General features: G+C 39.4%; 16 protein-coding genes, 3 non-coding genes and 2 pseudogenes across 39 annotated transcripts; 8 read left to right on the top strand and 13 right to left on the bottom strand.

The window, feature by feature from the left end:
* Positions 1-9,281: 9,281 nt before the first annotated feature.
* Positions 9,282-21,585, bottom strand: LOC104415485 (acyltransferase-like protein At1g54570, chloroplastic). The gene is given in 14 exon segments (XM_010026786.3): positions 9,282-9,470; positions 9,472-9,649; positions 9,793-9,878; positions 10,276-10,389; positions 11,047-11,416; positions 12,547-12,680; positions 18,643-18,751; positions 19,351-19,472; positions 19,663-19,769; positions 19,862-19,966; positions 20,073-20,231; positions 20,607-20,662; positions 20,802-20,853; positions 21,074-21,585. Coding segments are annotated over 14 exon segments (2,151 nt in total). The 5' UTR covers positions 21,510-21,585; the 3' UTR covers positions 9,282-9,347.
* A 17,223-nt stretch (positions 21,586-38,808) lies between these two features.
* On the bottom strand, positions 38,809-40,642 carry LOC108954923. Its single transcript, XM_039300702.1, has 2 exons — positions 39,493-40,642; positions 38,809-39,429 (listed from the first exon to the last, which is right to left on the bottom strand). Exons 1-2 carry the CDS (start codon positions 40,514-40,516, stop codon positions 39,008-39,010), a joined length of 1,446 nt encoding a protein of 481 aa, XP_039156636.1. The 5' UTR covers positions 40,517-40,642; the 3' UTR covers positions 38,809-39,007.
* On the bottom strand, positions 38,832-48,691 carry LOC104417678 (annotated as a pseudogene).
* Positions 48,692-52,661: 3,970 nt separating this feature from the next.
* Positions 52,662-65,335, bottom strand: LOC104415483 (WD repeat-containing protein 48). Of its 2 annotated transcripts, none has more exons than XM_010026783.3 (19): positions 65,061-65,335; positions 62,995-63,104; positions 62,276-62,431; positions 61,291-61,356; positions 61,083-61,172; positions 60,616-60,921; positions 60,198-60,295; positions 59,709-59,744; positions 58,320-58,440; positions 57,968-58,204; positions 57,109-57,204; positions 56,932-56,997; positions 56,706-56,744; positions 56,487-56,621; positions 55,886-56,247; positions 55,043-55,136; positions 54,406-54,579; positions 53,713-53,833; positions 52,662-53,284 (listed from the first exon to the last, which is right to left on the bottom strand). In XM_010026783.3, exons 2-18 carry the CDS (start codon positions 63,091-63,093, stop codon positions 53,735-53,737), a joined length of 2,274 nt encoding a protein of 757 aa, XP_010025085.1. In that variant the 5' UTR covers positions 63,094-63,104; positions 65,061-65,335; the 3' UTR covers positions 52,662-53,284; positions 53,713-53,734. The 2 variants fall into 2 exon arrangements, with proteins under 2 accessions (XP_010025085.1, XP_010025084.1); XM_010026782.3 differs by having other exon boundaries at positions 52,662-53,278.
* A 3,304-nt stretch (positions 65,336-68,639) lies between these two features.
* LOC104415482 (DEAD-box ATP-dependent RNA helicase 42) lies at positions 68,640-74,810 on the bottom strand. The gene is made up of 3 exons (XM_010026781.3): positions 74,626-74,810; positions 69,614-73,113; positions 68,640-69,127 (listed from the first exon to the last, which is right to left on the bottom strand). The coding sequence occupies exon 2, from the start codon at positions 73,102-73,104 to the stop codon at positions 69,616-69,618; it is 3,489 nt and encodes a 1,162-aa protein (XP_010025083.2). The 5' UTR covers positions 73,105-73,113; positions 74,626-74,810; the 3' UTR covers positions 68,640-69,127; positions 69,614-69,615.
* A 723-nt stretch (positions 74,811-75,533) lies between these two features.
* Positions 75,534-77,944, top strand: LOC104415480. The gene is made up of 2 exons (XM_010026779.3): positions 75,534-76,020; positions 76,780-77,944. Exons 1-2 carry the CDS (start codon positions 75,698-75,700, stop codon positions 77,426-77,428), a joined length of 972 nt encoding a protein of 323 aa, XP_010025081.1. The 5' UTR covers positions 75,534-75,697; the 3' UTR covers positions 77,429-77,944.
* A 1,740-nt stretch (positions 77,945-79,684) lies between these two features.
* LOC104415479 (putative defensin-like protein 184) lies at positions 79,685-80,845 on the top strand. The gene is made up of 2 exons (XM_018860859.2): positions 79,685-79,904; positions 80,398-80,845. The coding sequence occupies exons 1-2, from the start codon at positions 79,853-79,855 to the stop codon at positions 80,568-80,570; spliced, it is 225 nt and encodes a 74-aa protein (XP_018716404.1). The 5' UTR covers positions 79,685-79,852; the 3' UTR covers positions 80,571-80,845.
* Positions 80,846-82,134: 1,289 nt separating this feature from the next.
* Positions 82,135-86,577, top strand: LOC104415478 (probable RNA helicase SDE3). Of its 3 annotated transcripts, none has more exons than XM_018861054.2 (5): positions 82,135-82,404; positions 83,086-83,831; positions 83,919-84,089; positions 84,509-85,963; positions 86,113-86,577. In XM_018861054.2, exons 2-5 carry the CDS (start codon positions 83,106-83,108, stop codon positions 86,230-86,232), a joined length of 2,472 nt encoding a protein of 823 aa, XP_018716599.2. In that variant the 5' UTR covers positions 82,135-82,404; positions 83,086-83,105; the 3' UTR covers positions 86,233-86,577. The 3 variants fall into 3 exon arrangements, with proteins under 3 accessions (XP_018716599.2, XP_039156910.1, XP_039156909.1); XM_039300976.1 differs by having other exon boundaries at positions 83,003-83,831; XM_039300975.1 differs by having other exon boundaries at positions 82,136-82,404; positions 83,074-83,831.
* Positions 86,578-86,744: 167 nt separating this feature from the next.
* Positions 86,745-88,370, top strand: LOC104415477 (late embryogenesis abundant protein D-34). Its single transcript, XM_010026776.3, has 3 exons — positions 86,745-87,375; positions 87,481-87,804; positions 87,945-88,370. The coding sequence occupies exons 1-3, from the start codon at positions 87,061-87,063 to the stop codon at positions 88,137-88,139; spliced, it is 834 nt and encodes a 277-aa protein (XP_010025078.2). The 5' UTR covers positions 86,745-87,060; the 3' UTR covers positions 88,140-88,370.
* An 814-nt stretch (positions 88,371-89,184) lies between these two features.
* On the bottom strand, positions 89,185-91,614 carry LOC104415476 (pre-rRNA-processing protein TSR2 homolog). The gene is made up of 4 exons (XM_010026775.3): positions 91,259-91,614; positions 91,063-91,151; positions 90,854-90,967; positions 89,185-89,643 (listed from the first exon to the last, which is right to left on the bottom strand). The coding sequence occupies exons 1-4, from the start codon at positions 91,587-91,589 to the stop codon at positions 89,434-89,436; spliced, it is 744 nt and encodes a 247-aa protein (XP_010025077.1). The 5' UTR covers positions 91,590-91,614; the 3' UTR covers positions 89,185-89,433.
* Positions 91,615-93,460: 1,846 nt separating this feature from the next.
* LOC104415473 (cysteine synthase-like) lies at positions 93,461-97,128 on the bottom strand. 2 transcript variants are annotated; one of them, XM_010026769.3, is made up of 11 exons: positions 96,854-97,128; positions 96,082-96,139; positions 95,865-95,974; positions 95,723-95,780; positions 95,346-95,609; positions 95,094-95,231; positions 94,948-94,999; positions 94,548-94,627; positions 94,379-94,438; positions 94,140-94,220; positions 93,461-93,932 (listed from the first exon to the last, which is right to left on the bottom strand). In XM_010026769.3, exons 2-11 carry the CDS (start codon positions 96,118-96,120, stop codon positions 93,843-93,845), a joined length of 972 nt encoding a protein of 323 aa, XP_010025071.2. In that variant the 5' UTR covers positions 96,121-96,139; positions 96,854-97,128; the 3' UTR covers positions 93,461-93,842. The 2 variants fall into 2 exon arrangements, 1 of the variants encoding a protein (XP_010025071.2); XR_005545769.1 differs by lacking the exons at positions 93,461-93,932; positions 94,140-94,220 and having other exon boundaries at positions 94,948-95,021.
* A 3,720-nt stretch (positions 97,129-100,848) lies between these two features.
* Positions 100,849-104,057, bottom strand: LOC104415474 (annotated as a pseudogene).
* Positions 104,058-109,691: 5,634 nt separating this feature from the next.
* On the bottom strand, positions 109,692-114,032 carry LOC104415475 (cysteine synthase). 3 transcript variants are annotated; one of them, XM_010026774.3, is made up of 11 exons: positions 113,422-113,618; positions 112,669-112,726; positions 111,688-111,797; positions 111,546-111,603; positions 111,166-111,429; positions 110,913-111,050; positions 110,767-110,818; positions 110,369-110,448; positions 110,201-110,260; positions 110,016-110,096; positions 109,692-109,810 (listed from the first exon to the last, which is right to left on the bottom strand). In XM_010026774.3, the coding sequence occupies exons 2-11, from the start codon at positions 112,705-112,707 to the stop codon at positions 109,721-109,723; spliced, it is 972 nt and encodes a 323-aa protein (XP_010025076.2). In that variant the 5' UTR covers positions 112,708-112,726; positions 113,422-113,618; the 3' UTR covers positions 109,692-109,720. The 3 variants fall into 3 exon arrangements, 2 of the variants coding, with proteins under 2 accessions (XP_010025076.2, XP_039156517.1); XR_005545770.1 differs by lacking the exons at positions 109,692-109,810; positions 110,016-110,096 and having other exon boundaries at positions 110,243-110,260; positions 110,369-110,471; positions 113,422-114,030; XM_039300583.1 differs by lacking the exons at positions 109,692-109,810; positions 110,016-110,096; positions 110,201-110,260 and having other exon boundaries at positions 110,407-110,521; positions 113,422-114,032.
* LOC104417676 (cysteine synthase) lies at positions 113,389-116,210 on the bottom strand. Its single transcript, XM_018861059.2, is given in 9 exon segments — positions 113,389-114,805; positions 115,127-115,178; positions 115,271-115,414; positions 115,529-115,577; positions 115,579-115,627; positions 115,630-115,696; positions 115,810-115,867; positions 115,952-116,061; positions 116,168-116,210. Coding segments are annotated over 9 exon segments (723 nt in total). The 5' UTR covers positions 116,207-116,210; the 3' UTR covers positions 113,389-114,650.
* A 1,885-nt stretch (positions 116,211-118,095) lies between these two features.
* Positions 118,096-118,257, top strand: LOC120287907. Its single transcript, XR_005546165.1, has one exon. It is a non-coding gene; the product is annotated as a U1 spliceosomal RNA (small nuclear RNA).
* Positions 118,114-119,272, top strand: LOC104415471 (uncharacterized N-acetyltransferase YoaA). The gene has a single exon (XM_010026768.3). It carries the CDS (start codon positions 118,484-118,486, stop codon positions 119,018-119,020), a length of 537 nt encoding a protein of 178 aa, XP_010025070.1. The 5' UTR covers positions 118,114-118,483; the 3' UTR covers positions 119,021-119,272.
* Positions 119,273-119,661: 389 nt separating this feature from the next.
* LOC120287425 (cysteine synthase-like) lies at positions 119,662-121,182 on the bottom strand. Its single transcript, XM_039300216.1, has 4 exons — positions 121,096-121,182; positions 120,264-120,323; positions 119,994-120,078; positions 119,662-119,750 (listed from the first exon to the last, which is right to left on the bottom strand). Exons 1-4 carry the CDS (start codon positions 121,180-121,182, stop codon positions 119,662-119,664), a joined length of 321 nt encoding a protein of 106 aa, XP_039156150.1.
* Positions 121,183-122,058: 876 nt separating this feature from the next.
* Positions 122,059-122,221, top strand: LOC120287909. The gene has a single exon (XR_005546167.1). It is a non-coding gene; the product is annotated as a U1 spliceosomal RNA (small nuclear RNA).
* A 562-nt stretch (positions 122,222-122,783) lies between these two features.
* On the bottom strand, positions 122,784-127,253 carry LOC104415469 (cysteine synthase). 6 transcript variants are annotated; one of them, XM_039300580.1, is made up of 11 exons: positions 126,706-127,253; positions 126,190-126,248; positions 125,996-126,105; positions 125,725-125,782; positions 125,058-125,321; positions 124,844-124,981; positions 124,705-124,756; positions 124,190-124,269; positions 123,775-123,834; positions 123,480-123,560; positions 123,112-123,204 (listed from the first exon to the last, which is right to left on the bottom strand). In XM_039300580.1, the coding sequence occupies exons 2-11, from the start codon at positions 126,241-126,243 to the stop codon at positions 123,112-123,114; spliced, it is 990 nt and encodes a 329-aa protein (XP_039156514.1). In that variant the 5' UTR covers positions 126,244-126,248; positions 126,706-127,253. The 6 variants fall into 6 exon arrangements, with proteins under 6 accessions (XP_039156512.1, XP_039156514.1, XP_039156516.1 ...); XM_039300582.1 differs by having other exon boundaries at positions 126,741-127,253; XM_039300579.1 differs by having other exon boundaries at positions 126,903-127,253.
* A 2,584-nt stretch (positions 127,254-129,837) lies between these two features.
* Positions 129,838-129,999, top strand: LOC120287906. Its single transcript, XR_005546164.1, has one exon. It is a non-coding gene; the product is annotated as a U1 spliceosomal RNA (small nuclear RNA).
* A 1,157-nt stretch (positions 130,000-131,156) lies between these two features.
* On the bottom strand, positions 131,157-135,165 carry LOC104415470 (cysteine synthase-like). 10 transcript variants are annotated; one of them, XM_010026766.3, is made up of 10 exons: positions 134,532-134,573; positions 134,334-134,443; positions 134,065-134,122; positions 133,455-133,718; positions 133,241-133,378; positions 133,106-133,157; positions 132,494-132,573; positions 132,090-132,149; positions 131,823-131,903; positions 131,157-131,542 (listed from the first exon to the last, which is right to left on the bottom strand). In XM_010026766.3, exons 1-10 carry the CDS (start codon positions 134,571-134,573, stop codon positions 131,450-131,452), a joined length of 978 nt encoding a protein of 325 aa, XP_010025068.1. In that variant the 3' UTR covers positions 131,157-131,449. The 10 variants fall into 10 exon arrangements, 4 of the variants coding, with proteins under 4 accessions (XP_010025068.1, XP_039156510.1, XP_039156508.1 ...); XR_005545764.1 differs by adding an exon at positions 135,024-135,165 and having other exon boundaries at positions 131,474-131,542; positions 131,823-132,573; positions 134,532-134,591; XR_005545768.1 differs by lacking the exon at positions 132,494-132,573 and adding an exon at positions 135,024-135,165 and having other exon boundaries at positions 131,474-131,542; positions 131,823-132,149; positions 134,532-134,591.
* Positions 135,166-139,485: the final 4,320 nt, after the last annotated feature.

Below are 139,485 nucleotides of genomic sequence, written 5' to 3'. Positions count from 1 at the left end.
ATCAGTGAGGAAGAGAGAGAGAGAGAGAGAGAGATTACATTTACAATAGAGCAGCCATCACTTTTTCATTAAACAAATCATCAACTTTCAAGTAGATGTGGACATGCGTGCTTCCGAATATCTCACGGCATCAGAATCTTCCCCGAAATCTTAGTATGGATGCGTACCAAAATTATGTTATAAGGTTGCGACTTTCATATGATGTAAGAATGATATTATAAGTTTTGGCTTGAGCTTTCGAGAAGACCGGCCTACAGTGGGAGATTCTGTGCTCCAGGCCCAAGCCAACAATTTATCGGACCAGTGCCTTTTGTAATTTAGACTGTTTGATAAAATACATTAAAAAAATTGCACGGTTGAATGATTTCAGAAAAATAGTAACTGATAATCGTTTTAGGGAAAACCATCAACTTTGGAAATTGTTGATGTCGCTATTGATTAAGGATAAGTAGGACATTTGACTGCAATTACTCATTGATTGAGTTCCAATAAATCGGAATCGGTGGGTATCATTCTGGTTCCCGGCTCCAAGTGTGGAATTGCACTAGGACTGATAATATTTATAATTTATAAGAAAAATTTTCAAACAAAAAAAATGAAAATCCTAAAATCCCTAATCCGAAACTCAACACCCACTGATTAAGTGCTCATCTCACTCCCACTCTCACCTTGTTTGAGTTGTTTCTCTATCTCTTATCCATGGCCTCGACTCTCAAGTTCAACGTCCATTGATTCACAGCCTCAATTCTCAACTTTCAATTTAAGCCCAATCTCTTTAATGTTCTTGCAATTAAGAATGGCGAAGTTCTTTGTTTTGTTTTACTTTGTATTGCTAGAAAATGTTGCATTGAGTGCATGAATCTTGGCAGGATCGGTTCCATGGACACATTTGAGAATCGGACCAAATCGGCAATCCAATTCTCGGTTGGATTCATGGAGCCAATGGGTGAACCCTCGTTCCAATTTTTTGGAATTGATCCTTAGAACTGCCTACCTGGACCATACTCACCCATTGTCGACACTATCTTATTTACCATTTTATTCAAAACCCACTCTATTTTTCTCAGTTAAATAACATTTCATCTTACAAAATTACTATGTCCCAAATAGCATTCTACACCATCAAAAGGAAAAACAGAATAATACAATAGAAAAAGGAGAAGCTAAACCGTAACACGCAACATTTTTCTTAGCTACAAGATCAACATAACTCGGCTGGTGATGGTTACATATTATTTGTCATTGAGGATTTGTCGTTTGAGGGATGAATGATGGATTTTAGCTATTTCATGGTACACTAAATAGGAACTAGTTCACTACAAATCAATTCATGAATAGTTTTAAGATGCAATTGAAGAACAACGCTAAGTATGATATTGTAGGTGTTGGCAATGTCAATATCAAAATACATGATGGGATCATGAGAATATTGGCTAGACTGTAGCATGTTCCAGATTTGAAAAAGAACCTAGTTTTCTTAAGTGCCCTAAATTTGGCCATGTGTTGGTATACTTCAAAAGTTGAAGTTATTAAGGATCAAGGGATCAAGCATAGTGACCTATATGAGCTCCATGAGGAGATAATGATGAATTTTACTGTAAAGAGGTCACATATATTTATTCGAGAGTCTAAATTATGACACATGCATTTAGTACACATCAACGAAAAATGCCTGAAGGATCCAAGTGAACTAAATTTATTGTGTGGTTATTATTAATTGGTAATTTATATGTTTTATAGGGTTTTTATTTACTATTTGCACCCTAAGTGTAACCAATTGCTTGTATAAATACATATGATATAATCTTAATTGGAGTTGAGCCGCCATAAACACTTTGTCATTTTTATCTTTGACTCTAGGCATCAACAATTATGTGGCTGAGGAATTGAATTTATACATGCTATGACTTAAGCAAATGGCGGAAAGTGCAGTTATGTATGACTACAATGATTTCATAGTAGATTCACTTAGATGTTCATAGGATACCCTTGCCTAGCCACCGATGGGACTCAGCCTCATTAAGTCACCGCGAGGTCAGCCTCATCGAGGCTGAGCGACACCACACTTGATTGGTCTAAACCTTGAATGCTCACTCTACGATCGCCGTTGTCATGTACCTTTTGTCACTCTCCGCTCGCATAACTCTCTTTGCCCTCCTCTCCGCCTTCACCTTCTACTTCCTCTACAAATCTTGCCAACGCAAGAACCTCCCTCTCGTCACCTTTAACATGGTAGTGGCGACGCTCTCTCTCTCTCTCTTCTCAGATGCAAGCTCTTCTTCATCTCCTAGACCAGCACTTCCATAGCCATAGCTTGTCGCCTTTTCTCTCGCCTCGCCTCCAACAGTCTCCCGTTCGACCTTGTTGACCCACAGAACTATTCGCCCAAATTTGGCAAGGCAAAGACCTTGTCAATGGCTAAGTGAGCTCGGCCTCCCTCGGCCTGCCCAAATCAAGGAGAGGCCAAGGAAGAGAAGCCTCACCCAGCCACAATGGAGGCTCAAGCTAATCAATCGGGCTTTCTTTGCTGAGGGCTGGTGAGGCTCTTCAATGGCCGGGCGAGGTCATTGGCCCTCGTTTGGTTAGTTGATGGTAATGGTTAGTGATTGGTTGGGAGGAAGAAGAAGAAAGAAGGAAAGAGAAAAAGAATTTTAAAAAAATGAGAAAGAAAGAAATATGAGTTAGTTTGATTGTAGAGTTATTTTCAAGAAAAAATAATCAACTTTTTTCTATTCCGTTTGTTTCTTTCGGCCCTTTCGAAATCTATTCTCACGAATAAAAAAATTTACCAAATGAATTTTTATATTTTTTTTGTTCTCGAGAACAAAAGAATATAATCGGATACTGTTCAGCGACCGGCCAAACATACCCAAAGTGTCTTCCAATTTTACAGGTCAGTGCTGTTAAACAGCAAGTGTTTGATGCTGTTCTTGACGAGAATCTGCCCATTTTTCCTTCACTTTTTGCATGCATTGATTGTTGTACAAGATAAATACTCTCTCTCTCTCTCTCTCTCTCTCTCATATTTAATTATATTTTTGTTGTAATTAGTTATAAATTCATAACCATATCATGGATACATTACACGCACGCCATAACCATTTTTCTAATTTCTATAATCATTCAGTTATCTCAAATCTTAAATGGAAAGGTAGTGCGACTGTAATTTCAATGATATTATTGAAGTTGGTATATGATTCAAATCAAATCTTGCATTATTGCTTGCTTGAGGATAATATCTATCGTGCTTTTATTACATCGAGTTATGTAATGCCACGTTAAAATAAATTAAAAACCGCTCCACTCATGCGAGGGAAGAGCTGCTAGCCTTGATTAAGAGAATCGACTGGGATAAGTCAATAGTTGATAGCTTATATTATATTCTCTTGGGCTCACAAATATTATTTTCTTTTTAATAGTAGCATGGCAATTACTTAATTGATTGTGTTTTTGTAAAGATAAAACTGACAAAGCACCAAAATAATAATAATAATAATAATAATAATAATAATAATAATAATAATAATAATAATAATAATAATAATAATAATAATAATAATAATAATAATAACAATAACAATAATAATAATAACAATAATCAATTACTTTAATGTGTTAAATGAATAATAATAATAATAATAATAATAATAATAATAATAATAATAATAATAATAATAACAATAATAACAATAACAATAACAATAATAATAATAAGCAGATGAATAACAACAATAACAACAACAACAACAACAACAACAACAACAACAACAACAACAACAATAATAATAATAATAATAATAATAATAATAATAATAATAATAATAATAATAATAATAATAATAACAACAACTACAACAATAATAACAATAACAATAACAATAATAATAATAATAACAATAATAACAATAATAATAATAATAAGGGTTGGAAAATAATAAGTCACATAATAAGTTAATTTAATTACAAATAATTAGAAAAAATAAGTCCTGGGGTTGCACGGCAAAGACATGGAAACCAAGCTCTAATCACCGTTTTTGAATGATTAGGCCTTTGACTAATTCACTTCTAGTTGCTGCCCAAGAAATTGAAAAGGGAACACCCAACATGATTAGAAAAATCATGTTAATCAATATAGACAAACCGCTACTTACTGCAAGGAAAAGCAGCGCATTATTGTGTAAAGCATCAAGATAATCTGAGTGGTTTTTTTTTAGTGAAGATAGATGAAAAGCAAAGATACCCTAATATAGAATTTCATGAGATCAATTGATGCGATCTACATCGATGGTCATAGGATAAGATCGACGAAACTCACTATCAAAACTTATCGAGCTGTATTCCACACTTGATTTCTTCAACATGGTCCCTAGTTACAAATGTCGTGGTGTGACAAGTATTTCTTGAACATGGTCCCTAGTTACAAACGTCGTGGTGTGACGGTGTAAGTCCAATTCAACAATAATAATTCATTTTATATGCTGAAAGCTTTTCCAAATCTATCACCTCATCCATGTCAGTTTTAATAGAGCTCAATCATTTTTTTTACATGAATAGGTGATCTTTCTGGAGATATTGTCTGAAATAATGCACCTGTGGTCAGACTATTGTCTCAAAATATGCATTTCTTTTGCTTAAGCTAGTAATCTATAACAAAGTGTTGGCGCCTTCACCTAATAATAATTTGAACCATGTTAACTCGGGGGAAAAAAGGATATACCAAAATGAAAATAACATAGAAAAAGGAACTAAACATAAAAAAAAAAAAAAAAAACTCAAAAAAATTGCATTAGGTCCCCTCCGCTCAACCTGTCACATTCTCTCTCATGAATATGACATCAAGCAGTACGGAATGGACATTGCTTTCTCATTTTCCTTGCCAATAGCACTTAAAATTAGAAAAAAGAACAAAGGGGTCTTGGCTTTGATTTATTGGGCTGGTGAACCCCAGCAAATTGCAAGGACCACCTCTATTTTTTAATGCTGACAGTAATAGTTGGCCCAACCCATCGTGAGTTGCCAAAAGCAGACTTCATTCAATTGAGATTCAACCTTAAAAGAGTCAACCGCATGCCATAACCAATCAGCCATATCAGATAAACACCACAATGATTGTTTGAAAATATCAATTTAATTCTGACCATGGTCATGGAAGTTGCTTTCTTTTTTATAATTAATTTATATTTGAGATAACATGAACTCACCACCAACCATTTCCTCCATTGGTCTCAATCATTTACTACATCATTGTCATGGTCCTTTTGATTTTATTATCTATTCCTTTGTTTTTATATATAGCGGGATTCTACTTAAAACAATTTTCTTTACAAGATGATTTTCTCGCAATGTATTCCCTAAAACCGGTTAGCAATCATATTAAAAACAATTCAATGAAAACAGTTTCAAATGGCATATACAAAGAATTTTAATTTTCTTTTACTCATATTTCAGGTATGGGCACAGCTACTAACAAGCTAGATGCTTTTGCATCATCCATATAAAAAGTAAAAAAAGGAAAACAAGTAGCACCCAAAGTTCTCAAAAGAAAAACGTCGTTGACACCCAAAGTTCTCAACTTAAATGTCATTTGTTTATCTGTTCACAAGGGACTAAATGGAGTGAAGAGGATGATTGTAAAATGACACGAATGCACCACCGTCCATTTTGCTAATTGAGTTTATTTAGCCAATTTTAGTCTTAAAAAAAAAAAAAAAAAGGCTAACATGGCCAACGCTTATGTGAGCAATATATATATTATTTCTAAATTTTTATTCTTTTTTTTTTTTCCAGCGGGTCGCTAGCTAATCCTCATCGATCACAGGCAAGGGCTAGTCGACCCTCCCTCATGAACAGAAGGGTAGAACCCTCCCCCAATGGCTGGTGAGGATCGCGGGCCCTTACCACTGTGAGCCATCACCACCCTCATTGAAGCGACTGAGTTCTGTTGACAAATCATTTAAGATTTTTTTTTTAAAAGCAAAAATCCTTTACAAAGTATAATTATACTAAATAGCAAAAATATGATTTTTAGCAACTGATTCTTCTAGCTTTTCTTTTGTATTTATTTTCACTCCAACTCCTCACACTACTTAGGTGTGTTTAATAACATTTCTATTTCCGAGAATAATTTCTTTTCAAAAATAGTTCTTTTATATTTTCATTTCTTGGAATAGTTTCTGAGTAAAATAACAGTTTGATAATTGTGCAAAATTTTATTCTTGAAATAAAAAAAATAAAAAGAACGGAATGTGTTTGGTACAATTCACAAGTTTTTTTTTTATGAAGTGGAATTTCTTTTAATTTTTTAATATTTTTTTTGAAATTTTTTTCTTTTTTTTTTATGAGTTTGTTACAATTCACAAAATTCCTCCTCTAGCTAGTCGTTGAGCGGTGGCAAGCAGCAACGGATGACAAGCAGCGGGTGGTGGATGGCGGAAGGTGGCAATCATGATGACCAGCGGGGGTGGTAAGGAAAAAGAAGAAAAGAAAAAAAATGAATTATTTGTAAAAAATAGTTCCCGAGAATAAAAAATTCCTTTTTTTATACTTATTATTGATATTCCAAATATATTCTTTGACCACTTTTTTTTTTTTATTCCGGAGAATAGAAAAATTAACTGACATTACTAAACAAATTTATGTTCTTTTTATATTATTAGGAACAGAAGAACAAAGGAATAAAGAAGTAGAAACTTGCCACGTAGAACCTTAACCACCCCAACCTTACTCAACGTTGTAAGTATTCTCATTGTACATCACCATCCCAACAATGGCTCTTGAAATTTTCTTCACATGGCTTGCTCTTTTACTTCCTCTCCTTCTCCTCCTCCCCTTCTCAGTGAAATGTTTCCACAACAGAAAGAAGAACCGCCCTCCAAGACCTGAGAGCCAAGCATGAACCGCATGCAAGTTTCACTTGTTTACACATCTTACATAGTAGGGGTGTGCATGGTCCGGGCGGGCGGTTCCCGACCTAGAACCGGAACCGCCCGCTAAGGACCGGTTCCGAAAATTGGAACCGGGATCCACTCATTTGTTGCGTGGATCCACCCGAGAACCGGACTGCCGGTCCGGTCCGGTTCCCGGGTGGATCCATGGAACCGATTTTGACGCGAAATATTTTTGGTTTTCAACATAAAACAATTACGTGACATCAAAGCAAGCCAAAGAAAGAAAAATCAAATTTAAGTACGTGGAACAAAGATTCATTTGTTGTAATTATAAATGTATCTTGTAGATAAAAAAAAAAAAAAACGCGAACAGATGGAATGCAACATTCTCCCATTTCCTACTTGCAAATAACCATAGATGGTTAAATTTTCTTTGACCAAAGGTAAAGGTTCCCTAGAGAGTGAGATGAGATGTAGGGTTTCTTTTAGTAATTTTTTTTTAAAAAATATTAAAAAGGTTCCGGTCTGGTCCGGTGGGCGGGCGGGCGGATCCGCCCACGAACCGGGAACCGGACCGGTACCCACCGGTTCCAATTTATTGGAACTGGAACCGGACCGTTCCCTCAAGACCCGCCGGTTCCGGGCGGTTCCGGTCCGGTTCCAGGCGGTCCGGGCGAATCCCGGGTATTTTGCACACCCCTATTACATAGCATGAACAGTTGTGTTGGAAACAAGAAACAGGTCGTGGAAGACGACCTCCACGAGCTCAGATTTCTCAAGTTAGTGCTCAAGGAGGCAATGTGGCCACAGCCTCCAAGTGTAATACTTATCCTAAGGAAAATAATGGGCCACTTCAAGCTGTTTGGCTTCGACGTCGAACCACAGACCTCTGTCCAGGTCAACGCAGGGGCATCTGGCAAGACCCGAGCCTCTGGGAGGGCCTAGAGGAATTTGTGCCTGAAGGTTCAAGGACAGTCCAATCGATTATGAGGAAATCATTTTGAGCCGTTGATGTTCGGAGTGGGACGGAGACGGAGGGGAATGCCTGGGGACTTTGATGGGGATGGGAGTGCTCGAGTTGGCGCTTGCCAATGTGTTGCACTCTTTTGACTTAAAGGCTCAATTATAATATTTTTATTCCTTTCAATGTTTGTTCTTTTGTTCTCCGGAATAAAAAAAGTATATAAATCCGTTTGATAACGTCAATTAATTTTTCTATTCCCTGGAATAGAAAAATGACTGGGGAATATATTTGGAACATAAAAAAAAAAAAAAAAAAAAAAAAAAGGTAACTTCTTATTTTTTGGGAATAATTTTTAGAAATAAATTATTTTTCTTTTCTTTTATTTTTTTTACTTCTTCCTTGCTGCCCTTCGTTGTTGCCCCTCCTATTTGGCCACCGCCGCCACCCTCGCCGGCCAACGGCCACCAACCAACCGCCTTTGCCCCCCTCGACTGTCGGCCGGCCACCTTCGCCGCATGCCACTTGTCAACTGACAGCCGACCCCCTCTTGCTAGTAGACCACCAGCCACTGATTACCATCGCCGACCTCCTCTTGCTGGTCAACCACCAATGACCTTGACTACCATCACCAACCTTTGACCAGTGCCACCACCAATGATCATTAAGGTCACTGCTATCGCCACCCACAACCAATGACAGCGAGACCGCCGCCCACCAATTGGCCAACCAACTACCGTCGCAGACGATCGTCGCCACCGCCGTCGACGACCACCGTGGCCACTACCAACCGTCACTACTCGCCGCCGATTGCCGCAATCGGCTACCTATCAAGGTCGATTGAGGCCGACACCAGCGACACCAGCGGAGTCGGCCGTGGCGGTCATCAATGGCCGGGGTTAATGAGGGGTGGCGACGGTTGATGGTGGTAAGAAAAAATAAAAAAAAATTAAAAGAAATTCTACATTACAAAAAATTTTATGAATCGTATCAAATGCATTCTATTTTTTTTTTTTTTCATTCCAAGAATAGAAATTTTATATAGTTACTAAACACGTTCTTTTATTGAGAATTTATTTTGGAGAATAGAAATAGAAAAAGACTATTTTTGAAAAGAAATTGTTCCCCGAAAAATAAGCGTTACCAAATGAATCCAAAGTTGCCGGACGGGATGAAAGAGGGAGATGTGAGCATAGAGGAAAGGGCTGGCCTAACTGTGTTCAACCTAAACCCATAATTTCAAGGAATATGATACCCATTGACTAAAATGCTTTCCCATTTTCCTCGCTCATTGCTTTAGGATAATACAGATTATCTTCTTTAGATTATTCCAAAAAGCGCTAAACCATCTAAATCTCGACAAAATGTATATCATTTTCACTGGAAAATAGATATACTAAAATGTATTTATAAATGTCTATGTTTGGCTGAGACAAAGGCCGGTTACTCTAAAACGAAATAAATAAGGTCAAAACAGTTTCAGCAATCATCATGAATTATCAAGGCTCAAATGCTGGAATTTCATGTAAAGGAGAATTTAATGCTCTATATATGGCTCTATCAAATATACTTCGATAGGGGTCCTCCTCTCGCTTCTTGAGCAAATAAGCGAATGCAGCTTTCGACACCTGATTTCACTTTCAAGTACAACTCGTTTGCATGTTCTCGATCCTTCAGTGATTCATATCTACCCCTTGTCTCTATGGGCTTCCCAAACAGATAGTACAAGCGGCCAGGCATCCTTGGCAAAATCCCTGGAAGAAAACTTTGTTCATTTGCAACCTCACCGCTCTGACCCTCCCTAAAGCAGGACATAGTTCATGTCAACATAAAAAAGATAAAAAAAAAAAGGTCAGAACATGCTAAATGATTTTCTGATTTAAAAGGTTATCCATATAAAATCTATATACAAAATCTTTCGATCAATCGTGAGTAGGGAGCTACCTCACTCGTGGAGTTTGTCGATTCATGTCTCTGATGTAGTCATTGACAATTGGAATCTTCATGAAATCATCGTAATCAAGTACCAACTGCCCGTTCAAAGTAATAAGCACATCATTATCAAAATAGAATTCTGAAGTACATCATATAAACGAGCAAATTCATTTTAATTTTTAAACTCGCTTTGTGACTCGTTTAACTTAAAATAATAGACAGCAATGGTCAATGCAAAAGTTCACGCAAAAAATGCATCAAAACGTATTTGATTCAGCCTAATTTATACAACCATGTGTGTGATTAACTAAATTAGGTGAAAATATCGAAAGCACACTCGAACTCCGACGAAGGTACAACCAAAAGAGCGCAATGGGCAATAGTCACGAATGCCACAAGAATAGATAAAGTGCTATGCAAGTTTTGAATTCCCAATCTTTGCAGAGGATCATGCTAAATACGAACTTTAATGCAGAAATAGAGAGATCTTACTTCTGCCATATCATCCTCTCCCACGGCTCCAAATGGTATAATTGTGGCACCAAACCGTGCAGCCATTCTAACAAATTCTGGTTGTTCTGGCCAGAATAACTTGTATTCTTCACCCTGCAAATGGAACAGGACAGCGCTGAGGTTAACATTTCAAGGTATTACTTCATTGAAAAGATGCACAAAAAAGCTTGGAAGTGATAACGAGTAACTCTAATCAATACATGTGAGACCTTGGATAACGAATAATCTAAGAGGCAATGGCCGGCCCAAATTGCTCGTGCTCTCAAGTACTTTATATAATGTACGACTAAGAATTTTTGTCTCCGAAAAGGAACTGTCGATGGGCGTTTAACGCCCTTAACTAGAAAATGCGTACTTAACCCTGCAAATATCATCATCCCTCAAGACTCGCTTAGCTTCTTATCCACCCCGACAACAGTATCAGCTCGACTGTTGCCACCACCACCACCAACATCTGAGCTAATTGGCCACGGAATCCGACATTGCTACCACCAACACTGCACGGCCGCCATTTTGAATTCTCCTTCCCCACATGGCTTTACATCTTCACTCATAGAACTTATGTTGCGGAAGATCCTTCTTACCTAAAAGCTTCGAGACATAGTACTTCTATTTGAAAAGTTATTTTCCAGCTAGATTTCTCGTACGATTACATTATTTATTAGGACCATTTGGATGAAAACGAGAGCAAATACGGTAGTTACACTGCAGAAGAGAACTAACTGAACTGAAAGTAATGTACGTACACACCTTACGATGAAGAGCCTCGCGTGCACCACCTGGATAAAGTAGAACGTGAGATTTGGTCGAAAACAATTTGAAGAGGATGCTTCCCGACACAGGAACTGCTCCGAATGCTTTCATCCAATCAACGAGACCAAATTCAGAAGATAGATTTTCCATTCTACTAGAGAACAACATTGGGTGAGCCACCCCACGCACAGCAACGTTCTTCTCTCTCAAGAATTCTTCAACAAGAGAAAAAACCTCGAGTCCCATCAACATGTGATTACCGACCAACAACACCGGTCCTTCAGAAGGAACCCCTGAAAGGCCTCTAACTATCTTCCCATCTTCCAATGTTGAGAATAGTACCGAACCAGATACATCGCGAAATCCTCTGCATTTATCCAACCACAGCATCAGACTAAAACTGACTGGTTGCAATCAATGAATCAGCATGTAAAATCAGCGTTTGTGGAATGAGTGTGGCCATCCATGTTTGTGCTGGGCCCGAGGCGGCCACTGATGGTGTTAGAGTTGGTAATAAGAGATCATATAAACAAATGACATTTAAGTTGAGAACTTTGGGTGTCAACGACGTGTTTCTTTTGCAAATCACAGGACGAGAATGGCTTTACCCTGAGATTTCAGGCTTCAGCTGGTGATGAAATCAAAGTCATGCACTAATGCAGCAGAAAAAAATCGAATGAGATGTAGCAAACGAAATAGAAAGTGAAGTAGCAAATAATCAGATAGCAAAGACTTGACAACCCAATCGTCTGGTTTGAAACATTTGCTGAATAATTTAGTTCTTCAAACAAATGTAGAAGATATATTAGCTTCAGGAGAGGAACACCATAAGTGCCTTAACTTGTGTATGGTGCTCACTTTAATGCAACAATTTGTCCCTAGCTTACTTAAGTGCCAAAATAGGAGAAAAAAGATCATTTCAATGCCTCCAACAAAAAATTCCGATTAGAGAAATTATGTGGTTTTATAATTAATTTTTTTATCTAAAGTGGTATGTTTTGACACTGAAGTGATTACTTATTAAGTTGTTATACAACGTCGTTTAGGGGTTTTCTTAGCACTAAAGTGATATCTTTTTCATTAAGATTGATACTAATATGATTACTTTTTTAACAACGATTAACAATGAAGTGATTATTTTTTTATAATGACTAGCACGAAAGTGATCACTTTTTAACTTACTACATGACCTTATTTAGAAATTATATGTTGATTGGACACACCGACAAACCACGTAGGATTGAGAAATGAATAATATATTACCACGTCAGACTTTCGATGACTCAATTCGAAGTTGACATTTAACTTATTGTTTTTTTTTAAAGTGACACTTAAATAAGCCGGTGAAAAATTATGGTATTGAAGTGAGTGTCGTACATAAATTAAGGCATCTCTAGTGTTCTTCTCTCTATTAGTTTCCATTCAGAGAAATCTCATTCTATTCCAATCAGGAAAGAGCAAGAAAAGACAAGCAGAAGTCTTTGTTTGGAGAATTACCCCGCTATTTGATTGAAAAATAGTTTGTATTCTGACATGCTAGGAGGCAGGAAATCCAAGACGTAATCATGCCTCTTCGTTCGACGGTATGTGTGGGTACCTTTGATGACGCTCAGCAAACTAATTCCATCTTCCTGCAATCTCGGTCTAATTACTGGTGGATAGACAGGGAGCGCCATGAAGAGATATTTACAGACAAAATCTCCTGAAACTCGATGCTAACTTTACGAGCAGGGGGTGATATTTTGAAGAGCCATGCAGTTTCATCATGAGATGCATTCACAAATATATAAATAGAACTGTGAGAGAGACTGTAGATTTCACGAAATTGCAAGATCGCATTTGTGTTTTGCACATAATCAACAGGAAATTTAACTTTCCTATGTTCCAAATTTCCCAAGGAGCTAAGACTACGATCCATCATCAGCCACAAGTATTACACGATGATGATCTACTTGCTATTTTCTAACTAAGGGTGAGCAGCTTCAAGGTCAATTTTGTTTTCACTTGAAATATAGAACCTATCCGTGGAACAAGTTCCCAAATTTAGAACTTAGAAATCACCCTGCATATTTTGGAATCTGGGACATACAATGCCATAAGTTTCAAGATCTACACAGGTTTTAAATATATTTTTAATTGAATGATTGCAATGAATTATTATTTGTAATGACTATTATTTGTCATTATAATTCACTGACCACAACTTATATTTAGACATATGAAGAATATAAAATATTAACAAAATAAGTTTCAATCATGGATATGGCGGAAATGAAGACTCAAACTAATAATTCCAAATTTTATGCTCATCATCAACACCATCGAATATCACAAGATTGCGCGAGGACATAAAATAAGAAAAACATAAAGACTTATTCCAAGTTTTGTGACATCTTCTATTTTCAATCAATTGAGACGGGCATTTCGTTGGCAGATAGTTCTTTCCAAAACTAGTCTATCAAAAAGATTCTAATGCATTAGACTCGAGAATTTAACTAGACCTTCGACCGACCTAATCTGCAAGGATCATTATGGCACAATTAAAAATCGATTAGAGATCAGAAATATGTCGACTCGACAGAGGCATGTGATCAAGTGTGGGTGATTCCACTAGATCGCACAATTCTTGTCGATCGGCACTGGATCGACTCTTTTGTCAATTGGGTACCATATGTTCGTATTTGAAATCTTGAGATTACCCCAACAACCGAAAGTCGCTAATGTGTCAAAGATGTACATTGTGACTTGAATTAATCGACCACAAGTCGAAAATTTCTAAAAGCTTGCATAGATGGGCTCATGCAATCAGAGTTTTTCAGCAAATTAATCAAGGAATGGCTAATTTGGCTTGAGAAATTAGTAGGCCCACCCTTGGTCGTGCTTATGGGACTTAAGTTAGTTCTATGGACAAGTGAAGATGTGAATTGAAGTGTGGTGTCATTGGATTAATTTATGGACTTTAATTGTACTCATTTGGAAGAGAATTGATTAGAATTGGAGAATTTAATGTATAAGACTCCATATCACAGCGGAAAATGAAATTGGACCTATTAAAGGTTATTGTGGAGAATTGAGATAGTGGATCCTAGGTCATGGTAGTTGGGACAAAGGAAAGAGAAGATTACAAGTGGAGGGTTGAGATCAAATCCCAAAAAGGTGGGATGTCACTTCCCCCTTGTCTCTATTATCTTCTTCATTTGGCCTTGGAATTCGAAATTGGGGGGAGAAAGGGAGAGAGAGCAACTAGACCAAGCCAGCCCGACCACCCTTCGCTCGCTCGCTCGCTCGTCGCTGCTTGCCGTTCGCCGTCGCCGCTCGACCGCGTGCGCGTTGTCCCGCGTGCAAGCTGCTCCGCCTTCGTCCTCCATCCAACATCATCATCCGGTCACCAGCCATTGCTCACCGTTCGCCAGCCACCGTCAAAGCCAGCCAAGACCACCGGTCGTTGCCCAAGCTACCGCAGCCCCTCTCTGCAGTTTCCGCACCCAACCAACCACTGATGCACCCTCCTTCGAGCTTGGACAATAGCTGGAAGTTCCAGCCCTAGTCGGATCTTTGAGGAGCGTTTTCGGGTTCTTCCCGACCTCCTTTTGGTGTTGCTCCGTGTAGATTTGTCGTCGGCCTTATCATGCTCTTTGCCGGAGACTCGTTGGAAAGCAATTCCGATGAGTTTATCTCACTAAATATTGATTAGAGGGTTAATGATGCCTTAAGTGTGTTTAGCTTAGGTTGATTGAGATTAGGTGATTAGATTAGTTTATTTAGTTGTTGATTAGATTAAGGTATTTAATTAAGTTAAAGTATATTTAGTTTAAAGTTAAGTAGGTCTATTTTAATATAAGCCTTCATGTGACTTAAAGGAATTTATTTCTAATTTAAATAAATGTTTGAGAAATTCTTTGATTATTTAATAATACACTATATTTCGAAAATTATTAAAATATTATTATTTAAAAAAATCAAAAAAATTATTTTGACCTCAATTGCTCAGAATTTCATGTTGATCGTTGTTGTGTATTTAGAATTTGGATTTGATGAGCGGATAATGCAAATTGAGTGTTGATTATGAAAAATAGAGATTTTATTCAAAAAATCCAAAGTGTCGGGTTTAGCACTGAAATTGGATTTTTAAGGATTAATATTGTAATTGAAGTATGCGAGTGAAATGTAAAGTATCCAAGGATCAGTATTGAATTGTCGTGTGCTGGTTGAAAGACTCGACCGTAGTAGTGGCTAAGCCAACTGGACCTTTATTCCTTTAGAAACGCCATCAACAGAGTGACATGGCTCGGAGTCGCATGATGAGGCTAGGCCAAGTTTGGACCCATGCTCCTTCGGGAATGCCATCGACGCGGTGATGAAGTCGCGCTCCAAGGGGAAGCGTGCACAGCATTAATGCCGGTAGATAGCCGAACCTTGAGTTGGCTATGCCGATGTGTGGCAGTGAATAATAATTAGAACGTTCGCTATGATTGTGAATTGATTGTGTTCCAATGGGTTAAGTTATTATTACTTGTGATTAAGTGATATGAACTGTACTAACCTGCAGGAAGAAAATAAGACGAGATAAGTCTTTTGTGTTGCGTGGCTAGACCACTCTTGGGCGTATTTTCTTTCTAATATGGGTTTAGGAATGGTGAACTTGCTGAGACAATGTCTCACCCAGTTGTGGGAATATATTACAGGGTCGTAGATGGTAGGACCTCGGGAGAAAAATGGCATCCTAGTGCACATTGTTGAGCGGGTGCACAATTTTCCTAACCTTGAGAGCCATTGGGTCTACAAGCTGATCAGGACCACCATATGGATTCAAGAGATCGAGGATGTTAGGGTACCGCATAGGTTTAAGGCATGGTTCTGTTTTGGGGCTAATGGCTTTAGGATTGGTCCACTCGATAGTTTTGATATTCCACTTGCTGTAGTGGATGCTATTTTGGGTGAAGGTGTAGCTGACCTTCCTGATGGGTAGGTGGACAACCCATCGTCTCTGGACCCGGTGCGATCGAGATGTGGAATCGACAAAGAGTCGACTAGTAGTCATAGGGCTGTTCCTCTTTTGGTGGACCGATCCATATTGTGTAGGCCCGACCATTTTTATGCACATGAACTCGACCCATTTTTGGTGCATATAGTCTCTAATCTTGTTAGTGTATGTAAACTCTAGAATGATTATATATGCAAGTATGTTGGTTTGTTTTTGAATTGATTTTTCCTGCTGTCCTATTCCGTAAGTTTTGTTTCTTGAGGGAATGGAGTTTCTTGATGTCGCATTTTACATGACCATGGCGGATTGTTCACGTGTCTTAGGGTTCGGGCGTGACATGCGCACCCCTGAACCGAATGAACAGCCCGCGATGGTCATGGCGAGTCCCAAGGTGATTACTAGCAGTATCAAGAAACCCACAGCAAACACTTATGGGAATCAATTCAAAAACGCATTTACATCAAAGACCATGGCGGATTGTTCACGTGTTGGTCCACCAAAAAGAGAACAGCCCTATGACTACTAGTCGGACTCGTTCATCGATCCCATCTTCCACATTTAGGCGGGTCCGACAACCCCGAATGCACTTAAACGCAGGGAATATCAAAACTGTTGAGTGGACCAATCCTAAAACCATCAAAAAGCCCCCTACGACATCCTCGAACCCTACGAGCCAATGGCTCCCAGGGTTAGAAAAACTATGCACCTGCTTGACAATGTGCACTAGGATGCCATTTTTCTCTGGAGGTTCTACCATCTACGACCTATTTTCCCTGGGATGAACATTGTGTGAAGTTCAGCATCCTCTAAGCCCTATTAGAAAGAAAATACGCCCAAGAATAGTCTAGCCATGCAGCACGGAAGACCACCTCATCTTATTTCCTTCTGCCAGTTAGTCTGATTCATATCATTTAATCACATGTAGTATTAATAACTTAACCCATTAGAACACAATCAATTTCACATAATTCAAATCCTGGCGTTCCAATGTTATTGTTTGCCACACCACCATAGCCAACTCGCGGTTCAGCTAATCTGCGACATTAATGCTAAGCATCGCCTCCCCCCTTTGGAGCGCAGCTTTGTCACCACGTCAATGGCATTCCCAAAGGAGCATGGGTCTAGTTGGCCTAGCCTCTACCCCGAGCCCGTCGCTGATTGGTTTCAACAGAATAAAGGTCCTAGTGGCTTAGCCCTCTTGTGATGATCTTTCAGCAGCCGATAATTCATGCGTCCTTGGATACTTTACATTTCACTGGCATACTTCAATTACAATATTAATCCTTAAAAATCCAATTTCGGTGCCAAACCCGGCAAAATTTTTGAATAAATTCTATTTTTCACAATCAGCATTCAATTTGCATTATCCACTCATCCAAATCCAAATTCTAAATACCACGGCGACAACGGCACGAAATTCGAGTAATTGAGGTCAAAATATTTTATTTTTATTTTTAAATAATAATATTTTAATAATTTTCTAAATATAAGATATTATTAAATAATTCAATAATTTCGAAATATTTATTTAAATCAGAAATAAATTCCTTTAAGTCACATCAAAGCTTATATTAAAATAAACCTACCTAACTTTAAACTAACATACTTTAACAATTAAATACATTAATCTAATCAACAACTAAATAAACTAATCTAATCACCTAACCTCAATCAACCTAAGCTAAACACACTAAGGGCATCATTAACCCCTCTAATCAAGATTTAGTAAGATAAACTCACCGGAATCGTTTTTGAACGGTGAGCGAAGAAACACACGGGCCGACCAACAAATCTAAGGTCGGAAAGAGCTTCGGCAGCTCCTCAAAAGGTCGGCTAGGGCTGGAACTTCCAGCTCTCCCAAGCTCGGAGGAGGATGTGCCGGTGGCTGGTCGCGCGAAACGAGGCGGAGAGGGGGCTCGCAGCTGCTCAAGCAACGACCGGCGGTGGCTCCAGCGGTCTTGGCTGGCTCCGACGGTGGCTGGCGAACGGCGAGTAATGGCTGGTGACTTCGGACAACAATGCTGGACAGTTTCAAGATAGCTTTCTCAATTTTATGAACCTAGAACTTACTCTGCATACTTTGGAACTATACCGTTAGAAACCGGTCCGGTCCTCTGATTCATGATTCTACAATAGAATCATATTCACCCCTATATCTAAGTAGACCATTGGATGTGGATGATACCACGTGCCCTTGGAGTTTGGACTTATAAGTGCCGTAGTCAATTTGGTTTATTGCGACTCAAAGTCTCAAAATAGCTCAAGCAGCACTAGAAATAGTAAATAATTTGAGTACAATCAGTTCAATTCTATGATACGACTAACTCGAAATTAGGTGATTAAATAAGAGAGGCTGATGGACAATACCCACTTAACTTGATTAAACATGTTTCCATCTTAGAAAAAAGTTGTAGTGTTAACTTTTACTATCCAAGCACCGTTGAACCCTATCATAAGGATATCTCAATATAAGCGCCAAACTATATTTTAAATTGAGCTATATTCGTAAAAAGCTCTTTTAGCTCTAGCCTCTATTAAACAAGACACGGCATCGGAAGACACCAACTCCTCGAACTTTGCGACATTAAAATAACATAGATTTCACCTACCATTAGAAGTGCATGTCCATTGTCTTTGAAGTGACGACCTCTGCAGTTCTTCAATGATGTCATAAGCCTTTGGGCTTCATCCCGACTAGGAAGCATGTTATCTTTGCCACTGAATCAATAGAAGCCTCTGAGAAAATGCAACTAACTTTTAACTATGCTTAAATCAGATACATCATTGTCTCTTTAGTGAAAAAACAACTCCCAATTAGTAAGCACATACCATGTGCGTGCATGCATGATGCATTTATCAATAACTATATACATGTATGTTTAGATGCTTATGCATGGAATATATGCTATTGTGCCGAAAGAAACTTCAAAACTATTCACGTAAAGAAAAAGGGATATGGCTGCTACCCCTGCTACAAAGCGAAACCAATTCAAACGAATGCCAGTGCCATTACATATTGCCAAAGGACATATCCCTGATTACTAAAGTAGAAGTACTTCACATGAGTGTGTATATTCATATCTATAAACTGAGAATTAGGCAGCTATTTTCCTTTAGCCGTTGAGAAAGAGTCAGAATGACAATTTCACCAAAACCCATCCTATGACTCATGAGAAGTAGTGAAAAAAATATTGGCAATGGCTGCATATATATATATATAGGAGCAACCAAATAAAATGAAAGCCTAAGAAAAACAATTTGCTACACCAATCTGACAGACATGGCATCATCTTGACAAACAGTTGAGGAGCAAAAACCTGGCTAGTAGAAGCACTTCGGCTTTGACAGCATGAAGACGAGAATTAGTGTAAGAGGCAGCTGATTTAAGTAACTTCAATTTCCAAAGAAGAGTTTCCTTGGTTATTATGTCAGCCAAACCCTGAAACGGGGAATTGATTATTCGGTCTCGAGATAATCAAGAAACAGCCCAGCAAAGGACAAAAACATAGAAAAGGTTTAGCATAGAAGCCTAATAGAAGGCCTGCTATATATCTATTGTAAAGTTTTGAGCAATAAAGTCAAACGAGAAAAGAAAATAAGCCAATGCCGGCAGAGAAAACGCCACCCACTGAGAGACGAGGCAGCAAAGAAGTGAGGTTGACAGACAACTGTTCAAGTGCCATTCTCGGGGGAAGCATATTATCAATATTGGCTGTTGCAATCTTTACCGGGTCACCTGATTCAGAAAGAAATCAAATCTTACTATGGAAAACTCAGAGCATTGTGACATATCATTTTACAAAAAGACTTGAAAGTAGGACTTCATACCCACAAAAAAGCTTATAAGATAGGGGAGCGTGAAATGAAGATTGTCAGACATAGCTTCCAATAACGGGAACAGTGGCTGCAGCTGTGAACGGCCAAATGATGTAGCTAACATGACCGAGAAAAGAACAGACTTCCTCAGAGTCTCAAAGAAGCCTTGTAATCCAGAAGAGTATACCCAATTCATGATTTGCTGGCCAATCTGAAAACTCACCTGGATTAACTAATAAGACAACCAAGTCGATGGAAGGATTACAAGCTGCCACAGCAAGTGCAAGGCATCCTCCGAAGGAATCCCCAACAAGATAAATAGGTTTATGTGGAGATGAGGCATACTCAGCTTTAATGGTTTTCTCAACGAATTTCACCAGACCTAACAAGCATAAATACAACAGATCACAAAAGCTCTTTGTCAAGTCCTCAGTTAGTGTTGCATGCCATTTCAATTCTTATAACATCAGTTGAGTATTAAGAAGAAAATCTTCACCCTTTAAAAGGCTTGTGAACCCATAATAACATCAAGAATTTGAGAAGGAATGGCAGGGATCTAGTATTGAATATAGCTGGAAGCAACAGATAAGAACAATATCCACGCATATGGGACTAAATGGAGTGAAAAGGATGATTGTAAAATGACATGAATGCACCACTGCCCTTTGCATGTTTAGACACCTTTCAAAAACATTCCACTTCACCCTCAGTTGCTATCAGCATCAGCAGCAACTAAAAGGCTTTGAAAGGGAGATACCTTCAAATGGAGTCACATCATAAACAGGGATATGCAAGCATCGAACTTCAAAAGCCCTGCAGTTTTAAGGCATCTGCATTAAGATGCTTAATCATATGCACAAACATAATCATGGAAACAAACAGGCTTCTCATGCATCAATACTTTCCCTCGTAACACAATTCGAACCCAAAATGCTGGAACATGCAAACTCACCTTCCTAGTGCTTTATGGTGCAAGATGAGGCCCCATCCAGTGCCATCAATTTCTGTAGGAAGCAGTAATAGCGTTTTAAAATATTGGCATATTTTACTTGAGATCCACAAAATTAGGCTCCTATAGAATATAGCTCCTGGGTATCAATTAATGCACGAGTACATTATATTCACTTCGTAAAAGCTACAAGCATATTGTCAAAACAAGAATTCCAGTAATCTCCTTATACCCCTACAGTAAATTTCCCAATCAGGCGAGAAACCGGGCATTACCTGGTAGAAAAAGAAGAACTGGAGAATCATTCAAAGGATGTCCACACTCAACAGGGCAAAACCAACGTGGCGGACCTCCATCAGGCCTGATCATATCCCTTGCGCAGTCAAGATAGTCCTTCACACTCTTCGTTCCATAAGCATCATCCCACAACACCTTCAAGCTTTCCAAAGCAACAGTACTTTTTGCTTCTTTCTCCACCTTCTTCTTCCCTACCGCATCCTTCGAAACTGCATATCCCTTTCTCCCAGTCAAAGGACCAATTTTCTCTCTCCCCTCAACAGGAGGAGCTCCATTCAACGCAGCCAATTCAGGAGATGATGGCACTGTTGAGTCTCCAGCAACTGAACTGCTCGCTTGCACTATACACCGAGGCCTGAATCGTGAATTCAACACCAAATAAGGCGACACCCGGAAGGTAACTGATGATGTCATCGCAGTGATACAAAGATTGCACCCTCTTCTTCCCTTTTCCAAAAGTTTGATCTCCACTTGGAAAAGAGATCAAGAGTCCTATTAAGTCACTGAGGGGCCTTGGGAGTTTAGTCAGAAGGTTCGTCGGAACACTCTTAACCAAAAGGAGTCACATTTCATTCTTGGCCTAAAATAAGCACCGAGAGAACATTCAAAAGGAAAATGGAAGATTGAAACTTGAAGTGCCCCCTCAAAGCAAAATGGTATTTTAATATTATCTAGAATGTACAATTCTAGAAATTTGGGGTTATCTGGTGGACAGAACAAACCCAAGGAAAGTTATGTTTGTAAAAAATTCTAAAAGATAGTGTTTATTTTGAATAAAGAAATGCATATTATAATATCTTAAGCGCCTATTTATAAAGAGGTTGTTATTTAGAAAATAACTAAATAACCAAAATATAATAACAAAATAAAATAAAAAAAATTATTTTTGGTGACTCGAGAACCGCCGTACAACTAGCAGCCAGTGGTGTAAATTGAGGCAATCCACAGGGGACCCACCTCCCACAAGTCGCATAAATGAAAAGATATTGATAAAAATGGAAAGTTATCAAAACATAACTATAAAATTTGTAAAATGTGTCTGAAATCTGTGATGTCTCGGAAATCAAGGAAAACGCGTAAATCAAATATTGTAATTCATTTGTAATCTTGAAAATCACATCAACCTCTTTGATTTGTGAGATCGCCCGCTCTTATGACACTCAAATGTTTTTATAAAAGTATTTATATGTTGTTCTACATCAAGAACTGAAGCAAATAAATAGTGAGTGAAAACTAACGTGGAATACAATGCAGCAACAAGAAAATTGGAAGGGGTGTCGAGGGAGAGAGAGAGAGAAAGAAAGAAAAGTACTTTGAGAGGGAAACCATTGTTTGAAATTTAGCTGAGTCTGGTTTTTTGTTAGCGATTGTGATTAATCGGAAGGTCGTGCAGAGGAGAGAGAGTTTTCCATTTTTCCTGGTGAAGCTCTAGGCTGACACCCCTAGTGCTGACAGATTAGTGTAAGGGGCCAGTTGATCTAGAATTCCCTTATCAATGCGGCTTTAGAAATTTTTCGTCAAGTCAGATTTTTTCACCACCCTAGAAACTGTTTAGAAAGTTTGATCTCCACACATGCAAGTCATATCAAGTTTGGATTGGTCATCTGACTGAATTAAGATTTGGCCTTTCATCTTAGAAAAATCTCTAGAGAGCAGATTATCAACTTCTTGTGAGAATTCAAAAATCATGAAATGTTGAGTACAGAAAATGAAATGAGATTAAGTAGAATAAAGAAAATGAGATGATATTAAGGATAATAATCTGTGGGAGCATATCTCAAGAATTGTTAATAAATGTTTTTCCATCAAAGAAAAGATCTTATTATCAAAGAGGGCCTAAACAAAGTAACAGTAAATGAGAGACATCAACTAGAATTAAGACCGATAGTCTGGACTATCAATCGAACAAGAATTGCCGAACACACACCGGTTGGGTTTTGATAGAATGCCATGTTCATGTCATACCTTCCCTATCAGCTAAGGGCACATTGATTGGCCCATTCGTCAAGGTAAAGGACAAATCTATGCTTGGCGAAGGCATCAACTTTGTCAAAACCGAGTAACAAGAGAACATTGAGATCCTATCGTGGTTAATGTTGGAAAAATGCTTCCAGTTTGAGCATAAAAAGGAAACCTTCCTAAACTAAGTATGTGTCATGATTGAATAGATTTCCTAATTAAGTGGAATGTAGTTGGAGTAAGACTCCAAAAAAAAAAAAAAAAAAAATCCTATTTTGGATCCAACTATTATCTATATATGAGAAGCATCTTCGCCATGAGGGCAACTTCTTGTGAATGACACCCTAAAGCAACCCAAAATTGTTGAGCCCAATTGATCTTGTTGTGAGATTTGTGGAGAATTATTAGGCTAAACATTTTGTGAGTTATTGAATGTACCTAGAATTGGGAAACACCAAAAGTGTTTAAGAGACTCGAATATAGTTGTAATCTCCATTTTATTGTCTTATTTGTAATGAAATTTGTGTTGCTCACCTTGTAAATGTAGATCGTGTTAATTGAACCACGTAAATTTGATGTTTAATTTATTGTTTATCATTTATATTTTATGGTTCAATCATTTGATTTTTGCAGCAATTAAAGTGAATGAATTTAAACATTCAGAATTCCAAGGTGGGACTCACTTATCTGAATCATGCTCATCTCTAGTTTCCACAAGAATCTTTCATGATAAGGGTGCAATTGCAACTGAGTTCAAATCTCTCCGGTCTCTCTCTCTCATATTTCATATCATGAGATCTACGAGGTTATGATAATAGAGATCTTCATAACAATTGACATCGTACACCACAACCTCATTCCCAATCAAGTAAGAAATGGTACTACAAAGCCTAATTAGGTTAGACATATGAGCTCGATGTATGTCTGCCTGGTCATATTATTTAATATTTTCTCAATTTGGTGAGCATGATCAATGGTTATTAGTATGATAGCATCTGAAGAAGGCATGCGCAGGTCGGTTGACTTCCGGATTCCCCTTCCCTCTTCCACATGTGTATTTCCAAAAGAAAATAAGATTTTCCATAAGATAATTGAAATTATATTTGCCACTATGGTTCATGGAATCTTTATAAATTGAATGACGTTATTTCTTTAATATAAAATTTCTAATTATTTGGCTGTGCGTGCCATAGATAGATGAAGTCAGAACGTATGAAAATGCAGGAAATGACATTGAATCTGATCTAAAATTATGAGATTGCATTACATGTTTCTCGAATAAACTTTAGAAAAATGCAGTTGACTTTAATTGAAAAGCGACTCTTCATCCAACTAAAATATTTGAAGAGCGGACGCGGTGACATTGACGGAGAGAAAAATGAATTATATAAGTAAATCTATTACACACTACCTAAACGACGCATCGTTTAGTTGATTTATCCATCAATTTGCAAGTGCTTTTGAAGCCGGCAAGCTGTTAGAAAACCTCGATGTGCTTCTCATTCGTCCTCAACAGGTTCAAAGACACTTACCGGTGAGGAAAAAACAAAAGAAAGTCGAGATTTACTTGTAAAAGAAAATGATTCTTTAAAGAAAGAATTTTCAAATATTTCGACAAAATTTTCGAAAGGGTTCAAAAATATTAGAGTATATCATTTCCGTACAAGTACCTTACTATAATAAGTCGGGACTTGGTTTTAATAAGGAAAGTGATTCTCTAATAGATTTTCTTAAAGTTAATGAGAGACTTAGACAAAAACCTCCTAGACTTGCGTACAAGAAGTATTTTCAAAGAATCTTTACAAAACTTATTGGTCGAATGCCCTCAAGTGTTCAAATTGTGAAATTCAGAACACTTTGAGAAAGAATATCTTAAAGTCTTGAGACATATTAAGAAAGATTGGATAAAAATAACATACTCTACTAACTCTCATGAACCCAAAAGAATTTGGGTACCAATGAAAAGATTAGTTGTTTTTGCAAGAAATAAAGGAAGAGAAGAAAGAAAATTTGGTGAGGAATACATTTTTTTCAATTTGAGTTGGACTTTATAATGACCATATTCTATGATTTTTTTATTGAAGAAAGAATCGTGTGATTATTTTAGATATCTTGTTTAGAGACAATTGAATTTATTTGGTTTGATTTTATGCTATCAGATTTTATCATATTTTGCATAGTAGAAATCTGTTTTACGAGATATTAACTTATTATGTAAGATATTCTTAGATACTCAAGGATTTTATTCCCTATGATTTTATCTGCTATGACCAAGTGAAAATTTCTTTTTCAAGATATTATTGTGCATAATATTATTTTCTTAAATAACATGTTATGATGAGTTTAGAAAGAATATTCTATTATTTATGAAGATTTTCTATTTTGCTCTAATGAAATGAAAGGAACCAAATTGATGGATACCAAAAAGGAAATGAGTGCATTGCAGGAAATTCTATAAGGGAAGAATGATTGCGAGTTTATGTAGGCGCAATCAAAAAGGTATCTCATGCGAAGATTGGTAATGATTTTTTTTTCAATCAATGGTATATTGCAAACATATACCTTGGGTAAGAGAATATTATTTTTATCTTGTCTTGCAAATCTCTACATACATTTATCATGATTTTTAGATGATTGCCTATGAATTATATATTATTTACATTGCAAATATCTTTTGTCATAAATATAAGACATTGCAAGTTTTTACTTGATTTGGCACGTGATAGAAATATCTACTTTCTTTTTGCGAAATGCATCAATAATATATTTTTGAGATTTATGCTTAAGGAAATCTCTTTGATCTTGAAAAATATTATTGCATATTCATGGATATTCTTGCTATCTTTTTAGAAGATATCTTATATCTAGCAAGTTTGATCCGCAAATGAGATGAAGGTATTACATGATATTTTTGCAAGAATGGTAATCTGTTATACAAGAATTTGCAGGTAGCAAAAGAATCTTCCATATAGATTTTGGAAAGCTCGATCTGAAAATTATGGAGATTCTATATTATTTTCTGGAGGCTCAAAGATTCTCTTCCTTGTGCAAAGTTTTTGCAAATTATTGAGGAAATCCCTTATGTGTCATACGAAAGGGAGAGAAAGTGATTTCAAAGAAAGGAAAGAATCGTTATCACCTCAAAAAGGCAACAAATTGAGGGGGAGTATTGATCAATTATGGAAAAATCTTTTGAATTAATCATAATCTTGATTATTATGGAAGGAAGGAAAAGGTAAATGCGACAGAACTTGTTAAGTTATAAAAATCCGGTTAGTGTATCTTTTATTATCTTTTGTCATTAACAAATATTTTATTGATATTATCATTTTATTATGACAAAAGGGTAAGTGAATTTTATAATGCATATGTGATTTTTATTGGATATTTACTGATATATATGATTGAAGTGAGCTATATTGCATATCTTTAATATTCGACTTATTTTGAAAAAGCTGATTTTTTTTTAATTGTGTTTCATGCAAGATATTTGTTATCATTTTATATTCTCTACGTGATACTATTTATCACTTTTTGATTATGACAAAAAAGGGGGAGAGAACATAAATATGCATATGTGTTGATATTATTTATTGCATAATATTGAGCTGCGATTATTTTTCTATATATAATTATGCTCAATCTATTTGCTATCTTCTGCTATATTTTATTTTGAATTAAATTATTCTTTAAGATTGCCTTGATTTATTAATATCTTTAAAAGCATGATTACACGGCTGCATATTTAGAGATTGTTTTGTTATCATTAAAAAATGAGAGATCGTTAGGGAAATCCCTTATGATGTTTTGAATATGACAAAATAAATCAAATGTTTACTAACATGTTTAATGGTTGAGTAATATATTATGCAGATGATGGAACATGTAAATGATATTATCAAATTTTATACTTGAAAGAACCAGAAAATAGACTATATGCTGAAACTGAACTTATTCAGACTGTGTCCGGACCTTAAGGCTAAATATGTTCAGACTTACGTCTAGATTGTAAAGTCTATCTTGCATCAAAAGTCTGTCCACTCTGACAAGTTCCATAATGAACGAATGAAGACTTAAACACTTGCAGACTCTATTTCAGACGGAAGACATTCAGACTTTACTTCAGACGAAACACTCTCAGACTTTATATCCAGAACGAGACATAAATCCATAACGTGACAAGGTCCAGAACAGACTCAACTTGAAGAGTCTAAACCCGTTCTAGACTTTACAAAGTTACTTCCCCCAAGAGGTTAAGACTTCTAAAGAACATCAATAAGTTCAGAACGTAACAGATTCAGAACGAAACAACTTGACAAAATGTAACACAACCCCCAAACATATAACAGCTAGTGATCTAATTTGGATTTCATATCAAGATAAATTTGATTTACTCAATCTAATTAATTGACGATTGTATATTGAAAACAAGAAATTTCTATACGAAGAAGCTCTACTTATGGAAACCAAGATTCTGTTTATATGAGCGATCAGAATCAATTTGGGATTCTACTTCTATCACTCAACAGCTATCAAATCTTCTAGATACAAATCTGTCCAATGGGTAGATTGGAAGACGATCCTCTAGATACTGTCCAACGACTAGTTTGGAAGTAAATGAGTATTTAAGGAGACCAAGGACTGATGAACAAGTAAGAGACAAAGTGTAGAATTTATAATTCAAAAGTCTGAGTAAACTTTGATCATACACTTGTCTTTAGTGAGCTTAAACGTTTGTGATCGTGAGTGAAATACCAAAATAGTGACTTAGTGAGATAGTGTTATCTACCACTGAGTATTTGCACTCAAAATTATAATCTCTTGTTAATCGCATAATGGAATCTAGCTAGAAGGTTGTTAGCATGGGAGAGTGGACGTAAGCTTGATCTAAGCCGAACCACTATAAATTCTATGTTCTTATTCTCTTCCTCGAACTCATTTATTTTGTTCGTAGTTCTATTTAACTATTAAAGTCTGAACTCGCTCAAAGTCTATTGTTCTTCAGATTTAGTTTCAAAAGTAAAATATTTCTTCTGTTCTTTGCGAAAAATTGTCTTCACACATAATCACTCCCCTTTAGGTGTTCATACTAGCACTTTAATAATAAGAGGAATTAAATATGGTGACCTATATGAGCTCCAAAAGGAGATAATGACGAATTTTGCCATAAAGAGATCACATGCATTTATTCAAGAATCTAAATTGTGGCACATGCATTGCATTTAGGGCACATTAGCGAAAAAAGCCCAAAGGTTCTAAGTGAAATGAATTTGTTGTGTGGTTATTATTAATTTGTAATTTATATGTTTTATAGGGCATTTATTTAATTATGTTTCTATTTGCACCGAAAGTGTAACCGATTGCTCATATAAATACATATGATACAACCTTAATTGGAGTTGAGCTACTATAAACACTTTGTCATTATTTTCTCTTTGACTTTAAGTATCAACAGTTATGTGGCTGAGGAATTGAATTCATGCATGCCATGACTTAAGCAAACAGTGGAAAGTAGGGGTGAGCAGCGGTCTAGGTCGACTGGATCGGCCCAACCCTGTCGGTCCCGGGTCCGGTTCCCAAGGGGACCGGGTCGGTCCTTGGTCCTGAAATTCCAGGACCAACACTCGTGCGGGTTGGTCCTCGGTCCTGAGAGTTTTTGGTTGGTCCAACCTTGGACCAACCCCGTATATTATTATATTATATTATTTATAATTCTTTTATATATTCAAACCTAAGTAAAATTTATGTTATATTATATTATTTATAATTCTTTTACATATTCAAATCTAAGTAAAATGTCTGTTCAAAAGAAAAAAACCTTATGTAAAATTATGTTAAAGTCTGTTGACTCCTCAAGCTCACAGTCACGAACAGAAGGCATCAAATTCCAAAAGGCATGAAGTTTACACCATAAAGGTCTTCATGGCCTCCTCCTCCACAGTCCAGAGTACGTTCCTCACCGTGAGGACCAAGGACTCCTCATAGTCACGAACTCGCGACATCCAAAATGGCGCGAAGTTTACGCCGTAAATCTCCTCACAGCTTCCTTCCCCAAAGTACGTTCTCTTCCATTCTGTCTTTTTTGTTCTTCAATTTGCCAAAATCAAAAGTAACAACATCCCGCTCGCCGCATTGTGGACCCTATCTTGTCCCATATCTCGATGAGCGCTAGCAGGTATGAAATTTCTATTATTGTGTCATCTTAAATTTGATGAATATGTATTGGTAGTTATAGTTTAGTTACACAATGCCATATTGTGGATGGGTGTGTAAATTGAATTTGTAAGTTTGCTTTTTTAGGGAGTATAAAAAACAAGACGAAAAAAATTATCGATCGGTCTCGGGTTGACCCTAGAACCGGACCGAACTCATTGGGTCGGTCCGGGTCCTTGGTCCTAGGCTCAATAGGGTCGGTCCTCGGTCCTAAAATTGAGGACCGACACCGTACGGGTTGGTCCTAGGGTTAAGGGGTGGCCCGGACCAACCCGGACCATGCTCACCCCTAGTGGAAAGTGCGGTTATGTACAACCACAAAGATTTCATAATAGATTCACTTAGATGGTCACAGGATATTAACAATTTCCTTCAAGGAAGAGTGCTAAAATAATAGCAAGCAATAGTGAAATTTATAGTCTCCTATTCCAAATTATCAATAATTTATCCTTATGTATTATGTGTGTGTGTGCGTGTGTGTTCAAATTCAAAATTACTCAATTGGTCGGCTAAGCTACTGCCATAAGGTGGTCACTTGCTGCTGAATTGTGAAGAATTCCCTCAACGCTTTGTTCCTAAAGCCCAAACATAATCCATTTTCACATCAATGGATCTCGATAAACGAACTTCCCAAAGTTTAATTTATTAAATCGCTTATTAATAAAGGAAAACAGCTACATGCAGGACATGTAGGTTTCTTCTCCCCCCTTTTTTTAATAGTTTCGCCTTTTCTTCTATATTGGATTTACACACTTCTGTACAAAAGAAGTCCTTAATGCTCAACAGTCAAATAAGTACTGATAATTTGCATGTTGAAATGCTCCAAGTAGATTCACTCCTCCGTCGTACATGGGCATGAGCATCAAGCAAACCCCCATCATGAGATTCGGAACCCATTATGCCTGGCAAGGAAAGATCGGCTTCTATTGGTACTTCATAGTTGGATATGTATAATTCTCACGAGGCACTTCACAGGGCAGGTCCAGTTTGCCCGGTTGAGTAGGCTTAGGGTGCCAAGAGTATTTTCTCAAGAAACATTAAGTTATTTCTTCTTTCACGGCATTATAGGCGGTTTGAACATGAATACCGCGATGACTTCCTGAATTGAAGACAAACCCACGCTGTGCAGTCCGGTCTCATTCAGAAAGCTACAGGATATATTTAGGCATTTTCCATTGATGCTCATACCCATGGACTTGCTTACATTAGAAATTCAAAAAGCGTAGATTTTTTGCAATAATGTCGTCTAAACAGTTGAACGGCTGCCTACTTGCGCATCGTCCCCAAAGTTGAGTAATGTGTGCCACAATGGGCATTCCATGAAGGCAAGCTGTACGATACTCTTTCTTTATCTCACAGGCGGATTGGGTAAGGATGGTCCTCCTCCCAGAGCCCAAGCCCAATATTCCACATATGGTGTTGTTTGCTCTGAGCTTGTCCGGTCCAAAGTTGTAGTTGTCTAAGTCGCAAAACGAACTCAGCTTTGGGGAATCCTCTAATGAATCTATTACTGTCCCGAGAGATAAAGCTGTCCAAGCCATATTGCCCCTTACTTCCCATTCCGAGGTACCTCAGATCATAGGCACAATTATTGTTATATATAGTAATAACTGCAATTGAGTCCTAAAACTTTCAAAAAATGCAATTGAATTCTAAAATTTCCAAAAGTACAATTAAGTCCTAAAACTTGTGAAATTAATACAATCAAGTCCTTCCATTAAATGTATTTTTTGAAAGTTCTTGAACTCAAGTATACTTTCGTGATAAATTTTAGGACTTGATTGCATTTTTTTAAAGTTTTAGTGCTCGACTGTAGTTTTATGATAAGTTTTAGAACTTAATTGGATTTTTTGAAAGTTTTAGGATTCAATTGTAATTTCGTGATAGTAAAACTTTCATTACACTTACCCCTCATTCCCTCATATATGTGTGTGTGTGTGTGGAACACACAGAGGATGTTCACAAAGTAAGGGTGTACGAAAAATTTTGATTTATTGTGCCAACCATTACGTTGGTTATGTAATACCCGATTGAGTTAGAAAGAAATGAGGAAACACACTAAGCGAGCTTCATGTTGAGAAATTGGGAGAAATAGATAAGAGAAAAAGAGTGTTACGTGTTTGTAAGAGCGATATGCACAAATGATGTTTTGTGATTGCCTTATGGAGATAGCTATTTGTAATTATAATAGCAAGCAAGAGTCATTTATGCTCCCCTACTCCTAGATATCAACGGTTTATCCTTTATCAATAGTGGTGGTACAACTATACCCAACCTACATTTCTTTGCCCTACAAAGACACATATTCCTTCTCGATCTGAGGAAATATTCAAAGAATCTAATTCCATGATATACCCATTGACTAATATGGTTCTGCGTTTTCCTCGCTTGTTGCCTTAGGAAAATACAAATTGTCTTCTTTGGGTTACTTCAGAGAGGGCTAACCATCTAAATAACGAAAAATAAATATTCATCGATATTCATATGGTTAGCACTCAAAGAATATATTGCATTTTCCAAAAAATAGATTACACAAATGTGTTCACAAATATCTATATTTTGCCAAGACAAAGGCCAATCACTCTAAATTGAAATACACAAGACCAAAATAATTTTGACAACCCCATCCAATTGTCAAGGTTCAAATGCCACAATTTCATGTAAAGGAGAATTTATCGCTCTATGTATGGTTCTATTCAAATATACTTTGATAATTGTGTCACACCCCAAAACTATCACGAATGGAGGATGACACGGCCGTTCTTCTATCCAAAGGATGCAGTCTCAAAGCTCTCAAAAATCCAAAAGTCCCCTCATCGCTATCGCTCTCATATTATTCATCGCTAGTTGAAAAACTTAAAAAAGATTAGAAAACAAAAAGATGTGCAATCACAGCTCACTAACTAGTGCATCTCTTCTAAGTGAATCGAGTATCCATTATGCATAGTTACTCCCCAAAACCACAACTCTTCTAACCTAAATTCAGAATATAACAAACAAATAATAAGAAAATAAGTTATATATACTTCAAAATAGCTATATTTATACAAAAACATTCATTTCACAATAATATCAAAACAAATATCAATGGTCAACTCCATTGATCAATCTCATTAGTTCACATGCCAATAGTTCATTCTATTGATTAATCTCATGCCACACATCAATAATTTAATCCATTGATCCATCCTATATGAAACTACATGTCGATGATCCATTCCAGCAACTAATCCCAAATCAAACAATAGTCTATTCCATCAACTAAACTCAAATCACATGTTAATGGTCCACTCCATTAACCAAACTTATATCACATGTCAATGATCCACTCTATTGATCAATATGTTGCTCAATAGTAAACCATGGTCATGACATAACATCTGATGAGAAAGTAACCAAGATTCCTCCTTGGCAATGTCTCCATATATTATTAGTCAGTGGCAACCCATAATGATATCCTAAACCAGTATGCGCATACCCACAATCTCCTCACTGAGTTCACAACGATATTGAGTATCAATATCAATCCACCACATCCACAAAGCCAAACCTAAAAATCATTTCATATATCATAATACATTTAACAAATTAACCATAATCTTTAGCAACTCAACTCACCCGCCAGAAATACTTTTCATAAAATATTTCTCAAATCATTTCAGGACTCATCTCATAAACTGGTTTTACAAACTGAATCAAATCACATGCATGACAAAAAGCATTTCACAAATCAATATCCATATAACGTTCCATAAATCATCTCAAAGTCAAGCTCTTTTTTTTTTTTTATGACCCGAGAACCCCCGAACAGCCAGCAGCTGGCGGGGTAAACCCGGGGCGAACTAGGCCACCACCAGAGACCCAGCCACGGGTGAGTCGCACACAATGGGGACGCGGGGTTTTGAACCCCTCCCCCCATGGTGGGGGAGAAAGCGTGAAACCATCACAACCACCGCGGGTGGTGGTTCTTAAAGTCAAGCTTTTCGTATAAAAGTTTCACTAATCCCAAATATATGATATTTCTCAACTTCGTTCATCAAATAGAATATATATTTTCACCGAAAATTCTCACACCATTCACAAATATCAAAACATAGTAAATGTCCGATCCAAATTTTATGCAACAAACATACTTATTCATAACTCATAACATATGAAATCTTTATCATTTTGAAAATATGAGGTTATACATTTTCAGAAGAGATAGCACTACTTACCTGGATGTGCCTCAAACCAAACAACAAGCCTCACTCGAATTGATGAACTCACATTCTTATCATATAGGCGAGAAATAGCATCAAAACCAAGTAAAACGCTATATTAACTAACAGCTCAACTAAATTATGCATAAAACAACACCTATGTGCTAAAAAAGATCACATATCCAAAGTGATTATTCAAGATATCCGCAATGTGAAATTTGAGCACGAAACTTGGTCACGTTATAACTTTCTCCACCAAACTCCGTTCCAAATGTTCTTATAATCAATAAAAAGCTTTTTCAACATACTATAAGGACCCTAACTCGATTGCTCCAAAATCAAACCAAAAGCTGACTAAATATGGCCCCGGATTTGCTAGGCACACACTGTTTATCATTCGCGGGAAATCTCAAAATTTTTGTCTCAAACAAACCATAAGTTCAAATTGAGATCCGTAAAATCCCACCGCTCCACAACATTCAAAACTATTATTTATGTATGTATGTATATATATACACACGCGTGCGCAGATTAACAACTCAAAAAACAAATTTCGCCACCCAAATCTTCAATAATTCCGAATTTAAAGCCCTAAGTCCTAAACTACTCTGATTGGAAAAATGAGGGGCACAAACACTTATCAAGCATTGTGAATAAGCTTGGTGAGGCGCCCACGGCATGAACGTACAAAACCCTCTCTCCTCTTTCTTCTTCTTCTTCTTCTTCTTCTTCTCCATTCTTTCCTTTTACCCAAACTTTTGCCTGAACGTGGGCTCTCTTTCCCTTTTTATCTCTTCCTGTTTTTTCTTTTTCTTCTCTCTCTCTCTTTTTTTTCTTTTTTGACTTTTCAACCTTTCTTTTGTTTTGTTCTCTCTCTCTCTCTCTCTCTCTCTCTCTCTCTCTCTCTCTCACTAGTTCCCACCGATGGCCAATATCACAATCTACTATCCTTACAAAAATTTCGTCCTCGAAATTTGAACTCAACTTGACCTTCAAACGAGGATATTCTTGTCTTGCCTCCTTCTTGAGCTCCCAAGTAGCATCTCTTTTCGTGTAGGAAAGCATTTGACACATCCATCTACCAAAACTTCCATGGCTTAAGGGTAGCAAGATTTAGTTGAACACATACAATCATAATATTGGCCATTGGATTGAAATTTTCATCATAGTCAAGTTAGAACAACTTCAACAAGAGGAGTTGTTTTTTGTCTTCCATGTTCATCTACATCAGTTAGTGCTGGTATTTTTGGAACGTGACGATACCTTCCATGTGGATCAACAAATTCTTAAGTAATAAGGAAAGAAAGCTTAGAGCCTTCTCGACCAAGAGGAGGAAAGTCTGCATCATGGAACATGAAAATAGAGTGATTATCCTGCTTATGCTTTTCTTGATTGGATGGTGTCTTATTAGGGAGTTCTAGTGGATATGAATGTTTTTTTGCCCACTTTAGAATTGGCTTATAGAATGAGGAAATGGCTGGTTTTTTTGTGAGAATGTGAGGAGGTGGTGTAGGTGGTAAAGCTGGTCGAACTTGAGGTGATGATGTGTATACTGGTGGTGGAGATGGAGCATAAAAAATCATGAATTGGAGCTTATCACTTTCACCAAGGGTATCAATAAAGGGTCTCCGTTCAAATACCTTTGATATACACAATCCTTTGATTTTTTGGATTTTCGCCTGGACCTTGTAGTCGAGTCCATTTCATCAATAGAATTTATATAGTAAGAGCACTTACAGAAAGGATCCCAAAAACAATTACCATATCGGTCTTTATAGTAATGGACATGATTTCCATTACTCTAGAAGTATTTAACAAGCTTCTTTGGATCTGACTCCCCCCTTTTAAAATTTTTTTAATTTTTTAAAATTTTTAATTTTTAATATTTTTAAATAAAGAGATTGATTCTTGATCGTAAGGTTCAATCATAAACAAAGTTTGGAAGATAGAAGGGTTTTCTTCCTTTTCTTTGTTGCATTTGATGGCAACAATGCCATCCTTTTTCCTCACAAATTCAGAATTTGAAGATTGGAAAGACTTATTGTTCTCGTACAGCTTTTTATAGTTGGTAATCCAAGTCTCCTCCAACTTTTCTTTAAAAATTTGCCTCGGAACATGGATGCAGGATGCCCGGTCATTTTGCATAAAGATGAACAAGGCATCTTTATTTCCATTTTGGAAATTTAGATCAAGGGTGTGATTCTATACTCGATAAACCATCTGATAATGCAGTGTTGCCACAATGGAATCAACAGTCCGGGGTGCTCCACTAAGCTAAATTTAAACCTTAAAAAGGAAAGCAACTGAGAGTCTGAAAGGACAACATTAAAATTTGAATATAAGGCAGAATGACTTGAACAATGCCAATACAAATATGCTAGTACTCCAGAAACCGAGTATCCAATAGAGCCATTCTAGCCACAACTAATAAGTCTTTTCAATCGTGAAAAGTAAGTGTGAGACGGACAACTCCATAATGGATATGAGAATATCTTTGTTGGAACCACTGTTTGGGAAATTTTGGAGAGATCCGGAGAATAACAAAATATTCCTTGTTAGTGGCTAGAATAGAATGCTGATCTTGGAGGATTGCACGTACTCTTTCACTTCTTTGGGAGTTTGGCAGATAATATGTCTCCTAAAACGGATGGGGGGAAATGATGAAGAGGATTTAGTAAAAGCATATTATGAGTTCATAAGAGGAAGTTGGGTTTTAGAAATATTTGTGTCATCACTAAGAGAGACCTTATAAAAATAGTCAATCTTAGAAACATTTGACACTTTTGAGAGAGAAGAAGAAGATGGGAATGATGTAAGAGTAACAAGTGCATTGAGAGTTTCAGAGTCAACCATGATGATGTGAAAATTTTCTCAGCACTGGATTCACCATCTAAGCACATGGAACTAACCAAGTTATAAATGGAACCATGACTCTAACACCAATGAAGGGATCTACACTTAGAACCAGAGAAGACCAGGTCAGTCGCAGCAAGTATGCTGTCCTACAATAGGTGAACCTCTCTGTTCAAACCTTCAAGAGACTACCAAGGAACTGAATATATGTAGGCACTGTGTAGGTGCTATGACTTAAGCAAACAACAAAAAGTGCAGTTCTGTACAACCACAAAGATTTCATGGAAGATTCACTTTGATGTTCATAGGCTTATAATAGCAAGCAAGAGTCAAGTTCACTCTCTCCTTCTCCAAAATATCAACAATTTATGGTACATGTTCCTTTTTTATAGTTTCCCCGTTTCTTCTCAATTGGATTCACGCACCTCCAGTACACAAGAAGCCCTTAAAGCTTCGAAGTCAAATAAGAACCCATAATTTGCCTCATGAAATTCTCCAACCACATTCACTCCACCGTCATACAGGGCACGAGCATCAAGCAAAAAGCCCAATAGGATTTGGAACTTGTTATGCCTGGCAAGGAAAGATCGGCTTCTACGCATTGATACTTCGTCGTTGGATATGAATAATTCCCACGAGACACTTCATAAAACAAGTTCAACTTGCGCGGTTGAGGAGGCTTAGGGTGCCAAAGAGTAATTCCTTGAGATATATTAAGTTATTTCTTCTTTGATGGCATTATAGGCAGTTTGAAAAATTATACTACAATGAGTTCCCAAGTCGAAGATAAACCCGCCCTGTGCCATCCGATCTCATTCAGAAAGCTGCTGGATCTATTTAGGCGGTTTCCATTGACGCTCATGCCCATGACTTTAACTATGTACTTCTTACATTATTATCAGACGTGTTGTCTGAACAGTTGAACAGCTGCCTACTTTCGGATCGTCCCCAAAGTTGAGTAATGCGATACTCTTTGTTTGGTTTCACTGGATTATTGTGTAAGGATAGCCCTCCCTACCAGAGCCCAAGCCCAATATTCTGCATATGGTGTTATTTGCGCTGAGCTTGTCCCATCCAAAGCTGTAGTTGTCTAAGCAGCAAAAGGAATACACTGTTCAAAAGTGTCACAATTTTTTTTTTTCACGGTCACTCAATGCCATAATTTTTTTAAAATGTTCACCATGAGTGCTATGCCACATCACATGAATATTTAAAAAGTTATGATACTCAAACGTTCAATTCAAAATTATGGCACTCAAATTGACGATTTTTAAAAAGTTGTGATATTCAAGTGTTTATGAAAAAGTTAAATGATATCATACGAAAATCCTAACACTTATGATGTACTTTTAGAGGATGTTCATGAAAAGTTTTGATTTATTGGGCCGATCATCACGTTGGTAATGTAATACCCGACTGTGTTAGAAAGAAAATAAGGAAACACACCGACAGAGCTTCATGTTGAGAGATTGAAACAAATAGATAAGAGGGAAACGAGTGCAAGTGTTTGTCAGAGCGATTGGCACAAAGGATGTTTGTTGACTGCTTTATGGAGATAAACAATTTGTACCTATGACAGCGAGCAAGAGTCATTTTACACTCCGCCACTCCTAAACATCAACAGTTTATCCCTTATAAAAGCCCATCGTAGATAGATGGGCAAGGTAGTCCTGTGAAGAATAAAAATTAGTTTCAATTTCGAAATCAATGAAGCGAAAGTCATGAGCTCAGCTACGTATTACCACAATCAAGGGCATTGATGAAGACACGAACTCGCTGAAAGTTTCTTTTTAATACAGAGGAGAACTGCATAGGGTACTTCAAGGTCTCATTTCTGCAGTCTTTTGTCTTTGCTTTTTCTTCTCAATTAAATTCACACACTTCCTATACAAAAGAAGTACTCAATGATCTCATGTCCAATTTTTATGATGTTGTGCGGTTGTTGCAACAAATGCAAAAACTCAGAATTATTTTGTAAGGAGGAGTTTTTTTTTTTTTAATTGGAATTGCTGCTATCCCATTTCTGGTCAGTCGTTGCCTTGAGTTTGTCGCTTGCTGGTGGAGATGAAAGGCATTTATGATGAGTTTTGGATCTTGGACTTGTTTGTATGTAGTCATTCCTTATGTGAAGAGATAAATCTCAGACACGAGCAAGAAATATCTTGGTGAATTTATGTTTTCCTCCAAGGGTTAGGTTTCGATTGTGCTCAGATAGGTTCTCTTTTTCTTCTACAGTTGCATGAATTCGAAGGTGAGACCCGAGTTTTAACGTCTACAAACTTGCAACAGTTTTTTCCCAAATGAAACCAATCCATCGCAATTGGATCACTTTTTTCACAAAATCAAGAATGCTATTGCATACTTTCTTGAAGAATGCTAAATAGTTTTCAAATTCATCTGGTCAGCTGTATTACTAGTTAGTAGTTAATCAATCAGATTTGATTACTTTTAGCTTGAACTCAATGGTGCAGGTAAACTGGCGATTCTCAATGAAATGGCTAGAAGGAACTCTAAAATAGCCTTGGCTATCCCGGTTTACATATTCTGCTCATAAACTAGAGTTCTGTAAACTACTTGTCTGAGCTTTGCTTCCCGAAATGCTTATTGCAACACAGTACATTATCAAGTGCACACATATGCTAGTTACTTGCTAAAGGTGACAGCTGATCAATGCAAACCTTGCTTTCACACCAATTCTCCCCTGTACCTCCTTGCAGCCTCCCGACTGTTGATTGTAGTGGTGTAACCTGTCGAATTCAGCTCTGGTGAGGAATTGACATTCGCATATCTCCTTCTGGCTTCCCTGCTGTCGATTGTTTCAGGGATAGAATCTCTTTTGGGAACTGTACTGCCTGATGAAGGCTTCACAGCTTCCTTTGAGAAGTCCATTATCTTGCCTCTTTCATTCATCGGTTCAAGCCCCATATCATGACCACGCCTCTCCCTACCTCCTGTCATGGTCGTAGATAGTGGTTGAAAGGTCCTTTCTCCTCTCTCGGAAGAGACATAATTATTTGGCAAAGTGGACTCTGTTGGATGGCCAGGCCTAACGGCACGACCACCTTCTGTGGCCACGGGCAGTTTCGGAATTCTATCACCTTTAAAGTGACCATGATCAGGGACTTCGTCCTTGGTATTGACAGAGGATAGATCCAAAACTTCCGTCAAGTACTCCATCGCCGTGTCTATGTCATTCATTGGTTTACTGAGCTCCATACTGGGAACATGCCTCTCCCCACGTCTGGCCATGATCATAGAAGGTGGTCGGTTGGTTTGCTCTCTCTCAGACGATATATGGCGAGTCGGTAGGACGGACCCAGTTGGATGACCAGGCCTAGCCCCATAAACCCCTTCTGTTTTCACCGGTGATTTCAGAATTTTGTCAGCTTTAAGGTCACCACAGTCAGGTTCCTCGTTCTTCATGGTATAGGTGATAGGCTTGGGCCTTTCCTTCTCATAGTCCCCATCCCCAGCGTTGCCGGTAGTGCCACGATAACCTGCAGAGATAGGGATCCTGAGCTGGTGTGGGGCCCGTGGAGCACCAAACCCAGATGGTTGGCTCACTTTACTCTGGTTCTTGTTGGGGAATTCCTCTACCACAGGCCGCCGGTCGCCTGTAGTGTCATAATAACCTGTGGAGACAGGGGTCCTGAGCTGGTACGGCGCCCGTGGAGCGCCAAATCCAGATGGTTGGCTCACTTTATCCTTGATCTTGTTGGGGAATCCCTCTACCTCGGGTGGCTGGTCGCCAGTAGTGCCATAACAACCTGCGGAGACAGGGATCCTGTGCTGATACGAGGCCCGTGGAGCACTGAACCCCGATGGTTGGCTACCTTCATTCTGGACTTTGTTGAAGAATTCCTCTACCACAGGTGGCCGGTCATTGCTCGAGATTGAAGGCCCGCGCGGCTTATTGACTGCTTCATAACTTGTGGGGTGCTCATACCTTGGGGGAGAGCATTGTTTGTAGTATTCGGAGTAAACGGGGGGATGGACGCGTTCAACGGTAGTTTCAATTGTCATGACATAGGTCCCTGGGTTTTGGTAAGGGTCACCAGGAATCACTCTTCTTCCCCCGAATTCATCAAGGGCTGGACGGCACAGCTGCTCGGAGTTGTGGCTCTTTTCGGTTTTTTGTGGATCGAATCCATACTGGGGGTTATGGCTTCGGTAGGAGTAGCCATAACCTGCCATAAGTTAGACTGGAGACTGAGAAGACTTCCTACTTGGGCTGAAACGACTTGAGCTCTCTTACTTACAAGGGATGTCATTCTCTCCTTTTATAGATGTTCATCTAGCATTCAGCAGGAGCATTTGATTCAAGTTTGTTGATTGAATGAGGATCGTATCATATGCTAGTTTTGCGAATCTTCTATTTCATCTATGCTAGGAATTCTTTTCACCAAAAGATAAAATAATCGAGGAATCTCGTTCGAGCACAAGGATGAAACCCATCAGCTTTTAACGGTTGACAAACACAAGCTAAGGAAAATAGGAGTGTTTGACTAAATGGTCTTGCCAAATCTACCAGATGAAAATATGTAAATAGACAGGATAACTCAGCTTTGAACGATTCAGCAGTCCGCACTTTCAACAAAGGTGAGACAGGAGACTTCTTAGTAATCCTAATGCTACCCTCAACCTGTGACTGCTGATAGTTATCCAACCAAAAAGAAAGGAAGTACAGATGCTAAAGCAGATGGAACCTCAGCTTTAATGTCTTGTGCCTTCCAGAGCTGATAACTCCAAATCTATCATGGATTCTTACGTAAATCTCAAGCTTGGAATTGAGGTCCACATGTTCGGACAATTAAATTTCTGGTAAATAAACTGAAACTTCTTTTGTGGAATTTATGAAGATGAGAAGATCATAATCAGCAAGTCAGCTTAGGAAATACTCTCAAATAAGATCACACTTTCAGAATTTCGTCAGGTTCAAGCTGATGTAAAACTCTTGTTCATTTACCACAAGACTTGCTGCTTTGGCATATAGTTGATTTTTTGCCCTTTTAGAAGTGTCAGGTTGATCTTAACCGTGATCGATGGACAATACCTAATTAAGAATTTTCCAATGAGGTAAGTAGCACAAAATTGAATGGCTGAGAATAGAAATCTGCCAAAATGAAATTTCTTAAACAGATACTTACGAGTGAGCGGTTCTAGGAACCGTACAAATCCCATTTAGAACTTGGAACTTACCCATTGAAACAAATTCCTCATTTTTTGAAACCTAAACTACCGTGTATACACTGGAACCTAAAACTTACCCTATGACAGGTTCAAGATCTGTTATCACATTTAATGACCACAACTTACTACTACAATTCACTCATCATAACTTATATTTAGACACACAAAAAATATAATTATTAGCAAAGTAAAAGTATCGATTACAAAATGGAAGCTCATACTAGTAGTTTTAGATTATACACTCATTATCGAACACCATAAAATATCACAGGATTGCACAAAGACATGGACAAGTAAAGCACAAAAACTTGTTCCAAGATCTAGATTACTGGTTTCAAGTTCCAGATTCCTCCAACTTAGATCCTCGAATTTACTCGTCAAAATAGGTTCCTTAATTTTTAGAACCTGAAACTTACCATGCATACCTTGGAACTAGAAACTGGATATGTTCCCACCAGTCCAGCTCTCAAGTTCCAGGTTTTACCTTGGAACCATATTCCCCTCTAATACTTTGGTGTCAGAGGTGCTAATATACTCAACCCACATTTCTTTGCCGGAGAAAGATTCCTTTTTCCAGATTCGAAGATAATTTTGAAGCATCTAATTCCGTGATTTCAAGGATTACGATACCCATCTATCAAAATGCTTCAGATATTCCGGGCTCGTTGATTTAGGAATACACAAATTGTCTTCTGTAGATAACCCAAAGAACGCTAATCATCTAAATATCTACATATGTTCATGTTCAGCCTAGACATAGGCGGTCAATCTAAATGAAATACAAGAGGCCAAAACTATTTCGAAAGCCATCACGGATTATTAGGGCTCAAATGCCGGAATTCCATGTAAACGAGAATGTAAGGCCCTATGTATAGTTCTATGAAATATATTTGATGAGGGTCCTCCTCTTGCTTCTTGAGAAAATACGCAACGCAGCTTTCAATTCCGGATTTTACCTGCAAGTACAACTCGTTTGCATTTTCTCTGTCCGCCAGTGACTCATATCTCCCACTTGTCTTTATGGGTTTCCCAAACAGATAGTACAAGCGGCCAGGGATCCTTCGCAAAACCACTGGAGTAGAAAGCGCTTCATTCTCCCAAAGAAACAGGACATAATTCATGTTGGTTTCAGAAGAATTTCACAGTATGCTAAGCGATTTTATAATTTCAAAGGCCATCCATACAAAATCTACCTTGCTCGTATAGTGCGTCTAGATTCTCTGATGTAGTTATTGATGAGTGGAATCTTCATCAAATCATTGTAATCAAATACCAACTGTCCATTCAAAATAACAATCACATTGTGACCAGAATGCAATGCTGAAGTAAATCATATACACAAGTCCATTTCTAGACTGGCCTTATAACTCGTTTAACTTAGAAATATTAGACAGCAATAGTCAATGCAAAAGTCGAACGAAAAATGCATCAAAAACGTATTTGATTCATCCAAATTTATCAACCATGCATGTATTTAATTAATGCTATACGAGTATTGAATTCGCCACCTTTGCAGAGTCAAGAGCGAAATACCAAACTTTAGTGCAGAAATGGAAGAGCTTACTTCTGTGATATCATTCTCTCCCACAGTTCCAAATGGTACTACTGTGGCGCCAAACCGTGCAGCCATTCTCACAAATTCTGGTTGTTCCGGCCAGAATAACTTGTATTCTTCACCCTACAAATGAAACAGGATGCTGCTGAGGTAAACTTTACAGGCACAATTGTATTGAAGATATGCATATGCAAAAGCTTAGCAGTAATTACGAGTAACTCTTTAATCACATATGAATCCTTCGTAAACATACACCCTAAGAGGCAGTGGCAAGACCAAGTTACTCGTGCTCCTAGATACTTGTGCCTCTGAAATGAAATTTTCAACATATAATCTTGACCTCTTGTATTTAACGCCCTTAAGAGAAAATGCATACTCAACTACACAAAATGATTATCACTTAAGACTCACTTAGCTTCTTATCCACCCCATGCCATTACCATCGGCTAGACCACTGCCACCACCAGCAGTTGCCACCACCATCTGAGTTAATTAGCTTTAGCATCTGACATTGCTACCACAACCACTTCCCGTTCTTCTGTGCATGGCTTTACATCTTCACTCGTAAAACTTATGTTGTGGAAGATCCTTCTTATCTTATAGCCTCGACATATGTTCTACTTGAAAAATTATCTTTCACAAGTTTTCTTTTTTGATTATTTTATTAATAAGATTGATCGGGTTAAAACAGGATCAGATACAGTAGCTACTCCGCACAAGAGACTACTTAAACTGAAAGTAAGGTACTTACACACCTTATAATGGAGAGCCTTGCGTACACCACCAGGATAAAGTAGAATATGATATATGGTCGAAAAAATTTGAAGAGGTTCCTTCCCATTGGAGGAACTGCTCCGAAGACTTTCATTTAATCAGTGAAAAATTCAGAAGATGGATTTTCCCTTTTTCCCAGAGAACAATTCCGGATGAGCTACCCCACGCACAATAATGTTCTTCTCTCTCAAGAATTCATCAACAAGTGAATAAAGCTCAAATCCCATCAATATGTGATAACCCACTAACAACACTGGTCCCTCTGAAGGAATCCTTGAAAGGCCTTTCACTATCTTTCGATCATCTAAAGTTGAGAATAATGCCCAACCAGATGCATTGCAAAATAATCTGCATTTATCCAACCACAGTATCACAGTAAGATTGACTGGTTGCAATTAATGGATCAGTATGCAAAATGAGCATTTGTGGAAAAGTATGACATATCCATGTTTGTGCTGGGCTTGACGAGGTCACTGATAGCGTTAAAATTGGTAATAATAAATCATGTGTTTCGATTAACAAATAACATTCAAATTTTGAACTTTAGGTATCAACCGACTGGTGCTTCTTTTGCAAATCACAAGATGAGAATGGCTTCACCCAGAGATTTCAGGCATCAGCTGGTGATAAAATCATTCACTAATGCAGCGGAAGAATTTTAGAGAGCTGTAGCAAAGGAAATAGAAAGTGAAGAAGCATTTGGGGAATAATTTAGATCTTCATATGAAAAACATGACAACCCTATTTTCTAGCTTCAAACATTTGGGGAATAATTTAGATCTTCATAAACAGACTTAGAAGATATAGGAAAGTATCAGTTTATATTCAGAAAGAACAGAGACATTAAGCCATTAACAAAAATCTGGTTGAGGTCAATTGAGAAATAACTCGTATCCAATCAGGAAAGAGCAAAAAAAGACATGCAGAAGCATTTGTCTGCAGAATTACCCAACGACTTGATTGAATGCTACTTTGTGTTCTGACATACTAGGAGGCAGGAAATCCAAGACATAATCATGCCTTCATTCGACAGTATGGGTTGGTACCTTTGATGACAGTCAGCAAATTAAAATCTTCCTGCAATCTCAGTCTAATTACTATTCAAAATACTGGCAGCACAATATAGAGAAATAAAGCAGCCTTATATAGATAAAATCTCCTGAAACTCAATGCTAAGTTTCAGGGAGAGCGACATTTTGAAGAGCTATGCAATTTCATCATGATATGTATTCAAAGAACCCAAATAAATAGATGAAATATGAGAGAGGTTGTAGATTTCATGAAATTGCACAATCGCATTTATATTGTGCACAAAATCAACAGAAAACTTAATTTTCCTCCATTCCAAATCTCCAAAGGAGGTAAGCTTAAGATCTGTCATCAGCTACTATAATTACACAATAATGTTCTGCTTTCCAATTCTATTTACTAAGGTGATGATATTGCACACCTCTGGACTTATACATGCCACACTCAAATTGGTTAATTGAGATGACTCAAAGTCTCAAATTATCTTGAGCAGCTCTAGAAATAGTAAGTAATTTCATTACAATAAGTTTATTTTGTGATATGCCAAACTCAAGATTAGTTGATTAAATAAAAGGGGCTGATGCGCAATACACACACTTAACTTGATTAAACATGCGATTTTCATCTCAGCAAACAATTTGTGTTAATTTTCACTATTCAAGAACTGTCAAAGCCTATCGTAAAGATAAGCCAATAGAAGTGCTAAACGATATTTTAAAAATGAGCTACCCTCCCAAAAAGCTCTTTTAGCTTAAAGTTTCTCAAAACAAGTGACTCCTCAAGCTTTACAACATTAAAATAACATGAGTTTCACCTACCAATAGAAGTGCATGTCCATTGTCTTTGAAGTACGAACTCTGCAGTTCTTCAATGAGTTCATACGCCTTTGGGCTTCATCTAGACTAGGAAGCATGTTATCCTTGCCACTAAATCAATAGAAAATTTTTAGAAAATGCTACATTTTGTAATTGCCATTGTCTCTCCAGTGGAAAAACTACTCCCCATTCATAATTCCATACCCATGTGCATGCATGCCCGATGCATCTATCTATAATTATGCCCATGCCTCATTTATACATGTATGTTTCGATGCTCATGCATGGAGCATATACCAACGTGCTGATAGAAACTTCACAAGTATTCGCACAAGCCAGACTAATGCCTGTGCCACTGCATATTGCCAAAAGACCTATACCTGCTTATATAAACTGGAAGTAACTTACAAGACACAGTATATATATATATATATATTTATTTTTATTTATTTTTATTTTTTTTTTTTTTTTTTGTGACCCAGGGAACCCACCGCAAGACACAGTATATTCATATCTATAAGCTGACAAATAGGCAGCTTATTTTTTTCCAGCTGATGAGCAAAGTCAGAATGACAATTTCATCAAAACCCATTCTATAGGACTCCTCAGGAATAGTGAAAAGAAGAAATTGGCAATAATTGCACAGATATTGGAGCTGCCAGAAAAAGGAAATCTAATCAAAAGTAATTTGCTACACAATCTGACAACCGTGTCATCATCTTGACAAAGTTGGAGGAGCGAAAACCTGGCAAGGAGAAGCACTTCAGCATTGACAGCATTAAGACGAGAATTAGTATAAGAGGCAGCTGATTTAAGCAAATTCAGTTTCCAAAGAAGAGTTCCTTGGGTATTATATCAGCCAAACCCTGAAACAGGGAACTGATTTTTTTTTTTTTTGGTAAAAACAGGGAACTGATTATTATTTTTTTTGGTAAAACAGGGAACTGATTATTGGGTCACAAGATAATCAAGAAAGAGCCCAACAAAGGATAAAAACCAAGAAAATGTTTCGAATTCAAGCCTAGTAGAAAGCCTACTATACATCTATTTTAAAACTCCGAACGAAAAAGATAAATGAGGAAAGAGAATAAACAAATCCCCAGCAGAGAACGATACTTACTGAGAGGCAAGGTAGCAAAGAAGCAAGGTTGACAGACAATTGTTCAAGTGCCACTCTCAGGGGAAGCATATTATCAGTATTGACAGTTACCATCTTCACTGGGTCACCTGATTCAAAAAGAAAAACCAAATCTTATTATGGATAACTCTGAGAGCATTGTGACGTATCATCATTTTACATAAAGACTTGAAAGTAGCTTAGCATACCCTTAGCAAAACTTAGAAGATAGAGGACCATGAAATGGAGTCCGTCAGGCATAGCTTCCAATAAAGGTAACAGTGGCTGCAGCTGTGAACGGCCAAATGATGTAGCTAACATGATGGAGAATAAACAGACTTCCTCAGTGTCTCAAAAAAGACATGTTGCCAGGAGAATATGCCCAATTCATGACTTGCTTGCTATTCTGAAAATTCACCTGGATTCGTTAATAACACTACCAGATCAATGGTAGGATTACAAACAGCCACAGCAAGTGCCAGGCAACCTCCAAAGGAATCCCCGACAAGATGAATGGGCTTATGTGGAGATGAGGCATACTTAGCTTTTACAGTTTTCTCTGCGAATTTCACCAGATCTAACATGTATACATACAACATAGTACAAAAGCTCTTTGTCAAGTCCTCAATTAGTATTGCATGCTATTCCTTTCTTATAACATCAGTTGAGTTTTTAGAAGAAAGTCCTCTCCATTTAAAAGAATTGTAAACCCACGCTTAGATGTGTGCATCATTAGTGACATGATAAGTTTGAGAAGGAACCGCAGGGATCAAGTATTGAATATATAGCTTGAAGCAAGTAATAAGTGTTAAATCCATGCATGTAGGAATAAATGGAGTGAAAAGCAAGAATCATAAGATGACATGAGTGCACTGCCGCCCTTTGCATTTTTACAACACAGCTCAAAAGCATTCCACTTCACTCCACCATAAGTTGTCGTCATCATGCGTTGCAATTAAAAGGATTTGAAAGTGACACACCTTCAAATGGAGTCTGATCATGAACAGGGATATGCAAGCATCAAACTTCAAAAGCCCTGCAGTTTTAAGGTTTCTGCATTAAAATTCTTGGTCATAAGTACATATAGAATCACAGAAAAAAACACTGCTCGTGCAGCATTACTTTCCCTTGTAACGCAATTCACAACCCCAGAAAAGATGGCACATGAAAACTCACCTCCCCAATGCTTTATGGTGCAAAATGAGGCCCGATCCAGTGCCATCAAGTCCTACAGGAAACAGTACTTATGAATAAAAAATTCGGCTACACTAGTATTATTTTGCTTAAGATTCTCAAAATCAGGCTTCAATATAATATAGCACAGGAGTATCCATGGTTGCACGAGTACATTAATCACTTCTTAAAAGCTACAAGAATATTGTTGAAACTAGAATTCCAGTCATCTCCTTACAGACCTGCAGTAAAATTTGCAGTTTTGCACCCATTTCAAACGAGAAGCTCGGCATTACCGGGCAAAAACAAAAGAACAGAAGAATTATTCAAAGGCTGTCCACTCTCAACAGGGCAAAACCAAAGGGGCGGACCTCCATCAGGCCTATCCCTTGAGCAGTCATGAAAATCCTTCACACTATTAGTTCCATACGCATCATACCACACAACACCTCCAATCTTTAGTTTTTGCTTCTTTCTCCACCTTCTGCTTCTTCTTCACCACATCAATCTTAGAAACTGCAAATCCATTTCCTCCAGTCAAAGGATCGATCTTCTCTCTCTCTCAGCAGGAGGAGCTCCATTGAACACAAATAGTTCAGGAGATGATGGCACTGTTGAGTCACCACTGAACTCCTTGCTTGCACTCTACACAGTGGATTAAATTCCGAATTCAACACCAAATAAGGCGGCACCCAGAAAGTAACCAATGATGTCATGGCAGTGATACAAATATCATACCCCTTCTTTTCACTTCTTCATACTCAGCAACCTAGAAAGTCTGAACTCCACCAAGAACTACACTCTTCAAAGAGCTCAAGAGTTCCATGAAGTCACTGAGGGGCCTTGGGGAGTTCAGCCAGGAGGTTCCTTGGAACACCCTAAACCAGAAGAATCATGCATTTCATTATTGGCCCAAAAGAAACTACAGAAAAACTGAGAATGAAACTCAAAGTGCATCCTCAAAGCATAATGGTTTCTTAATACTAAGGTAGAATTGTAGAAGTGCTATGATTATAGAATGGACAAGAAATGGAGCAAATGAAGTGTAAATTAATGTGAAACAGAATCCAGCAACAACAAAATTGAAAGGGATGATGAGAAATAGAGAGAGAAAGAAATTTACTTTGAGGGGGAAACCATTGTTTGGAAGTTAGCCGAATGTGGTTCTTTGTTGGCTCATGGTCGTGGAGAGAGACAGACAGACAGAGCGTTTCCACATTTCCTGGTAAAGCTCTAGAGGGAGGGAGGGAGCGTTTCCATTTTTTTTCTGGTAAAGTTCTAGCCTAACAGGCTGAAAGTTTGCTGATCGAGGACAAGCCGTGCGGTGCCCGATGGCGAATGACCCTCCCGTAATTGATTTTACCACACACTCAATTTAGCTCAGACATCCATCACCTTGAGCAAGACATGCAAATCACTTCGGCACAAGTTTTGGCCTGCTATGTCCATCATTAGCTGCGGACCAGATTGTGCACAGAAGACCGCCCTCGCCTTCAAAAATCCTCTAAGACGATAATCGTCAAATGTTTCCAGCACAAGGAGCGTGACCTCACCCTCACGAAGTAGTTGTATCGACTCTTCCGTATCTCTCACGCTCTACTACCGTGAAGCTCCAAGTTTCAGTTCGCATTCACATGGGAAAAATCGGACCGTGACCCAAGCAAGATTCTGTCATGTCCTCTTTGGTGATACAGAAAAAGGTTCAAAACTGATTACTGGATGAGAACCGCGAGGCGTGCTTGTCGCGGAGATATTGGCATTGCGGGTGTGTATACACGTAAGGCGTTCTTTTCCTAAAGACATAATTCAAAACACCGAGAGAAAATGGAAAAAATAACAGAGCCCACCATGGCAAAATGAAGAGTTTGGACAGTGTCGTTTCCAGTTTCAAGTTTACCCAAAGACCAGTATCTGGCTTCCATTGGCACTATTCACTGTATTCAGTCCATGTTCACAATATTTTAAGTTCGCCTGTCATTAGTTAACATATACCCGTACTATGAAAAAAAAATACTTGTAACTGAAAGATTTATATTATGAATAAGATTTAAGTAGGAGCCAAATAAAATTCCCAAACAAATTACAACTAGTCTCTTTTTCAGTTGTATTAAACTTTGATATCTTTTAAAAGACAGGTCAACAAAAATTATATGGTATAGATATAACATGCAGAGTTGATTCTCCACACATGCAAGCGATCTCATGTTTTGATCGGCCATTTGAGTCTTGACTTAGTTAGGGTTTGGCTTTTCCTAAAAGCTCTTATGGACAGAATGCCCACTTCTTATGTGAATTTGGAATTACTTTTTTTTTTTTCTCGCAAAATTAAGTGGAGAAAATGAGACCATATCTCGAGAATCTCCGATAAGTTATCAGTCCTTATTAAGTAAAGTTGGTTTTTCCATATTGAAACAAAAAAAGAATCTTGTCATCGATGCTGAAGAGGGCCTAAACAAAATAACGGCAAATTAGAGACATGAACAAGATTTAAGACCACTGGTTTGGCCTATCAATCAAAACAAGGATTGCCGATCACATCGATTCAAGGCCAAATCATGTCATGCTTTTCCCTTATCACCCAAGGTTCTTGCACGTTGATTTGGCCCAAACCTTCACGGGGAAAACCACAAATGCATATTCAGGAACCTTGTCAAAGCCGAAAGAGGAATACAGGAATAGTGCAGCCAATTGGAAAGTCCAATGTTCTCTTTTCTTCCCCTTTTTCCAGTTTTCCTCGGCTTGAAGATGCCACCATCTGACTCTTGAGATGAGCCTAACTTCTTTTAGGTTTTACAAAATGATCGTCATTGTCCCGTCAAAAACCCATTAAGAAAACAACATATTAAAGTTAGGACTCCCTTTGTTTCGCAAATTTTAATTATTTGAAAAACATTTTCCTTAAAAATAATCAATTACATCCCTTACAAAACAAGCATATCTAGAAGAAAATATTTTCTTCTATTGCATCTTCGGTTTTGGTATGGACCAGCAACCCAACTCTTTCCTCTACAATGTACGTTGTAGTCTTCTAAAGAAGAGAGAATCGGATTGATTTCTTCGTGTATGACTTTGAACACCAGTTTGGGCAAACATCAAAGAGCCATGCGATGCAAGTAGAATCATGACACAATCCAAACAGAAAAGAAACACCACATTAAGAGAGAGAGAGAGAGAGAGAGAGTCCATACCAAAACTGAAAATGCAGGGGAAGATAATACCGTGTCAAGCAGCAATTCAAAGAAATACATTCACAACCCAAAAATAGGTACCTCCTCTCGTCTTATGCTTTTCGCTCGGTAAAATATCAGCATCAAGATTTAACAGGTGGCCCAGATGCGACTAGCAGCAACACTACCTCATCTACCAATTTACATAACACCCGTCGAGTATATATACATTAATACACATTCCGTCCTACATATTTAGTATGTCCCAAATAGTATCCTGCACTGTCGAAAGGAAAAACAGAAGATGAAGGAGAAGCTAAACCATAACAAGAAGCAGATCTGCTAAGCTACAAGATCAATAACGATAAGAAGGCCACACGATCATAATGAACTCTCAAAAGAGGACAGCAACAATATCACTCGAGCTTCACCATGAAAACAAGGCAAAATTTCCCCCATCCATAGATTACATTGGAACCCTCTCACACTCGATCTTGTCATTCATGCTTTTCCCTTATCACCCAAGGTTCTTGCACGTTGATTTGGCCCAAACCTTCACGGGGAAAACCACAATTGCATGTTAGGAGATGGCAGGAACCTTGTCAAAGCCGAAAGAGGAATACAGGAATAGTGCAGCCAATTGGAAAGTCCAATGTTCTCTTTTCTTCCCCTTTTTCCAGTTTTCCTCGGCTTGAAGATGCCACCATCTGACTCTTGAGATGAGCCCAACTTCTTTTATGTTTTACAAAATGATCGTCATTGTCCCGTCAAAAACCCATTAAGAAAACAACATATTATAGTTAGGAGTCCCTTTGTTTCGCAAATTTTAATTATTTGAAAAACATTTTCCTTAAAAATAATCAATTACATCGCTTACAAAACAAGCATATCTAGAAGAAAATATTTTCTTCCATTGCATCTTCGGTTTTGGTATGGACCAGCAACCCAACTCTTTCCTCTACAATGTACGTGGTAGTCTTCTAAAGAAGAGAGAATCGGATTGATTTCTTCGTGTATGACTTTGAACACCAGTTTGGGCAAACATCAAAGAGCCATGCGATGCAAGTAGAATCATGACACAATCCAAACAGAAAAGAAACACCACATTAAGAGAGAGAGAGAGAGAGAGAGAGTCCATACCAAAACTGAAAATGCAGGGGAAGATAATACCGTGTCAAGCAGCAATTCAAAGAAATACATTCACAACCCAAAAATAGGTACCTCCTCTCGTCTTATGCTTTTCGCTCGGTAAAATATCAGCATCAAGATTTAACAGGTGGCCCAGATGCGACTAGCAGCAACACTACCTCATCTACCAATTTACATAACACCCGTTGAGTATATATACATTAATACACATTCCGTCCTACATATTTAGTATGTCCCAAATAGTATCCTGCACTGTCGAAAGGAAAAACAGAAGATGAAGGAGAAGCTAAACCATAACAAGAAGCAGATCTGCTAAGCTACAAGATCAATAACGATAAGAAGCCACACGATCATAATGAACTCTCAAAGAGGACAGCAACAATATCACTCGAGCTTCACCATGAAAACAAGGCAAAATTTCCCCCATCCATAGATTACATTGGAACCCTCTCACACTCGATCTTGTCATTCATGCTTACAGCACAAAGCAGCACAGATACATCATGAAAGGTAAAAAAGAATAATAGCGATATGTTATATGAAATGTCCTTTTCTCTATAAATGTAAGTCGTTTTATTTCAGGAAGAAACTAACAAAATCACAAGAAATTTCTATGGCTAGGGTTGCACCTAGCTACAAATCTGCAAAGCTTTTGCAATCCCTAATTTGGCTCCTCTTAAGGAAATATTCCTCCCTGTCCAGAGTCGAAAACCCTTGAGTAAAGGCGTGAAGATGCATCCCATAATACAATAGTTACGATAGCACATGCTCGTGAGAAGCTCAGATGAAGTTCACAATTGTAGTATGGGTAAACGGTGACCAGAGTTCTTGCGCGTTGAGAGGACTATGCCAAAGTCAGCAATCAATCGGTCCACAAATGTACAAAGACCCAGCACACTCCCAGCCATGTCAAGTTTGCAACAAATATCAACTCCCCTCCACCAAATTTTACCCTGGAACGTATTCCACTGCATATGCATAGCCACCCTGCAGCTAATAAAAAGTAACAGAATAAGATAACTTCATCGACCCCATGTAGTAGTCACTGTTCTCTTCAAGGACAAAAACAGGACTTCAAAATGTAGATCAAACTATAGAATACAGCACATTCAAGTATTCCTCGCCTCCTTTCTCAGCTGAACTAGCCTCCCATGCTGAATATATGATTATTTAAAGTACAGTATCCAAAAGTCCATGTTCTGTGTTTTGAGTCAAAATACAAGTTAAGCTGTTTATTACTACCATAGCAGGACTTCACTTCAACTCTCAAGCATTGGTCACAGCAAAAGAAGGACAACTGCAGGCAAGAGCCAATCATTTTATCATATTTGGGAACCTCAGGACTCAAACACTGGCACCACGACCACAAGTGAGATCTATGTCTGAGCAAATAGAATGCCAAGCATGAGAACAGAACTCACCCTCTTGTACGATCAAACCAAATCATTTGCCTTGAACCACCCTGTAGTTAAGAACCAAGTCCTCAGGTTTCTTCCATATATATGCTCTGACAGTGGCTAGGCTCATGTCTGGGGACAACACCTGGAGAGAGCCGAGATTGAGGCAAAAGTTAATACCCAATTGCTATGTTAATAGCAACTAATGCAATAATCAGGTCAAAAGTTACTGCAAAGCCTAGATGTCAGCAAGTTGGCATGATTCTATCATTAGACAACAGCAATTGCACAAAAATTAAGGACAAATGTACAGAACTAGGGTCACAGAACAATACCAGAAGATAAATTGTAATAATGATATTCTGAATCCACATAACATTCAAAATTCAAGGCAGAGGACTTTCTTCCATCATCTCACACATGATTGCAAGAAGATGCCCAAATTCAGGTACCCTTGATTGGGCAAGAAATGAGTCTGCCATTTAAACATGCCTAACATCTATGAAGTGACCAACAACAAATCAATCTTCAAGAGATAAAAGGCCCATGAGGCATCAGATAGTGTAATGTACCAATTCCGCCTAAGTTAGAATAGTGTTCTAATGTACCAATTCCTCCTAAGTTAGAATGGTGTTCCTAACAAAATCAACAAGCTTTAAAAGCATCATTGAAATGATCAAAGGATGATTTCATTGCCAAATGTATATATCCACTTGCCTGGTTATTGCACAAAATCTCTATAGAAGGCCTAAGCTTCTGCCATGGCTTCAATCCGGACCGGAAAGGTATGTCTCCAGCTGACGAATGTGGCAAAGGAGGAAACGTCCCTTCAGTGCTCACATTGTCCACTGGTTTCTCAAGAACCATCTTCTCAATTACATAATTGACAACCTTCATAAACAATAAGTAGATTGTATCTCATTTCTGTATAAGACATTAAAGAAGATAGGCAAACATAGCATAACCAATCCAGAAAGTATCATTGCATGAGTTCAAAATCAAGTTGTGCCCTGCTGGACCCAAGTTTATGATTGTAGATCATAGGTCAGCGCTGCCATGCTAGGTCTCACCCGCCTCCGACAGCTACTTCATCCATAGGAGCAGTACATATGAGGAAAGCATATTTCACAGGGTGAAGCATACTAACATCACCAGCAGCAGACAGCCACAAAAGAAAGATACCAAGTTATCCACAGTGAATACCGATTCACCTGGCTCAGAAGATTCCCTCAGGTTTTGTATTTTTAAGTAACAAAAGGGCACAAAATCTTCACAGCATTACTCATTTGTCAGACCTGACAAGTGTTAATGCCACACAAAACTCAGTTCATCATGCTCCATTCGATAAACTTACTTTATGGATCCTCAGTATCCTAGGAGCACTTAGTTTCCCTTGTGTAAGGATCTGAACAGTTGCACCTTCACATGGATGCAGGTAAAAGCTACACCTGTACAAATAGCATCAGACAAGCATTTGACATCACCTCAACATCAAAAGGGGAAAAAAGAACACATGAGTACATCCATTAAGCATAGTGCTAAGAAAATTCTTTATCTACCTTCAAGCTAATGAAATTAGTACCATGATAAAGTTATAGAAAGTTATCCCCCCAGCTTACGTTTTCCTTTTTCCCCCAAAAAAAAAAAAAAATCAAAAGAGATTATCAAAATCAGGAATAAATAGACAAATGAACTAGGTAGCAGAAATAACCTAAGACAGCCCAGGGAAGTAGATGCAGAACCTTAGAATAGGTATCACAACTCTAGAAAATTATTAGTTCTGGGAGATTGTTTAGGACAGCTTGCAGGAGTCAAAATCATCCAACCAAGTTCAAAATGCACAAGTGGCACTAAAAACATTTAAATCGACTAAAAACCCCTTGGTTTTGAGGTTGTAAACATTCATCCAAAGTTTTCTTTTCCCATTAAATCCAACAAAAGGAGCAAGAATCAACAAAACAACCAACAGCAAACAAGTAAACAGATTTCACATCAGCAGGATTACTGAGAAAGGCCTGCACATAATCTATATTAACAAATGCATGACTACTAGTGAGTAAATTGGTAAAATCTTACTAATGGCTAAAAAAAGAAGTACATGCAAAAGCACAACAACTGTAAATCGATGGTATCTTGTCAAGCAGGCAGAATTGGTATACTAGTGGATGACACGTAATGATTGATGAAAAAAAATTACTTAGTATTTTCTCTAGGAGGCAGGCGATTATTCAAGACACAATCCAGACACCACCAAGGAAAGTCCTTTTCATCTTCAGTTCCATCCAGATCAGTAATCTTTTTTCTCCACGGACCTCCATGAGAACCTTCAGTGATGATGGATGGAGGCGAGACAGTTGAAAATTCGAATGGAGGATACACTGAGGAATCATTTTCAGCATTTCCATCGACTTCTATCCTTGAATGGCTAAGACTCCTGGCAGCAACATCCCTCGCAGATAACATATCGCCATTTGCTGACGCCTGGGGCCCACTTTTTTGTCGTCTCTTGGTCAACCAATGAACCAAGAGACCTTTAAGAGTTTCTCTACCTAAATTTACCTGCACAATTAAAATGTTTTAAAAAACTTTCAGACATTGCACCCCACTTTCACTTCCTCTTTGCTCTCAGAACAGAATCAGCAGTACTAAACCATAAAGGGCTCATATTATATGTGTACATCAACAATCTTCAGCCCAAAGAAGAAGCAAAATAATAAAGAAGCCACTATCACTGGACAATATACAAGCATAACATCTAACATACAAAATAGAGATAAGGAAACCAGCACATATCTCACCTTATCATCTTCTGGCTTCCCAGATATGTTTAGATCTACTGAATACATCTCCGCAGAAAAACATTGCGGAGTATCCAAATGGACAGATAAGCTACCCAGCCTCGTATCAATAGTGAACCACGGAGGAATGCTTACCTGACACAGCACACACTAGTAAGTAGAAACAATCTTATCGTATGACAGAATTACAAATCATAGCAGTAGCTATACAGTTCTTACCATCTCAAATAATTCTTCTTTTTTCTCCTCAAAGGATACCTAACATCAGAATATTATATCATAAGCATTAAAACCGTGAATTATACTGAAGGTGCCATATAGAAAGTGTGAAATAAACAGAAAAAATGCAAGTAGAATTATAGAAAGCTAATCACAAGAATAACACACTAAATATTAAGAAATTAAGCTAAATCAAACTACAGAGAAAAAAAGTCACTAATCTGACCTTTCCATAATCCTCCACCACAATGCCTCTTGTAATCTCCCATAGTTTCACTGAACCCACCGAATCCTATCAGGAAAATAACAAAGCCCATTAGGACCACCCATTCAAACAAGCGCCTAACAGCCGCAGCAGCGACTGTTAAAAAGAAAAGAATGGGGCATTACAGACTATATTCACCTTGGTCAAAACATGCCTTCTGTTATTCAAAATTTCATGTTGCACTATTCCAGGATTACCCCGGATGGTAAGCTTCGGTTCTTTAATTACAGGAAGCTGTACCATTAATCATTTGTTTGTCAGCAATTCCTAAACCAGATAATCAGATGCAGAACAATTGCTAGCAATGAGAGAAACAAGAATGCAAGCAACAGAAGGAGATAAATTCATGTAAACTTCTCAGAGGAAAAATGCAAGTAACCTTTCTTGACCTCACAACTTCTAGTCTTACATTAAATGTACTCCTGCTAATTTAATACAAAACGACATAACCATGTAAACAAATTCAAATGTTGTTGAAGGAAACAAAACCAGCAAAATCGCATAATATACTACAGGATAAAGTAAGGAAGAAATTTTCTTTCTGTGTTTTTCACACCTGAGGTTGCATAAGCTTCTTCAATATCGATATGAGATATAAATAACCAGCAAAATGGCCAAAATGACTATGAAGCACAAAATAAATGATAAAAATTAAAAAAAAAAATAAAAAAAATAAAAAAAGATTTCTCCTTAGGAATCAAGAATCAATCAGGAATGGTTGCAGATTATTAAAGTCTAATAAGGTCAGACTGCAACTAAACCCACCTATATGGAGAAGTTGTGCAAATAACCTAAAAGTCAACATTCAAAAGCATCAAATGCAGAATGACTACAACAAAACCATATCTTAGCTAAGACTATGACATTTGCCAGCAAATGGCAAATAATGCATAAGCACCATGAGATCACGAGGTTGCAATTGCTAGTTTTTACAATCTCAGCCTCGAACAGAATCTTTGAATAATTAGCCAGGATGTAAAGGAGGAGAATCATTTACAGGGGTAGATCCTTCTAGAGATACTCTTGCTCTTGAGAAGGACAAATTCCCCGCCAGGAATGTGCCACCTCTTTGGAAAGCTTTTTGTGGGTTACGTCCTTCAATAGGCCATCTATGTACGGAAGAATCTGTTGTCGCAATCCATATACTATCATCATGCAATGCCAATTGCAAGACAGGGTGTTCCTCCGTGCAAAGTAAAAGACTCTCTCTTGTTGACAAATCGGTCAAGTACAACTGCGGATAAAGACATCTAGTCATCACTATCGCTATTAGAAATGCCAGCAGTGCATGCAAAACAAAAGATAATTTCATATTTACAGTCAAAGATGCTCAAAGAAACTACACTCACCGACATGTCTCGGCCACCACTATAGACATGACTAAATGTCGGAGTGCTGGCAAGGGCCCAAACTGAATCGGTATGCACGGCATAGGAATGAATACATCGCTGCTGACCAAGATCCCACAGTCTAGGAGAAGAAATGAACGATCAGATCAACATACCATTTACATAAAGAAAGAAACAAAAGTTTGCAATTAAGTATTTCTGATGATAAAGGTATCACATAGATATGCCTATTCACACCAAAATAATATTGGGACACAGCACAGTCACAGGTATAAGATCTGCAAGACACCACCAGATGTCAACTGGGCTCTACAACACACCATTGGAGTTGCCAACTACAATGAGCTTGCACTTGTGCCTCTCTATTTCAATTCAATGAGCTCGCTTTTGTGCACATCAGCTTCTACCCAAGTGAGCAAGCTCATTCAGAGGGAAAGGGGAGAGAGGATTTGAACAAAAGCCTATACTATTTCACACCAAACCCAAAAAACAGCATACTACCAACAAAACAAAAATGCTACTAGAGGAGGGAGCTAGCGCCCTTATACCTCCCTTTGATTTGATTCCATACAATTTTAATTAAACCATGATACATCATCTCCCCAATTCTGGAGTTTTGACAGAGAAAAACTGCATTACTTTGCACATGTCAAGCTGCCAGAAGATTGAAAAACTATCAACTAGTAATTCTTGGATTAAAAGAGAATCATACTTTATAAAAATGTATCTTCAACTTCAAGGCTAACCACACTCAAAACAAGCATGTCTTGAAGAAATTTCGTGTTCGATCCAGGATCAGATGCAAAAAAACTTGTTTAACACGGTTTGAAAATGTGAGCCAATGCACTTAGCATAGTCCAAAAGAAGTGACTTCACAGTAGACTCATATTAACAAGATTTTCAGAAGATCCAACTCGCATAAAGTTTACAGAAAGACTTTGATCTGCAGGACATGATCCCAGTGATATGATAGACTCACCTACCAATTGATGTTTCCAAAGCACACATAAGAAGAATTGCTTATAATAGTATCTCTTTTTGTTATCAGAAAGAGGGAAGATGACACAGACACAGACACAAATAAAACAAATGAATCGATTCCTCGACAACAGACAGGAGGTTGCGCTATGCAAATAAATGATGCTATAAGGAACAAAGAAAATACGGTACACTCTTGCCCGCAAAATAGCCAGTTAGGATACATAATAGAGTTCCCATCAACTACCTAGCCATGCCACTACTACCTACCCCTATGGGAAAGCAACATTCTGAAGCATATCCTAGAGTTCCAAAACATGAAGTTGTCATAACACCAACACCCTACATCCACATGAATCAACATATCACAGCTATGATATGAAAGATGAATAAAGGAAATCACATGCCAACCTGATCATAGAATCAGAGGATCCTGATAAGCAAAACCTGCAAATGGAAATACCAAGACAATTCTAATGAGAATATAACTTTGAGAAGGCATCTGCATCCAACAAGACAGGCCAAACTTGCAAGTATCCAGGACTGATGAAATTATAGACCATCTCATATACAGAATGCCTCAGTATTGTGCACAACTACCATAGACAAACCCTGCTCTAACTGCCAGTCCTCCACAGAGACAGAGACAGAGACAGAGACAGAGAGAGAGAGAGAGAGAGAGAAAAAACAAAGGATTATAAGTGCCCTGACCTTCCTATTATCCTTTAAGGATAAGGATTGCCAAAAATGTGAAGCAAAGCATCTACATCAATCCTAACTCTCCTTTCCAACACAACCTTCTCTCCTATAACCTGATTAACTAACACAAATCCTAATGTGCATAAGTATAATATCTCATGCAACATCTGCATAAAGAAGTCAATACTATGTAAAACTAACCGGCCAGAAGAGTCAAGAAGTAGAGCTCTAATATTATCTGTGTGCCCTTTAAGCTTCATTGTCTTAGAACCACTTCTTGGATCCCAAACACGCACGACCTAAAGGAAAATCATATGATATCCATCATTGCAAAATTTCGTATTTATACACAATCAGCACTTCTCTTTCTGCTGAAATACAGTACAAGCACTTACAAAGAATGAGCAAAAGAATCGTGTATATGGAAATAAAATGCAGCAATTGATAATATTATACAAGCAGTCTCAGTTAAGAAAATAAATTCAAAAGGCAGATACTCAAGTTTGAGTGTCACTGGAATATGCCTTCTATAACATCCAACTACTATCAACTCTAAACCGAAAACCTCCAGTGAAGGACCATGACAAATTCTCGATGAGCATCACAGACAAAAATGTACCTTTTCAGTTCCACCAGAAACAAGAATCGTTCCACTTCCATTCATAGCAAGTGCATAAACCGACTCCTTATGACCTTTAGCCGCAGTTGGAACATAGCCAGGAGACTGACTGGGATGAGTAGAAATGCTGTTGCTTGAACCAATGCTGCGTAAACCACTAACAGGTAGAGAACTCCCACTAGTACTGATGCCATTGGAACAATCATCATCCATCTGATCACTAGACTTTGAGGCCGGGGCAAGTGCTGCTTCAAGATCCCAGATGAAGACCTCCCCACCAAGGCCACCAGAGGCAACAACATTGCTCTAAAATGCATGACACTACAGAACAATCAGAAACTGGCTTCCCTAAAATATATGAAGGGCCAATGCTTAATTTGAACTAATTCCATCAAAACTTATAGGGCTGCAAGTTAGGGAACCTTTCAGAATGTAGGTTATCACAGAGATATTGCCAAGGAAATTACATTGTTTTCTGCTGTAGCAAGACAAGTGACGTAGTCAGAGTGATGACGAAGAGTCCCCGTGCAACCTCCCTCAGACAAGCAATTCCAGGTCTATTTTTTTCAAAATCACAAAGGAAAATGTATAAGGAGAATACTAATCAAAGAACTAAAAAAATCACTCAAAATCATATCAATATTACAGGGATAACAATCATCAACTAGATAATACCTTTAGAGTTGTGTCTGAAGAACAAGAGACAAGGGTGTTATCACCCGCCAGGACAGCATCATTAACCTGCAAAACCAATACTTACTGATGTTATATTGGTTTTGCAAAAACATGACATCAAATTTACTGATACATTCTCAAACATCTCCTATTCATATTCCGGGGCACAAGGATAACCAAGCACTACATAGAAATTCAACTGCATAAAAGAACTCTAAAGAACAAACCCAAGTCTAGAACAATGGCAATGACCATTTAACACTTGCAAAAGGTGTGCCAAATGAGGATTTGGTGTTTATTTTCATGGATTAATCAGGAATTTCTCAAGTGATTGGAGTCTATTTGGATTTTAAAATGTTTCCTTTTCCTAGTTGGTAGTGGATATGTGTTCTACTAGTTTTATTAGGATATATAAGGTTTATTATTTCCCAGCTAGGAATGTAGGACGACGAGTCCCACAACAAAGAATAAATCTTCAAACTTCACACCAAAAGCTTCCTAAGCATCACAACTAAGAGAGGAATTGTATCACACAATTCCAAAGCAACGAAATTGCCAAATTTAAACAATCATCAACTCAATTCGATGGAGACAATTAAAACCATATATAAAGACTCTAAAGTACTGCTCTAAGTCAATATAAGAAACCTTATATATCCTAATAAAACTTGGAAAAACATACCAACTACCAACTAGGAAAAGGAAACATTTTTCCAAGTCCAACTAAGAAAGGGAAACTTATTAAAATCCTAATAGACCCAAATTGCTCAAGAAGATTCTTGATTATTTACAAAAGAAACAGCAAATCTCTATTTGGCAAGCATCTCGTAAGTCTTCAAAGGTTGTTGCCATTGTTCTCCACCATTAATGCAGAATCTGTTGAGGAACACTCAATATGAACGCCCCAGGAACTAGCAACATATATTCCTAGTGAAACCAAAGGAAGTTGTCACAACTAATAAAGAAAGGGCAAAAAAGACCTCACCCAATCGACATGTGACTCAAATGTAGCCGAGCAAGTAGCTGTGCTTTCGTCCAATGCCCATCTCTTCAAAGTACCATCACGGCTCCCGGTAAAAAGGTAATCACTCACATCTGATGTTGACTTCCATAAGGATAAACAATTTATACCTGCACAATGCTGCATACAGAGAAACAACAACAATGATAAGGTTTTAAAGTTGTTTGCTATGACTGAGTAAACAAAACTTATTTGGTATCACCAACGGAAGTTTGATTTTAACATATCACATAAAGCATCTCTTTGTTACTAAGGGGGAAGAACTACCCAAATCAAATGGAAGAAGATACAGTCATCTGCAAACTCAACATTTGTGATGGTAAAAGTAGTAAGGGGCACACAAAAAGGTTCTCTAAAGTAACATTGGAAGGCAAAGATTGAAACTAGGCATGTGGTCAGCATGACATTTCTTGCTATAGTTGAAAATTAATATATCAAGTGAACGGTACTACTAGTAACTCATATCCAGTAAACAAAGCTCTTTGAGTTCCCAAAACACTCCTGAAGATGTTTACATTATGCCAGCTGATGCCTTTAAATCAAGTTTCTACAATCATAAATTAGAAATTCCATCAACTAGACAAACATGGGTCCAACCTAAGCAAAGCACAAAATTTGTTAAATTTGAGAAAATAAAACCCTAAAATGTATATCAAATAAAAGAAAGGACTGATGGTACTAACCTTTGCATCATCGGCATAATTCAATACATAAGTAAACCTCTTCTCTTTGCGAGGGCGGGTAGAACTGGCCGTGTTTCCTGCACTACCCACGCGGTGCATCTCAGGATCCTCTGCAATTGAAATACACAAATGGTTAAAGGGAAATTTTCTTTACAGTATCTTCTATGGTAAGCTTTTCTTCTATTTTCTCAATTGAATCTCAGATATGCTTCAGAAATTTGGTTAAAAAATGTCCAGTAGTTGACTTCTTCCAGACATCCTCTAGCCTGGTACCTAGGTATTCTTAGACATACTTGAATATTCATTATTTATAGAGAGTTGAGAAGAGCACATCAACCTGGACCTTAAAAAAAATTAGTTATCCAGGCTAACTATTCTATCACTGAATTCCAGTCTATCCAAAGAAGATTCCAACATACATAATGCCATAGAGATGAGAGGCCTCAAATGGAAAAGAACCACCCAAGAATGTTCTTTTCTGTAGGCACCAGCAGGCTACAGACATACATTGCTGTATAAAATGCTTTCAAAGGACAAGATTCATCCACCGATACTAATATAATTGTCCTTATAAGAAGATAAACAATTAATTAACCATCTTAATTTGCATACACAATAAGTTCACTTAGTGTTACTTAGCTCATTAGTTTAACGTAATTTTCAGAACTGTGGCAGATTATATAGAATTAAACTATGAGCATGAATTGAAATATTGAAATAAAACAAGACCCAAATTAGATTTCTTAAAGCTACACACAATTATCAAGGAAAGTTGAAAAGAGACGAATAGGAGAATACTCAAAAGAGATAAAAAAAATATATATATATTTAAAAAAAAGGCATTCGTGTGACAAAACAAAGATGGTTAAAGCCAAGCGTGAAGGACAGCATTTTAGATTTTGAGGCAGTTGTTGTCTTCATGGACCTATAACTCAATTCGCACATGGCTGCATATACAGGTTTCACATATTTGGTGCGTAGGGTAAGTGCGTCCCGAGTATTTCAGTGACTTAGTACTATTTTAGCAACACATCCGAGGTGCATAGTGAGGAAAGATTTTCATCTCCATGCAGCTCAGCTTCACATTTTCTGATTGTAGCAACATAAGAAAAGGGAGCAACTTCTGGAAAAGTACCATGCACAAATGAACAAAAGACAAGTTTTCCTACTTATCATGAAAAAAACAAAAACAAAAAAAAAAGAGGAGAGAGAATTTTTCGCATACTTGTTGGAAATCACACAATTATGTAATCGAAGAATCAACAATTTAAAATTTTTGACAACATTGACGCGCATGCGTGCATACACACGACAGACCAGGAGCATCATTTGCCACGATAAAGCCACCCATTAGGAGCTTCTGAGATCATGCTAAGTACTCTTGATAGGTTCGTGCAAGAACAGAAAAGACCACACTCGCCACAGATTCAGCACGCAAAAACGCACACGAACTACAGCTCCGCTCCCTTGAATTTACCGTGACAGGCGACAATTTCGTCGTCCTCAGCGACCGAAGCCATAAAAACACCAGAGACGAGAACAAATATCTATGCCTACCTCACAGGCCCCGACTCTCCAAACTCAAAATCCGAAATCACAATCACGCTACCCTCCGTTCAACATCTTCCGCCGCTCACGCACAATCTCTCCTACCTAAACTTCCAACCGCACCATCCCCCCCCCACCCCCCAAACTCTCATCTACCACAAAAGCACCGCAACAGCCTATCCCCGGCCCTCACTCTCGCCGCGGCCGTCAAATCCGCATTTCGCCATCCGAAACTCCCGAAACAATCGAGAGCGAACCAATCCCCAAAACCAGGAAAGTCTTCGTCAATCCGGCCGGTCGACTGACCAATTGATCTACACGCACAAATCAGGACGAGGCCGATCCTACAATCGGAGCCCTCATCGGCCGACCGGTCCGGCGGCGACGATCGTCGGATCAGAAAAGGAAGAAGACGCGCCGGCTCCTGCGGACCGCGCGAGGACGCCGGATAGAGAGAGAGATAGAGATAGAGATAGAGAGAGAGAAGCAGAAGAGGATGCGGGAGCAGAAACCCTAACCTCAGGCGGGGGACGACGAAGAAGTAGGAGCGCTGTTCCGCCCACCCCGAAGGCGACCGTTTCCGATGGCGCCGCGCTGGGGAAGCCGGCGGGTGTCGTCTCCGATATTGGTGCGCGAGCGGAGGAGAGAGAGAGAGAGAGAGAGAGAGAGAGAGAGAAGGGAGAGGAGAGAGAAGCAGCTGAGTTTGACACCGGAAGAGAGAGAGGGGCGTGGGGATGGTGGGTTTTCGGATTTATCGTGGGGCGATCCTCTTGTCCCTTTGACCCGGGCCTGCCTTTTTTTTTCTTTTTTCGGGAGGGGGAGGAGGTTTTAACGACGTAGAGGAGGAGGAACCTCGGTGCCGATCGCTGGCGATCCGGTGCCCGCGGGTGTAAGCTTCCATTATCCTGCACCCGCCTGGGTGATCTCTTTTTTTTTTTCCTTCTCTTCTGCTTGATGTCCTGATTAAGGATTTTCCACTCAAGACCAGACTGGCGGAGGGAAATAGGAAAAAAAGAGAGAGATATGAAAAACGAAATTACAAATATCATTTACATCAGTGTTGATCATGCCACGTGAGGTGAACAACTTTGACTGGATCACCACATCACTAATTTCCAATCGAGATTGGCCGGAAGGATCGTAGCAAATCATCAAAAGGTTAAAGACTAAATTGCCTAAATTAAGAAGTTTAGGGTTGAGTTTGACTGTCCCACTATGAGTTTAATTTTTTTTGGATAATTTTTCCTATTATTGAAAAAACATGGCTATCTTATTAATAGCAAGAATTACGAATTGAATCATTAGGTTGGTTATGCCATATATAACATTCGGCGCTTATGGATTACGGCATTAGCAATTTTTTGATCGAGATTGACCAGAAGGATTATATCGATAAATCGTCAAAAGATTCAAGATTAAATATGAATAAATTAAAAAGTTCATAATTGAATTTAATTGCCTCAAGATAGGTTCGTGATTTTTTGGACAATCTACTCAATTCTTGGAAAGACATAGCTATTTTATTAAATAGCAAGAATTATAGATTAAATTATTAGGTTGGTCATATCACGTAGGATGGGTAGTGCTGATTGGATCACCTCATCAGCAATTTCTGGTTGATAATAGCTTAATAGACTATATTGACAAATTGTCAAAAACTCAATATTAATTTGGCCAAAATAGAAAGTTTATGATTGAATTTGAGGATTTAATATTTTTGGACAATTGTTCCCATTCTTGAAAAAACAAACACGGTTGTCTTATTAAATACAAGAATTACAAATCACATTATTAAGTCAATTATGTCACATGGGACTATCAATTGGATTATCACATCAACAATTTCAAATCAAGATTGAACGAAATAACTGTATCGGCAAATCATTACAAGGTTCGAGATTAAATTGGATAAATTTAAAAAAATTTAATATTGAATTTAACCAGCCCAAGATGGGTTCACATTTTTTTGGATAATGTTCCATATTCTCGGAAAAACATGATTGTCTTATTCAATGGCAAGAATTAGAAATTAAATTAGTTGATACTCTTTTTAAAATAATAAAAACTTTTCTTCTTTCGATTTGTTTTAGACAGGGCCGGATGGATGGGCAGTTAACGGATTTTGCTTGTCCAACTCTTTTGCTTCAGAGTTTGGATGGGGCGAATATGTCCCTTTGTCTCTTTTGGATATTCTTTCTCGTACGAAGGAAATTGCCGCCGGCTACCTTCCTTTTTCTAACTTTAAACCAAACGCGGTTACACTACAAACTTTCAGACAAAGAAAAAAAGACATGTTTTTTTCATAAAACAATAAATAATTTTAAAAGTATTTTCTTAAAAATGATTGTTTATATCACTTATAAAAATAAATGAAATTAATTTTTCTTTAATTATCTATAAAAATGCTTAAACATAACATATTCATTGATTAATTATTCCAAGTAATATAAACGATTATTTAAAAAAATATTTTCGGATCATTTATTTTTTGTAAAACGAATAAAGCCTAACATACAACGCTCTGTTACACATAAGAAAAGTTAGATATCCTCTCGAGAAAAATATACTTGACAAACTCATTCGGATCTTAACTGACGTCTTGCTCGATCTATAAGATTAATACAGCATCCAATGGAACCGAGACCCAAGATATTCAAAGTGGATTTTCTCGTTGAAAAAAATGTATTCGTGTTTCAAAAACAAAAACTCATCTTTGAAGTTCAAGTGAGCAACGCTTTAAGAACTCTTGACTTTCTACTCCATTGTCGTTTTCATAAACAAAGGAGAAGAAAAAGCTTCTCTTCGAGACCGGAGGCGGAGAGGCACTGAAATGTCGCTGTCCCTTTCTCCATGACAAGTCGCCTCACGCGCGTCGTTAGTTTCAGCGTGAAAGAAGTGTCTTCTTCACAGGATTAGCATCATACACTAATTTCCCTAAGAAACTTCTAGACTTTTTATTTTTTTTATTTTTATTTTTATTTTTTCAGTTACAAGAACCTCATCAAACCGGAGTAGCTCCATGGCTCGTCCTTTTTAACCAAGATCTGAGACCACCTAGATGGTATCCCTCCACCCTTGAAGGCCGTTGCGGCTAGGGTCGACCAAGCCGGTCCATCGGTCTTTGCAGATCGTACGATTGAATAGCAACATCGATTGAGGTCCTACGACTAAGAAATTGTCCATCTTGAGAATCGACTTGGACCGGTTGTTGGCATGGCTAGATGAAGCTGGAAAGCCTGCCTTTTCCGAGCAGGAAAGCATGAAGCTTTGTATCTTGAATTGCTCCTTTGATTGTCTGATTTTCTGCTGAACGCGCGAGACCCACACACCCTTGAAAGTTCTCTTTTGTGATGAGCCTGATATTGACTAACGCCACCCAATAGACAAAGCAATGACCCTCTTGGCGAATTGTGATAACAGCCGCTAATCATCACTATATAACGCCCGGAGCATCATCGCTCCAACAATCAAGTTCCAATCATGTCTCTAAATAAAGGTCCGGACGGCTCGAATCATGTGGCTCTGCTCAAGCTTACCACCAGCGACTACCTTGTCATGAATCGCAGGGAAAGAATCGAAACAATACTAGAATGATGACGGACAGGAAAAAGAAAAAAACAATTCAAACAATGATGCTAGTGTCACGGGTCGGTCGGCCGTGTCACTAGCATACCATAACCGAGAAAAGAAATGACCACGGCACGATCCAAAGGTGGAATAGTTACTGATGGTGAACCATCCACGCTCGAAAGTTTCTTATGTCGTGTCCTTACAGAAACACTACATAAAGCAAGAAGGTCTGATATTGACGCTCTGTCCTTTCCAGCAAACGAAAAAGCAAACATCTTAGGGTCCAGCCACCAATAATTACAGGGCCAACCGGCTGGGCCACGAGCCATCTGCGGCACAACCCGAATTGAATAATATATTTTCACCCCTTTTCCTGGAAAGTTGGCAACCACACTAACTAAAGATGGTGACGATATCCTGTGTGGATTATTAAATCATCGCATGGGGTACGATTTTCATCTTCTATCATCAGACCTCTCGAGTCAAAGCTCGACAAACGAATCAGCAAAAGAACTGAACGATAAGGATGCGTAAACTGTAATTCATAATGTATCTTGCTATTGCTCGATCTCAGCTTGAGTATGCTACAGTTCTAATGATTCACACGGAAATGTCAAAAAGGAGAATTCATACAATGGGCGACCTCTGTACAGTCATAATCTCCTCCAGCTCAAAAGAGCAAGGAAGGATGTGAAAAATCATGATGCCAGTACAAAATGAGAAGTGGCGACAGCAGAAGAATTCTTCATAGTCACCTCCAGCATTCCTGCACCATAAAAAGGAGAGGGACACATCCGGGCACAGAACCGACAGATCTTTTCCTTTAGAAAAAGTATGAACCAATGGTTACGAAGAAACACCATCCCTACTCATTCAAGAAGCGCAACCCTCAAACAAATAACACTCATATGCCCATTCTCCTCGCTAGTACCGGTAGAGTGGCTGGCATGCACATTCAAATCTTCATAATTTGAGATGCACAACACCTTTGAGCAGGCAACCACCGTCCTCAAATCTGCAAAGGCACGACTAAGTAATGATAAATCAAAGTACTGGGGAACAAAAACATGTACAACAGAGACAAAACTTAGATTGCATTACAAGCTCTAAATGCTTTCAATCAAAAAGGTGTCGAAAAAGAAGTCGCACCATGGAACTAATCAATCTCTCAGTCACAACAGGAATTGTGCTTGGCAGGGACTGGCACACGCCATCACAGACTTACATCCCACGCTCCACAAGATAAACAAACAAAAAGGGAATCAAAAGGGGAAAAGAATCGCAAGAGTCCCCTAAGCACAACTCATAACCTAAAGTAAGAAATTCAATTAATAGGAATGGGAGATATAATGTTCGAGAAAACCAGGTCATTTTCCTGTCTCTTCTTGCAAAGGAGCTTTATAATCATTGTAAACTAAAATAGCCAAAATTAGTTTTAAAAAAAAAAAAAAAAAATAGCCAAAAACACATTGAGTAAGACAGCTGTCTATTGTGTCCTTACACTTAAATAACTGAATATCTGCCTTGTGGGGCTCCACCAGGAAGTGATAGTGCTGCATTTGTGACATCCTCCAAAACACGTTTCAATTCTGCTTTAGCTCTCTTGACAGATTGTTCGGTAGGACCTTCAATAAACAAGTAGAGCTTCCGCTCTCCGTGAGCTGGTATTTTGCCAGGAGGGAAAAACTGACCCCTGGTGGTAATGGCTGCACCAGTCCATTCTGAAATAGGGCCCAAAGTTTCCTTGTGGGTAACTTTCCACCGAGCATTCTGAGGAAAATCATTTATCTCCAACTCAGCCTCATAGTGCTCGGGCATGGCATCAGCTTGAATCTTTGCAAGATTATGCTGTAGATTGATGGCAGCTGCTATAGCTGCTGCACGGGCAGCCCCATCAGTGGGCAAACCAGGCAGAGTCCCCGGTAGAACCGCAGAAGTTGTGGAACCAAGAACACCAGGAAGGGCAGAAGGAAGTACATTTGGCATCTGACCAACTGTGCTAGGAGTCACATTTGAAGCTGTGCTGACTCTGGAAGCTGCAGCAAGGGCAGCTAATTGAAGGGCAGCCTGCTGTGAGATGTCACCACCTGCCTTCCGGACCCCCTCATCCTCATCATCTGAATCAGACTTGTCTTCATCAAAGCCATATTCTTTGGCCTGTGCCTTTTTGGCCGCTCGCCTAACTTCATCCTCCTCTTCATTGAACTTAAAACCACTTCCTCCATAACCAGTTCCGTGAGCTTGCTCAAGTCCCTGATTCACTTTAGCCATGAAAGCATCAGCAAGGGCTTTTAGATCATCAGGAACTACTTGTTCAGAAAGTTCCAAGGCCTTGACAAGATCTGGTGCATATCTAGCTTCATCCTCTGATATGAATGTTATAGCACAGCCTTTACGACCAGCTCGACCTGTCCGACCAACTCGGTGGACATAATCTTCATAATGATTAGGAACATCAAAGTTAATCACCAGTTCAAGCTCCTTCACATCGAGTCCCCTGGCAGCAATGCTAGTAGCAATCAGTAAATTGCACACATTGCTCTTAAAATCATTTATCGTGGACTCCCTGTCTGTTTGATCTTTGGCCCCATGAAGTGAGAGACACGGATACCCATGTCTCAGCATATCTCTAAACAAATCATCGCATTTTGCCTGAGTATGAACAAATATCAAGATCTTCCCCTTCTCATACCATTCACCAAGCAATTCTAACAGTCTCAGGAACCTTTCACTTTCCGGTCTCACCTCGACTAACTGGGCAATATCCTTGTTCACAACACTCCTGCCACCGACCTGAATTTCTATAGGTTTGTTCAAGACCTTACGGGCCAGAATCTCAACCTGACGAGGAAAAGTGGCAGAAAATAGAACAGTTTGACGTTCTGGACGGATATTTTGGACAATTCTAGTGATCTGAGGTTCAAAACCCATGTCAAACATTCTATCCGCTTCATCCATGACCAAGTACGTGACCCTACGCAGATTTGTTATCTTCCCTCCACTAGTGCAAAGAATGTCAATCATCCTACCCGGAGTACAGACAACAATCTCAGTACCCCGCTTTAACTCACTAATTTGCTGGGCAACACCAGAACCTCCATAAACAGGCACACATCTGACACCAATTCCTTTGGCAAACTTCTTTATATCACTGTGTATCTGCTGGACAAGCTCTCTCGTAGGTGCCATCACCAGACCGATCGGCCCATCTCCGGCTACAACAGGTGGCTGGTCCTTGATGTGCCTCAACATTGGCAGCACAAATGCAAGGGTTTTGCCAGAACCGGTTTTTGCAATACCTATGCAGTCTCGACCGCTCATGATTATCGGGAGAGCCTGAGCTTGAATAGGCATTGGCTTATCATAATTAAGCTTTTTTATAGTCTCCAGAATTTTACTTGTAAGTCCTGTCTGGTGCCATGTTTTAATTGGTCTTGGCACATCTTTTCCATGGAGCTTCAATTCCAGCTCTTTCCTGTATGCAGCTACCTCTTCAGCACTCATCCTCGAAATCTCCTTTACTTCAATATAAAAATTCTTGCGAAATGGTTCATAATCAATCTTAGAATGGTCAACTAAGGACAGCTTTTCAGCTTTTGTCTTCTTGACCCTTTTCATGAACTCATCATCATCTTCATCTTCTGTACGATCTCCATCATTCTCAAGATCTCCATAGTCAGATTCCGAATCCTCCCCCTGGATAATTCTTCCCATAGACTTACTTGGACCATTCCTCGCCTGTTTTCCATTACTCATATTAATTTTCTTATCTTTTCTCTTCATTTCTGAATTATCATCGGGAGCAGTTGCAGTAGGCACAGCATTATTCAGCTTCTCCACTTCAGGTAACACCAAATCATTCATGAAGGCATCCAATGGATCAATTTCCTCATCTCCACCAGAACCATTTTCCATTTCTTCTAAAGCTGGAGCAGTTTCTCCATTCTCAGAATCCACCACCATGGCATCCCCAGTTTTATTATCAGCAACTTCATCTTCATCCACATCCATATCTGGTTTCACCGTGGGAGCAGCCTCCTCATCATCAGATTCTCCTTCAAGAGTCCAGGCCTTCCCAGACTTTCCTTCTTCCACATTCACTTCACCGTGCTTTTCCCTCTCCATCTCTTCCTTCTTTCTCCTCAGCTCTTGCCACTCTTGAACTCTTCTCCTCCTCTTTTCCATCTCCTCATCCAATTTCTTTTGTTCATCCTCTAATTCCTCTTCTCGAGTGGGCTTATCGTCCTTGTTCTCTGAATCCTCCTCGTCAGTCCTCCTCCTCGGGCTATCTTCATTGTTCTCACGGCGCTTGCTTCCCCTGCTCCTACCCTTTTCACGATCTCTTTCTTCATAATTTTCATCATCGTCTCTCCTTCGACGCTTCTTGCCATGCTCCTGGGAATCATCTTCACTATAATCACTATCAACTTCCCGACGCTTTTCCTTTTCTCGTATCCTTCTCTCCCTCTCCCTCTCCCTCTCCCTCTCCTTCTCCTTCTCCTTCTCTCTCTCCCTCTCCTTTTCCTTCTCCCTATCACGTTCCCTCTTCTCTCTTTCTCTACTTCTCTCCCTATCTTCCCTCTCACGTTCCCTCTTCTCCTTTTCTTTCTCCCTCTCCCTCTCCTTCTCCCTTGCCCTCTCTCTCTTCTCCTTCTCCCTCTCCTTCTCTCTATCCTCTTTTTCTCTATCCCTTTCCCTCTCCTTATCCCTCTTCTTTTCTCTAGATTTCTCCTTCTCACGGTCACGACTTCTTACTCTATCCTTTTCCCTTTCTCTATACTTATCCTTCTCTCGCTCCCTTTCTCTCTCATACCTCTCATCAGAATCACTACTCTTCTCCCTTTCAGAATGTCGACTGTCGCGCTCTTTCTTTTCCCTCTCCTTATCTCGATGTCTCTCCCCATTCCTCTCCCTTTCTCTTTCCCGATCATGATCTCGATGAGCTTTCTTTGATTCTGCCTCCTTCCGAGATTTATGTTTTACATCCTCCATCACTTATCCCTGCAAAACATGAACCCACAGACATTCTAAGTGTGGCCAGATTTAGTTGTTTGAGAACACCAAAAGAGTCATAGATAACAGTTAGAAGTCCAAGCTTGAACAAACTGATGTCATAGGTTCAAACTATTGAGAAAGGAAGTACACCACCAACGAAACTTGATTTTTACTATTCAAGCAAAGAGAATATAAAAGATGCATTGTCCACATATTGAATAATGTAAGGGACTGGTGTAACCATGCAAAATAAGAAGATGAACTCAGGTTAGAAGAAAAATACGCTAAAATTTGAACCAAGTCCCATGCTGAAGTACACCATCAACCAGAGAGTAATGATGTTCGACAGGAATAAATATACTATGTACTGGATTTATAGTGGGGAAAAACCCAAAGCCTTCAACAGTTTTACAAGTGAACACCTTTTTCACAAGATTATTGCAAGCAGCTACAAGATTCAAGCCCTAAACTGAATATCATTGACAAAATAAAGATATTGCACCCGAGAGCTAATGAGGAGAGGAAAACTGGGAAGATTAAAATACCGATGTTCATAGGAAAAATGCAAATGAGAAAGAGAAATGGGCTTACTTCATTCTCAAGATCATTGGAATTTGAAATGGTTCAAAAAAATCATAAGATGGGAGGCAATAATCAATTGATACAGACGATTCAAGTAAACCCTAAAATCAGACACATCAAACAGTCAAAGCAATGCATGCCTCGTATTGAGCACACATAAGTCTTTCGATGAGGAAAACTGAGTGCTCTAGTCACATTTAAAGCTCATGATTTCGCATTCCCTTTATTCGATTTACGATATTTCTAACCATCTTCAATCCCTAAACTAAATGCCACGGAGCAGATAGGGAAACTCTATCAAAGAGCTAACAAACGGTATAGAGCATAGAAAGATGGGAATATCATAGTATGGAGTCGGGGATAGCTTTCAAAAGAGGAATTAAATTGAATGAATCGCCACGGTGTTCCCCCCATTCTCTCGGGCCGACAAGCTATCTCTCACTCATAGGTCGTCCTCCCTATCCGCAAAACGTAACCTCCCGAGGTAAGTAAACACATCATCTAGCGCCCGCGATAAAACTAAGGCCGTGCCCAAGATGCCACCCGGAAATGACAATCCAGATAAACGAGTGGGCCACACTAAACCGCTAAACCGAGACGCAGCAACGGAAACCCCAACCGTCCGCCGCAATTCGCAGCGAACTGCATAACCGGACACGAAACGACGAAACGAGCGATTCAGCCACACAACCCCACACCACACCCGCAGCAGCTCAGCTCAAACCTCAACCCGCACCGCCGATCGAAGTCCCCAGCCTCATTCCCCTCGACTCCGCTCGATCGAGCGAGCGAGCGAGCGAGGGAGGTTCGCGCAGGTTCCGCGTGCCCTAAACAGACGCCGCCAATTGCAACTGGGAAAAAAGCTAACAACAAAAGCAGAGAGCGCGCGCGCGCGAAATCGAGAGAGGAGAACAGTTCGAGGGATCGAAGACTCACGAGCTGCTGCCGCGCATGAAAAACGCCGAAGCGCGGAGGCGGAGGCGGAGGCGAATCGATCGCCGGGCGACGGCGGTTCCGGCGCGGTCGCGAGGGGCACGAAACTGAAGCAGAGTCGGAACGAGATTTGGAGAGAGCGAATCCCTATTCTGAAAAGAGAGATTTTTCGTTTCGCCTGGACTGGACCGCCTATTTCACCATTCCCAGTTTTTGTCTTCTTTTCCTCTTTTCGGCGACGAACTTTCTCGGAATTATTTTAACGCCGGCTCTAGACTTTTTGCGTTTCAATTGAGTCCTTTTCTTTTTCGGGGGTTACATTTATCCTACCATCGAGTATTTGAACGGACCACTGGGATGCGCGTAACTGCTGAGATGAAATGAATATATAATAGATAGATAAGGACGCGAATTTGACAGAGAAAGGATGAGTTTTGAAGGGGATGTGACTGCCTTTTTTGCTTAGAAGCATATACACATGGAGGGAATCTTTCTCCCCACTTCGGATGCGACGACGAGAATCATTGGCAAGTGTCATAACTTTGCTTAAATTCATGGGTTTCTCGCCCCCAAATCTTCAGCAATGATGGAGCCATCCTGTCTCTCTTTATGTCTTTCCACATGTGGGTACGTTTCAAGTAAAAGCTAGGATTGTTTGCCCGAGTCTAGCGAGGACCCAAACATCACCCGTTGGATTTTCTTTTTGCTCTATTTTCGCGGTCGAATGGGCCTTTTCGAGAAAAGTAATTACCTCACTTTGCAATGTTATCATCATGTTAGCATGGCCCATAAAGTCTTCCTCAGCGAAAGGACCAATATGAAAAGGAAAATATAATCCGGTGGTCAAACTGAAAAAAAAAAGAACAGAAACGAATTTAACCCACAATACGACTCCACCGAAAATTGTATTTTTCGTCGAAAATAAGGAAGAGACGAACAACAACGTTAGTCCCCCAAAAAACACGAACGGAGCAGTTCGTCACCACTTCGATTCGATTCAAAACCCCCAAATCGGATCGCGGACGGCGAAAGCCCTAGAAAAAATCTCCCAAACCAGCGCGCCGAGCTCGCATCCATGGCTCCCCAGCGAGGCGTGGTCGTCACCGTCCCCGTCCTCGTGCTCTCCGTCCTCGGCGCCGCCGTCTTCCTCTTCTTCCTCTTCTTCTCCCTCTCCTCCTGCTCCTGCCCCGGCCCCTACCCCGCCGCCGTGTCCGGCGGCGACGGCGGCGGCGGCGGCGGCGGAGGAGGCGGGATTGGGGGCAGGATCAAGCCGACGGAGACGGATATCGAGTGGGTGAAGGATCAGATCCGGGCGAACGGGCTGCACATGCAGGACAACGTGCTCCGGAAGGGGATCAATCCTCGCACCCGAGCTCAACAGCTCGAAGATCTTAACCAGTAAATTTGCTTCTCTTCTCTACTGTTGCTGTTGCAGTGTGCTGAGTGATTGTTCGTGTCAATGCGGGTGGCAATTCATGTTCCGTGCTACCGTCTCGTAGCTAGAGTGACTGAAGTCTCGACCCTTATGGTCAAAATTTGATTTTTCTGATGCACGGGTATGTCGCGCTGAGTTCGAACGATGGTGCGCGGTGTCATGTCGGGTATGACGACTCTCTCAGCGATTATTTTGGAGCTGCAGATGTAGTGTTTGGAGCTGCAGATGTAGTGTTGGCTCGTGTCATCATTTCGCATCTCAAATTGGCAGCCTTTAGTTTATGTGAATGAATCTGGGTACCACCTTTTGCTGAGATTTGTAGAATTATGTCGGGAGCCTGTCTTCTGTTGCATTTGGTTGCTTATTCTTTATGCTTTGGCTCCATTTTGACTGTATATTCTTCCTTGATGCTCGATCTTGAACAGAGATTGATGTATTGTAGATTGTTCAGTACTTGTTGTTGATTTGTGATAAACTTGATGAGAGATTAGATGAGTTTTTATCTGAAACTTTGAAGTAGATTGTCATCTCCACGGAGTATGTCGCGTACCATTAGGATACCCATTATAGTGTAAGTACGCATTTTTTCACTTAGTAATCTCTTGCACCTGGTTGTTATGTTTTTTTTTTGGTAAAGCACCTGGTTGTTATGTTACAATGCATCTTCTTTGATTTGTATGATTGTGCTTTCAAAGATATAACCAGTGTCTTCTTATATCCAGATTCAAGGGCATATCCCATTATGAAGAGCCAGATTCAAGCAACCATACTGCCTTTCCCTGTCCTGGGGAGCTTCTCGTTGAAGAGCACCATAGCTACTATGGTGAGCCTTGGGCAGGGGGTCGAGATGTGTTTGAATTTCTCGCGGAGGCTGTGCACCTTAAACCTGGCTCACGTGTTCTTGAGATTGGATGTGGGACACTCCGAGTTGGCTTGCATTTCATTAGTTACTTAGATCCTGATCATTTTCATTGCCTAGAGAGGGATGAGCTTTCTTTAATGGCTGCATTCAGATACGAGCTTCCCTCACGTGGTCTTTTGTATAAACGCCCTTTGATTGTGCGGGGCGAGGATATGGACTTCACCAAGTTTGGTTCGGGAAGTACATATGATCTGATATATGCTAGTGCTGTGTTCCTGCACATGCCTGATAAGCTTGTATGGGTTGGACTGGAGAGATTGGTGGGCAAGTTGAAACCTCATGAAGGACGCATATTTGTTTCGCACAACATAAAGTTTTGCTCACGATTGGGAGGTGAGGAGTGTACAAGAAGGCTCAAAAGCTTAGGGCTTGAGTATGTTGGCAAGCACACGCATGACAGCTTGCTCTTTAACCACTATGAGATTTGGTTTGAGTTCAAAAAGGTTTAAGGCATAGAATATTGGGACTGTAGAACATTCGAAGGAAGAATGAAGCATGCAGCATCCACCCATTTTTGCAGGGTATTGCTGGATTGCTCTTTGAAAGATCCTGGGAGAGGCTTCACCATCTGGCGGATGATGTACAAAGAGTTCAGAAGGGAACAGCTTTTGGAGCTTGACAGTTGAGGGATTTGTACCATAAATTTGATCGTGCCCTGTAGTTTCAATTCTTTGTATCTTTCTCTCTGATATTTGACGTTACACTGGAAGGAAGTTGATGGAATCTGTCAGGCTGTCACACGATGTATCGGATGCTGATTTATCATTTCATTAATCTGCCACACATGTATGCTGTCCAGCTATGAATTCTTTAGATTCCTCATGTGCTGTAGTTTCCGTCTCATGTGAAAAGAGTTACAGAATTCTGCTTTGTAGTTTCAATTTTATGTCTTTCTATTCCATCTCTCTATGTCACAATGGAAGTTGATAGAGTTTATGAAGATGAATGAGATGCAGATTTTGTCATTTATATATGTGGCATATTTCTCCTATCCACCAATGAGACCTTTAGATCCTAATTCATTGTGGTTTAAACATGTCACTGAGTTTCAGGCTCTTATGATCAGTGAGCCATTGAGGCATCTTTAGTATATGCCAGTTGGTTGAATCAGAATATTGAATCATGTCATTTGTCTATTTCTTTTACATTTTCGGGTTGCAAGAATTGAGAACATATAGTCTGGATCGTATTATCTAGGCTTGTATCTTGTAGCCTACGAAACATTTTCTAACTCCTTTCAATGTGACCATCCTCCGTATTTTTGTTATCTAAAAGAACATTGCACGAGTACCTGCCAGCATACAGTTAGGTACATCTCCATATCCCCTGATTCAATCTCTATATGGAACCAGGAATATGACTTCCTTTTTGCAGTCAGCGGATCAGGCTGTGCATCTGAATTTCCTCTTTTATGAATTCGAGACCATTGTAAGATCAGATCTCTCTCTTTCTCTCTCTCTCTCTCTCTCTCTCCTGAAGATCTTGCTTACCTCTGCAGTTCGCAAGAGAACGAGAAATCTACCCACCAAAGGCTGGTCCCTGTTTTCTGTGCAGTAGATCCATGAGAGTACTGGTTAACTTTTTTCCAAGAAGATATTGGTTAGAGTAATTATGATGAACTGAAGCCAATTTCATGTCAAGAATCAGCAGGATTTATAATGCCGTCTTACTTTTAACGCCTATGATCCATAGGTGGGCATTAAGCGTTGCTTCTTTCTTCCATGCACTCCTATTTCCTTAATAGGGTAAAACTTTATTCCATCCGAAAGAAACCATCGATTAGACACAGCAAAGTTCGTTAGTTGCGAACTCTGATTATGTCATGATGATTTTGTCATAGAACTAGGTTGATAAACTCTCTTAAAGCAGCCAAACTCCTTAAAGCGGATGCATGCTTAGCCTATTCGCGATGGGACTCGTGGAAGATTCACACTTAGATCAGAAGATGCGATTCGCCCTGTCTCCATTTTCATTTAAACGTTAAACATCTCCGAATTTAGAATGCTTTTCTCCGTTATCTATCTCTCTCTCTGAAAATCTCGCTTAGCTCCCTCCCTACCTACTGGAAAGCTCGTTTGCCTCTGCAGTTCGCAAGAGAACTAGAAATCTACTCACCAAAGGCTGGTCCCTGTTGTCTGTCCAGTAGATCCATGAGAGTACTAAGAAGATATTACTTAAGAGTAATTATGATGAACTAAAGCCAATTTCATATCAAGAATCAGCAGGATCAATAATGCTATCTTACTTTAAATGCCTATTGTGCATCAACGAGCATTAAGTATTGCTTCTTTCTTCCACGCACTCCTATTTCCTCAATCGGGTAAAACTTCATTCCATCCGAAAGAAACCATCTATTGGTCACAGCAAAAGTCATTAGTTACGAATCCTGACTATGTCATGATGCTTTCATCATAGAACTAGGTTGATAAATTCTGTTAAAGGAGCAAAACTCTTTAAAGCGGATGCATGCTTAGCCTATTCGCACTGGGACTTGTAAAAAATTCACACCTAGATCAGAAGATGCGGTTTGCCCTGTCTCCATTTTCATTTAAACATTAAACATCTCCAATTCTAGAATGCTTTTCTGGGTTAGTAGCCATTACTCGATCATCCACTATCGCCTTCACTAGTGTAGTATTCTGTGCTTTGTAGAATAAAGAACCAATAATGCACACAGGCAGATTATCCATATCCATGTCATACTCCACTAAAAAAAAGCTTGCTCTTCAAGCACGTTCCATTGCTAGAATGACAGTATATAATGGCACAATCTCCTCTAAGAAGTACAACAGAAGGTGTGTCCTTAAAAAGTGTACAACAAGTGTGTTCCTCAAAAGTGTTTCAAAGTTCGGCATCTCTCAGCATTAGCAGGAATGGCTAAATACTTCACTTTGTGCTTCCTCCTCTTGCTCATCCTCTCTTGCGGTACTAACTTTTACCATTCGCCAAAACTTTGGGCCAGATTGTTTGATGCTTCCTTGTACTTGATATATGACCATGTATCTACTTCTTGCATTACTCCGTGCAAGAAAGATGACAACTTTAGCTTTTAGATTACTGCCGTCTTAGTAACTTTATGCATGAGATCTGCAAATATAGGGGAAAGCATCAGTATATTTTTGCAGGTAAATTATGTACACTTGTGCAGAATGGAAGGTGCTGTCTTTCAGCAGCAAACAGAAGATGAGATCAATACTTTTTCCGATATCAGAGAGCTAATCTTCTTTTGAGTTCTATCCTTCCTGTTCATAAGCAGTGATAGGAAGCCTGCTCTTGAATTAACAGCAGTATCAATGAAAAGATCTTAACTGTTTTGGAGAAAAAGTTCTCACAATCAAAAGCGCGAGTTCTTTTAACGTGTAACTACTGTACATAAAATGGGCTTTCTCTAATGATCTGAACTGTTTAATGCCAACAGATGAGAAAAGGGTTCCCTTAGCGGAAGCAAAAGATTGCCACAAAGTTTGGACCTGCAAAGGCGGCGACAAATGCTGGCAGGATTGCAAGAACCAGTTCAATGGACGAGGCATGTGTGATCTGTACACTGCGCCGCCTGTTCCGAAGCAATGTTTCTGTGCTTACAAGTGCTGATTTCCAATCTGTAATAGACAGAACTACTATCACCTGTGTATAAGTAGAAGGGTTGGTGTGTTTCCAACTTCTCAGGTCCTGAAATGCTTCGTTACCATCTTGTTTATGTGTCTTGTTCACCCACTTAGGGATAAAACGTAGGAACGATGAATTTCTTCCAAGTTTCAAGTAGTTGTGTTGTAACATGTAATGTCTCGTGAAGGACAAAGTGGAGACTAGCAGTGACGCTAGCCTGTACAATTATATGGAAATGAAATAATCTAGTTGTTATGGCACGTTGAATTCTATATTTAATAACACTATCGGTAAATAATCTATGAAAGGCACTCAAACAGACGTAATCATAAGAAGAAAAATCAACAAAATTATGAATAATCTTCTAAATATATGGATTATTTATCAATTGTTATGCATTAAAGTGAGCAAACTAACACATTAACTCTTTTCACAGAGAACTTAATTAAGATTTTGGAGGGACAAAGAAGGATGGAAAGAGCAAACGTATATAAAGCGAGAATTAAATCGAGGATATGTTTGATAACCATTCTATTTTCGATTTTTTTTTTTTTTTTTGCTCAAAAGTAGTTTTTTTCTAATTTTGTTCCTTAGACGAGTTCATGGGCATTTGAAGGCATTTGGTAACTTTCTAAAATTTCTATTCATGAAATAGAAATGTGTTTGGTATGATTCTTAAATTTTTTTGTGACTTATAATTTCTTTTAATTTTTAAATAATTTTATTAAATTTTTCTTTTTTAAAACGAAAATTCTTTTTCCTTCTCTTCTTCTTCCTCTAGTCAACTGGCGATCCACTAGACAAGAGCTAGCAACCTCATCTGGTTGATCAGCGACCATTGCTGTGGTTAGCAATCAATTAGAGGAGGAAGAAGAGAAAAAGAAAAGGAAAGAAAACATTTTTTTTAAAAAGGGAAAATAATTTAGGCTCAATCCTAAAGTTGCTCTTGAGAGCAAAGGAGAACCTTTTTTTTTTTTTTTTTTTTTTTTTTCTAGAAACAAAAATATTACCACACGGATTCCTATTTTTTTTGTTTTGTTTTGTTTTTATTTCGAGGAATAAAAGAATAAAATCAAGCATTATTTACAAGTTACCAAAGAGGTCCTAAAGTAATATGCAAATAAAAGTACTTAAGGAGGAAGGCAACTTAGGAAGGTGGAGGAATCGAGATTTCATTTCTTTATTCGTAAATCCTTTATTGTCATACTATCTAAGCAAGATTTACTTTACTATAAATTATCGCAACTGGTTATAAACGACTAAATAAAATGTTTTCATTAGATTTATCTCGGACAGACTAGATTCATTGGTTTAGAAAAGCCTTACGCGATCTCCTTTGCATTCCATTCGACAATCATATCCCGCCATTTATGCATGCGATGGGCCCCACCAGAGCTGATGTGGCGACAGCTGGCCACTGTCGGGCCTCGGCCTATCAGAGAATTTTTGGTTTTCCACCGTTTTAACGTTCCGTCGAATGAAGTTGCAATGAAATGAAATGATTCATCCATAAGGCCCTTACGAATTCCTCCTCCGTACTCAGTTGTTTGTCTTCGTCCGGTTAAAGAGCAAGGCAATTGACAAAACGAGGAGGGAGAGTGTAGAGAGAGAGAGAGAGAGAGAGAGAGAGAATTACTAAAGACCATTGACCGTGATTGACTTGCTTCCACTGTTTCTGCCTTCTCCAAGAGGTTGCTACCTCTCTTTTCCTCGTTAAAAAGCTCAGATTTTTAGTGATCAATCCGCACTTCACTGTCTTCGTCTCGACAACACCCTGAAAAAAGTCCCTTCTTGAGGCCTCCATTTTGTCTGATCAAAGGTGGGTTCTCGTTGTTTTCTTGTTTTGTCCATTAAAGTTTGATTTTTTATACGGATTTCTTAGGTTTAGTTTGCGTTTCAACGTTGGACATGCAGTTCTGGTTGATTCTTTGTAATTTGCCTTTTGAATGTACCGAACAACATAGTAGCTGGAGGGCACAAACCATCACTTAGATGGCTTTAAAGGGTCCTTTTTGGAGCGTGGACTTACAGTGATTCTGGGCTTTCTTTGTGTCAAGGGAGCAGTCGATTAGCAAATACATAACCCCACATTCGAATGCTTGGAAGGTCTAAATCCAAATGGTTTTGATGTTGGTGTTTGAATTCTGATTTGGTACTGTGGAGTGTGGGCATGGCACTAGATTAGGCGCATGCGTGCCGGCATTAAAGATTCATTTAGTTGATCTTGTTCATTGAGTAAACGACTTATCGTTTATTAGTTGTGTTTCTGTAATCTTTGGCATCTGCATTTATGAACTGATCACGCTGGATATGTTTCTATCCGTCATGAAAAGTAGTTTCTGAAGCTCGAAATCGTGGGCATACCTGTTTAATTGTTATATCTTTCCGGGGTTGAATATAAAATTTTAATTTGAAAGGGCAAAAAAGTTGTAGCTGGAGCTGCCGTACTTGGTAAAATGCTCGCTTACCATTCTTGGCGTGTGATCAGAATCTCTTGTAGGGTCAAAAGTTTGGTCGCCAATGGGAACTATCGGAGATTATAACCAATGTTCAAGTGATTATGAACCAGATGAAGAAGGACCGGTGCTTATTTCGGCTCCATTTCCTTTTATAGATGAGAAGCCTCGGCATGTTCTCATAGGAGAAACTTCCAAATGTTTGATTACTATACAGAATACCAGCAGTGACCAGGTGGAACTTTGGGGGATCAGGATTTTCTCATCAAATCCTCCGAACTCGTTTGCGTTGTCTCTGATGGAACCGCCATCTCTCAATTCAGACGAAAGATATGTTCGATCATTTCGTCAAGGTTCTGAATTGGAGGATAGAGTATTGCATCCACATCAGACTCTAAAAATTTGGTTATCCTGCAAGCCGAACGATATGGGCTTGCAGCAAGCCATCGTCCATTTTGATGTGGAGGATGCTAGGATTGAACGCGTAGTCTTCTTATTGGCTGAGGATAAGATCTCTCAGTCTCTGGCTCCAAACAGGTCATACATAAGAGTTCCAAGAAGAAAACAATTTACCATGGAAAACTGTGAGTTTGCGGTTCCGTACCGTTATGGGAGGGAAAAAACCCAAAGATCTAGGTCTCGTGTACTTCAGGAGTACCCCATCCCGAAGAATTTCAGGGAGTTGTTTATGAATAACCAGGTCCCTGATGTTCTTGATGAAGGATTGACTACTGAGAACTACTCAGCTTACTTCAATGCATTAGTTATCATCGAAGAGCTAAACTTGGAGGTAACAATAATACTTAAGAAGCATTGATTAAGGATTCTTTATTCTTGTGATCTAAATAACCTTGGCACTCCTATTTTTTCATCTCAGAAAGAAATGAGGCGCCATAACATGGAGTGTGTCCAAATGACGAGGAAGGGTGCTCGTCTTCTAACTTTGGTGGTTCCTGGGCTTGCTGAGAAGAGGCCTTCACTTTTACAAGGCGATATTGTCCGGGTGAAGCTTGCTTATGAAGTCACGGCTCATACTATTCCTTACGAGGTTCGTTGACCATCTTGTATGGTATCTTTCAAACCACCTATGCATTAAATTTTTGTGCATTTTTCATTTATATTGCATGCTGTGTGCTTTTGCTGGAGGATGAAAATTCACCTCACAGGGGAAGAGGTGGAGGTGTGATCACAAATAATTACTCTGTGGGGGCTTTGAATTTTCCTAGTGCTCAGGAAAGAGAAAATAGATGCTCTATCTTCTTTTCGCACCTTGAAGATTTTTCCTTAAAAGCTGTTGAAGTATAAAACCTGATTAGCTGTTGATGTTACAAGTTCCGGAGAGAATCAATGCTATTGTGCCTTTTATTGCTATATCTTTAGTTGAAATTACTCTCCTTGACTGATAACCTCACTATTAAGTGACTTACATGTTCATTGAAAATTACTGATTGATTGAGCACTGTTCAGGGCTGCATTCAACGTGTGGAAGCTGATGAAGTGCTTTTAAGATTTGCGGATGAATTTCATGAGCGTCATTATAACAAAAACTTTTACAGTGTTCAATTTGCTTGTAATCGGGTAAACATGAGGCGGTTGTATCAGGCCATTGAAGCTGCGGAGCGGTTAGGAAATGAAATTCTGTTTCCAACAGTTTCAAATGGCAGAACGTTGATCGAAACATCACCCTTTGTGCCTTTTACATCTAATTTGAACGAGGAGCAAATGCGTTGCATTCAGATGATTCTTGGTTGCAAAGGTGCTCCTCCCTATGTGATTTTCGGGCCTCCAGGAACCGGTAAAACAATGACATTGGTCGAAGCGATTTTACAGGTATACAAAACGCGGAGTAGGTCAAGGGTTCTTATTTGTGCTGCTTCCAACAGTGCTGCAGATCATATACTTGAAAAACTAATCACAAATGAGGTTGCCCAAGTCAAAGAGAGTGAGATTTTCAGGCTCAATGCTACCAGTCGTCCTTACCACGATCTTCAGGCAGAACACATCCGCTACTGCTATTTTGTGGAGTCTGTCTTCAGATGTCCTCCTCTTGAGGCTTTGATGCGCTATAGGGTCATCATATCTACATATACGAGCTCATCCCTCCTTCGTGCAGAAGGCATAGAAAGGGGTCACTTTTCCCATATTTTTCTGGATGAGGCCGGGCAAGCTTCGGAGCCTGAATGCATGGTTCCTGTCGCCAACCTTTGTGGGAAGGAGACGGTGGTTGTACTAGCCGGAGACCCAAAGCAACTTGGCCCCGTTATACAGTCCAAAGATGCAGAGGCTCGTGGATTGGGAAAATCTTTCCTAGAGAGGCTCTTTGAACACGAAAACTATCTGAATGAGGACATCGGGTTTGTGACAAAACTGGTGAGAAACTATCGGTGCCACCCTGCCATTTTAGATCTTCCTTCAAATCTCTTCTATGAAGGGAAATTGTTAGCATGTAAGGAAAACTCCTGTTCTGCAATCCCATCTTCCGATCTGCTTCCAAACAAGGAGTTCCCCATTCTATTTATTGGCATTCAAGGCTGTGATGAGAGAGAGGGTAATAACCCATCATGGTTCAATCGAATTGAAGCAAGTAAAGTCGTTGATTTCATCCAGAAGTTGAGAGACAGTTCGAGTATGAGCGAAGCCGACATTGGGGTAATAACACCGTATCAGCAGCAAGTGGTGAAAATCAGAAAGGTACTCGAAACGTACGATATGTTGGGCGTCAAGGTGGGAAGTGTTGAACAGTTTCAGGGACAAGAGAGAGAGGTCATCATTGTCTCCACTGTCCGATCGACATTGAAGCATACCGAGTTTGACAGAGCTCATTGTCTCGGATTCTTAAGCAACCCGAGGAGATTCAACGTTGCAGTAACCCGTGCTCGGTCTCTGCTTGTCATCATCGGGAACCCTCACATTGTTAGCAAGGTAACTGCACTTGATCCATATCGGATCTCGAATCTTTGAAGGTTATGCACTGTGTATTGCTTGTACTGACAACTTATCACCGCAAAAAGGGCGGACACTTTGCGCATGACCAATGTTCATGACTGACCTCGATTCTTTGCTTTATCTAGGACCCTTACTGGGAAAAGCTTTTGCAGTATTGCGTCGACAATAATTCCTACCAAGGCTGTCCTCTCCCCGAAGGACCGGATGACGAGGAGGAGGAGTCTTTCATCGGGGGAGAAACCTAACAACTCTCATACTTCAGGGACCTGTAGAGATCTCTTGGGGATAATTCCTGAAGACTAATCATGTCAACTGATGAAGCTGAACTTTCGAGATGTCTGGAGCTGGTTTTTCTGCATTTTCGCTTTGTACCGTGTTAATAACGTCTGTCCATATGCTTCTGACCGGTTAAACAAGAAGTTCATCTTTTGTGTTGTTGCTGCCGGTTTGGCCCCAGACCATGGATGATGGAAGCATGGTCTAGTTTCCGCACTTAGCGGTTGGAAGGTTGTGTCTGTTCTCTGGTGCTGTTGTTTTTCCTGATCTGACTCTTAGGATACAGTTAAGGTTAGCAAACTTTCATGTGAAAATGTCTCCGAATGGGTTAATATCGCAAAATTATCTAAAATTAATTTCTTGAGAGTAGAAAAGTCTAAATTGATATATTTATGATAAATTTATCGTTCATTAGTTTTGATTTGATCAATTGTAATGTATCATTTAGTTTAGTAATTTGACGGAAGTAAATGTGTCATTAATTTGGGGTAAATTTATTACGTGTATCAATTTAAGATTTTTTATAGTATTAATCCAAATTCATATGATGTGATAAAAAGATTGTTTTCTTTTTGCCTCGGTAATTGTTATCTCTTGCATACGTGATCGCTGCATGTCACCGTTTCTCTTCCAAACGCCATCTGTTGCACGTTTTGCATCCCTTCCTTAAGGCCACCTCAAGGCTTCGCCGAGTGCCCCAAAAGATAAATAGCAAAAATGAACGAACGAACTGCTGATAAATTATCCCCCGGTCCTCCTCGAGTCCCTCAGATCCACGGCCTGCATTCACCTCCGCAATGAGCCAAGAACAGCCGCGCAGGAGGGCTCAAGAGCCCGTGAAATACGGCGACGTGTTCGCCTCCGTCGAGGGCGAGCTCGCCGGCAAGCCGGTGGCGCCCAACGACGCCGCTCTGATGCAGACGGCGGAGAACCTGATGCTTGGCCAGGTCCAGAAGGGCGCGGCCGCATCGGTGATGCAGTCGGCGGCCACGCAGAACGAGGATGCCGGCGTGGTCGGGCACGATAGCATGAACGAGATAGTGGCGGAGCAGGGAGTGAACGTGGCCGCCTTCGGAGGCGGCCACGTGATCACCGAGTCCATTGGGGGACAGGTATGGTTTTCAAGTGAAAAGTCCGGTTAGTATTATCCTAACTATCGTTCGGTACACGAACTAATTTGTGAGATATCGTTTGCTTGTTGTGGCTTCTTACCACAGGTCCTAGGACAATACTCGCAGCGGGCTCCTCTGGTGTCTGGTCCCGTCGTGCCTGAAAACAAAAACAAACCGAGCGGTGATGATGATGGCATTGGCGGCGGCCCAATCACGATTGGAGAAGCTCTGGAAGCCACCGCCCTAACAATCGGAGACAAGCCGGTGGAGCGGAGTGATGCAGCTGCTATACAAGCTGCAGAAGTGAGAGCGACGGGCCGCACCACCATAGCTCCCGGGGGAGTAGCAGCCGCCGCTCAGTCGGCTGCGACTCTCAATGCCAGGACGACCCGGCCCGAGGAGAAGACAAAAATGGCTGATGTTTTATGGGTAATCGATCCGACATTACTCTTCGTAGTTTTCAGCATTTCGGTTTAGAATTTGGCATTCTGGCATAGATGTTGCAAGAGACGTACGTCGCCTAGAAACGCAATGACTCAGGGTAACGAAATGCTGACCGTTCTGTACAGGGCGCTTCGTCGAAGCTGCCTTCGGATAAGCCGGTGACGCGTGCAGATGTGGAAGGAGTCACGGTTGCTGAGATAAGGAACGACCCATTCCTGACCACGCATCCCGCGGGGGTTTCAGCAACAGTGGCGGCAGCAGCCCGGCTCAATTTCAGCAACAAGGACCGGAATGAGAAAGATAAAGTCCCTGACATATAGTTCATGAATCTCCTATCCGATATACAGGTTAAGGTCTACTAGTATGAATCCCTGACATATGGATGTCCAAAATGTAAAAGAGAACAGCTCTGTTCTTTCCTAAAACTGCCTGAAACTGGCAGACTATGTACCTTGTTTCCTTCAGTATCAGAACCGGTTCACACGGTCCGGTTAAAGCATAATCTCTCTTTTCGAAAACATGTGGTGCACTGTTCAATCCATGGATCAATGACAAAGCTATAATTGGACATGATTGATTTAAGGGAAGGTAGGTAGGCTCTAGAGCTGAAATACCATAATATAATTTATTCCCAATTTTTAGATCATGAATCCTACTCTATTTGTTTGAAATTGGTTTCTGCAACCTATTTGGTTTTTTTAGTCCGGTTTCTGGTCCATTCAAGATTTTTTTTTTTTTTTTCATTTTTTTGGCTCATATTCTATGATAAAATCATATGAAATTATGAACAATAAAATGGTTCACAGTATAAGATAAATAACAAAAATCCCTATCTATCAAAATAAGAATCAATAAGATAAATATGTAGTCACGTTTGATTATAAACAACAAAAAAATTCGTAACATAAAATATAAATTATAAAACCCCATGCTCAATTTATCCAAAAATTCTCAATTTATCCAAAAAAATGTAGGGGAAGAGAAAAAACTAGTAAAGAGTTCTAAGGAAAGACAAAGGCCGAAGTATGGAGGTTAGAATTTGAGGGAAAAAAGTTAGGATTTTGACATTTTAGCTTATAAAATCAATTCCGATACAAGGTGCCTGGTTCATGGACTAATTTCAACCGATTCTAAAAATTCTAAAACCTGTTCCCGAACTTGTTTTTAGGCGATCCAGTCCAGTTTCCAGGTAAAACTGATTTGGCTGCACACCCCTAGCTATAATGTTACATTTACATTGATGGAAGATGGAAGTTAATGCTCATCTCCTCCTCCTCCACCGTTTATACATCCCAGTAACTGTCACTGAGAAGGGGGAGAAGACTGAGATAATCAGCAAAAATGAATGAGAGAGAGAGAGAGAGCTCCCGGGTAGATCTCATTTTTATGTTATGTAATCAAAACAACATAAAAAAATTTCGTTTCTGCCGATACAATCTCCGACGATGATAAGAAAATATCAACTCTCAAGGATCACTTTCGAACTTGGCAAGAAGAGAAGTAGCAAAAAATTATCGACTCTCAACAATCACTTTTGAACTTGGCAAGAAGGGAAGTAACAACAAACTACGCCATACATACTCGCAGAGCCTTACACAAGTTTGGTCGTGTACACTACTTTTTACCCTTACTTTTTCTTGAACTGACCACTGTCCATCCATCTGCATCAGCCGCCTGAGTTGGCCGCCCCTCATCTCTGGCTTTGTTGGCCGGAGTCGGGCTCGGCTGAGATTTCGGTGCATCCACCACCATGTATGGTGAATCATCCACAGTCATGTCTTCACTATCACTATCACTGTCTTCCTCTTCTTCTCCTTCAACGACCTACATAGACATTAAGTTGCGTCAAGGAGGCTTCGTGACTTGCAAAACAACTCTCGCAGTTTTGATGTATGCAGTTGTCTCCAATGCAAGATAAATGTCTCCGTCAATACGCAGATGCAATTCACACAAAATACTTCTGGTGCCGCATGCAATTCACAGGGAGATCATGCAGAAGATGTTTCCCAGAATATAATCGACAAATCCCCTTGTTGAGTGTATTCCTAGTTAATAAGCTGTACATGATAAGATAAATTTCATGTATAGCCAGCCCTGAGAGAAGCATCAGCAACCCTTATTATGAATTGGAATATCAGTTGCATAGTCTTAAAATGTCAAACCTTCAATGAGAACTTCATCTTGAAGACACCCGGATTTACATATCATGCTAAAAAGACCGAAGTATATGGAATGGTGATATAAGAAGAAATTCCCCAGGTCAAGATCTCAAAACAAAGAAAGTGGATTCCTAGCATCAACAACAGAGAAGGGGGAAAAACTGAAATGCAGGGAACGCCACCCAAAAGAATCTTAGCATCGCAATAATACGTAGACGGCCCTACTGTAGCTCCTCCTCACTATCTCCTTTAATATGCTTCCCACTTGAAAATTAAAGACAAGCAAGCAGAAACCAAATAAAGTTGCATTAAGCATGTCTCCAGTCTCAACCAAGACAGGATTGTAGACGACTCGACTTGCTAGCACACTCAGCAGAAACTCAATGTGATCACAGCTACACCAGTGACCATGCCTCACAAGAAATTTTTTTTTTCCCCCAAACTTATAGTGAACGAAAAAGTTCCGCCCAGAGCAAGATGCCAAGTATGAAGATGTGCACAATTCCCTTGCAAAAGATGAAGGTGGCCATAAGAGAAAGTAAAATTATTGCACAAGATCCATCTGTTTCGTTCATCCTCTTTATGGTCTGACCGAAGCAAAATTCACCATGCGGTAACTTTACTCGCTGTTTTCCTAGATCAATTGTCCCAACGGCTTTGTAATTATACATGTGCATTGCTGAAAAGGCAGCTTTACGCTTCGGAATAACAGTCTCATCACTTCCTTTCCAAGGTGCTATCGACAATGATAACCTAATTTCTTCAATTTTTTTCCAACAGATACAATACTCACATCATCAAGCAATCACCGATCGCCTCAAACGAGAAAAACAAGGAGCCTACACCATCCAGGCAAAGCTTCCCACAAGAATTACCTGCTTGACATGCGCCGGCGCCACTCTCTTCAAAGCAGCCTCCCTCAGCTTCTCAACAGCCGCGAAGTTCCCTTCCAGGCATTCTTCATGCATAATCACCAACTTCTCCGCCACCTGCAGAGCAGTAACGCAGAGACTCAGCACAACGACGACATCGTTTCATCAGCTCAAACCGACAACGGATGCCGCGAGGTCGCTTAGCCGCATACCTCCTCGACGCTGCCGTCTTCGGCCACGGTGTTCAGGGCAATCATGGCTTCGTACAGAAGATCTTCCAAATCGTCGATGTAAAGCGGTTCTAGTCGGATCAAAAAAAGAAAAAAAAAAAATTACAGCGTTCAGCAAAACGAAACGCGCTGCGAACTATTCGAAAAACCTCCGGCGTAATCGGGGCGATGTCGTTACCTTTCGATTGCGTGAACCAGGTGAAGATGTCGTGGCCGAGCTCGTCGGCCCTCTGCCGCGAGTTCCGGCCGCCCCACTCGTTGTCGACCGCCATCTGGAGGGCCGACCACCGGGAGAGCGTCAGCGCCACGCCTTCCCTGAAGATCGGCACCGCCGGCTCCGGCAGCTGCCGCGGCGGCGGCGTCGGAGGTTCCGTCTCCATATCTCTCTGTCTCTCTCGCTCTCGACGCTGGAGAGGGGCTGCCGAGGGTTTGTAGAGAGCGGCGAGCGCGGCGCGACGAAGAGGAAAGGCGGAGTTTCGAGAGCCGAGCCGATCGGTGCGCGCCGCCATGGGGAACGAGATCAGAACCGGAGCGAACCCGGTTCGGCTTCGGAGGCCTCGTTCGGTTTTTAGGCCTCTCACAAGTTTATGTTCGGGATAATGGCACGAGCGAACCGTACTTGAATTTTAATTCAATATACAATTTGATATATAAGGTTTTAATTTATTTAATATAGTATTTGAACTTTAAACCAATGTGCAACCTAAACTTTGATACATGTAATTACATTAAACAAATTAAAAATTCAAGAACTACATTACTTATTTGTCTAAAGTTCAAAGATCGCATTGATCGAATTAAAAGTTGAGGGATCAAATTATACATTGGGTCGAAGTTTAGAAACTGTTTGTGTCATTATCCATTTATGTTCTTAATGCAAAGCAATTTTTGAATAATTTTCTTTTTAAGAAATAAAATCTAGGAAAATTTCTAAATAAGAGCTTAAAATGCTTTATTTTCCTTAAATAAAGGCTTAAAGTGAATCTCGTTTCAAATAAGTATTTAAAGTGGTCAAATCATCTCAAATAATAGCCTGGAGTGAAACTTGTTTCAAATGAGGGCCTAAAGTAACTGTATTATCAATTTCAAAAGAGGGCTAACCTCTTAGATCAAAGGTTATTCTCACCTTTTAATTTTTTTATTTATGTTTATTTCCCTTTTCTTTCTTTTTTTCCCCTTCCCTCCACCGGCCATGACGGAGGTTGTCAGACTCAGGCGAGGCCAACCCTCACTAACGTTGAGTAATGGCACTCCTCGATAGATCTAGCAAGGATTGCCCTCACCAAATATCACTCGGGCGAACTTCGCCCGATGGGTGACCCTCGCTAGATTCGGCGAGCCCTCGCTTGAGGTGGGCAACCTTCGTTGACCATCAACAGTGATGGTCGGGGGAGAGAAGAGGAAAAAAGAAAAAGAAAAAATAATATGGTTACAATTTTATTTTATTTTATCAAAATACCCTTTCTCTGATCATCATAATAGTCATTAGTCATCCAAAGGCCTTTATTTGAGACAATTTAGCTACTTGAGATCCTTATTTGAAACAAAATTAACTTCTAGTCCTTATTTGAGAAAACGAGAATACTTCAGACCCTTATTTCGAATTTTTCCTAAAATCTGGCGACTTTTTTTTTTCTTTTTTTGATTTCCTAAAATGTGGCAAGTTACAATAAAGGTCAGTAAATTTAAGCAATTGTTGGTAAATTGTTTATTCAAATATTCTGCCAAAATCGATGTATTAATAAGCTATATGTATAAGATTGATTATTCGGAAATTGATTATCGGAATGATTTACCAAACCCTTTCTCATTAAGTTTCCCAATAATTCTAAATTACCTGCTCCCATTTGAGTGACTTCTAAAATAATATGAATTGACATGAAATTAATATGCCCGAGTGTTTTTTTTTTTTTTTTTTTTTTTTTAGGTTTAACGAAAAATTGTAAATGCTTCGCGATAGCACAACTTCTTATATTAGATATGCAAATAGGAATTCCCAATTCTCTATAATAAAAGATAATTACCGTATCGGTGAACTTTGTATATATAGAGAATCGATCAATATTCATCTCCTTCACGATCTTGATCTTCATGAATCTTAAGCAACTTGGAAAGTCTGAGTTCAGCCACCGGATTATATGCAAAACAAGTTCACACCTGCCTTTGCCAATGTGCTTTATCAGTCTCTGCTGATAAAACTAAGGGCGTGTTTGTTCAAAAATTGTTCCCAGGAACAGAAACAAATTTAAACAAACAGCCCCTAAGCTTCCCTCGTAGAATATATGCTAAGTTGCTTGTAAGATCAATATAAGGTAGTTTGGTACCCGAAAAATGATTATGAAGCACAGCACAGCACAGCGCACCGAATCAGAAGCTCGGGTTTCATCTGTAGGAGTTCTTCTGGTATCACAGCATTGAAAATTCGAAAATAGAACAGGACCGAAGCATGGAATCAAACAACGTACGTAGGAAATTACAGACATTTTATTCAGATGCTAAAGTCCCTTGGACTGCAAGAGAGAGGAAAAGATCATATAGTGTATCATTGACAAATAAGTTCCAGCAAACATCTTAACATGCTGAATTTCAAACAAAAGCAAGTCATTCCTGGGAGTGAGTCGGAGTCGTCGTAATGTGCTCAGAACAGCATCGACATGTGAAAACCAGTAGTTGACATTTTAGTAGACAAGTTGAGATCTCCATGAATAGGCGACCTGTTTATTTCCACACTAACTTTGGACCGAGTTGTGGCAGTTGTCACTCTAATCAAAAGTCATGTTTTGAGCCTCATCCCTGATTGAATCGAAAAGGGCGGTCGAAAGATAACGCTCTCCGAAACTAGGGAAAACAACCTGGAAGGAGAGCAGAGGGAGAAAGTCAGGGCCAGAATAATGGCATGAGAGGGAACACTGTGCATGCGGAAGTTGAAGGTGGGAATTAGTAAGAAAGCAAAGTGTCGGATCAAAGACAAACACCGAATCATCAAGGAAGAAGTAATTGAATCTCTTTTTAGCTTAAGGCATTGCAGATGAACAAAATGCAAAGAAGTTGATGCTTACAACGATCAGTTTTCCTGCAAATTCTGGCCGCATTCCCAACTTTATTGCAGCTGCAGCTGCAGCCCCTGAAGAGATCCCTACCTATGCAAAGACAAAGTGGAAGATTGCGAAAGGTGAGAATGCAAAAGACAGTTAGTATATAAGGGCCGTGACAGCAATATGGTCTGAAATTTTCTCCTGACGGACCACTTCATGCATCTGGAAAAAGAAGACGGGTTATGACAGATAAAAGTCAGTACCAGTAGACCCTCTTTCAGGGCAAGAAGCTTAGCAGTCTCAATAGCTTCCTCACTTGATATCTGGAGCCACAAAATGTAGTGTAATTAAATCAGTTAAGGAAAGTATCCTCAACTTGACGGTCAAGGCAGATAGTCTAACCAAATTTTCAGCCTAATGTTGGAAACTTACTTGGAGGACTTCGTCAAGCAAGCCGACGTCCAAAACTGGTGGGATGAAACCAGCACCAATTCCTTGTATCAAGTGCTTGCCTACGACATGTTTCAGACATCAAGTAATGGACCAAAAAGAGTTGACATATCAAAATGTCAGTAGCATAGATCTGGACAGGAGGATAAAAAGAAAAGGTAAAATTTGTCTCCTACGTAGCACAATACCATTTCTTCATGCTTTTTGCCCATTCTACCATCGCTATTGAGGATATAACAGTCACCCACCCCGCCCCGCAAAAACAAGAAGGAAAAGGATAGAACTCGCTCCTAACCCACTGATATCCAAAGTTGCACTGCACAGGGTTCCAACGACAGCAAAGACAAGTCAGAGAGGGGAGAAGATAAATCCATGCACTCACCTGGATTTCCACCATTCAGGACTGCACTTTCAACTGGCTCGACGCCATACACCTGGACGTAAATGAGAGAGCATCTAAAGACATATATTCAGTGGTCATTTATCTCTCTGAAACTAACGGAATACAAGATTGGAATTCGAGCTGACCTTGATTTCTGGGTTTCTTTCCTTGAGGAATTTGCCCACGCCAGTTACTGTGCCTCCCGTCCCTATTCCTGAAACGAAGGCATCCACCTTTCCTCCCGAGTCCTTCCATATTTCTGGGCCAGTAGTTTCATAATGAATCTACAGACAACATCGCAAACCAACTCTTCAATCCTTCAAATTGTGGACATAAATGCGTATACAGATAAATTAAAAGAATCCGACAGAAGAAAATCAACAATTAAATTAAAGAACCTTTGGATTTGCAGGATTCTCAAACTGTCGGAAGAAGTGACTATTCAGTGTCCTGTTCTGGATCTCCTCAGCCTTTTGAAGGACCCCATCTAATCCCTTGGCCGGATCTGTGATATATACCTCAGCTCCAAAAGCTCGCATTAGAATTCTTCTCTCAATACTATATGAAGCTGGCATGACAAGGATTAGCTTGTAGCCCTTAAGGGCAGCAATAAAAGCCAAACCAATGCCGGTGTTACCGCTGGTGACTTCGATAAGGACGGTCTTCAATCGCCATACATTCATCAAAAACCATTTTCCCAAATCAGAAGGTTAAACATAGGCAACAGTGACCGTATAAATGTTCAGAATAGCGCTTTTAGACCCATGTAATTCACCTTTCCTGGAGTTATCAGGCCTTTTTCCTCAGCATCTTGGATCATGCTAAGTGCGATCCTGCATAAATTGTATTGATGAATATCTATCAGAGTGTGCTAATAAATGCAAGCCAGCAGTAACAGAGGGATAATTGTTGCTTGCCTATCTTTAACGCTAGAACAAGGCTCCATATTCTCAAGCTTCGCAGCAATGCGAGCAACACAGCCTTCTACAACATTATTGAGATAAACCATTGGAGTATTGCCTATTAACTGCACAATACAATGAGAAACACGTCAATTGGATAGCACACGACCGACAGGAACTTTGTGAGAGAATCATAACGACATTGGGAAAATGGCATCGATAGAGAGTTTACCTCGGTGACGTCTCTCTTGATAGCACACTGTCCCTCCATGTCGTGTTTTCGTAACAATCTAGAAGCCAACAAGGAAATAAATTGCGAGATAAGTCTTCCAATTGAAAGTCAATTGAGAAGCGACAACCAAGGGACTGATCTTGTTTGTAATTCCATCAATGCATTTCGCATTCTATGTATTGCTTATTCCACAAAAGAGTAGCCAAGGCCATGCGTCTACTAAACGACATCACTCCAGCACGAAGGGCAAGCAAATGATATCGAATGAAGCCAACTTGCAGCAACAATCGGAACACTTAAATCAGCTCAATCATAGGCGTGAAAGGGGGAAAAAAGGCATGGACGAAATTCATCAACTGTCAACTTCGATGAAAGAGCAGTGAAAACACACAATTCCCTGACTTTCACATCCTCTAGGAGAATATCTACACCTATTTCGAGTGAGCATTTGAGAAATTAAAAGACTTTCTGAAGCAACTAACTACACGGCAAGCCTCACTTCTTTTTCTGATTGTATAATCTTTTCATCCTTCGTGTCTAGCAACAGAGCGCCAACATCTCGAGAGATCAGGTTTCGACATAAGCTCAGCAGGACTTTGGTCAACACCCATATGTTTCGCCCTAATTTTTTTTTTTTTTTTCAAAAGAACAAATGTGAAGAAAGCTCCAGAAACTCTCGCAAACTTCAATGGGCACCCATAAAAAAGAGCAGGAGCAACGAAAGCAGCAGCAATCAAAACATTGCAATTCGCTGTTTTATTAACAAACTCACCAGACTACTTATCAGAAAACGCAGTATGCCTCGCCAATCGGTCTGCAGAGGAAAGCTATTCGAGCAATGCGAGTTTAAATAGAGGAGACTGGATTGAACCCAATAAGGAAGATAAGGCAGACAGTGACGAGGAGGAGGAAACTGGAGCACGCAAAGGTCGTAGAGTTCGAGAAGACAAACTAAAACTTGCTTGTCCAGTTAAAGAAAAAGGACGTCAACCTTTATCCCATACTACCCCTCACTTGCCTGTAAATGGCTTGTGGGGAGTGGTTCCCCCGGATGGTCATTTTCAGGGGAGAACTTTTAAAGACTTGATCCAAGGATTCATTTACAGATTTCGAAGCTTGGTCACCACCATCTTCCACTTCTTTTTCTTATTGGGGCCGAGCCGACCGCCTATAATATAATAGTCAAAAGGCTATGAATCTCTCTCTCACACACACACACACAACGTGAGCAGCATTGACTTAGGTGCGTTTGGAATCTATTTTTTTTTATTGGAACGATTTTTTAACAGAGAAATGCATTTGATAAATTTATTTCTTAAATAAAGAAAACGAAATACGTTTGGTAAATTTATATAATTTTTTTGTTTATTTTACTTTTTTAATATTTATATTTTATTTTTTTTTTCTTTTTTTGGCCGGTTGTCGGTCTTGGCCATGACTGGCACCTCACCTAGCCACGGTGAGGCTCGTTGGCCCCGAGCGAGGCCGAGCGTCACTAGCCACCGGTGAGGCCAAGTCTTGCCAGGGGCTAGTGACGCTCGGCCTCGCCGGGGGCCGGCGACGCTCCGGCGAGGTCAAGGCCGGCGACTAGCCAAAGAAAAAAGAATAAGAAAAGAAAGAGAAGAAAAAAATAAAAGGAAGAAAAATTGTTTCTCAGGAGTATTCCAAAAATAATAAACAAGTTTACTTGTTTTTGTTTATGTTCCAAATTTATTCTCAAGAACAACAAAATAGATTTAGAACAAAAACGCAAATAAATTCGTTTTTGTTCTTTTTTTTGTTCTCTGAAACAAAAAAAAAAATGTGTTACAAACAAACAGGGCCTAGAATTCGTTAAGATAAGGTCACTGTTTCCGTCAATTCACGATTTTCACTCACTCATCAGCCTGGCATCTGGGCTGCCCACTAAATAACAACCAGCTAAGAACAAGAGCCTCTGCTCCCAAGAAGAAACAAGAAGGCTCCTAGAGCAAGTTCACTGAACCCGCAAGCAACATAAGTAGCGTTTCCGTTACGCTGAGCAGCATTGACTTAGCATTCGTTAAGATGAAGTCACTGTCTTCGTCAACTCAAGATTTTCACTCACTCATCAGTCTGTCGTCTGGGCTGCCCACTGACTAAAAACCAGCTTAGAACAAGAGCCTCTGCTCCCAAGAAGAAACAAGAAGATTCCAAGAGCAAGTTCATTGAACCCACAAGCAACATAAGTAGTGTTCCATACTCCTACTACTCGGAATCTGACTTTATCCATGGTGTAGGTTAATCAACCTAAGGATTGTCATAGAGAAGGAAGTTGACTGCTTGCAGACATCCATCTAGAACCATTTGAAATGATCAGGTATACCCGGAGAAGTTTGGAATGGAAAATCCCTCATTTCCATGCTCTTTCCCACTTTTTTTTATCTTCAAACATTTTCTCTCGTCCTCGTGGTGAATCAGCCAAAAAAGCAACCTTTGCGAACTACAGCATTACCATCACGCATCTTCGCGAGTCCCCTGTTCGCAAGAAACGCCCTTCCGATGCTTCTCGCCTTTGACCGCCCAATGGGTCCCTGAAAACCACAGCCACACACTCAGAGCCAAAATTCTGACCAACTCATCCATCTCCATCTCTCTCTCTTTGTCCCACACAGAGTGACTACTGAATCGGCGAGAGAGTTCGACCATCGTAAAAGCAAGAAGAGAGGGGAAAAAAATAAAAATAAAAAGAAAACTTTGAAAAAATTATTAAAAAATTAAAAGAAATTTTATGTCATAAAAATTTAAGGAAAAAAAAAAAAAAAAAAAGAAATCATAAAGATATTAAAAAAATTATATGTTACAAAAATTTGAAAGTTGTACCAAACACATTCCTATTTTTTTCTATTTTGGAATATTTTTATATAAAATAAATTTTTTTATATAATTATTAATAGAAATAGAAAAAATTTCTGAAAAGAAATTATTTTCGAGAATAAAATGCCGATAACCATTTTATTCTTTGATTTGTTTTACTATTCCCGGAAATGATATTTTTATACTATTCCGAGGATAATTTATTTCTAAGAAATGTGTTTGGTAAAAAAATTTATATTCCAAATCATTTTCTTTTAATCTTTAAATAATTTTATTAAATTTTTCCTTTTCATCTTTTCCTTTCTCCGATTGTTGGCCCTCATTTGGCCGCTCGCTAGTCATGACCAAGGCTAGTGATTGGCCAAAAGAAGGAAGAAGAAGAAGGAAATGAAAGAGAAAAGAATAAAAATTAGGTTTGATTTCGAAATTGTTTCCGAGAATAAGAAGTAACTTTTTTTTTAACTTTTTAATTCTGCTCAAAATCTATTTTCAAGAATAAAAAAATAGATTTTTGTTTTAAGAGCAAAAAAATTTACCAAATGGATTTCTAATCTTTTGTTTCTCGAAAGAAAAGAATATAATTAGATACTATTTGGAGTGTTATTAAACATGGCCTAAGTTACCACTCCAATTTGAGTGACTTCCAAAATTACATGAATTGACACCAAATTAGCATGCTGAATAAGAATTGCTAGTTCTCTATTATAAATGATAATTACCCTATCATTGAGCTTTTTATATTTAGGGTACATTTAATAACATTTTTGTTTTGGAGAATAATTTCTTTTTAGAAATAGTCTTTTTCTATTTTTATTTCTTGAAACAATTTATGAGTAAAAAAATGCGTTTCGTAATTACACAAAATTTTTATTTTCGGAATAGAGAAAGAACAAGAATGTGTTTGGTATGGTCTAAAAATTTTTTGTAAGGTAGATTTTTTTTTAAATTTTTTAAGATTTCTTTTCTTTTCTTTTTTTCTTTTCTTCTTCTTCCTTGCCGTTGCCCGCCACCACAAGCCAATCGTTCGCCAGCCATCCGCCACATTGGCCGACGGGTGGCGGATGGCTAGCAAGCGGCGACAAAGAAGAAGAAGAAAAGAAAAAAAATGACTTATTTCTAGAAATTGTTTTTAAAAAAAAAAAAGTTAATTTTTCCTACTTTTTATTTCTCTTCCAAATCTATTCCCTATTCACTTTTCTATTATGGATAATAAAAAATTAATTAATGTTACCAAATGGATTTTTTTTTTTTTTTTTAATTCCGAGAAGCAAAAGAAAAGAAGCATTGCCATGCGCAACCTTAAAGAATCCATCGATATTCACCTTCGTCACTATCTTGATCTTCATGAGTTTAACAACGCGCATGATAACCTTTCTATTTCTCTATATTTTGTTCCTCGAAACTTGTTTGAAGCAGAAATTTATTTGGTAATGCAATTTCATTTTTCTATAACTATAAGACAAAATCTAAATAAAAACTGATGATTTCGATCTATCATTCACAAACAAATACGTGCATAATTTGGGATTGATTTGCGAAAATGTAAAGATTGATATACCTCCGGCCATTGATGAAAATCTGCAAATATGAAAAATCTCAAAACCTTGAATGGATGCGCGAAGTGTGATCGATTTGCGATTGCAAATATAAAATCACCAAATCTGTACGTTATATTCCACTATCCAATACCCCTCAAAACATGATAATATGTTTTTATGTACTGACAGTATTTAAACTAGACAACCTGACGTTTTATTCTGTTTATTACGTTACAAATATCTTCCATCAAGACTGTGATGGTAATATATTAATGTACTCTATCAGTCTTCTGATAATGAAGCTAAACTTCCCTCTCATAGAATATCCGCTAAGTTGCTTGTAAGATGGATATAAGTTAATTTGGTACTCGAAACACGATTATGAAGCACGGTGTGATGAATCGGAAACTCGGGTTTCATCTGTACAAGTACTTCTGGTATCACGGCATTGAAAGTTCGAAAATAGAACAGGACCGAAGCATGGATCCCAACAAGGTTCGTAGGAAATTACAGACATCTTATTCAGATGCTAGAAGTCCCTTAGATTGCAAGATAGAGGAAAAGATCATATAGTGTCTCATTGACAAACAAGTTCCAGCAAACATCTTAACATGCTGAATCTTGAACAAAAGCAACTCATTCCCAGGAGTGAGTCGGAGTCATCGTAACGTGCTCGGAACGGCATCGACATGTGAAAACCAGTAGTTGATATTTCAGTAGACAAGTTGAGATCTCCTTGAATAGGTGGCCTGTTTATTGCCACACTAACTTCGGACTGAGTTGTGGCTAGTGTCACTCTTAATCGAAAGTCATGTTTTGAGCCTCGTCCCTAATCGAATCGAAAAGGGCAGTCGAAAGATAACGCTCTCCAAAACTAGGGAAAATGACCTGGAAATAGAGCAGGGGGAGAAAGTCAGGGCGAGAATAATGGTATGAGAGGGAACACTGTGCATGCGGAAATTGAAGGTGGGAATTAGGAGAAGAGCAAAGTGTCGGATCAAAGACGAACACCGGATCATCAAGGAAGAAATGATATTATTTCTTTTTAGCTTAAGGCATTGCAGATGAACAAAATGCAAAGAAGTTAACACTTACAACGATCAGTTTTCCTGCAAATTCCGGCCGCTTTCCCAACTTTATTGCAGCTGCAGCTGCAGCCCCTGAAGAGATCCCTACCTATGCAAAGACAAAATGGAAGATTTCCAAAGGTGAGAATGCAAAAGGCAGTTGAATGGATCCGGAAAAAGAAGGTGGGTTCCAACAGAGTTAAAAGTCAGTACCAATAGACCCTCTTTCAGGGCAAGAAGCTTAGCAGTCTCAATAGCTTCCTCACTTGATATCTGTAGCCACAAAATGCCATATAATTTAATCAGTTAAGGAAAGTACCCTCAACTAGACAGCAGGGCGGATAGGCTAACCATATTTTCAGCCTAATGTTTGAAACTTACTTGGAGGACTTCGTCGAGCAAGCCCACGTCCAAAACTGGTGGGACAAAACCAGCACCAATTCCTTGTATCAAGTGCTTGCCTATGATATGTTTAAGACATCAACTAATCAATCAAAAACAGTTGATACATATTAAAAAGAAGGTACCATAGATCTGGACGGGAGGATGAAAAAAAGGTGAAATTTGTCTCCCACATAGCATGCTGCCATGTCTTCATGCTTCTTGCCTATGCTACAGTCGCTACTGGGGAAATAACAGCCACCCACCCAGCCCCGCAAAAAAGAAGAAGGAAAAGGAAAGAACTTGCTGCTAACTCAGTGACATCCAAAGTTCTACTGCACAGAGTTCCAAAAACAGCAAAGACGAGTCAGAGAGGAGAGAAGATAAATCCATGCACTCACCTGGATTTCCGCCATTCAGGACTGCACTTTCAACTGGCTCAACACCATACACCTGGATGTATACGAAAGAGTAAACAAAGACAAACACTTAGCGGTCATTTATCCCTCTGAAGCTAACTGAACACGCAATTGGAATTCAAGCTGACCTTGATTTCTGGGTTTTTTTCCTTGAGGAATTTGCCCACGCCAGTTACAGTTCCACCCGTCCCTATTCCTGAAACGAAGGCATCCACCTTTCCTCCCGAGTCCTTCCATATTTCTGGGCCAGTAGTTTCATAATGAATCTACAGACACCATCGCAAAACAACTCTTCAACCCTTCGAATTGTGGACATAAATGCGTATACAGTTTAATTAAAAAGAATTGGCATAAGAAAATCAACAATTAAAATAAAGAACCTTTGGATTTGCAGGATTCTCAAACTGCTGGAGCAAGTGACTATTTGGTGTCCTGCTCTGGATCTCTTCAGCCTTTTGAAAGACTCCATCTAATCCCTTGGCCGGATCCGTGATATATACCTCAGCTCCAAAAGCTCGCATTAATATTCTTCTCTCAATACTATATGAAGCTGGCATGACAAGGATTAGCTTGTAGCCCTTAAGGGCAGCAACAAAAGCCAAACCAATGCCAGTGTTACCGCTGGTGATTTCGATAAGGATGGTCTTCAATCGCCATACATCCATTAAAAACCATTTTCCAAAATCAGTAAGTTAAACATAGGCAACAGAGGCCGTGCAAACTTCAGAATGAAACTTTTGGCCCCATGTAATTCACCTTTCCTGGAGTTATCAGGCCTTTTTCCTCAGCATCTTAGATCATGCTAAGTGCGATCCTGCATAAATTGTATTGACGAATATCTATCAGAGTGTGCCAATTGATGCAAGCTAGCAGTAACAGAGGGATAATTGTGGCTTGCCTATCTTTAACGCTAGAACAAGGCTCCATATTCTCAAGCTTCGCAGCGATGCGAGCTACACAGCCTTCCACAACATTATTGAGATAAACCATTGGAGTATTGCCTATTAACTGCACAACACAAAGAGAAACACGTTAATTGGATAGCACACGACCAACAGGACTTTGTGAGAGAGTTTACCTCGGTGATGTCTCTCTTGATAGCACACTGTCCCTCCATGTCGTGTTTTCGCAACAATCTAGAAGCCAACAAGAAAATGCATTGCAAGATAAGCCTTTCACTGGAAAAGTCAATTGAGGAGCGACAACCAAGGGACTGGTCTTGTTTGTAATTCCATCAATGCAGTTTGCATTCTTTATATTGCTTATTTCACAAAACGGTAGCCTAGGCCATGCTTCTACTAAACCACATCACTCAAGCATGAATGGCAAGCAAATGATATCAGACAAAGCCAACTTGCAGCAACAATTGGAACACTTAAATCGGCTCAATCATTGGCATAAAAGGGGGAAAGAAAAAGACAAGGACGAAATTCATCAACTGTCCATTTTGATGAAAGAGCAGTGAAAACACAATATTCCCTTACTTTCACATCCTCTCGGAGAATATCCACACCTATTTCGACCGAGTATTTGAGAAATTAAAAGACTTTCTGAAGCAACTGACTACACAGCATGCCTTACTTCTTTTTCTGATAGTATAATCTTTTCATCCATCCTCCGTGTCTAGCAACAAAGCACCAACATCTTGAGATATTAGGTTTCAACATAAGCTCGGCAGGATTTTGATCGACACCCATATGTTTCCCCATAATTTATTTTTGTCAAAAGAACAAATCTAAAATAAGCTCAAGAATCTCTCACAAGCTTCAACGAGCGCCCACCCGGAAACAAGAGCAGAAGAAGCGAAAAGTAGCAGCTACCGAAACATTGCAGTTCGCAGTTTTATTCACGAACTCACCAGTGATCAGAAAACGCAGTACGCCAATCTCTCCGCAGGGGAAAGCTACCCAAGCAGTGCAAGTTCAAATAGTGGAAATTGGATTGGACCCAGTAAGGAAGATAAGGCAAACAGTGACGAGGAGAAGACAAACTAAAACTTGCTTCTCCAATTAAATAAGAGGAAGTTAAGGATTCATTTACAGATTTCAAAGCTGCCGTGCTTTGTCCACAGCTTCGTCGCCACTATCTTCCACCGTGGGCCCAGTCGGCCGCTTATAATATTCAGAGGCTTTGGGACGCCGGTCTCTCTCTCTCTCTCTCTCTCTCTCTCTCTCTCTCACAACGCTACGCAGAGCAGCATTGACTTAGCAAATGTAAAGATGAAATCACTGTTTCCATCAACTCATGATTTTCACTCACTCATCAGTCTGTCATCTGTGTTAAGATATATCGACATAGAGCAGATGATGCTGTTGAGGCTGCTGAAGCTGACAAAAGAGAAAAGCAAGTGAAGCTGATACAAGCAAAAAGAGAACAAGTGGCTGATACCAGTCGAAAGAAGAAGCTGTAAATGAACGACTAAGATGAAGAGTAATAAGACTGTCATCAACGATGGAGAATTTATGAAAGAAGATAAACACAGATTGCGGATTGCTAGCCTATGAAGACTTGTGAAGTTGTTATTCAGTTAGAAAGTCAAAAAAAGGAAATTAGTTTTTTCAGTTAGTCTTCATCTTCTTAAATAGGAAAATGTATATAGTTTCGTGTGTGGTTTTTGAGTCCTCGATTGCTTTTATATACTCTGTAAACAAGTACAGCAATATACAGATGAAAGATAGAAAAGTACGAAGTTGAGATGAAGATTTCTCTCTCTGCTCATTGATGTACAAGTTCTGAAGTACATTGTGATCGAAACAAGAAGAATACAGAGTTTCTTTTGATCAATCTTGAACTTTCCAAATACATCTTCTTGCTTATGTATCTTCGATTCCTCAGTACAAAAATTTCTGCATTTCTGATTCTTCAGTATAGTTTCATCATCTTCACAATCTGGGCTGCCCACTAAATAAAAACCATCTCCAAGAGCAAGTCTATTGACCCCACAAGCAGCATAGGTAGCGTAAAAGCGAAAGAGTTCGACCTGCGTAAAAGCAAGAAGATGGGTAAAAAAGAAAAGAAATAAAAGAAAATTTTGAAAAAAATTATAAAAATTAAAATAAAATTTATGTTACAAAAATTTAAGGTAGAAAAAAAGAAAAGAAAAGAATTTCAAATTAAAAGAAATTTTATGCCACAAAAAATTTGATAGTATCAAATGCATTCTTTTTTTAAAATATTTTAGGAATAAAAATTTTGTATAGTTACTAAATGCATTTTTTTGTTCAAAAACTATTTTGGGAATGAAAATAGAAAAATTATTTTTAAAAAGAAATTATTCTTGAGAACAAAATAGTTATCGAGATAACTTATGAGTATTTGAAGGTGTTTAGTAAACCGCATAAAATTTCTATTCCCATAATAGAAATGCATTTAGTAAAATCCTTAAAATTTCTACTCAAAACCATTTTATGTTAATCTTTAATAATTTTATTAAATTTTTCTCTCTTTTTCTCCTTTTCTTTTCTTTTTCCATTTTTATCTTCTCCTTCCTTCGGTTGTTGGCCCTTGTCAGGCTTGTCAGGCTGATTGCTGACCATGGCCGAGGTCAGTAACTAGCCAAAAGGAGGAAGAAGAAGAAGATTAGAAAAGATAAAAGAATAAAAATTAGACTTGATTCTAGAATTGTTCTCGGAAATAAAAAAGTAATTTTATCCTACATTTTGATTCTGTTCCAAATCTGTTTCTGGGAATAAAAAAAAAATTGAATAAAAAAGTTTACCAAATGAATTTCTACTCTTTTGTTCCTCGGAAGAAAGGATGAGATTATGTATTATTTGGAGTGTTACTAAACATGGCCTAAGTTACAACTCCAATTTGAGTGACTTCCAAAATCAAATGAATTGACATGAAATTAGCATGCTTGAGTGTATTTTTTTTTTTTGTAGGTTTAACTAAAAAAAATATAATGTATCGCGATAACACAACTTCTTGTCTCTATATTGACGCATGGATAAGAATTGCCAATTCTCCATTATAAATTATAATTACCCTATCGTTGAGCATTGTATATTTTTAGTGACATTTTCGTATTAGGCAACAATTTCTTTTCATAAATAGTCTTTTTCTATTTCTATTTTCTAAAACAATTTATAAGTAAAGGAATATGTTTGATAACTATGCAAAATTTCTATTCTCGAAATAAATAAAAAATAGAAATGTATTTGGTATGGTCCACAATTTTTTTTAAAATTTGTTAAGATTTATTTTATTTTCTTTTTCTTCTTCTTCCTTGCCATCGCTGCCATCGCCCAACCGTTCACTGACTATTCGTCGCGTTAGCCGGCGGGTAACGGACAAATGGCAAGTGACGGCCAAGAAGAAGAAGAAAAAAAAAATGACTTATTTTTAAAAGGGTTAATACCCCGAAAACCCAAAACTGGTACATTTATGACAATTTTACTCAAAATTAATTTTTTAATCACAAAAAACCCCCAAACTGATATATCTTAACAAATTTACCATCTATTAGTTTTCATTAAATTTTACTATCAAATTATAAAGTTGAATGATATGCGATAATGGACTAGTGTATTAGTTTGGGATTTTACTATATATTCCTCACAATTGTATCATTTTTGTGGTTTTTTGTGTTATTAATTCAATTTAACAAAGGGTATATTTTTCACAAATATACCAATTTGGGGTTTGTGGTAGTTTTGAGCAAATTTGTCATAAGTGTATCAATTTGAGATTTTTTATGGTCATTTGGGGTAAATTTGTCACAAATATATCGGTTTTGAATTTTTCATACTAAAAAATTAGTTTTGGGTAAATTTATTACAAATGTACCAATTTGAGGTTTTTCAGGTATTAACCCTTTTTAGAAATTGTTCTCGGGAATAAGAAACTATTTTTTTTTCTACTCGTTTCTGTCCCAAATCTATTCCCCATTCATTTTTTTTTGGCGGAAAAAAAAATTAATTGATGTTACCAAATGGATTTTTTTTTCTTAATTCCGAGAAGCAAAAGAAGAGAAGCATTGCCATGCAGGCCCTTAAAGAATCCATCAATATTCACCTTCGTTCATTATGTTGATATTCACAAGTCTAAGGACGTGCATGATAACCATTATGTTTCTTTATTTCTCTTGTTTTTGTTCCCTGGAATATGTTTAGAATAGAAATCTAACGCAATTTCATTTTCCTATTTTTGGAGCAGATTTCTACTTTAGAAATTAGAAGTTAAAATTTTTAATTTTTCTATTTCTAGAACAAAAGTGAAAAATCAAAAATTTTCTTATCATTCACTTTAGTCACTACTGGCCGGCCTCTAGCTACCATTTGCCGAATGCCCCTTGGTTGCTAGATGTCCATTTGATTTGCTTTCCGTCGATCGCTGAATGCCAAACGCTTCCCACAACCACTCAAGAGAGGGAAATTTTGTTTTGTTATCAAATGAATTTCTATTTTAGGAATATAAATTTTATAAGGTTATCAAACGCCTTTTTTCGCTCAAAAACTTGTTTGGGGAATAGAAATAGAAAAATCAATTTCTAGCCATAAATTGATTTTTAAAACAGAATGTTTATCATGTGTATTTTAAACAACTTGGAAAACCTAAGTTCATCCACCAAATCAAATGCAAGACAAGTTCATGATTGCTAGTGCCAATGTGCTCTATAAGTTTTCTACCTAAGTTGCTTGTAAGATCAATGCAAAGTAATTTGGTACCCAAAACATGATTATGAAGCACAGCATGATGAATCGAAAGCTCGGGTTTCATCTGTATGAGTTTTTTTGGTATTATGGCATCAGAAGTTTGACAATAGAACCAAACTGAAGCATGAAATCAAATGAAGTTCATATGAAATTACAGACATCTTTTTATTCAAATTATTAAATTAATATCTCAAAAGTTGAATTTAGATAACGATTTATTAAATCAAATTTATTGAAAAAGATTTTCCCAAGTAGATTATAAGTCGGATGAAAAAGTTTTTCCTCTTGTTGGAGTATGTTTTGGACATACAAAAGAAAGCAAAAGAAAGAAGTTGATCTGCCACTACCAAACAAAAGCGGAAAGCATAAAAGATAAAGTAAGGATTTCTTTCTTTTGCCTACAAAAGCCTAGTTGACGTTGAAGTTTAGTCCGTGGGCCCAGGTCAAATTTTGACCTTGGGCGCACAAATAAAAAAACAGAACGTTTTCTTTTTCAGGAGGAGCCGCAAAACTTGAACAAGAATGTGTAGACGTATGTACGCGGGGCAAATGGTCCCGAACATGACCTTAAACTGTTATGTTTATTGGAGTCAATCCAAAACATAAAATAGGATAATGATAATCAGTCGGGGGATGTAAACTATGAATGGGATAGCCCCCGGGCTTGATTCCCGTGAAGCCTTCCTCAGGGATTGCAGGGTTGCCTTACCCTTGCAGGAGCCCCTCGACTGTAAAAAACTAAGGGGGTAGAGGCAGCTCCCGTGCCTCGATAAATATAGCGCTAAGGAACTCCCTCTAAGACAATACCTGAACAGGTCTTTAAATTGCTCCCGAGGCACGGGAGCTGCCTCTACTCCCCTTAGTTTTTTACGGTCGGGGGCTCCCTGCAAGGGCAAGGGATCCTGCCTGGTTCAGCTGGTACCCCACTAGGGGAAGACTCCCCAAGGGCACTCGTCATTACCAGGGAGCAGTTTAAAGACCTACTCAAGTCTGGTCTTACGATCGAGGGGCCCCTGCAAGGGCAGGGCGACCCTGCTTGGTTCAGCTGGTACCCCACTAGGGGAAGACTCCCCAAGGGTACCCTGTCATTACCAGGGGAGTAGTATGTTTTCTTTCTTTAGGAGGAGCCGCAAAACTTGAACAAAAATGCGTAGAAATATGTACGCGGGGCAAAAGACGAACATTGGAGTTCTTGTTTTTGGCATAGAGCATTTTATTTGAGCTTGAATGCACAATGATTTTGTGCGGTGAGTTTACGTTCAAGTAAATTATTTATATATAAACACTTTGAATTTGAATTTAAATTTAGATGCGAGAAATACTCAAGCGTGTGATTGTAAATTATGATTCTCTTATTATAGTTGATTATTTGTTGCTGACTCTCTCCGTAGACGTATGTATTAATATTCGAACCGAACCACATAAATTTCTAATATTCTTATTATTTCTCATTTATTTCTTTGGTAATTTCTCGTCGATTTCCGAATATTATATTTCAACATAAATGGAGTCCCTAAGATTGAAAGAGTGGAAAAGATCATATAAAGGGTCTCATTGACAAATTAGTTCCAGCAAACATCTTAACATACTGAATCTCAAATGAAAGCAAGTCATTCCAGGGAGTGACAACGGAGTTGTTGTAATGTGCTCGGGACGGCATCGGCATATGGAGGCCCGTGGTAGCCAACATTTCAGTAGACAAGTTGAGATCTCCATCGGACCAAGAAGTGGCTATTGTCACTCTAATCGAAAGTCATGTTTTGAGCCTCGTCCCTGATCGAATCGAAAAGGGTGGTCGAAAGATAACGCTCTCCAAAACTAGGGAAAACAACCTGGAAGGAGAGCAGAGGGAGAAAGTCAGGGCCAGAATAATGGCATGAGAGGGAACATTGCATGCGGAAACTGAAGGTGGGAATTAAGAGGAAAGCAAAGTGTCGGATCAAAGATGAGCACCGAATCATCAAGGAAGAAATAGTAGCATCTCTTTTTAGCTTAAGGCATCACAGATGAACAACATGCAAAGAAGTTAACACTTACAACGATCAGTTTTCCTGCAAATTCCGGCCGCTTTCCCAACTTTATTGCAGCTGCAGCTGCAGCCCCAGAAGAGATCCCTACCTATTCAAAGACAAAATGGAAGATTTCCAAAGGTGAGAATGCAAAAGGCAGTCAGTGGATCCGGAAAGAGAAGACGCGGTTGCGACGGAGTTAAAAGTCAGGACCAATAGACCCTCTTTCAGGGCAAGAAGCTTAGCAGTCTCGATAGCTTCCTCACTTGATATCTGGAGCCACAAAATGTCATGTAATTTAATCAGTTAAGGAAAGTATCCTCAACTTGACAGCAAGGCGGATGGTCTAACCAAATTTTCAGCCTAATGTTCGGAACTTACTTGGAGGACCTCGTCAAGCAAGCCGACGTCCAAAACTGGTGGGATGAAACCAGCGCCAATTCCTTGTATCAAGTGCTTGCCTGTTGTATGTTTCAGATATCAACTAATCGACCAAAAACAATTGATACATATCAAAAAGTCCGTAGCATAGATCTGGACAGGAGGATGAAAAAAGGTGAAATTTGTCTCCTACATAGCACAATGCCTTTTTTTCATGCTATTTGCCAGTGCTACCATCACTACTGAAAATATGAGTGTCACCCGCCCCCCAAAAAGAAGTAAGAAGGAAAAGGAAAGAACTCGCTCCTAACTCAGTGATATCCAAAGTTGTACTGCACAGAGTTCCAACAATAGCAAAGACGAGTCAGAGAGCAGAGAAGATGAATCCATGCACTCACCTGGATTTCCGCCATCCAGGACTGCACTTTCAACTGGCTCGACTCCATACACCTGGATGTAAACGAGAGAGTAAACAAAGACATATACTTAGCAGTCATTTATCTCTCTGAAACTAACTGAACATGCGTTTGGAATTCGAGCGGACCTTGATCTCTGGGTTTTTTTCCTTAAGGAATTTGCCCACGCCAGTTAGAGTTCCTCCTGTCCCTATTCCTGAAACGAACGCATTCACCTTTCCTCCTGAGTCCTTCCATATTTCTGGGCCAGTAGTTTCATAATGAATCTACAGCCACAATCACAAACCAACTCTTCAATCCTTCGAATTGTGGACCTAATATTATACGCAGGTTATTTCAAATGATTCAGACAGAAAAAAACCAACAAGTAGAATAAAGAACCTTTGGGTTCGCTGGATTCTCAAACTGCAGGAGCATGTGACTATTCGGTGTCCTGTCCCGGATCTCCTCGGCCTTTTGAAGGTCACCATCTAACCCCTTGGCAGGATCCGTGAGGAATACCTCAGCTCCAAAAGCTCGCATCACAATTCTTCTCTCAAGACTATATGAAGCGGGCATGACAAGGACAAGTTTGTAGCCCTTAATGGCAGCAATAAAAGCCAAACCGATGCCAGTGTTACCACCGGTGATTTCGATAAGGACAGTCTTCAATTGCCATGCATCCATCAAGAACCATTTTCCAAAATCAGTAGAACATAGGCAACAATGGGCCTGCAAATATTCAGAATTAAACCTTTAGCCCAACGTAATATTGTATTCACCTTTCCGGGAGTTATCAGGCCTTTTTCCTCAGCATCTTCGATCATGCTAAGTGCAGTCCTGCATAAATTGTGTTGACGACATATATATCATAGTGTACTAATTGATGCAGGCTGCAGCAACAGGGTGATAATTGTTACTTGCCTGTCTTTAACACTAGAACAAGGCTCCATGTTCTCAAGCTTTGCAGCGATGCGAGCTACACAGCCTTCCACAACATTATTGAGATAAACCATAGGAGTATTGCCTATTAACTGCATGATCCAATGAGAAACACATTACTATACGTTCGGTTGTCCAAATTTCTAATTATATAGAACTTGATAGGATAGAATATAAAATTCCATGAATTTTGCTATATTTTTATCCACTGTTTGGTGATTGTAATAATAAAGTCGGATATATTCACATTATTTCATGTACATTATTTTGTATAAACAGCATATTAGTATAATGAACTAAAAATTTTACAAACGAAGATTGGAAAAATGTCTCTCTTGACTACTTTATTTTTATTTGCTTTTTTATTTTATTTTACCCTCTCTTTTTTTCAATTAATTTCTTTTTTTATTCCTTTCTTCTCCTTCCATCATTCTCTAATAAAATTTTATTAAATAGTAAATTGTACTAATATACCTAGAATGCTAAAATACATAAATTATGTAATAAATATAAATATATTTATATTTATATATTGAATTTATATTATAACATAGAATTAATTCGAATATATAAATAAGAATAAGATTAAATAAAAATAACTAAATTGTTTTTTTTGGGTATTTTTTATTTTTTGTTATTTTGAATTTATTATATTAGAATTCAAATATTATTCATATTGAAATATAATATTATTTTTATTAATTTAAGAAGTTTGTTATTCGAAAAAATAACTTTTCAATTATGAATATTAGAAATTTTATCTACATTTATCCCACCTCCCGATGAGATAATTTTATCTGGTTTATATCCGCTTATATTTGACTTTATTCCACCTTGAGCAAATATTAAATGCATGATATGAAATTTTGTCTTGAATGCCAAACGCATATAGCGCACAACCAATTGGAACTTTGTAAGAGAATCATAACAACATTGGCAAAATGGCAATTATAGAGAGTTTACCTCAGTGACATCTCTCTTGATTGCACATTGGCCCTCCATGTCGTGTTAACACAACAATCTAGAAGCCAACAAGAAAATACATTGCAAGATAAGTCTTTCGCTCAAAAAGTCAATTGAGAAGCGACAAACAGGGGGCTGAACTTGTTTGTCATTCCATCAATGCTTTGTGCATTCTATATATTGCTTATTCCACGAAACAGTAGCCAAGGCCATGCTTCCACTAAACCACATCACTCCAGCAGGAAGGGCAAGCAAATGATATCCAACTTGCAGCAACAATCGGAACACTTAAATCAGCTCAATCATAGGCGTAAAAGGGGGTAGAAAAAGACATGGATGAAATTCGTCGACTGTCAACTTTGATGAAAGAGCAGTGAAAACACACGATTCCCTGACCTTCAAATCCTCTAGGAGAATATCTACACCTATTTCGACTAAGCATTTAAGAAATTAAAAGACTTTGAGAAGCAACTGACTACACATATCATCACTTCTTTTCTGAAAGAACAATCTTCTTCATCCTCAGTGTCTAGCAACAAAGCACCAACATTTTGAGATATCAGGTTTCAACATAAGCTCGGCAGGATTTTGACCAACTCCCTTATGTTTCATCATGATTTATATTTTTTTCAAAAGAAAAAAATCTGATAAAAGCTCCAGAAACTCTCACAAACTTCAACGGGCACTCATAAACAAGAGCAGAAGCAGCAGCAATCAGAACATTGCAATTCGCTGTTTTATTAACAAACTCACCATTGATCAGAAAATGCAGTATGCCTCGCCAGTTGCTCTGCACGGGAAAGCCATTCGAGAAGTGCAAGTTTAAATAGAGGAGACTGGATTGCACCCAGTAAAAAAGATAAGGCACAAGTGAGGAGTACCCCACAAGGAACAATAGAGTGACTTAATAAGACAAAGTAAAGATCAGAGAGTCTAAGAAGACAAAGTAAAACTTGTTTCTGTAATTAAATAAGAGAAAGATGACAAAAGGAGCAAATTGAGGATTCATTTACAGATTTGGAAGCTTTCCTGCTTTGTCCACTGCTTGGTCACCTCGCCGCCATCTTCCACTTCTTCTCTGTGGGGCGAGTGGGCCACTTGATAATATTTAAAGGATTCTCTCTCTCTCAACGTTATCCAGAGCAGTATTGACTTGGCATTTGTTTAGAATAAGTGTTAAAATATGTCTCGAATTTGAGCCCATTAGACAATACTCGATCTAAATAAATTAATCTCGCCGACTTGTGATTTCGTGGGACTTCTTCGGTCTAGCTGCACATGATCGCGTCTATGTTCAGCCGCAATCGTGAGAAGAAGAGGATTGCGCATGGCTTTTCTCTCCCTCTTTGTCCCATGCAATGAACGAATAGAATCAAACGAAGCTCACAATTTTTTACTTTGGTCAATTCTTCTTGCGGCTCCTCTCTATCTCTCTTCCCCCTTTTCTTTTGACTTTCTTACTCGGCTGAGGATCACAAAGTCACGCGTGATCAACGACAACCTTAAATGAAAGCCGTGCGCAATCTTCTTCATCTCCCAATTGCGGCTGAATATAAATGCAATCATGTGGAGCTAGACCGAAAAATAAGTCCCACAAAATCACAGCCAGTTTAATTTATTTAGATCAAGCATTGTTCACTAGGCTTAAACTCGAGATACATTTTAACAATCTCTACCCTAGCATCAAGTCACAATCGCTTAAGTGAAAATCTTGCTACTACTTTCCCACAGCCTTAATGGGCTCACTCACCACAGAGTGCTTTATGGACTTCACCATAACTGTGGACCTCATCAAGACGCCAACTCCACTTGCACAGTCAGCCACTCCACGAGGATTTTCCGACATGTCATAGATAAAACAAAACCATCATTGCATTCATATTTGATAGAAGGTCAAACACGCACCTTGCTACAGCAACCATTGGCTCTATCGGCTCCACCTAGCTACAAGTATCATGTGTCAATTATTACGCTAGTACCTGCTACTTCACAAGTTTTTGGTTGCAACTCCATCTTGAGCTGAACACCGTCCAGATCTGTGTTAACACTACCACAATCACTCTTAGTCGAAAGTACTGGAGACTTGTGAAAACTGGTGGGATGAAACCAGCGCCAATTCCTTGTATCAAGTGCTTGCCTATGATGTGTTTCAGACATCAACTAATCAAACAAAAACAGTTGATACATATCAAAATGTAGGTACAATAGATCTGGACAGGACAATGAAAAAAAAAGTGAAATTCGTCTCCCACACAGCACAATGCCATTTCTTCATGCTTTTTGCCCGTTCTACCATCGCTACTGAGGATACAACAGTCACCCACCCTGCCCCGCAAAAACAAGAAGGAAAAGGATATAACTCGCTCCTAACCCACTGATATCCAAAGTTGCACTGCACAGAGTTCCAACGACAGCAAAGATGAGCTAGAGGGGAGAGAAGATAAATCCATGCAGTCACCTGGATTTCCGCCATTCAGGACTGCACTTTCAATTGGTTCAACGCCATACACCTGGACGTAAACGGGAGTATATAAAGACATATACTTGGAGGTTATTTATCTCTCTGAAACTAACTGAACACGCGATTGGAATTCGAGCTGACCTTGATTTCTGGGTTTTTTTTTTTTTCCTTGAGGAATTTGCCCACGCCATTTACAGTTCCTCCCCTCCCTATTCCTGAAACGAAGGAATCCACCTTTCCTCCCGAGTCCTTCCATATTTCTGGGCCAGTAGTTTCATAATGAATCTACAGACACCATCGCAAATCAACTCTTCAATCCTTCAAAGTGTGGACATAAATGCATATCCAAATAAATTAAAAGAATGAGGCAGAAGAAAATCAACAATTAAAATAAAGAACCTTTGGATTTGCAGGATTCTCAAACTGTCGGAAGAAGTGAGTATTTGGTGATTCTTCTCTCAATACCATATGAAGCTGGCATGACAAGGATTAGCTTTAGCCCTTAAGGGCAGCAATAAAAGCCAAACCAATGCCGGTGTTACCGCTGGTGATTTCGATAAGGACGGTCTTCAATCGTCATACATCCATCAAAAACCATTTTCCAAAATCATTAAGTTAAACGTAGGCAACAGTGACCGTGTAAATGTTCAGAATGAAACTTTTAGCCCCGTGTAATTCACCTTTCCTGGAGTTATCAGGCCTTTTTCCTCAGCATCTTGGATCATGCTAAGTGCAATCCTGCGTAAATTAGATTGACGAATATCTATCAGTGTGTGCTAATAAATGCAAGCCAGCAGTAACAGAGGGATAATTGTTGCTTGCCTAAATTTAACGCTAGAACAAGGCTCCACATTCTCAAGCTTCGCAGCAATGCGAGCTACACAGCCTTCCACAACATTATTGAGATAAACCATTGGAGTATTGCCTATTAACTGCACAATACAATGAGAAAACGTTAATCAGATAGCACACGACCAACAGGAACTTTGTGAGAGAATCATAATGACATTGGGAAAATGGCATTAATATAGAGCTTACCTCAGTGACGTTTCTCTTGATAGAACACTGTTCCTCCATGTGGTGTTTTTGCAACAATCTAGAAGCCAACAAGAAAATAAATTGCAAGATAAGCCTTCCAATCAAAAGTCAATTGAGAAGCAACAACCAAGGGACTGATCTTGTTTGTAATTCCATCGATGCATTTTGCATTCTATATATTGCTTATTCCACAAAACAGTAGCCTAGGCCATGCTTCTACTAAACCACATCGCTCCAGCACGAAGGGCAAGCAAATGATATCAAACGAAGCCAACTTGCAGCAACAATCAGAACACTTAAATCAGCTCAACCAGAGGCGCAAAAGGGGAAAAAAAGGCATGGATAAATTCATCAACTGTCAACTTTGATGAAAGAGCAGTGGAAACACACAATTCCCTGACTTTCACATCCTCTAGGAGAATATTTACACCTGTTTTGACTGAGCATTTAAGAAAATAAAAAACTTTGAGAAGCAACTGACTACATATATCATTACTTCTTTTCTGAAAGTACAATCTTCTTCATCCTCAGTCTCTAGCAACAAAGCACCAACATTTTGAGATATCTTTCAACATAAGCTCGGCAGAATTTTGACCAACACCCATAAGTTTCACCATGAATTTTTTCTTCAAAAGAATAAACCCAACAAAAGCTCCAGAAACTCTCACAAACTTCAATGGGCACCTACAAACAAGAGCAGGAGCAGCAAAAGCAGCAGCGATCAAAACATTGCAATTCGCTGTTTTATTAACGAACTCACCAGACCACTGATCAGAACACGCAGTATGCCTTGCCAATCGCTCTGCAGGGAAAGCTATTCAAGCAATGTGATTTTAAATAGAGGAGACTGAATTGAACACAGTGAGGAAGATAAGGCAGACATTGACGAGGAGGAGGAAATTGGAGCACGCAAAGGTCGGGGAGTTTAAGAAGACAAACTAAAACTTGCTTGTCCAATTCAAGAAAAAGGAAGTTGAGGATTCATTTACAGATTTCGAAGCTTCCATGCCTTGTCCAATGCTTCGTCACCACCATCTTCCACTTCTTTTTTGGGCCGAGTTGGCCGCCTATAATATTCAAAGGCTTTGGAGCTCGGGTTTCTCTCTCTCTCTCTCTCTCTCTCTCACGCGCCACACACACACACACACACACACACACACAACGTTACGCAGAGCAGCATTGACTTAGCATTCGTTAAGATGAGGTCACTGTTTCCGTCAATTCACGATTTTCACTCACTCATCAGTCTGTCATCTGGGCTGCCCACTAAATAACAACCAGCTAAGAACAAGAGCCTCTGCTCCAAAGAAGAAACAAGAAGACCCCAAGAGCAAGTTCATTGAACCCACAAGCAACATGAGTAGTGTTTCATACTCCTACTACTTGGAATTTGACTTTATCTATGGTGTAGGTTAATCAACCTAAGGACTGTCATATGGAGGAAGTCGACTGCTTGCAATGCAGACATCCATCTAGAACCATTTGAACTGTTCAAACAAACTGATCAAATTCAGCTGATCAGCCAACAAAGCGACCTTTGGGAACTACAAGATAAAGTTTGGAATGGAACATCCTTCATTTCCATGCTCTTTCCCACTTTTTTATCTTCAACCCTTTTCTCTCTTCCTCGTGGTGAATCAGCCAAAAAAGCAACCTTTGTGAACTACAACGGTAGCCTCACAAATCTTCGCAAGTCCCCCGTTCGCAAGAAACGCCCTTTCGATTCTTCTCGCCTTCGACCACCCAATGGGTCCCCAGAAACCACAGCCACACACTCAAAGACCCCAAATTCTAACCGACTCCTCCATCTCCATCTCCATCTCCATGTCTCTCTCTCTTTTTCTCTCTGTTTGTCCCACACAGAGTAACAACTGAATCAGCGAGTGAGCTTGACCTGCATAAAACCAAAAGCCCGGACAACGAGGTAATCACTTACCTGGACGGGGTCAATGGGCAATCAAGAAAGCTCATGGCCTGGGCCTAGTGACCTCCATTGCACTTAGGAGGGGTGCTAGCCCAAGGTCGACCCAAGTGGTCGAGCCTACGTCATAATTTGTGATAGCGGGGGCCTGCGTTCGCGCGGCCCCTACCCAATTCCCTAAGTCTTATCTTTCCAGGTCAAGCCCTTGAGGATTTTCTACCCTGTCGATCTTCTCGTGGCCTAGTTGGTTTTATGTGCCTATTTCCACTTTCCTGGCAGCTTCGTCTTTCTGATTTTAGGAATAATAAAAGGAGGGTTCTCTCTTCTTTAACTGAGAAGAACATGTGAGCTTTTGAGTTCAGCATCGGAGAAATCGTAGGTTTTTATGCCTTGGGATGGAGGGAGTTGACCCATCGGCCGTGAGTCTCCGTCCCTTCAGGATTTCCGACGCCGACGACTTCCTTTCGTTCGCAGGTGACGACCAGGTCACCAGGTTCCTGAGATGGAACACGCTGGCCTCCAGAGAGGAGGCCCTGGCCACCATCAGGGACGTCTGCATGCCGCACCCCTGGCGCCGCGCGGTGTGCGTCGGGGACCGCTGCGTCGGGGTCGTCTCCATCTGGCCTGGGTCGGGGGACGACAGGTGCCGGGCGGACATCGGGTACGCCGTGGCCAGGGAGTGGTGGGGGAAGGGCGTGGCGACCCGAGCGGTGAGGATGACGCTGTCCCAGGTGTTTGGGGATTTGCCTGACGTGTTGAGGATTCAAGCCTTTGTCGGGGCGGACAATAAGGCTTCCCAGAGAGTGTTGGAGAAGGCCGGGTTCACGAGAGATGGGTTGCTGAGGAAGTATACCTATCTGAAGGGGACTCTGCAGGATCTGTACTTGTACAGTTTCTTGTCTACCGACGTCGTCCCCGCCGCCGCAGACTGATAAGTACCAATCCGATGGCTTTACGAATCGAGTCTCGAAGGCATATTGAAGTCTGAAAATTTTCCTGCCTTGCTAGGAAAAGCTAAGAGGTCGATCTATATTTTCGAGTCACTAAGTTTATCTTCATTCATGTACGAGAATTAGCTCCTCAATAGTCGTGTTCATGGCGATCTCAATGTTTCTTCTTCATGGAGTATGAAATGTAACTGCTATCAGCTTTTTGCATATGAAAGAGCTCTTTCTTTTTCTTCTTTTTTGGGCATATTGAAGAACTTCCGAAAATGGCATGGCGGATTCAATCGACAGAAAGCATGGCTAGTGGAGGTAGTAAAAGAGCAAATCCGAACTATTAATCGCCACCTTCCCCCTTCTCCATCGAACGCAGGAGGTTGTACTTACAAGACAGTTGAAAGCTCACACGAAAGTTTGCGTGGTAGGAAGAATACAGCACGAATATCAAGCACCATGGGCCTGCCTGCGCAGCTTGATTTGCACTGGTGAAAACATAAAAACTGAAGGGGGAACAGAACCATAGCACGTTTTTAATACTTGTTACTAGGACAAATCTTCATTAGAAATGACCCGCCAGAATTTGTTCTTGATTTGTCAGTTAAACCAGATGAAAATATGCCGACTCATGGTCAAGGTTCATAAAGCATATTCTCTGCCTCCTGCTTCACGGATTGAAAAAGCGCAGTAGACAAATAACGCTCTCCGAAGCTTGCGAAGACTAACTGAGCAGGGTTAAACATTCGGTATAAGTATGATCGAATGGTTGCTTGCCGCTGAAGAAGAGTATGAACCGGTAGAAATGGTTTTTAGTCTTTTGAATAGAGGAAAACAGAATAGTTCTATTCAACAGAAGGTCAACATCAAGCTGAACAAAACTCAAGTAAGCCACACTCACAAATCAAGAAGAGTATGCTGCTTACACAGCTATTCTGCTTATGATGTCCAATAATAGCAAATTAACTCACCACAATGAGCTTTCCAGAATTTTCTGGCCTCTTTGCAAGTATGATTGCAGCTGCGGCAGCCACACCTGATGATATTCTGACCTGCAAACTGCAACAGATAAAATCACAAAGAAGCCAGCTGAAAAGCACACGGCAAAAATCTCTGAATTGCTGTGATCATGATATATCCCAAGAAATCAGTTAAATACGGATTTTAGTCAGTGTGCGAATTGTTTCCTAGGTTGCGTTCTGAAGTCTCAATGCCCTCGATAGATAAGTCAATTTACTAGCAAAACCTCCTTCACTGGAAAAAGCTCGGCAGTTGCAATAGCTTCTTCACTTGATATCTGCAAAGTCAGAGACAGTCCTGTGATAGCTACCAAGAAATTACTCAATAGAGGTCACATTACGTTCAGAAGCTTAACATACAATGATATACCGACAGGAGAGGATTTGCCTTTCTCTTCAATGAAAATTGAATCTCCAAGGGCTTTTTCATCCAAGGTGAGCTTCTGGTATCTGGGCCTAGAACAAGGTGATGGAAAAGATTGGAGGTACCAATAGTAGATGTTTTACCATTTAGAGCATAAACTCCATCAATGCTGCTGCAATTGTGAATAAAGATTTTCCAAAATTAGCAAGTTTCCTTGTGAAGTCATTTAAATTGACCCCTTAGGTGGCAGTTAATGAATTGACAATGACACATGATCCAACCTTGCCAAATTGCAGGAATCGAAGGAACAGAGCAGAAGGTGTACTAGTGCCAATCGTTCTTTAAGAGATGGAAAGCGCATGAGTTTGTCCTAAGAGTATGCAATCCCTGTACCCCTTGATTTTACAAAGCAAAGTGAAGATCGTTGGCTAATCGGTATGCTGGTCATGGAAAACACGTGCGATTGAAGAGTTGTTGTCATTTAGATGACGAGAAATTGTGACTGTATCAGGTTGTAAGATGGGTATCAGCAAGAGAGCAGACTTTCTGTTGGTATGTTAAGTCCTTTATCCCCTGTGCAATAGCATGGATGCTATGAAATTGAGGAATGAAAGATGATTGAACGAGATGGCCGGCCAAAAATAGGAAAAGTACAAATTTGTTCTCTCGTATGGATCAAAATTTACTTGAAAAACTTCATCAAGTAAGTTCACATCAAGCACTCCAAGGATGAAGCCAGCACCGATGCCTTGTATTTTTATGCGTTCGGCCATTCATTTTGTGTTGTGCGTGAAGTTAAGATAGAATCACGCTGAACATCACAAAAATATTATTAAGGGCAGAAAAATCTAAGCATATTTAGATGCCCCCACACATACGTAGCAAACTTGCATGTTCTGGAACAAAATAAAAGATTGTCTAAACAGAAGCAGGGTAGATGAGCGTTGGAAAAACCTATGATATTTTAAAGTTGACAAAGCCATTTATTTCTAAATACTATTTGATAAATGTAAATATCGTTTATTTCAAATAATGTTGATATTAGGAAGACTTGGGACTATTGATGACTTCCTAAGCACACAATGAAAAATGCATTAAGAGCTAGATGGATCTTGATAGAGTAAAACAAGTTTAGGTGAATCGAAAGTTCGTGATGATTTCAAGTTATTGTGATAAGGTGAGTAGTTGAGTGAAATCTTGATCAATTATGTACCCAAGAAGATTGATGAATAGTGATTTGTAAGTGAGATTGCATAGATTCACCAGATTGCTGACAAAAGTAGCTCTTTTCAACTGTGATGAGCACATTTTCAAACCAACGGATCAAATTCATCTCATCATATATGCCCAGAGAAGTATGGAATGGGACATCCTTCATTTCCATGCTCTTTCCCACCTTTTTTTTCCCCTTAATCTTCAACCCTCTTCTCTCTTCCTCAACGTGAATCAGCCAAAAAAGCAACCCCTGCGAACTGCAATAGCACGATGAAGAATCTTGGCAAGTCCCCCGTTCGCAAGAAAGACCCTTTTGATTCTTCACCCCAAATTTTGACCGAGTCCTCTCTCTCTCTCTCTGTCCCACACAGAGTGGATACTGAATCAGCGAGAGTTGGACCCGTGTAAAAGCAAAGGCCTGGGGAAGGAGCAAATCACTTACCTGGACGGGGTCGATGGGCGGTCAGGAAGGCTCATGGCCTGGGTCTTGTGACCTCCATTGCACTTGAGGAGGGGTGCTAGCCCAAGGTCGGCCCAAGTGGCCGAGCCTACGTCATAATTTGTGGCAGCGGGGGCCTGCGTTCGCGCGGCCCCTACCCAATTCTGTAGTTCAACTTTCCTGGCAGCTAACATCTTTGCTCATTTTAAAAATGATAACAGAGGCGCGTTGTCTTGTTTGGCGCAGTGACCCGAGCGATGGGAGCGGCGCCGTCCCAGGCGTTCGGGGATTTACCTGATGTCTTAAGGATTTAAGCCTTGTCGGGGTGGACGATAGAGGCCTTCCCAGGGAGTGTTGGGGAAGGCTGGGTTCACAAGGACTTTGCAGGATTTGTACTTGCACAGTTTCTTTTCCACGGTCGTCATTCCTGCAAACTGATTAGTACTGGTCCGATTGGCCCCCGTACCGGTCCGATTGGCCCCTTGGGTCGAGTCACGAAGGTGTAATAAACTCTCAAATTTTTTGACTTGCTGCCAAAAGCTAATAGACTGATCTACGTTTAAAAGTCACTGGTTCATCTACATTTATGTCAGAGAGTTAGGTCTAGTATAGTCTCGTTCATCAAAATCTGAATGCTGCTTCTTCATGGAGTATGAAATGGAACTGCTATCAGCTTTATGCATATGGCTAATTTGACAACAGAAAGCATGGCAAGTGGAGGAAGTAAAAGAGTAAATCTGAACTATTAATTGTCACCTTTCCACTTCACCGCACGCAGAAGGTTATACTTCCAAGACATGAAAGCTCACACGAATGTTAACATGGTCGGAAGAGTACAGTACAAATATAACGCTCCGCAGCCAGCCTGAGCAGTTTGATTTGCACAAGGAAAAGAAAAACTGAAGGGATGAAACAGAAAAAAAATCATACATGTCCGCATAGCGTGTTATTGAATGCTCATCATGGACAATTCTTCATCAGAATGGGCCAGCTGGAATTTCTTCTTGACGTGTCAATGAAACCAAATCAAAGTATGTGAGGAAATTAGTCAAGGTTCATAGAGCAAATTCTCTGCCTCCTGCTTCACGGATTGAAACAGCTCAGTAGACAGATAACGCTCTCCAAAGCTTGGGAAGACCACCTGAGCAGGGTTAATATTTAAGTAAGTAAACGACTGCTTGCTGCTGAAGAAGAGTATGAACAGCTAGAAATGCTTGTACTTTTTTATCATTTACAGAAGCAAATTAGGAGTAGTTTCGTTCAACAGAAAGTCGACATCAAGCTGAAAAATACTTAAGTAAGCCGTACTCGCAGAACAAGAAGATATGCTCTCGCTTACACAGCTGTGTCATTGCGAAGTCACTTGTAAAGGATGATATTCTGCTAATGATGTCCAGTAAAAGCAAATTTACTCACCACAATGAGCTTTCCAGAATTTTCTGGCCTCTTTGCAATGTTAATTGCAGCTGTGGCAGCTGCACCTGACGATATTCCAACCTGCAAGTGAAAAAGATAAAATCGCAAAGAAGCCACTTAAAAGGCATGTGGCAGAAAACTCTGAAGTGCCACGATCATGTCATGTCTCAAGAAATGAGTTTAAAATGGATATTAGCCATTGTGCGCATGCGCATTGTTTCCTTTTGTTTGGTTGGGGGTGGGGTTTGTGGTGGTTCAGAAGTCTCAACGCCCAATGATAGACAAGTCTCTTTACCAGCAAGCCCTCCTTCACTGCAAGCAACTTGGCAGTTTCAATAGCTTCTTCACTTGATACCTGCAAAGTCAGAAGGAAAATCCTGTAATAGCCGATGTGAATTACTCATTTACCACTCGATAGGAACCACATGTACAATGCAAAGATCATTGGCTAACAGTATGCAAATCGTAAAAAGCATGTGCAATTGAAGAGTTGTTGTCATTTTGATGAATAGAAACAATGATCTATCAGGTAGTAGAATGGATATCAGCAAGAGAGCAGACTTTCTGTTCACATGTTTAGTCCTTTTTCCCTTGTGCAACAGCATGGATGTTATGAAGTTTAGGAATGAGGATAATTGAACATTATGGCAGGACCAGAAAACAGAAAGAAAATTGCACAAATTGGTCTCCTTGTACGGATAAAAACTTACTTGAACAACTTCATCAAGTAAATTCACATCAAGCACTCCAGGGATGAAGCCAGCACCGATGCCTTGTATTTTATGCGGACCTTCGGCAATTCATTTTGTATAATGCATGAAATTAAAATAGAATCATGCTGAGCATCACAAAAACATATGAAAAGGCAGAAAGTCTAAGCATATTTTTATTCTCCACATAAATGTAGCCGAACCATCATGAGTAGAAAAGGAAATGGATGACCAAAATCTGTGGTTTATTCATTGAAGTTAATTTCTGGGCAAGTAGTTGCTTTGTTTAACGTAATTAGATAACTACTCTACCTGTATCCTTGGAAAAATCAGGACTGCTATTCCTAAGTTCTTCTTGCGGTATATTAATTATGCATTAGAGGGGGAGACAAACAAAGAAGCACAATTAAAACACAAACCCAGAAGAAATAAATGAATACACAATAAAGTATTGTTGGTGTAATATCACTACCAGCTAAAAAGGGATCCAAGAGCTATCAAAGATCATGACTTACCAGGTTTGCCGCCCGATAATACTGCACTTTCCGCAGGTTCTATGCCATAGAGCTAAATGCAACCCAGAAGAAATAAATGAGAAACACGAGAAACAGTAAAGTTGCCAAGAAATATTAACTAGGCAATAGAAATGCACACCTTGATCTCAGGGTTCTGCTCCTTGAGATATTTTCCTGCTCCTGTAATTGTACCTCCAGTTCCTATCCCAGAAACGAGGGCATCAACTTTGCCGCCTGAACCTTTCCAGATCTCTGGTCCGGTTGTTTCATAATGGATCTATGAAAGCAGGAAGAACTTGAGCTTCTCCCACTAGCTAGCTATAGAAGCATTATTAAGCATGCAAATTGTGTACCTTGGGATTGGCGGGGTTTTCAAATTGCTGAAGCATGTATGCATTGGGTGTTCTTTCCAATATCTCTTCAGCCTTTTTAACAGCACCTTTCATGCCCCTGGCTGGATCTGTGAGGACCAGCTCAGCTCCAAAAGCACGGAGAATGGTTCTTCTTTCAAGACTCATTGAAGCAGGCATCGTAATTACAAGCTTATAACCCTTAGCAGCAGCCATAAATGCCAGCCCTATTCCGGTGTTACCACTCGTAGGCTCAATCAGAACACTCTTGAAAAAATTACAATGAGGAAAGTTTCATCAGTTCATTAGTTTTACTTGGCACATATAGGGACTTTTTCTTCTTTTACTGAGTGTATCAGACAGACTTGAACATTTGCGATATTTTAGAGAAGTTGATGTACTTAACAAAAGAGGATACAAACTCACTAGTGCCTTATTTGATTGTCAAATCCATCAATCTTTATTCAACAAACTTGGATCACAAAAATAGTTTATCTCCTGATAGGGCAACGGGTATAAGAGAATGAGAAGCTTTCCAACATGAATGTAACAGACTGGGCATGCCATTTAATTGAGAATCCAAGAGACAAACATGAGCTCTTATCCAGTTGAAAAGCTTTCATAGAATGGATGGTCTCCACATGAAGAAACTTGAACAAGTAAAACTAACCTCTCCTGGCTTAATGAGACCCTTTTCCTCAGCATCAGCAATCATGCTATATCCAATCCTACAAGCAAGGACAAAAGCATTGGCTATGTTTGCAATTCATTAGAGCAAATCACATCCCTGAAGAAATTGTTCCATCCATGCAATAATATATAGACAGGAGAGGACGATTAAATTCATGCTTCTTTCGACAAGTGCCAATCTCCTCGCATCAGGAGGAATCGGTAATTCGACTGGAGATGAACAATACAGTATAAAACTTCCAATTACAAACCTGTCTTTGACACTTGAGCAGGGCTCCATCATCTCGAGCTTTGCAGCGATTCGGGCGACACAACCCTCCACCACATGGTTGAGGTACACTAGGGGGGTCTTGCCAATTATCTGCACCGAAACAGCACTCGGTCAAAATAGCGCTTTAGCAGCTATTTATTTGAATGGTGTTAAAGGAGATGCAACACTGCTTACCTCAGTGACATCTTTCGCAATTAGGGAGTTCCCTTCTGCCATGTCCGTCGCCATATGATCTGAAACAGCCACTTCTCTCAGCACCAAAGAATAAGAGATAGAAACACGATTTCGATTCTCACAAATAAGTTCGTAGATATTTATCTTTAGAAGGAAGCAAAGTAGTTCCAAGCCATTTCGCGTGAATCGCCTCAGATTCGCGCCTCCGGCAAAATCAGCATGCGAGCCAGCGTAGTACGAAGTGATTCGACACCAACGAGAACTTCAACCTGAGCTTGCGTAGAATCCGTGCACACAGAGTGCAGTAGTGGGTCCCTCACGAAGCTCAGTGCGCACACGGTATCAAAGCAAGAGCGAGTGCAGAGAAAAAAAAATGCACGGCGAAGCTTTTCTTCAGCAGCAAAAGAGAACAGGAACAAGCTCGAAGGCTAGACGGACGCATCGCATGCACTTTTAGCTCCACACAAAACAACATGCAAACGCTAGCGCAATCGAGCCAAGGAACGGTTCCACTACCCGAAAGCGAGACAGACAGTTTAATCTGGACAGACCCTTGTCCGAACTCACGGTTCGTCAAGCGATGCGAGTCTTCTCGACGAACAACGGAGCTCCAAACCGAAAAAGAAAAAACAAAGAGCGACCAGGCAGCGAGCTTGCGGTTCTCGTTAATGGGCAGCCGAGAGAGAGATCGAATTCGTCGGAGGAGCTTTTACCTTCGCAGAGAAGAAGCAACGAAGAGAGAGAGAGAGAGAGAGAGAGAAAGAAGCTTCTAACACCTGCTCCAGATGAGCTTGTCTGCAAACTGCCTTCTGTCCGGTTTATGTAGATGTGAAAACTGGGGATCGTTTTCGTTCGACTCCTGGTTTAAGGTAACAAGCGAAGGCGACGACATGAATTTGCAGACTAAAAGTCAAAAGGGAAAATTCTGAATAAGACCTAGTTTTGCCGGTTCGCCGGCAGGTAAAAAGATTGCACGAATTTTTTTCGACCAAGTCCCTTGGTCGACGATGATGATACTTATCCAGGCAATGTAAGCGGAATGAACATGGACATGCTGACATATTCGTAGAAATACAGGTGAGTTTCGCTGTGTGTTGCACTTTTTTGTTTTATTAATAGCCACGAGGCCCCCGACAAGGAAAAGGGAATAGAAAAATCAACAAGTTCTGTCTGACAGACTCAGTAGATAAATATAAAGACAGAGAGCACTGCGTCATTTGCGTACCATGGAAGGAAGGATCCGGTGAAGGTGGCCGGTTTCACGTCTACATTCATCTTGGTATCATGGGAGATGATGGTCTTGTATTTTGATTTTCGGAAAAAGGGCTGGAAAAGTAAATAATTGCAAATCGGGACTTAGAATCAGACGTACAGATTAGGGTTCGCTTGTTTCACGAAAAGTATGTATGATTTAAACTCCATGCCATTGTTATTTTGTGTTGCCCTCGGAGCTTCTCACCCAGCGTCATATTTTCTTATCATGGAATGATGAGAGTTTCGAGACTTCTTCAGCCTGAACCTTGAACTCAATAATGTGGCTGCAAAAAGAACCAGCGTAATGCCGTCGTAATATTTGAGGAATTTCACATTTATGGGCAATACCACTTCATTGAAGAAGGGATTGCCCTCCTTGTTCGCCAATTCAACTTAACATGAGTTATAGAAAATGGTAGAGCACTACTGCTTAATGGACAATTGCTGGCACGCAAATCATCCGTCGTATTACTAAAAAACTAACAAGAAATCCCTAAAAAGTTCAGCAACCCCACAATCTCGTTGGGCAATGGCTATTGGAACTTTCGCTACGAGCAGTAGAGTAGAGCATCGGCATACCCATTTCCTCAAATGTCTATACCAACGTCTTGTACATTGAAGTTCACCTCATTTTTATGTTTGGATGAAAAGTTTCAGCCTGCCTTCCTCATGTCAGAGAAGAAAACCCCATCGCAACCGAGACTTATTGTCATTGGACGGGAGGGTAGATGAGGGAAGTGTTCACATTGGCATTATCTAGCGTTTTGCTGAAGATTTCACTGGAGATGTCAAAGTCATTACTAAATCTCATTATTTCGTTGCACTCATTTCGGGAATTAAGCGAGAATATTACTTTTTAATTTAAGAATTCAGTAACATTATTCCCATTCTTCATTAACCCATATCAAGGAGAACCATTCTATTACCATTAGGACACCTACGAATGAACTTAGTAAAGTTATTATCTCCTTTGATCTATCTTACATTGAGACATGCGATTTTACAATTGGATGTACAGGTGGACACCTTCTCATTAGGTCACCCATCCAATTAGTACTCACTAATGACTCAAATACCATTAGAGTTTTATAATGCTAGTATGATCATTGCTAGTAATAATGATGTTGTTCACATATATGAGTAGCAAAATATACCCGTGAGATGTTTGTTGAATAAAAAGAGCATTGTGATAGGGTCTTGACGTAAATCCAAGGCATTCTAGAATTGAACTTGGAGCAACATGCATGAGGACCTCGCTTGAGATATAATTGACACACTTTATAAGGAGTATTGAGTTTCTTCAGAAGAAGGTTCCACATATGCTTCCTCAGTAAGATCGTCATTGAAGAATGCCTTTTTAACATATATCGGGAACATAGGTCATTGCTTAACAAAGGTGAAAGCACGAAGACTTTGGACAGATATAAGATGAGCAACTGGAGCAAACGTCTCATCATATTTAATACCCTACACTGAGTAAAGTCTTTCGTTACTAGTTGAGCTTTATAACATTCCATTATATCATCATTATACCATCTGTTGAGAAAATCTGGGATGATTGTTAAGAAAACCTCCTATAATATTTTAAAGATGACAAAAGAATCCATTAATATCTCACTAGCTTGATACATACGGATGTTGTCAATATTTCAGGTAATATCCGTTTTGAAGGAACTTAGACAGACGAGCATAGCAAAAAGATTGGTGAAGACTGGAAGGATCAACACTAAAGGGTGAAAGACCGGAAGGACCTACATCCGTTTTCCAGTGAATGCTTTTCACTCAATCATCAGTCTTGCCCTCCGGGCTGCGCACTAAATAACAGACAGCTAAGAACAAGAGTCCTTTGCTCACAAGAAGAAACAAGAAGGATCCAAGAGCAAGTTTATCAATCAAAAAAAAAAAAAAAAAAAAAAATCCAAGACCCCAAGAAGGAGTAGGGTTCGGTGCTCTTACTACATGGAAGTTGACTTCTTTTATGGCGTAAGTTAATCAACCCGAGGATTGTCATAGAGAGGAAGTCTGGCTGCTCACAAACATCTATGTAAGAACTATTTGAACTGTTCGAACAAGGTGATCAAATATATCCAGAAAAGTTTGGATTGGAATTCCTTCATTTCCATGCTCTTTCCCATTCTTTCTTTTTTTAAACCCTTTTCTCTCTTCCTCAAGGTGAATCAGCCAAAAAAGCAACCACTGCGAACTGCTGTAGCACAATCACGAATCTTCGCGAGTCCCCTCTTCGCAAGAAACACCCTTTTGATTCTTCACCCAAATTCTGACCGACTCCTCCATCTCCATCTCCTTCTCTCTCTGTTTGTCCCACACGGAGTGGCTACTGAATGGCGAGAAAGTTCGACCTGCGTAAAAGCAAAGGCCTGTGCACCGAGCAAATCACTTACCTGGACGGGGTCAATGGGCGATCAAGAAGGCTCATGGCCTGGGCCTAGCGACCTCCATTGCACTTCGGAGGGGTGTTAGCCCAAGGTCGGCCCAAGCGGCCGAGCCTACGTCATAATTTGTGGCAGTGGGGGCCTGCGTTCGCGCGGCCCCTACCTAATTCATTAGTTTTAACGTAGCGTACTTCATTAGTATGACATTACTGGCGTGGCTACCGAGTGGCGAAAATGGCCCTTACCCAGGTGTTCCGGGATTTCCATGTTGTCTTGAGGGTTCAAGCCTTCGTCGGGGTGGACGAAGAAACTGGCCAGAGTGTTGGAGAAGGCCGGGTACGTTAGGGATGGGTTGCTGAGAAAGTATACGTATTTGAAAGAGCCTTTGCAGGATTTGCACGTGTACAGTTTCTCGTCCTCCTACGTTGTCCCCGCAGGGTGATAAGCACCAATCCTATGGCCTTTCTGGCGGAGCCTTCGAAGGCATATTGAAGGCCGAAAATTTTCGCCTTGCTGCCAAAAGCTAGCACGCTGATCTATATTTTCCAAGTCACTAAGGGCGTGCATGGAAACGTTCCAAAGAAACGTTTCTGGAACACTTCTGTATGCGGATTTTGTTCTCGGGACAAAAACGCGTTTGGTTGCGTTTTTGTTTTTTTTTTTTTTTGTTTTCGAACAAAATAAGAACAAAAAAAGAAACAACAAATTGTTGTTTCTTGTTTCAGAAACAAAAATGAAGAAACGTTTCTCTTCTCTCTCTCTTCTTCTTCTCTTCTTATTTTCTTCTTCTTTTTTTCTTCTTTTTTTCTTTCGCCGGTCGCCGGCCTCGGCCATGGCCGGCGACCGGCCGTTGAGGGTCGGTGACCTCGCCCAACCATGGCGAGCCTCGCCGTGGCTGGGCGAGGCTGCCGGCCCCGTCGGCCGGTCGCCGGAAGCCGGGGACCGCCGAAAAAAAAAAAATAAAAGAAAAAAATGAAAAATAAAATAAAAATGTTTAAAAAATTAAAAGAAACAAAAAAATAATAAAATTTACCAAACGTGTTTCTATTCATTTTTATTCCCGAACAAACGTTACCAAACGGATTCTTTTGTTCAAAAATTGTTTTCCCGGAATAGAAACACTTTTTTTTTTTCATTTCCTAGAAAAAAAAAAAGAAAACGAAACGTTATCAAACGCGCCCTAAATTGTCACGTACGAGAATTAGCTCTCCTGTAGTCATGTTCATCGTGATCTAAATGTTACTTCTTGGAGTAAGTATGAAATGGAACTGCTATCAGCTTTATGCATATAGCTAATTTGATTACAGAACGCATGGCAAGTGGAGGAAGTAAAAATAGTAAATCTGAAGTATTAATTGTCACCTTTCCTCTTGGCCGAATGCAGAAGGTTATACTTACAAGACGATTATGAAAGCTAACGCGAAAGTTTACATGGTTGGAAGCAAGGAAAAGAAAAACTGTGAAGGGGGAAACAAAAGAAACATACATGTCATGTCCCCGTAGCGCATTATTGAAAACTTGTCACGGCGGAGATCAGAATGGGCCGGCTGGAATTTCTTCTTCATGAGTCTATTAAACCAAATCAAATTATGTCAACACATTGAGGAAATCAGTCAAGGTTCATAGAGCATATTCTCTGCCTCCTGCTTCACTGATTGAAACAGCTCAGAAGACAAGTAGCGCTCTCCAAAGCTCGGGAAGACCACCTGAGCAGGGTTAATATTTAGCATGAGTAATGATCGAATGGCTGCTTGCTGCTGAAGAAGAGTGTGAACAAGCTAGAAATGGTTTTTCATCATTTTGAGAAGGAAAATAGGAGTAGTTTCATTCAACTGAAGCTTGACATCAAGCTGAAGAAAATTTAAGTAAGCCGAACTTGCCGAACAAGAAGATATGCTCTTGCTTTCACAGCTATGTTATTGCGAAGTCACTTGTAAAATACATGATATTCTGCTAACGACATCCAATAAAAGCAAATTTACTCACCACAATGAGCTTTCCAGAATTTTCTGGCCTCTTTGCAATATTAATTGCAGCTGCAGCAGCTGCACCCGACGATATTCCGACCTGCAAGCGAAAAAGATAAAATCACAAAGAAGCCACTTCAAAAGCACGCAGCAGAGAACTCTGAAGTGCCACGATCATGTCATGTTTCAAGAAATAACTTAAAAATGGATATTAGCCAGTGTGCGCATTGTTTCCTGGGGTGGGGTTCTGAAGTCTCAATGCCTAATGATAGACAAATCTCTTTACCAGCAAAGCCTCCTTCACTGCAAGCAGCTTGGCAGTTTTAATAGCTTCTTCACTTGATACCTGCAAAGTCAGAAAGAGAATCCTGTAATAGCCAATGTGAATTACTTGATAGGAACCACATTTACAACGCAAAGATCATTGGCTAACAGTATGCAAATCGTAAAAGGCATGTGCAATTGAAGAGTTGTCGTCATTTTGTTGAATACAAATGATGATCTATCAGGTAGTAGGATGGATATCAGCAAGAGAGCAGACTTTCTGTTCGCATGTTTAGTCCTTTTTCCCTTGTGCAACAGCATGGATGTTATGAAATTTAGGAATGAGGATAATTGAACATGATGGCAGAACCAGAAAACAGAAAGAAAATAGCACAAATTTGTCCCCTTGTACGGATAAAAACTTACTTGAATAACTTCATCAAGTAAATTCACATCTAGCACTCCAGGGATGAAGCCAGCACCAATGCCTTGTATTTTATGCGGACCTTCGGCAATTCATTTTGTAGTGTATATGAAATTATCATAGAACCATGCTGAACATCACCAAAACATATGAAAGCACAGAAAGTTTAAGCAAATTTTTTTCCCCACACAAATGTAGCAAATTCGTAAGTTCTAGTGACTAAACAAAAGGCTGTCTGAGCAGAACCAGGGTATGTAGTAGCTGAACCGTCATGAGAGGAAAAGGAAATGGATGACCCAAATCTGCGGTTCATTGATCATATCAATCATACAATGAACTTAATTTCCAGGCAAGTAGTTGCTACTCTACCTGTATCCTTGAAAAATCAGGACAGCCATTCCTAAGTTCTTCACGCAGTATATTAATCATGCATCAGAGAGGGAGATAAATAAGAGAATGCACAGCCAAAACCCAAACGCAAAGTATGTTTCCTCATCCAGGTCCTTCAATTGGTGCAGAAGGAAAAGGAAAAGTACACAATGAAAAGTTAAGCCAGTGTAATATCACTACCAGTTACAAAGGGATCTAACAGTGTGTTGAAGATCATGACTTACCAGGTTTGCCACCCGATAATACTGCACATTCCGCAGGTTCTACAGCATAGAGCTAAATACAGAGAAGTATTAAATGAAAAACATGAGAAACAGTAAAGTTGCCTAGTAATTTAACTAGGTGATAGAAATGCACACCTTGATCTTAGGGTTCTGCTCCTTGAGATATTTTCCTGCTCCTGTTATTGTACCTCCAGTTCCTATCCCAGAAACGAGGGCATCAACTTTGCCTCCCGAACCTTTCCAGATCTCTGGTCCAGTCGTTTCATAATGGATCTATGAAAGCAGGAAGAACTTAAGCTTCTCCAACCAGCTAGCTATAGAAGCATTACTAAGTGTGTGAACTGTATACCTTGGGATTGGCAGGGTTCTCAAATTGATGAAGCATGTATGCATTGGGTATTCTTTCCACTATCTCTTCAGCCTTTTTAACAGCGCCTTTCATGCCCCTGGCTGGATCTGTGAGGACCAGATCAGCTCCAAAAGCACGGAGAATGGTTCTTGTTTCAAGACTCATTGAAGCAGGCATGGTAATTATAAGTTTATAACCCTTAGCAGCAGCCATGAATGCCAGCCCTATTCCGGTGCTACCACTAGTAGGCTCAGTCAGAACATTCTTGAACACATCACAACAGAGGAAGTTTCGTCAGTTCCATAGTTTCACTAGGCACATATAGAAACTTTTTCTTGTTACACTGAGTTTATCAGACACAGACTCGAACCTTTGCAATTTTTTAGTGTAGTTGATGTACTGGACAGATGAGGATTCAAAGCACATTCATGCCTTATTTAATTGTCAAATCCATGATCAATTTATTCAACCAACAGTTACATTACCCAAGAGGCACCGAGTGATATAGAGAATCAGAGGCTTTCCAACATGAATGTAATAGACTTGCCATTCTGAACAGCTTTTACAGATGGATAGTCTACATGAAGAAACTTGAACAACCAAAACTAACCTCTCCCGGCTTAATCAGACCCTTTTCCTCAGCATCTGCAATCATTCTATACGCAATCCTACAATCAAGGACAAAAGCATTGGCTGTGACTGCAATTCATCAGAGCAAATCACATCGCTAAAGAAAATGTTTCATTTATGCAATGATATATAGACCAGAGGCGGCGATTAAATCCATGCTTCTTTCAACAAGTGAACCTCCTGGCATCGTGAGGAATCTGTAACTTGACTGGAAATGGACACCACAGTATTCAAATTCCAATTACAAACCTGTCTTTGACACCTGAGCAGGGCTCCATCATTTCGAGCTTCGCAGCGATTCGGGCAACACAACCCTCCACCACACGGTTGAGGTACACCAGGGGCGTCTTGCCAATTATCTGCAACGAAACAGCGCTCGATCAGAGTACAACGCCTTAGCAACTATATCTACACAAATGGTGCCGAAGGAGATGCAACACTGCTTGCCTCAGTGACATCTTTCGCAATAAGGGACTCCCCCTCCACCATGTTTCGTCACCACACAATCTGAAAAAGCCGCTTCTCTCAGCACACGAAGCATATTCTTATAAACAAGTTGGTGGGCTACAATTTCTAGAAGGAAGCAAAGTAGTTCCAAGCCACTTTGCGGGAATCGCATCAGAATCGAGCCTTGGGCGAAATCAGCATCTCGAGCGAACACAGTACGAAGTGATTCGACACGAGAACCTGGACTCGGGCTTGCGTGGAATGCGCCCGAGTAAAGAGCACGCACACAGAGCGCGGTATTGGGTCCCTCACAAAACTCAGTGCGCGCACAGTATCATAAGCAAGAGCAGAGTACAGAGAGCAAAGAATATGCACGCGAAGCTTTTCTTCAGCAGCAGAAGAAAACATGAGCAAGCTTCAAGACGAGAGCGGACGCATCGCATGCACTCCAGTTACAAAACAAAAGAAGAAGAAAGACATGCGAGCTCTTACCTTCTCCGAGAAGAAACGACGAAGAGAGAGAGAGAGAAGCTTGGAACGCGAGCTCCAGATGATCTTGCTTGCGCACTGCCATCTGTCTGGTTTTTGTATGTATGAAAAGCCGGATCGTTTTCATTCGGCTTCTGGAGTAAAGTAGCACGCGCGAAGGTGACGACATGAACACATTGACTTTTTTAGTCATTGTATTACTATCATCTTTTCCAGTTTGTGCAAACGAGTCCTCGAATATTATAACTTTTTCAATTAAGTCCCCCGGTCGACGACAGTATTGACCGGACCGGCGTACCGGCATCGACGAAAGTCACAAGTCTGACAAAGGCCGTCTTCGAATGAAGATGATTACAAAAGATTTGCTGAACTCTAATTGCAAATTATTTGTCCCGGCAATTTAATCGAAACAAATTGACTACGCAGAATCGTTGTACTTTTCTGAAAAATTTTATATTTAGTCAAGAAAATTTTGAGATGTTAGTATTTTCATGGAAATACAGGGGATTTCGCTGTAATCTCTCTATTTTGTTTCATTAATAGCCACGACGAAAAAAAGAAACAGAGAGCATTGCGTTACTTGCGGACCGGGCAAGGAGACTCTGGGGAGGGTGGCCGGTTTTTTACTTTTTGATGTCTACATTTATCTTGGTCTCATGGGAGATGGTCTTGTAATTTAATTTCTGGAATTAAGATTGGCAAGATAAATAATTGCAAATCTAGACTTAAAATTTAACATAAAGATTCAGATCTTATCTATTTCACTAGAAATGAATGACTTAGAAAATATTTTATTGTAAAAATAATCATCTATATCACTCAAAATAATTCGTTAATGGAAAATATTTGCATTATCAAAAACAATTTATACTATTTTCATGGATGATGAAAACATTTTACATTCATTTATTTTTGTGAGGAATACAAACGATCATTCATAGAAAAATATTTTATGTATTATACATTTTTTGCGAAATAAACGCACTCTACAATCACATCTCTTAAACCCCACCCAGTTCAAACTCTAGCGGTCCAGAGTTCATAGATCGTGCATGCAACAAATGACTATTGTCCTCGCTCACCAGCAATGCCCAGTAAAAGTTCCAGACATCTCTATCTCCGTATCCAAATTAAACTTTAATCAAAATAGGAGGCGCAATGAGGCCATGAGAATAAGCTTTTGCATGGATAAGTCCTCGTCTATTTAAATGTGTAAAATAAATCCAACTCTATCCATAATATTTTCTAATACCAAAAAAAAAAAAGAAGAAGAAGAAGAAGAAACGCTCTACAAAATCTAAATTAAGATCTTTTGATTGAGTTTGATTTTGAAACACAATTAGAGATACACTCACCTATGATTGGCTACAAATTAAATTATCTTTTCCCATTATTCTAGCTAACTGGGATTCTCAAAGAATATAATGCTAATTTAGAACTTAATCAAATTGGAATTCAATTAACCCGGATCAATTTTTCGCTTCCATTGAAAAATTGTTTAGTACTTCATATATTTACTAACTATATGGAATCAATGGACACACATTAATTTAGTTTCATATTTACGTGAAAAATAGGAAATATGGTTGCTGAGAGTGCAGTAACTTCTAAAATTAGGCGATCATTTATATAATTTTTCAATAAATTTCTAGTGACGAAGCATTACGCGATAAATTGAGAGAACCAAAACAAGTTGTAAGTATAACATCCTTTCCCGATTCCTCACCTTGTCATTACTCTACGTGGTCAAATATAAGATTCCAAGCAGCAGATTGCCTTGCACCGCTGTCAATCCTTGGTTCTTCAACGGGTCAAGACGGCATGCAGGCTTCTTCAACTGGAAAAGTTCAAGTGCGCTAGAACTTAATCTTTGGCATGATTCGGACAATAAATGTCGTCGCTGTCTCTTTTCCATGTTAGGCACTTTCTTATGGAGTAAATTATTGCAAAAACTTATCACGCCGTGGTACAATCATTGTTAATTTTTATATAGATGAATTAGACGTATTATCTTTCAAGAATTATTGGCTAGTACTGGACACAAACTCCAAAGGTACTGTAGATACCGGTGGGCTATGTAAGCTTCGACCCATGGTGGAGAGAATTTGAAAAGTGTCGGGTCACCTCTTCCACTATTTCAAACCATTGTTGCCAAACGTTGATGCTGTTTTCACGAACTCTATCAATGTATTGGGAGTTGTTCCATTCCCTAGTAGGTCTTCAACATACCAGTAGATGAAGCCAAAGGCCTAGTGAATACTTTGGGGTGTTTTTCTTGCCCAGTAGAGACCGCACCATGAGGGCAATTTCTCCGTTCGTGATTTGAAACTCGTTGCATCAAATTGACAGGCTTATGCAGCATGCATATTTCAGAGCCAATTCATTACCTCTATAATTATATTTTTCCCTTAGACCTCCTCACCCACTACCAAATTTTCATTTTATGGATCAATGAGAGTTTTGAGCCTCTCCAACTTGAACCTTGAATCTGAGACTCTGGCTACAAAAAGAATAAGCACAATGTCCTTGTAACATTTGAGGAATTTCACATTTATGGGCACTAACTGAAGAAGGGATTGCCCTCCTTGTTTGCCAATTCAGCTTAAATGAGGTGTAGAAATGGAAGGACACAATTACTTGATAGATAATCGTTGACACTCAAAATATCCATCATATCACTGAAAAACTTGCAAGAAATCCCTAAAACTTTGGCCTAATACCATTAAAAAAAAAATTCAACTTTAGGTTCAGTCCCAATTTCATCATAATATCTTTTGTTCCTTTAAAAAATCTCCAACTTGAAATTCGCTCTCAATTCTACCTTAAATTTTCTTTTGTCCCATGAAAAACAACTTTAAATCTAGTCCAATCTATCTTTAACTTTTTTTTGTCTCATAAAAAATCACAAACTTTTACTTGAGTTTCAAATTTGCACTCGTTAACTTTCCGTCCAAAATTTCTTTTGACAATTGAAAGATGAAAAACTCCCAAGCACGAGTATTCGAGCATCCTAAGAGTGCGCTCTCCAACCATAAGAGATAGAAGACTCGCGAGCACGAGAGATTGAATATTGAGCACAAAATTGAAGATCCTCGAGCAAGATGAAAGGAAGACTTTCTTAATAGTAAAAGCAATTGAAGATGGGCCAACCCTTTTTTGCTCTAATTTGTACTCAAATGTAATATCCAAGAAGATATCATTTGGGTGGACATTATTTAGCTCCAATTGATGTCTTTTTATCTAAAATTTAAGGAAAAACTAGAGTAATGACATGGAAATGCCACACCACTAAGGGCATTTTTGGAGTGTTAACAAGGGTAGATATGGTAAGAGTTGGTGATTTTAAAAATTAAAGAAGAAGAAGAAGAAGAAGAAGAAGAAGAAGAAGAAAGATAGAATCGGGATTGTACCTAAAGTTGATGGGGATAAGTACACTATCAATGCCAAAAGTTGTGTACGACGCTTACTTTGGTGCCAAAAGTTTCCATCGGATCAGTTAAGTGCCAAAAATTTTGAAAAACGATCATTTAAATGCCAACGCCGACGAAATTGGCTGAAAATCCGACGTGGCCTTTTTTTATTAATTTTTGAAGCCGACGTGGCTCGTCGGAGAGTTGAGCCAGCATCCAAACACCAAAACGACGCCGTTTGGCATCTTTCCCCCAACTTTGAAACCCTAATCCCCAAATTGAGAGAGAGGGAAGGCTCGTCTTTGTGTCTTCTTCTTCCTCGAAGATCCACACCAGCAACGCACCAACAGCACCTTCGACCCATCTTCTTCCTCCTCCTCCTCCGCCCTCGCCTTCAATTTTTCCTGCAACTTATTGCTCGAGCAACAATCTCAGTCTCTCCTCGCTCACCTGGTTGAGCAACTACAATGGTGGTTGAGCGACGGTGGCCAAGCAGCAACGGTGGCCGAGCGACGGCGGGTGAACGACGGTGGTTGAGCGGCGGAAACCCTAATTTCAATCCCCATGTGAGCTAAACGGCGTCGTTTCCATGAAGCCATCCATGTAGGATGGCAAAACGATTCGACGTCGTTTTCTTAAGGAGGACCGAAAACGACGTCGTTTAAAGGCCCTATCGATTTTTTTTTTAAAAAAAAAAACCACGTAAGCATTTTGGCCGGAATTTTTCACCGGTGGCACCAAAGTGATCGTTTTTCCTCCAATTTGGCACTTAAGTGATCCAACAGAAACTTTTGGCACTAAAGTGAGCGCCGTACACAAATTTTGGTACTGATAGTGTACTTATCCCAAAGTTGATGGTTTATTATGAGATAAAACAAAAGTTCAGGGTAAGATTGAGACTAAACCAAAAGTTGATGATTTTTTTATAAGATAAGGTAGAATTGGGGCTAAAACTAAAATTGATAGTTTTTTTTTTAGGGTTTTAGGCCTAAAAAATCTTGCAACCCCCAATCTTGTTGGGCGGGATAAATACACTATCAATGCCATAAGTTGTG

The sequence above is a fragment of the Eucalyptus grandis genome, chromosome 8 (assembly GCF_016545825.1).
Source record: "Eucalyptus grandis isolate ANBG69807.140 chromosome 8, ASM1654582v1, whole genome shotgun sequence".
Classification (NCBI taxonomy): domain Eukaryota; kingdom Viridiplantae; phylum Streptophyta; class Magnoliopsida; order Myrtales; family Myrtaceae; genus Eucalyptus; species Eucalyptus grandis.
This window is presented reverse-complemented; position numbering and strand designations above follow the sequence as displayed.

Coding starts and splice junctions, on each gene's coding strand:
- LOC108954923 (XM_039300702.1), bottom strand. CDS start 40,516: ATGGCAGGTTATGGCTACTCCTACCGAAGCCATAACCCCCAGTATGGA. Junction 39,430..39,492: donor CATAGACACGGCGATGGAGT/ACTTGACGGAAG, acceptor CTGATCATGGTC/ACTTTAAAGGTGATAGAATT.
- LOC104415483 (XM_010026783.3), bottom strand. CDS start 63,093: ATGCACCGCGTGGGTAGTGCAGGAAACACGGCCAGTTCTACCCGCCCT. Junction 60,296..60,615: donor TTTCTGGTGGAACTGAAAAG/GTACATTTTTGT, acceptor ATTTTCCTTTAG/GTCGTGCGTGTTTGGGATCC. Junction 58,441..59,708: donor TCCTCTGATTCTATGATCAG/GTTGGCATGTGA, acceptor TTCTTCTCCTAG/ACTGTGGGATCTTGGTCAGC.
- LOC104415482 (XM_010026781.3), bottom strand. CDS start 73,104: ATGGAGGATGTAAAACATAAATCTCGGAAGGAGGCAGAATCAAAGAAA.
- LOC104415480 (XM_010026779.3), top strand. CDS start 75,698: ATGGCTCCCCAGCGAGGCGTGGTCGTCACCGTCCCCGTCCTCGTGCTC. Junction 76,021..76,779: donor CAGCTCGAAGATCTTAACCA/GTAAATTTGCTT, acceptor TCTTATATCCAG/ATTCAAGGGCATATCCCATT.
- LOC104415479 (XM_018860859.2), top strand. CDS start 79,853: ATGGCTAAATACTTCACTTTGTGCTTCCTCCTCTTGCTCATCCTCTCT. Junction 79,905..80,397: donor CTTGCTCATCCTCTCTTGCG/GTACTAACTTTT, acceptor TAATGCCAACAG/ATGAGAAAAGGGTTCCCTTA.
- LOC104415478 (XM_018861054.2), top strand. CDS start 83,106: ATGGGAACTATCGGAGATTATAACCAATGTTCAAGTGATTATGAACCA. Junction 83,832..83,918: donor TCGAAGAGCTAAACTTGGAG/GTAACAATAATA, acceptor TTTTCATCTCAG/AAAGAAATGAGGCGCCATAA. Junction 84,090..84,508: donor CTCATACTATTCCTTACGAG/GTTCGTTGACCA, acceptor AGCACTGTTCAG/GGCTGCATTCAACGTGTGGA.
- LOC104415477 (XM_010026776.3), top strand. CDS start 87,061: ATGAGCCAAGAACAGCCGCGCAGGAGGGCTCAAGAGCCCGTGAAATAC. Junction 87,376..87,480: donor CCGAGTCCATTGGGGGACAG/GTATGGTTTTCA, acceptor TTCTTACCACAG/GTCCTAGGACAATACTCGCA. Junction 87,805..87,944: donor AAATGGCTGATGTTTTATGG/GTAATCGATCCG, acceptor CGTTCTGTACAG/GGCGCTTCGTCGAAGCTGCC.
- LOC104415476 (XM_010026775.3), bottom strand. CDS start 91,589: ATGGCGGCGCGCACCGATCGGCTCGGCTCTCGAAACTCCGCCTTTCCT. Junction 91,152..91,258: donor CTGGTTCACGCAATCGAAAG/GTAACGACATCG, acceptor TGATCCGACTAG/AACCGCTTTACATCGACGAT. Junction 90,968..91,062: donor AAGACGGCAGCGTCGAGGAG/GTATGCGGCTAA, acceptor ACTGCTCTGCAG/GTGGCGGAGAAGTTGGTGAT.
- LOC104415473 (XM_010026769.3), bottom strand. CDS start 96,120: ATGGAGGGACAGTGTGCTATCAAGAGAGACGTCACCGAG. Junction 94,628..94,947: donor CCTGAATGGTGGAAATCCAG/GTGAGTGCATGG, acceptor AACATGTCGTAG/GCAAGCACTTGATACAAGGA. Junction 94,439..94,547: donor TGCTTGACGAAGTCCTCCAA/GTAAGTTTCCAA, acceptor TTGTGGCTCCAG/ATATCAAGTGAGGAAGCTAT.
- LOC104415475 (XM_010026774.3), bottom strand. CDS start 112,707: ATGGAGGGCCAATGTGCAATCAAGAGAGATGTCACTGAG. Junction 111,798..112,668: donor TCAAGAGAGATGTCACTGAG/GTAAACTCTCTA, acceptor TGGATCATGCAG/TTAATAGGCAATACTCCTAT. Junction 110,097..110,200: donor CCCTGAAAGAGGGTCTATTG/GTCCTGACTTTT, acceptor GTCTTTGAATAG/GTAGGGATCTCTTCTGGGGC.
- LOC104415471 (XM_010026768.3), top strand. CDS start 118,484: ATGGAGGGAGTTGACCCATCGGCCGTGAGTCTCCGTCCCTTCAGGATT.
- LOC120287425 (XM_039300216.1), bottom strand. CDS start 121,182: ATGGCCGAACGCATAAAAATACAAGGCATCGGTGCTGGCTTCATCCTT. Junction 120,324..121,095: donor TACTTGATGAAGTTTTTCAA/GTAAATTTTGAT, acceptor CTGACTTTGCAG/ATATCAAGTGAAGAAGCTAT. Junction 120,079..120,263: donor CAGTGAAGGAGGTTTTGCTA/GTAAATTGACTT, acceptor TGCAGTTTGCAG/GTCAGAATATCATCAGGTGT.
- LOC104415469 (XM_039300580.1), bottom strand. CDS start 126,243: ATGGCGACGGACATGGCAGAAGGGAACTCCCTAATTGCGAAAGATGTC. Junction 126,106..126,189: donor TTGCGAAAGATGTCACTGAG/GTAAGCAGTGTT, acceptor GTTTCGGTGCAG/ATAATTGGCAAGACCCCCCT. Junction 125,783..125,995: donor TGCTCAAGTGTCAAAGACAG/GTTTGTAATTGG, acceptor CCTTGCTTGTAG/GATTGGATATAGCATGATTG.
- LOC104415470 (XM_010026766.3), bottom strand. CDS start 134,573: ATGGTGGAGGGGGAGTCCCTTATTGCGAAAGATGTCACTGAG. Junction 133,158..133,240: donor AGCAGAACCCTAAGATCAAG/GTGTGCATTTCT, acceptor CTCTGTATTTAG/CTCTATGCTGTAGAACCTGC. Junction 131,543..131,822: donor ATTCTGGAAAGCTCATTGTG/GTGAGTAAATTT, acceptor AACCCTGCTCAG/GTGGTCTTCCCGAGCTTTGG.